Source organism: Schistocerca cancellata, chromosome 1 (genome assembly GCF_023864275.1).
Source record: "Schistocerca cancellata isolate TAMUIC-IGC-003103 chromosome 1, iqSchCanc2.1, whole genome shotgun sequence".
Classification (NCBI taxonomy): Eukaryota; Metazoa; Arthropoda; class Insecta; order Orthoptera; family Acrididae; genus Schistocerca; species Schistocerca cancellata.
In genome coordinates, this window is record NC_064626.1 from 743,114,460 (window position 1) to 743,258,638 (window position 144,179).

Consider the following 144,179-nt stretch of genomic DNA (forward strand, 5'->3'; position numbering starts at 1 on the left):
CTGTGAGACGCATCAAGAAGGGAGACTCCAACTACCCTGCAATATCTTAGACTCCAACTATCCTGCAAAACCTTACTTGTAACGATTAGAGAACTACTGGTATATGAGGAATTTGAGAATACACAACTACTCCTTACGTTTCGCTGCTGAATGGGTTACGAAGACGAGATTAATTACGGAGCGCAGAGAATCGTTTAAGCGATCATGCTTCCCCCGCTCTATACCCGAATGGAACAGTTGGTTGATTTTGGGGTGGGGATCAAACAGCGAGCTCATCGCTCCCATAGAAATAAGGAAGGATGGGAAAGGAAGTCGGCCGTGCCCTATCAAAGGAACTATCCCGGAATTTGCCTGAAGCGATTTAGGGAAATCACGGAAAACCTAAGCCAGGATGGCCGGACGCGGGTTTGAACCGTCGTCCACCCGAATGTGAGTTCAGCGTGCTAAGCAGTGCGCCACCTCTCTCGGTGAATGGAACGGGAAGAAGTCCTAATTACTGGTAGAAAGGGAAATACAGGCTGCGACTCACTTCACAGTGAGTTGCACAGTATACATGTAGATACAGATGTAATGTCCACCTCGTAAGGACGACGCAAATACCCGGTGGTTGTAATTAAAGTGCAGCTACTCGCATAGGTCTAGAGTGGGCTGCAATTATCGTATGGCAGCGAATTTTTTTTTATATATATATGCTAATGCATTAAAGCCGAACCGATTAGCCGGCCGCGGTGGCCGTGCGGTTCTAGGCGCTGCAGTCCTGAACCGCGGGACTGCTACGGTCGCAGGTTCGAATCCTGCCTCGGGCATGGATGTCTGTGATGTCCTTAGGTTAGTTAGGTTTAAGTAGTTCTAAGTTCTAGGGGGCTGATGACCTAAAGATGTTAAGTCCCATAGTGCTCAGAGCCATTTGAACCGAACCGATTAACGCTAAAAAAAAAGTAGTTGCAGTTTTGGCCACCAGGTACAAATCTGGTGCTGTGCACTCTTTGTATGGCGGTATGACATCCACAGTGTCATTTGACAAGCCATAACGTGAGTGAACAGTATGATAATCGAGAAGAGAGACTGTGCGCCGTAGGGAAACTATTTTATGTGAATGGCAGCAATTACAGTGCTGCACTGAGAGAGGATCGCCAACTGAGAGGTCTGAGGAGGGGCCCGATGTCATTAAATGGTTTAAAGAAGATGATAAGGAAATTCGAAAAAAAAAAAAAACGAGTGAGCTTGGTGTGGCACCTAGAAGAGAAAGGCGTCCTGTCCCTGTGGAAGTTCTTGAAAGGTTGCTGTTGCTGTCACTGTAACGATACAATAGCAGTGTGAGAGAAAAAGACGGACACAGTGGCAGTGGAACACAGCTGATAGCGACTGAACAGTGCTAGGAACAGAGTGAAGGAGACAGTGCCGGAGGCGGTGTGGAGTATAGAGAATAAGTGAGCCGTGGCGGCTGGCGCTAGGGAGCTCCACTTGCATTGGCTGTCCTGCTATCTTTGACTCCTCCCCCGGCGGTTTTCCGGGTGAAAGTGTAACGAGTGAGTCTCCGGTCGGCGTTCAACGTACCAACTTGTGTTGAAAACCAGCCCGCGTCCCTAACCGTGGTGCGTGGGCCTCACCGTGCTCGCCGCCCTTGTCTTTCGGCGCGTGCCGGATGCACGGTGCCGATCATTGGGCGCCTTGACGTGCAAAATTGTGGTGGGTTCGTCGTCTCACGCTGAACAGCTAGCCAGCTCGTAATTTGCAAGCTCAAAGTTACGTATAACTTTTATTCTGTGTTCAACTAAGAAGATTGTTGAAACTTACGGTGGCATGGGTAGCTGTCGGAGATGGTTCAGGAATTTGTTTTTAAGGAGACTTATGTTCTACATTCCGTTTCTGTTTATCCGTGGAGTGTGTGTTTTAAGTGGTTTTCATGCAAATTTTAATTTGTTTTAGCGCATATTGCCAGCTTTGGGACTGGCTACGGTTGTGTACGTGCCTGGCAGCCGCAGAGTCGATGGTTTAATCATTTGTCACGGCAGCATTTGGTGTGTTTATTTAATGTTGAAAAGTGCCTTAAGACATTTGGAAGTGATCTCTAAGGTTTCCCGCTAATTTACAGGGAGACTGGTAATGTTAGAGGACTGCTCCGTAAGAATTTGGGGGTGTGCTCATTATTTATTCCAGTGTGACTGTGGTTTGACCTTGTTTTCAGTGCAATCTATTTGTGCTGCAGGTTACTTGTTAAGACTGCTTGTTCCCTTGCGTCAGAGCGGTTATGGGCTGTCAGGACCGCTCATTGTGGTGCCCGTCGGATTATACATAAATATATACTGCCTGCTATGTGACCCTGTGCACAAGCCGTGGGCAGTGGACGCTTGTATTGTCTGCCGGCCGTAGCGTTATTGCTTCCAAACACTGCTATGGGCCTTGACGCTGTTCTCTAAAGTTAAGTGCAATTTGGCAATCATTCTGAGTCATTACGTCCGTTAGTTAGGTGAGGCCACCCTGTTATAATATTAGCGTTTCTGTAAGTTATTTTACTGGTTGAGTTATTAGTAGCCATTCTTATTTAACACCTATTTTAATCATTTGTATATCTTTAATGAACATGCAACTTGTTATTATTTCGGTGTGCAAGTTTTGCGACCGTGGTCGGCCCATCTTGTATTTTTAGTATAAGCGTGTTTCACTGTGGACCTTTATGTGGGCAGTTCAGTTTTATTAAGCTTTAAGATCTCTTGTTACTTATGAAAATGTGGTATTGCGTGGCTGTGTAACTTTGGTTGGAAGCGTATAATGTTATTGGTCTTTTGAGATATGGTTAAACAAGAACGATTGTTTGCCATTGATTATTTGTCGTACCTACTATCAATGTTTTTGGTTGCGGACGCAAAGTAATATGATTCTTACTCGTGTTTGTGTAATTCAGTTAAAGTGAAGATCTGTATATTGCATCAGTGAGAGGACAAATGTCCGAACTGAAGTTTATAATAAAATTTGTTTTGAGTCAAATTAAAATTGTAAAACAAGCACAAGCTTGTCCATCACCAGTGATCCCGGGCTTCCTATTTCTTTTGAATGACTGTGGTGAGATTATAATTTGATTTTCTAAAGAATTGTGTAGAACCACGGTTCAATAAGAAAGTTGAAGTGGATGAGTGCCACCGATAACAAGAGACAAAGTATTTGACAATGACACCGAGGAAGAAGAGAGAGATAGTGACAGTAAAAGAGGCGGCAGCAGTAGGAAGAAAGGAATGAGATACTGCCAGTAAGAGAGAGCAAGAGGGAGGCTGTGACAGTGAGAGGAGGCTGTAGTAGTGGGACAGAACGAAGGAATGACAAAAAAGACACAAAGAGATAATGACGATGAGTTGGACTGATGAGTGAGTTAGAAAGGACAGTTTGGAGTGGATGGGTATGAGCGACTTACAGCGATTGATTAATATGTGTGAGTTACAGTTAGGTGAGCTTGTGGGACATTGAGGTGAGTTGCATGTTGAAAGGAGCGTGTATATATTGGCGTGCCAATTTTTTTAAAGAAGCAGAGGAAGGTAGAATGAGGCAACTGGTACCCCACTCTTCAGTCACTTTAAAAAAAAAAAAAGCGGGAATATATTGGCATTTTTTGTGCTCCGATACGAGCATTTTTCCGCTAGTCCTATTATTGGTTTCGTTCTTGCTGGAAATACAGGCTTACGAAATCGTCTAATTACGTTTAAGGAACCTTTGTGTTGTGTGTTCGATATCGCCGGTGTCTTTGTCGACCGCACACGGCGCGACGCTCCCGTCTGCGCCCGACAGCACATCACGGCTCGCGGCCTCCCTGTGGGTGGCTCTCCTTACGATACCGTACACCGAGCCCCGTCCTGCGTCGCGGAAGACTTGCAGTCCGACAACCAAGTACTAGCACGACGCTGTTGATATTCAGTGATACAATAGAAGCTATTAGTCAGTGATCGATATCTTTACTGTACAGACAATTCAGTGAATGATTGTACGAGTACTATTGTGGAACAGACAGCTAAGAAATCTCCCCCTGCGGGTTCGGGGGTAAGAATAGGCCCGCGGTATTCCTGCCTGTCGTAAGAGGCGGCTAAAAGGAGTCTCAAACGTTTCGGCCTTAATGTGATGGTCCCCTACGGGGTTTGACCACTCCATTTCAAAATTTTCCGTTAGTGCGCACCATTTGGGGAAGGACGCCTTACGTGGTGCATTCTATATCCATCTTGCCCTAAGATCTGGCATATTCGCTACTGTCGTGGAGTTGGACTTACACTGAGCTTCCGGCCACATCAGCTGCAGTGTGTTGCGGGTAGCCTACATTCCCTCCATTCTGCACTTCCATCTTTGCTCACTTTATTAATGGATATTCGACACCCGACAAGCAGTACGGTAGCCAGTCCATTGTGGTGGGTCGTCATGTAACCTCTTTGTGGTAGCCCCCTGACTACACAAGGATCACACTGCTGATGCCTGAGCTGCTACCTCCCCACGTATGCCGAGGAGTAGATGCCTATCCCTCTCCGGTATCGGGACTCCCGGCAAAGGCCATCCTGCCAGGTGGTCTTTGCTGCGGCTGGGTGGCGCCCGTGGGGAGAGCCCCTGGTCGGAGTGGGTGGCATCAGGGCGGATGACCCGCAATGAAGCGTGGTACATCATCTCTCGCTGGTGGGCCTCCACCAGCAGTCTCTAAGCGATCGAGGTCTAACCTCAACGGCAAGCAATACAATCCCAGATCATTTCCCTCTCTGGCCACTCCATGGGAGGAACGCATGGCAAGATAGCAGTGGAGATTATTCACCCTGGTACCTTGTCTGTACGCGGGTTGATGGTGAATCTTTTATGCCAACCAAGCCTCAGTTTTTGGTGGAGCATTTAGAGGACAAGTTCGGGGAGGTGGAGGGCTTGTCCAAAATGCGCTCTGGGTCAGTACTCATCAAAACAGCATCCTCTGCCCAGTCACGGAGGTTGCTCGCTTGTGACAAGTTGGGGGATGTTTTCGGTTAGCATCACGCCACATAAGAGTCTCAACACGGTCCAGGGTATTGTATTCCACAGGGTACTCCTTCTGCAGTCCGACGATGAACTACGCGCCAACCTAGAACGACGGGGTGTTCACTTCGTCCGGCGCGTCCATCGGGGTCCGAGGGATAATCAGGTAGCCACCGGTGCCTTCATCTTGGCCTTCGATGGTGATGTCTTACCCGAGAAGGTTAAGGTGATGGTTTACTATTGTGATGTGAAGCCATATATCCCTCCTCCGATGCGGTGTTTTAAATGCTGGAAGTTCAGGCACATGTCATCTCGCTGTACTTCCGGCATCACGTGTCGAAATTGTGGACATCCTTTGCATCCCAATACTCCATGTGCCTCGCCTCCTATCTGTGTTCACTGCGGAGAACACCATTACCCCTGCTCGCCGGACTGTGGGATATTCCAGAGAGAAAGGAAGATAATGGAGTATAAGACCCTGGACTGCCTGACCTACCCCGAGGCTAGGCGGAAATATGAGCGGCTCCATCTTGTACCAATGACGTCGACTTACGCTGCTGCTGCTACGACGGTTCTCCCATCTCCTGTGTCGTCTCGTCCAGTTGGATCTGTGATTGGTCAAAATCCACCAGCCCCCTTGATTGCAGGGGGCACTTCACACCCTGTTGCTCCTGCTCCATCTACTTCAGGAGCAGCACCCCTTCCCCAACCATCGGGGACATCAGTTCCCCCTTCCCAGCCGGAGAAGCGTAAGACTTCTTCGGCTCCTCTCGCCAGGAAGGGGTCCCTTGGGGACCTCCCTTTGCAAGTTCCGACCGGTACAAAAGCAGACATCCGCAAGTGGCTCAAACAACCACCAGTCCCTGGTCGTAGAGCCTCACAGTCGTCGTCTGTCCCTGAGACTGACACTGTGAAGCCCTCCAAGCCTGAACCACCAAAGGCACAGTGAGAGAAGCAGAAAAAAAAGGAAGTCCCCAAGAATAACAACATTGTGGTGGCACCCGTCCCACCACTTCCTACAAGCTCTGCGTCTGAGGACGAGGTGGAGATTTGGAGATTCTGGCGTCCACTGAGGACCTCGATCTCTCCAGTCCCTCAGACACCATGGATAGTACTAGCACAGGTGCTCAATTGGAGGCAGCAGGTGACCCAGCGGCGTAATCTGCCTTTCCCAGTCCCTTCACGCCTTTCTCAGCCATGGACAATATCATCCTCCAGTGGAACTGCAGCGGTTTCTTCCACTATCTAGCTGAGCTCCGACAACTTATCAGCCTTCACCCTTTCTTCTGCATTGCTCTTCGGGAAACTTGGTTTCCCGCAATGCGATCCCCCGCCCTCCGTGGCTACGGGGTTATTATAAGAACCTGGCAGCTTATGAAAGGGTGTCTGGTGGCGTCTGCATCTATGTCCTTAACTCTCTTCACAGCGAGTCTGTCCCTCTACAAACAGCTTTAGAGGCTGTCGCTGTTCGGGTGTGGACGCCACAGGCTGTTACCGTCTGCAGTCTTTGCCTTCCACCAGATGGTGATGTCACGCAGCATGTCCTGGCTGCGCTGATAGCCCAATTGCCACCACCTTTCTTGTTACTGGGCGACTTCAACGCCCATAACCCTCTGTGGGGTGGGTCAGTGGCAACAGGTCGCGGCGCCACTGTTGAGCATTTATTGGCGCAGCTCGATCTTTCGATTTTAAATGATGGTGCCTTCACACACTTTAGCGTGGCGCATGGCACATACTCCGCCATTGACCTTTCGATCTGCAGCCCTAGCCTCTTACCATCTGTCCAATGGAGTGTGCATGACGACCTGTGTGGTAGTGACCACTTTCCGATCCTTCTGTCACTGCCACGGCGTCACTCTTCTGGGCGCCCCAGCAAATGGGCTATGAATAACACTGACTGGGACGTGTTCTCCTCCATTGCCGCTATTGAGCCTCTCTCTAATGACGACATTGATGCGGTGGTTCACTCAGTCACCACCAGCATCGTTACTGCCGCAGAATCTGCCATTCCTCGTTCTTCTGGGTCCCCTCGGCGGAGGACTGTGCCTTGGTGGTCGCCTGAGATCGCTGAAGCGATTAAAGATCGCCAGTGGGGGCTCCAGCGTCACAAGTGACATCCCTCCATAGAACACCTCATCGCCTTCAAATGGCTGCGTGCGCGGGCCCGCCGCCTTATCCGCCAACGCAAGCAGGAGTGCTAGGAGCGGTATGTTTCCACTATTGGCCTCCATGTCTCTCCATCGCAGGTCTGGACCAAGATTCGACGCCTCTATGGCTATCGAACCTGTGTCAGCGTCCCAGCGCTCTCACTGAATGGAGCAGTTTGTACTGACTCCGACGTCATTGCAAACCACTTCGCAGAGCATTTTGCTCTGAGTTCCGCTTCTGCCAATTACCACATGGCCTTCCACTCCATTAAAGAGCAGATGGAACGTCGGAGCCTTTCGTTTCGCACCCACCATCCAGAATCGTACAATGTTCCATTCAGTGAGTGGGAATTTCGCAGTGCCCTAGCCGCTTGCCCTGATACCGCTCCTGGGCCAGATCGCATCCACTTTCAGATGCTGAAACGCCTATCAGTGGACTGCCAGCGACGCCTCCGCGACCTATACAACCGTCTCTGGGTGGAGGGTGAGTTTCCGTCACAATGGTGGGAAAGTATTGTTATCCCCATTCTGAAACCTGGCAAGAACCCAAGCTTCACCAACGTTCTTTGCAAGTTGCTTGAATGGATGGTGAGCTGGAGCTTGAATTGGGTACTGGAGTCTCGGGGCCTTCTGGCTCCGTCTCAGGGTGGGTTCCGAAAAGGCCGCTCTGCCACCGACAATCTGGTGAGCCTGGAGTCCGCCATCCGTACGGCCTTTGCCCACTGTCAGCACCTCGTCACTGTCTTCTTTGACATGCGGAAGGCATATGATATGACATGGCGCCATCACATCCTGTCTACACTTCATGATTGGGGTTTATGAGGTCCGCTAGCGATTTACATACGCAATTTTCTGTCACATCATACCTTCCGTGTGCAAGTCGCGGCCTCCCATAGTTCTTTCCACATCCAGGAGAACGGGGTACCACAGGGATCTGTCCTCAGAGTCTTGTCTGTTTTTTATTGCAATAAACGGGCTCGCTGCAGCGGTGGGAAATTCTGTCTCCGCTTCCCTGTATGCTGACGACTTCTGCCTCTACTGTAGCTCCATTGGCATTGCAGCTGCTGAACGTCAGCTGCAGGGTGCTATCCGCAAGGCGCAGTCTTGGGTTGTAGCGCATGGTTTTCAGTTTTCGGCTGCCAAGGCCTGTGTTATACATTTCTGCCAGCACCGAACAGTCCATTCTGACCCGCGGCTTTATCTTGATGGCGAACTTCTTGCTGCGGTGGAGACACATAGGTTTTTGGGAGTTGTTTTTGATGCCCAGTTGACTTGGCTGCCTCATATTCGGCAGCTTAAACAGACGTTTTGGCGGCATCTCAATGCTCTGTGATGCTTGAGCCACACCAGCTGGGGTGCCAACCGATCTACCCTGTTATGGCTCTACCAGGCGTTAATCCAGTCCCGTCTGGATTATCGAAGTCTGGCTTATGGCTCAGCATCCCCATCTGCGTTGCGGATGCTGGACCCAATACTACACAGTGGGATATGACTTGCCACTGGTGCCTTCTGGACCAGCCCTGTGGACAGCATACTTGTGGAGGCAGGTGTCCCTCCACTGTGGTTGTGGCGCCAACATTTCCTGGCCGCTTATGCTGCCCATGTTTTTAGCTTGCCCGTGCATCCAAATTATCGTCTTCTGTTCCCGCAGTCAGTCGTCCATCTGCCAGAACGTCGGCCCCGGTCAGGTTGTAAGATCGCAGTCCACGTCAAAGAGATTCTCTCCGGGCTTGGGGTTTTCCCTGTTACACCTCTTATCCGGGCCTGTTTGCATACACCCCCATGGTGTGTTCTTCGCCCTTGCCTTTGGCTCGACTTGGCACAGGGCCCAAAGGACTCAGTCCCTCTGGAGGCCTTCCGCCGCCGCTTTTATTCCATGCTAGCCATGTATCAGGGCTCTGGCGTTGTATACACTGACGGTTCGATGGTTGCTGGTCGGGTCGGTTATGCTCTAACTCTAGGGGACCACTACAAACAATGATCCTTGCCGGCTGGCTGCAGCGTTTTTACTGCTGAGCTGGTCGCCATCTTTCGTGCTCTAGAGTATATCCGATCCTGCTCAGGTGAGTCCGTCGTTATCTGTAGCGATTCCCTGAACGGTTTACAAGCTATCGACCAGTGTTTCCCTCGTTCTCGTCTGGTGATGGCTATCCATGAGTCCCTGCATACTCTTGCCCGTTGCGGGCACTCTGTGGTCTTCGTGTGGACCCCCGGTCATGTCGGTATCCCGGGCAATGAACATGTTAACCGCCTGGCGAAAGAGGCCACCAGTAAACCATCTCTGGACGTTGGCCTTGCAGAGATTGATTTGAGGGCAGTCTTACGCCGCAAAGTTTTTGCGCTTTGGGACGATGAATGGCGCGAACTGACCACACATAATAAGCTCCGTGCTGTCAAGGAGACGACAGCTGTGTGGCGGTCATCCCTGCCAGCCACTCGCAGGGACTCAGTAGTCCTTTGCCGGCTCCGCATTGGCCACTCCCGGCTGACACACAGTTATTTACTGCGCCGGGAGGACCCTCCTCTATGTCGCTGCGGGGCGGCTTTGACAGTGGCCCACATTTTGTTGGCCTGCCCCCTTTTAGCTGTGGTCAGGCAGACATTTGTGCTGCCTGATACACTCCCTACCCTTTTACCTGATGACCCTGCTATGGGTGGCTTAGTTTTACGTTTTATTCGGGCAGGGAGTTTTTATCGTTTAATCTAAGTGTTTGTTATGTTATTTTGTTGATTCTGGCCTTTGGCCTACGATTTTAGACTGAGTTTTTAATGTGTCTCTCGGTGGTTGGCTTTTCCCTTTTTTGCTCTATGGTCGGCCAACCACCGCCACACTCCGTGTGATTTTAATTTGTTTTGTCTGTTCTTTGTCTGAGTTTTTCTTGTCCTGTGTCGTCTGTTGTCTCTATTTCCTTTTTTTTTTATTCTGTGTGGGTGTTTTTAAGTTTTCGAACAAGGGACCAATGGCCGTTGCAGTTTGGTCCCTTTAATCCCATAAACCAACCAACCAACCAGCTAAGAAATCAAATTTACGTACATATTCAATTGGTTTGCACGTATTTTGCATAAAATGATCTGCCGTGGCTGCAAAATACTTCCATTGGTAGCAATGATCGGTATCGTATCAGTGAAGAAGCATCCTCAGGTGGTATGTAAAAAAATTAATAAAGATTTTTTTTTTTACAAAGAATCCTTAACAATGGTCTTAAGAATAAGGGGATATTGAAGTACAGTCTCATATAACAATACTTGAAAAGTACTCACGGAGATTCTATGCAACAACACAAAGTCGGCACTAAGTGCGCACTTGTGCGAATTTGGTCATCTTATCATCGATATCCGAAAGAACATGCAGGTACAATGTCTCTAAAGCGGAGGTAATACCCTTGATATTTAAGAAGACATTCAGATATATCGTGCTCTAAAAAGATTCCCTGGTGCCATTCCTGAATGCGCAGACAGATCTGTGACATAGAGGTCTTTCAGCAAATTTTTACTGTCTAAGCAGATAAGCATTACTCCTATAACCCACTATTTTATTATCATAAGTCTTTACCTCTCCACATTAGCCTTTTCCGTTTTCCAGCTAATATTTCATTATGTTTTGTGAAGGAGGAAATGTGTGTTACCAGAAAGGTTCTATCAATGTGTTACGTTTTTATTGTCCACTTTCAGTTTTTTGTAAATAGGACTCAGTCTTTTCTGTAATGTGTGGCATACTTCTTAATTGGTTTAGCAGAAGTTTAATTGCCCCCCCCCCAAAGTCCCCACCCTTCAGCCCCTCTATGGCGACGGTTTCGTTTCCGTCGCCTCTGCCGCTACCTGCAAACATCTTTGGCATTGCAGGGCCGTTAGCACTGCCGCACAACCACCTTCCTGGCTTGGAAAGATTCTACTCGTTTATTGGATTCATGCAGTAAAACCGCACCATAAAGGAATTATCCGAATAAGATGGAGATGGGAAGCTGTGATGTACATGGACAGATAAACAAACGGTTGTAATTTCAAAAAAATTGAATGATTTATTCACGAGAAAGAGCTTTACAAATTGAGCAAGTCAATAACGCTTTGGTCCACGTCTGGTCCTTAGGCAAGCAGTTATTCGAATTGGCACTGATTGACAGAGTTGCTGGATGTCCTCCTGAAGGATATCGTACCAAATTCTGTCCAACTGTCGCGTTGTTGTTGTTGTTGTTGTCTTCAGTCTGAGACTGGTTTGATGCAGCTCTCCAAGTTACTCTATCCTGTGCAAGCTTCTTCATCTCCCAGTACCTACTGCAATCTACATCCTTCTGAATCTGCTTAGTGTATTCATCTCTTGGTCTCCCTCTACGATTTTTACCCACCACGCTGCCCTCCAATACTAAATTGGTGATCCCTTGATGCCTCAGAACATGTCCTACGAACCGATCCCTTCTTCTAGTCAAGTTGTGCCACAAACTCCTCTTCTCCCCAATTCTATTCAGTACCTCCGCATTAGTTATGTGAACTACCCATCTAATCTTCAGCGTTCTTCTGTAGCACCACATTTCGAAAGCTTCTATTCTCTTCTTGTCTAAACTATTTATCGCCCACGTTTCACTTCCATACATGGCTACACCCCATACAAGTACTTTCAGAAACGACTTCCTGACTCTTAAATCCATACTCGATGTTAACAAATTTCTCTTCTTCAGAAGTGCTTTCCTTGCCATTGCCAGTCTACATTTTATATCCTCTCTACTTCGACCACCATCAGTTATTTTGCCCCCAAATAGCAAAACTCCATTACTACTTTAAGTGTCTCATTTCTTAAACTAATTCCCTCAGCATCACCCGACTTAATTCGACTGCATTCCATTAGCCTCGTTTTGCTTATATCCTCCTTTCAAGACATTGTCCATTCCATTCAGCTGCTCTTCCAAATCCTTTGCTGTCTCTGACAGAATTACAATGTCATCGGCGAACTGTCGCGTTAGATCATCAACATCGCGAGCTGGTTGTAAGGACCTGCACGTAATACCCCAAACGTTCTCGACTGCGTAGAGATCCGGCGACCTCGTTGACCAAGGTAAGATTTGGCAAGTGCGAGATAAGCAGTAGATACTCTCGCCGTATATGCGCGGACATTATCTTGCTGAAATGTAAGCCCAGGATGACTTGTCATGAAGGGCAACAAAATGGGGCGTAGATGACTACCAGACGGGTCCTGCTATGAAAAGATTTGGTACCGCAGACATCATTTCCAGCTGTCAGGCCGTACGGCGGGCAACAGTCAGGTTGGTATGCCACTACTGACGGTGTGTCTCCAGGCACGTTTTCGCTGGTCATCGGGGCTCAGTTCGAAGCGGGACTCATCACTAAAGACAGTCCTATTTCGTTCAATGAGGAGACGTGTCTGGAGATACCAGGACCGATGGTTTACCAACCTGACTGTCTGGGGTACCAATTCTTTTTATAGCAGGATCCCTTTGGTTATAATCCGCAGCACCCTTACAGCACAGTGCTACGACGACGATATTATATGTCGCCTTTTGTTGCTCTTCATAGCTAGCCATCGTGGCCTTACATTTCGCCAAGATGTTGCCCGCCGGCGAGAGCTTCTAATACTAATTTCCGTGCTTGCCAAACCCTACGTCGGCCAACAAGGTCGCCAGATCTGTCCTAACTGAGAACGTTTGGAGCATTATGGGCAGAGCCTTCGAACCATCTCTGGATTTTAACCTCTAACATGCAAGCTGGACAGAATTTGGCACGATATCCTTCAGGATGACATCCAGCACTCTGTCAATCAATTTCCAGCCGAATAACTGCTTGCGTAAGTTCCAGAGATGGACAAGTGCGTTATTCACTTACTGAATTTTTGAAGCTCTTTCTCCTGAATCATTCATTCAATTTTTCTGAAGTTGTAATCATTATTTGTCTGTACATGTACATCACACCAACTTATTTCCGTCCCATTCGGATAATTCCTTCGTGGTGCGCCGTTTGTGTTTGTCTTAGAGTGAATTTTACAAAAAATGTTTCAAATGGCTCTGAGCACTATGGGACGTAACTTCTGAGGTCATCAGTCCCCTAGAACTTAGAACTACTTAAACCTAACTAACCTAGGGACGTCACACACATCCATGCCCGAGGCAGGATTCGAACCTGCGACCGTAGCGGTCGCGCGGTTCCAGACTGTAGCGCCTAGAACCGCTCGGCCACCCCGGCCGGCTGAATTTTACAACCGGTGCTGGTCATTTCATTCAAAAAGTAGAAATTTGGCTGTGGTTGCTCTCAATTTGAAATTAAATGCTTAAATTTGCACATAGTGTAAATAGATATGGTACTGTTTTATCAATTTGACAGATGTTTGTAGCGTCTGTGGACACAAGTAAGCATTGTGTGTGTGTGTGTGTGTGTGTGTGTGTGTGTGTGTGTGTGTGTTCCCTCGCGCGTGTGTTCTATCAGTGTGAAGTATTTTATTCTCGTTGACGCCCTAGTGCGGAGCTCTCTGTGCGGTGCGTGTGCTCCTGGCAGACAGGGTGGGGAAGGCGCGGGCTAGCCGCTAGCTAGCTGCCTCACCCACCCACCCAGACAGCCACGTAACGGCGCGCTCATTGCCACGGAACGGAACGGTCGCTTTACGGCTTCCGCACTTGGTCCTGTTATAAGAGCGGGCTTTGTTCCCCTCCCCGCTTACGCAATGGCGCCCTTGCGTTGACAGTCCTAGGCTTTTACCCGGCCGTATTAATTACAATAAGCACAGACACGTAACTATAGCTCTTTGTGTAACAAAGGCGGTAAATCACCTGCGCCTCCACGAAATTCGCAGTTCTTTTGAAATTTCCCGTGTAATTCAAGTTAGCCCTATTAGAGTCTTGTTATACAAGGCACTTCGAACAAAAATTGCTATTACAAACGGCTCTAACTATTTAATGCATAGCGATACACGGTAAGAATTACAGAGAATGTAAAAGAAAGTTCAAAATTTCGATCGTTGCGCAAGCAAGGTTGGAAGCCGTAGATGGCAAACATTTGACCCGCGTCTCATTTTTAGCGATGAGGCAAGCTTCCGCATAAGGGACAAGGTTAACCGCACAGCATAATATGCGGTACAGAAAAGCCTTCGTATGAAACATCATCAATGGGACTCACCGAAAGTTGCCTGCGACGCTAGCACAAAAAATTATATGGACCACTTTTCTTCATGTAGCTAAATGTTCGTTGCCACAGCTTGATACGAATTCCACGGAATACATCTTTCAGAAAGATGGAGCACATTCCCCACTCACTGGCGCATGGAGTTCGGGAAGTTATAAGCTGTCATCTTCGAAACCATTTGGTCGGTCGTACTGGACATTTTAACACTGTGTCCAGCTTCCGATCTGGCAGTCACCGATTTTTTGTTTTTCATCGGCTTATGCGAAAGACCTGTTGTATGTGGCTCCCTTGCCGAAAACTACGGAGGGAACTGATAAATATCGTTAGCATGCTGTCGAGTAAAAACAATAAAATTGTCAAAAAATTGGAAAACTTTTTAATCGTCATCATTTCACAGCATTTGTTTAGGCCACCAACACACCGTAATAGCTTATTTCATAACCAAATAAAGATTTACTATGAAATGTATTGAATTTCAGGAAACTGGACTTGTCTCGCTCTCACACTAAACAAAGTTGTTCGTAGAACACCAAAAAATAAACAAGTAACAAAAAATGACCACTGCTATTATCACTTTACAGGTTACTGAAATATGATGAGACTAAGAATTAAAGAAAAGCAAAATAAACAACAAAACAACAAATATTCAATATCGTGATAAATATCATCGGTGTGGAAAGCTTTGAAGCTCATTGTCCTTCTCTTTCTGAGGAACTGTTTGCAACAGAGGTAACGCTTCTGGCACAGACCACCTTATTATAAAATTCCATGTCTGAGGCTGACGTACTTCTTGGCAAGCTTCATGACAGCACTATGTTTCTCAGAATTAACTGGCAGGGGCTCTTTATAAAGGTTTTACCTCGTAGTTGAGGGTTTCTGAATGACGAAATCAGGGTAGATAAGCTGCGATTATCATACAGTACTGCGAACTACACTCCTGGAAATTGAAATAAGAACACCGTGAATTCATTGTCCCAGGAAGGGGAAACTTTATTGACACATTCCTGGGGTCAGATACATCACATGATCACACTGACAGAACCACAGGCACATAGACACAGGCAACAGAGCATGCACAATGTCGGCACTAGTACAGTGTATATCCACCTTTCGCAGCAATGCAGGCTGCTATTCTCCCATGGAGACGATCGTAGAGATGCTGGATGTAGTCCTGTGGAACGGCTTGCCATGCCATTTCCACCTGGCGCCTCAGTTGGACCAGCGTTCGTGCTGGACGTGCAGACCGCGTGAGACAACGCTTCATCCAGTCCCAAACATGCTCAATGGGGGACAGATCCGGAGATCTTGCTGGCCAGGGTAGTTGACTTACACCTTTTAGAGCACGTTGGGTGGCACGGGATACATGCGGACGTGCATTGTCCTGTTGGAACAGCAAGTTCCCTTGCCGGTCTAGGAATGGTAGAACGATGGGTTCGATGACGGTTTGTATGTACCGTGCATTATTCAGTGTCCCCTCGACGATCACCAGTGGTGTACGGCCAGTGTAGGAGATCGCTCCCCACACCATGATGCCGGGTGTTGGCCCTGTGTGCCTCGGTCGTATGCAGTCCTGATTGTGGCGCTCACCTGCACGGCGCCAAACACGCATACGACCATCATTGGCACCAAGGCAGAAGCGACTCTCATCGCTGAAGACGACACGTCTCCATTCGTCCCTCCATTCACGCCTGTCGCGACACCACTGGAGGCGGGCTGCACGATGTTGGGGCGTGAGCGGAAGACGGCCTAACGTTGTGCGGGACCGTAGCCCAGCTTCATGGAGACGGTTGCGAATGGTCCTCGCCGATACCTCAGGAGCAACAGTGTCCCTAATTTCCTGGGAAGTGGCGGTGCGGTCCCCTACGGCACTGCGTAGGATCCTACGGTCTTGGCGTGCATCCGTGCGTCGCTGCGGTCCGGTCCCAGGTCGACGGGCACGTGCACCTACCGCCGACCACTGGCGACAACATCGATGTACTGTGGAGACCTCACGCCCCACGTGTTGAGCAATTCGGCGGTACGTCCATCCGGCCTCCCGCAAGCCCACTATACGCCCTCGCTCAAAGTCCGTCAACTGCACATACGGTTCACGTCCACGCTGTCGCGGCATGCTACCAGTGTTAAAGACTGCGATGGAGCTCCGTATGCCACGGCAAACTGGCTGACACTGACGGCGGCGGTGCACAAATGCTGCGCAGCTAGCGCCATTCGACGGGCAACACCGCGGTTCCTGGTATGTCCGCTGTGCCGTGCGTGTGATCATTGCTTGTACAGCCCTCTCACAGTGTCCGGAGCAAGTATGGTGGGTCTGACACACCGGTGTCAATGTGTTCTTTTTTCCATTTCCAGGAGTGTATATGCTTACGTGCAGTGACTACTCGGAGAACCAGTACTTGCAAACAACAAATTTTTCATCATCTGTCTTCTTAATATTACACCGACACTGCTTTTTTTGGGTGGAACATAAACATGCAACTTGTGTAACATCCATCACAGTGAACTTGTTGGATGTATTTCAAATGACAGAATGTAATGTTTGGCTCAGCGACAAAGTAAGCCCGGGGCATGTCTGGTTGTTGCCCAAGAACACCCGACGTCGACAAGTCGATTACCTGTGTTATTCTGAATTGGTCGCATGGACAGGTCTCATTTTTACACAACACGATAGAACAATTTTCAAACTTTGCAACTGTAGTAAAATTAATTTCCGGCCAAAAATAAACTTGTCTATATAATGCATCAAAGCCTTCTATCCGAGAATTCAAAATGTCCATTTGTAATGAATTTGTGTTGGTGGCTCCACATACGCTTCAGAATGTGTGGCATAAAACGGATTGTCGCTGAAATATTGCCAGTGTGTCGCATAAAACACTCGTAAAAGACTTAAAACAATTCTGTACTTTCTTTTACATTCTCTGTAATTCTTATTGCTATATATTATATTGTCATAGCCGTTTATAGTCGCTATATTCATTTTGATTTGATACGATTTTGTTTTTATTGAGGTTAGATGTGTACATGGTGTTCGGAAATTCCCGTTTCAAACTTCTAGGACTTGCAGAGGGAAGTGAGAGGATAATATTTTGAATTGGAACCCGTGTCCGGAAACATATCTCGTGTCCGGAAACATAGCTGTTCTTAAACATGTGGTACGTGGTAGAAATATTCTCTGTGACAAATCTAAAGTTTTCAGTGAGAAAAATTTACGCGTACGGCAATAAGAATGCAGTGGGAATGTATTCACATCTGTTGGGCGAATGTTATGAAAACAAACACTCCAAACCGACATCTCCCGACAACTAATCAGTAAAAAACACACCACATGTTATAAGGAAAGCGTGTAAACAGTCTGAAGATGAATCACAACGGTTCGAAACCGGTAACGATACCCTTTGAATAAAGGAACTGAAAGTAAATTTTTGGCTGGTTGCTGTCCCAACACCATCAACATACCTGTTCCTTGCTACAGGGTGGGACAAATAAAAGTGTCCCAGACGTGTGGATACGGTTGGACGTGAATGTTTTCATATAACCACACACCGTGAAGCGCAACAGGATGCATCAACTGTCCGTTCAGCTGGCCGAACTTTGGAGCACATTTACACAATCTTCACTCCGGACACGGTTGTTAGCAGAGGTCAGTCTGGTCGCAGACCTAACTGGCCAGCCAGGTCACCTGATCTGTCAGTGTACGACTACTCAAGTCTAAGGTGTATCGCAACAACCCTCATAGTCTTCAAGATCTGTAGCAGAACATTCCGGATGAGACTGCAGCAATTCCAGCGGTCCAGTTTTTATCCGCCTTCAGAAACTTGCTGACCATGGTCCACAAGTGCTAAGAGGTGAATGGTGGTCACTTAACATCTGCTATAATTGGGTTATTACTTTATTTCCTTTCCTCTGCTATATATCTGTGCACCCTGGAACTCTGCTCTCCAGGGCACTTTTATTTGCGACACCCTGTATAATTGTCATGTAGCCTCCACCAAGTACTTTCCAAGGTACTCCAGAACACATGGAAGCGGAAATGATGCTGGAGGACGGCGGGACGGAATTACGGCTATAATAAGCCTTGCCTCATTCGGATAAGTCGATTGGCCATAAATCTCATCCGATTCACCTGGTGCGTAGGTTTATTGTATTTACCTGTTGTACTGCGTTCAAGACTGATAAAATGTACTGAGGCATAAGACAAGCACAGAGTTGCAGCACATATGCAGATTGCAGATGGGAAAACGGCGATAAAGTGTCTCACGTTTCACATCAATACGATAATTCCTTTTGGCGATCCGCCAACCAATAATATTACCACCGCTGTTTGCTTCAGAGAGTGCGTGTAGGCGATTTAGCGTGTTACAAATGTGCTGCGCATTTCAGTACTTCAGGATAATGTAGCAGTGTTCCCCTGTGCACTCTAGCTGCTTATGAGCCAGGGTCTTCAAGCTGAATGGTGGTAAATTTAAACTGTATTTTTGTCGATCGCGCGAGATGCCGTAGTGGTAAAACATTGGAATCGAATTCGGGACCCGACCTGACCATTCTAATTCGTTATTGTGATCTTCAGATAGAGGACTGGATTGATGCAGCTCTCAACATTACACTGTGCAAGTCTCTCAGTCTTTGCATAACTACTGCAAGGTACACCCACATCAGGTGGTCGCTGTACTCAACCCCAGGTCTCCCTTTACAGTCTCTACCACCCCTCCCCGCCTTCCCTCCCAAATACACACACACATTTCGTCATCTCTTAACATAGATTACACGGGAGACTGAGGGAGGTTAAAGGTCAGTATAAATTCTCGAGCGGTTAGGTGAAACCGCAGAAAGACAAACTTCCAGTACTGGTAAGTTGATTGCTTGGATCAGCGACAAACACAGTCACAAGGCACCTACGAGGGGCACGGATTTTGGGACTCGATAAGATGCTCGCAGCAGGAGACCCAAGGAACTCAGGGGTCTAATTAACGTTATTTAATTGCAATCACATTAACTACTACACTGAAGGCTAGTTTTAAACATCAGAAAAAGCAAAGGATGCAACTGGTTGCACGATAGATGTCTGTGTCTGAATCCGTGTGGTTGCATGGTTTCCACTTGGCTGCCCCACATATAATAATACGCATGTTCCTCTTTGCCTCCTTTTGCCCGCTAGGCACGGGATGTCTGCTAAGGAAAAAGTCAATCTATTCTATGAAATGTGAATAGTGATAACACTCAGCTTGATCACTGTATTCACAAATGATCTATTGTTTTCCTGAAGTAGTAACGAAGAGTTCTTTGAGTACAGATTATTTTTTAATTTATCTCATTCTTTGTTATAAGCAAACATCGTAAGGTGGCTATAATTTCGCACCTTACAAGCACTCATCCACGTACTTTGCCATGAACTACAACCACAATTAGGTATCAAATGGTTCAAATGGCTCTGAGCACTATGGGACTTTACTTCTGGTTGTACATCGTATATATGAATATTTAAAGGAGATTGACATTGTCGCATACGCCTTGTAAGTAATTGTTAACGCTTATTGCATGAAAGATAACGGAGTGTCTTTATTTTCAGAGCGGCGTAATGAATGATTGCTTATACTAGTAGAGGTTGGAACGCCAGTGGAGATGAAACGGCAGGCGGAACTCAAGCTCTGGGTGGAAGGCCCGCACAGGTGTTAGTCCTGCTTAAAAACAGGTAGTAGCTAGACGGAAGTCGTGGCACCTGAGCTCTGGAGCACAATAGGGCGACGGCCGGCTGCTATTGTGGCAGGACCGGAGGGATAACCGGGAACTCTGCAAGTCTTGGACGCAGGTGAGAGGAACGAAGAAGTGGTACCTCGGAAACCACGCAGACTGGGTTATTTCCAAGGATTTTACTTAGAAGCGTACCATTGTACGAGAATAGGTTTTTCCTCGCAAACTTTCCGCGCTAGAAAGACTAAAATATGGTTGATCGGCGTTCGGAAGAATCTGTAGAGAGGGAGAATATACCGTGGTTTCGGGAATACGATTCGTTTTCGGAATTACGAGAGTGGGGAGCCGAGCCTTGCTGGGAAGCCAGCGGTGGAGAGACGAAGTCTTCCATTGGTTGCGCCCATGTGTGACGGTCGCTCGGTATCAGCTTTGTTGGTACAGACGAACTTGCTGTCAGGAGAGTTTATAGTTAGAACAGTTAGGCACTTTACAGTTGCGAACCTATACGATTTTGGACTTCGCTCCTGGGTTGGAAGTCGTCGTTGAGTACACAGCGTTCAGTAATTGCGAGCACTTCTTCTGCCTATACTTACGTTGAGACGTTATCTGAACTCTGTCCTTGTGATGGGAATTCGCGTTTCTCGTCTGTAGAACACAGAGAGGAGAAGACAGTATTTGAGTGCATTAGTCAGAGGACCGCCTTCTGCCATCCTAGTGTCTGAAAAGAGTTTATTTGTGGCTGGAGTTCTTCCATCGTCGCAGACGAGTACGAGAACCATCACTTCGACGCACCGGACGCAGTACATACGGTGATATCGTAATTGCTTCGGTTTATTAGGGCTATGAAGCTAAACAGCTGTGATCACGTTAGTTTATTTCCGCTGAAGGTCCAGACCACCGTAGATCATCTTTGAAAGTAATGTCTTCTAGTGTTTGGTACGTAGATGATGTTAGTCATTTCGCGATAGTGATATTAGACCACGCAGTCATAGTAAGGGGCAGAGTTGGGCAATTGATTAATAATTTTAGTTAGGAAATATAGACAATTGTACTTATAGGGTTGATTTTAATCTATAATAAATATATATTGAACAACAACATTTATCATTTAGTAGTATTAGTTGCTTTCATCATTAATTTATGTTTAGATTGTAATTTATATGTAAAAAAGCGCATTAAGATCTGCTTCAGGGGGTGGTCAGACAAGTCCAAATCATCATTTTAGCGTTTATTATTTTCCTTTGCGCACATTCATTTTTACACCCGCCTGGAGCAGCATCTTGGAACATGTTACAATGCTCTTAACTACAAAATTTTGGCTGGAAGTATTCCCTCGATACCTACAACTGTCATGACAAACTGCTGACAGAGAGAACAGACTCATAATTGGATAACGTCTTAATGAGGACTGTCTGTGAAAATGTAATAATATTAAACAGGAGACACTATGCCTGAAATTTGGTATTCTCGGCACACTCTTGACACTGTGTATGTCGGAATACTGAATTCCCTAACGAATTACGAAATTTAATGTCCCATGCGTCTAGCTCCAACTACCATTCCACGTTTAAACTCTGTTAATTTCCGTCGTGCGACCATAATAATGACGGAAACCTCTTCACATGAATCGCCCTAGTACAAATGAAAGTTCCGGCAATGTACTGCCCTTTTTGTGTACGCGATACTAACGCCATCTGTATATGTGCATATTGCTATCCCATGATATTTATCATCTCAGTGCTTATGCCCACCAGCTCCGCCGATGAGGAGAGGATAGAAAGAGTGTATGATAAGATAAAAAAAATTATTCAGATAGTTAAGGACCACGGAAATTTAATTGTGACGGGTGACTAGAATTTGGTAGTAAGAAAAGAAAGACAAGCAAAAACACGACATGGACTGGACGAAAGGAAACAAAGAGAAACCACATGATAGAATTTTGCACAGAGCATGATTTAATCATCTCTAAGACTTGGTTTTATTAATGCAAAAAAGCAAGGGATTTTTTAAGGTTTCAAAATCGTTATGTAACGTACGGCAGAGGTTTCGAAACCAGATTTCAAATTGTAAGACATTATCAGCTGCAGATGTGGACTTTGACTATAATTTTTTGGCTATGAACTCCGTATTGAAACTGAAGCAATGGTAAGAAGGCTGGAAATTAAGAAGAAAGTATCTGAGTAAACTAAAAGAATCAGAGGCTGTTGAGGGTTTAAGATGGAGCATTAGGCAAAGATTAACTGAAACAGCTGAATGAATACAGCAGAAGGTGAATGGGTAGCTTCGAGGGATGAAATAGGGAAGGCAATAGAGGATCACACTGCTGAAGAGAAAAGGCCTCATAGAAAACCCTGGACGGCACAGGAGATATTGAATTTAACGGAAGAAAGGTGACAATATAAAAATGCAGAAAATGACGCAGGTGTAAGGCAATACAAACGGTAAAGAATGATGTTGACAATGAGTGGAAAATTGCTAAGCTGGATTGGGTAGAGGACAAAGGTAAGGATTTAGAAGCGCGCTTTACTAAGGGAAACATAGACGCCACCTGCGGAACAATTAAAAAGACATTTGCAGAAAAGAGGAGCTGTGGTATGAATGCCAAGAGCTCTGCTGGCCAGCCAGTAATAAGAAGAAAATGGAAAGCTGAGAGGTAGGAGAAATATAGAAAGGTTCTCTATAAACGAAATGAACTTGAGGACAGTATTATAAAAAGGGAAGAAGAAGAGGAAGGTGAGACGGAGAGTATGATACGCTATAAGAGCCTGGCAGAGCGTACAGAAGTGGAATGTGTTACATTCCCTCAGAATTATTGAGTTTCCTGGGACAGCCAGTCATGACAAAAGTATTCTACCTAGTGTGCAAGATATGAGACAAGACTGACTTCAGGAAGTATGTAGTAAATTAAATTCCAGAGAAGGCTGGTGTTGACAGGTGTGAATATTATTGACATTTAATAAGTCACGGATGCAAAACATTGACACGAATTATTTATGGAAGAATGAAAAACGTGGTAGTGGCTGACCTTGGGGAAGGTCATCTTGGCTTCCGGAGAAATTTAGTGAAGGGGCACAGATGAGGTGGGATAAGTAGGGCAATTGTGACGATTCACCGAGACAACATTACTCCACCATGTTGCCACCTGCCTGCCGACCTCTGAGCCGGCTGTTACTTTATTTATTTATTTATTGTTCCGTGGGACCAGATCAAGGGGGAGTCTCCATGGTTATGGAACGAGTCAATACATGAAATTATAACACGATAGTAGAAACAGACAAAATGAAATATAAAAAACATATTCAGGCGACAAGTCGTAAGTTTAAATAAAGAAAATCAACAATGTAACACTGGAATTTGCTTATTTTTTCAGATCTTCCAGGAGATCCTCGACAGAATAGAAGGAGTGAGCCATGAGGAGACTCTTCAGTTTCGACTTAAAAGTGTTTGGGCTACTGCTAAGATTTTTGAGTTCTTGTGGTAGGTTATTGAAAATGGATGCAGCAGAATACTGCACTCCTTTCTGCACAAGAGTCAAGGAAGTGCATTCCACATGCAGATTTGATTTCTGCCTAGTATTAACTGAGTGAAAGCTGCTAACTCTTGGGAATAAGCTAATATTGCTAACAACAAACGACATTAAAGAAAATATATACTGTGAGGGCAATGTCAGAATTCCCAGACTATTGAATAGGGGTCGACAAGACGTTCTCGAAATTACACCACATATAGCTCGAACAGCCCGTTTATGAGCCAAAAATACCCTTTTTGAATCAGAAGAATTACCCCAAAAAATAATGCCATACGACATAAGCGTATGAAAATATGCCAAGTAGACTACTTTTCGTGTTGAACTGTAACTTATTTCAGATACTGTTCTAATGGTAAATAAAGCAGCATTTAGTTTCTGAACAAGATCCTGAACATGGGCTTTCCACAACAGCTTACTATCTATCCAAACGCCTAGGAACTTGAACTGTTCCGTCTCGCTTATAATATGCCCATTCTGTCTGATCAAAATATCAGTTCTTGTTGAATTGTGAGTTAGAAACTGTAAAAACTGAGTATTACTGTGACTTAACATCAAATTATTTTCCTCAAGCCACGAACTTATATCATGAACTACATTATATGATACTGTTTCAATATTACATACAAGATCCTTCACTACTAACAAGGGAACCTCCCCATTGCACCCCCTCAGATTTAGTTATGAGTTTGCACAGTGGATAGGCCTTGAAAAACTGAACACAGATCAATCGAGAAAACAGGAAGAAGGTGTGTGGAACTATGAAAAAATAAGCAAAATATACAAACTGAGTAGTCCATATGCAAGATAGGCAACATCAAGGTGAATGTGAACTTAGTAATGCTGTGGTCCCGTGGTTAGCGTGAGCAGCTGCGGAACGAGAGGTCCTTGGTTCAAGTCTTCTCTCGAATGAAAATTTTATTTTCGCAAAGTTATGATCTGTCCGTTCGTTCATGGACGTCTCTGATCACTGTAATAAGTTTAGTGTCTGTGTTTTGCGACCGCACCGCAAAACCGTGTGATTAGTAGACGAAAGGACGTGCCTCTCCAATGGGAACCGAAAACATTTGATCCCAAGGTCATAGGTCAACCGATTCCTCCACAGGAAATCACGTCTGATATATTCTATACGACACTGGTGACGGCATGTGCTTCACATAACAGGAATATGTTGTTGACCCACCTAACTTGTACACTTGGCGAATGGGTAAAAAGATTCTTCTACCTTGCCCGATTTAGGTTTTCTTGTGGATGTGATAATCACTCCCAAAAAAGTGATGAAAACATAAGAGTATGTCACATAAACTGAAAATAAGAAAAACAAAGTTTTCACTCGAGGGAAGACTTGAGCCAAGGACCTCTCGTTCGGCAGCTGCTCACGCTAACCACGGGACCACGGCACTACTGAGCTCATACCCTCCTTGATGTTGCCTATCTTTCCCATGGACTACTCAGTTTGTATATTTTGCTTATTTTTTCACAGTTCCACACAACTTCTTCCTGTTTTCTCGATTGATCTGTGTTCAGTTTTTCAAGGCCTATCCACTGTGCCATTTTATAACTAAATCTGAGGGGGGTGCGATGGGGAGATTCCCTTGTAAGCTGGTGTCATCAGTAAACAGAAATATTTTTGAATCACCTGTAATACTAGAAGGCATATCATTTATATAAATAAGAAAAAGCAGTGGCCCCAGCACCGACCCTTGGGGACCACTTAACAGTGCCCCAATGGGCCTGAACATTACTACCACTCTCAATATTGCGGAGAATTACCTTCTGCTTTCTGTTCTTGAAGTAAGAGGCGCACCAATTGTAAGCTACTCCCCTTACTCCATAATGGTCCAACTTCTGCAGTAACATTTTGTGGTCAACACAGTCAAAAGCCTTCGTTAAATCAAAGAAAACACCTAGCGTTCGCAACCTTTTATTTAATCCGTCCAAAACCTCACAGAGAAAAGAGAATATAGCATTTTCAGTTGTTAAACCATTTTTAAAACCAAACTGTACGTTTGACAGCAAATTATATGAATTTAAATGCTCCAGTAACCTTGTATATACAACCTTCTCGATAACTTTAGCAAACACTGATGGCATAGAAATAGGTCTAAAATTGTCAACATTATCCCTGTCTCCCTTTTTATAAAGTGGCTTCACTACCGAGTACTTTAATCGGTCAGGAAACCGACCACTGCTAAAGCAAAAGTTACAGATATGGCTACGTACTGGGCTAATATACATAGAACAATACTTCAGTATTCTGCTAGATACCCCGTCATATCCATGAGAGTTCTTGGTCTTTAGTGTTTTAATTATTAACTCAATCACCCTCTTGTCAGTATCATGGAGGAGCATTTCACGTAACAGTCTCGGAACACTTTTTTCTAAGAGCACTATATGATTCCCTGTTGGGACTGGGTTTCTATTTACTTCACCTGCTATATTCAGAAAGTGATTGTTAAATACTGTACATACATGCGACTTATCAGTAACACGGACATTCCCACTACGCACTGATTCTATATCCTCGACCTGTCTCTGCAGACCAGCCACTTTCTTTATGACTGACCATATGGTTTTAATTTTATCCCGAGACTTAGCTATTCTATCTGCATAACACATACTTTTTACCTTCCTAATAACATTTTAAGCACCTTACAATACTGTTTGTAATGGGCTGCTGCATTTAGATTTTGATTGTTTCTAACGTTTTGATATAATTGCCACTTTGTTCTACAAGATATTCTTATTCCTCTAGTCAGCCACCCAGGCTGCCTGTTTGTGCTAGTACCCTGTTTTGAACGTTCTAACGGAAAGCAACTTTCAAAGAGCACGAGAAAAGGCTGGAGGAAAGCATTATATTTATCGTCTACTGTATCAGCACTATAAACATTTTGCCACTCTTGTTCCTTGATAAGGTTTACAAAGGTCTCTACAGCAACTGGATCAGCTTACCTAAACAGTTGATAACTATATTTAACATGTGTTGCAGCACAAAAATCTTTTAGAGTTAAAATTTGTGCATCATGATTTGAAAGGCCATTCACCTTTTTGCTAACAGACTGCCCTTCTAGTAATGAGGAATGAACAAAAATGTTTTCTGTGGTTGTTCTGCTGTTCCCTTGCACTCTCGTTAGAAAGAATACGGCTTGCCTAAGATTATATGAATTGAGGAGGTCTTCCAGCATCCTTTCCCTTGCACAATCACTTATACAATTAATATTGAAGTCACCACATGTAACTAACTTTTTGTATTTCCTATAAAGTGAATGAAGAAATGTTGTGAAATTGGAGTCTGGTGATCTATAAATAACAACAGTTAAAAGTTTAGCTCCACTAAATTTAACCACACGTGCACAACATTCAAGCACCTTTTCAGTGCAGTACTTTGAAACATCAGTTGACTCAAATGGGATGCCGTTTTTCACATACATGGCTACTCCCCCACACCGCAAAGAGCTCCTAGAAGCCTCTGAATTATCTCCTTATTTAAGATGTGTTCAGATATACCAATAATTTCAGAGTCAACATCTATAAGCAGTTCACTAACTTTATCTCTAATACCTTGTGTATTTTGATGAAATATTCTAATTCCCTCATTAATCGGATACCTAAGCTTTGTCGAAAGTGGTTCCTTTGTTAGAGAGACTTCCATTAAGCAGGAATGCTTATCAGCTGACTTCAATCTAAAAAAGGTGCAGCTCTAACACCCACTACTACCGGAATTTTCCCATGAGTGATCCCACCACCCCCACCTATGCTGTCCCCTATAAGCTTTGCCAACCTCCTCTTCGCATACCTGTTGAGGTGCAGGCCATGTCTAGTGAAACCCGTCCTGCTGATGAACTTCACCGACACCACTGAAATGTGACCCATGACTTCTGTCATCAGCGCACTCCCAAGTCTCATGTTATTACGCCTGACGGATGTATTAACATGAGGCCGATCGTGACGCTGCAACAGTCCCACGAAATGCACATTCGTGTTGCCAGTTTGAGTGGCTCTCTTTTCCAGGTCACCATCTATGTCATACTCCCCATTCCTATCAATACTATTACCAGCCCCACCCACAATCACTACCTGATCCCCTTTAGTATAATCCCTACATAGCTCCCCTATGTTAACAGTCACTTGAGCCAATCTTGCATTAGGCTTCACAATGCTGGTGACCTGGTACTCACTGCCCAACACTTCCTGCAACTGCTGGCCTACACCTCTGCCATGAGAACTACCGAACGCAGAACCTTCTTCTTTCTCTTCGACTTTGCAACTGTCCTAGCCACCGTAACTGCTGAGGTCTGATGCATACTTCCTACATTTACAGCTACTAGAGATTCTTCTCCACTAGACTCTGACAGTTGCTGATATCTATTGCAAACACCAATAGTAAAACTATCTGAAAATATCCTTGTCCTAGCAGATCTCTTGCCAACAGTCAGCTCCCATTCCCCCAACCCCCTCCTCCCTCCTCATCCTATCTAGTTCCTCCTGTGCGCTTTTCAACTGCACCTGAAGGGCACAGATCTTTCGCTCCTGCTCCTCTATCAACTTACTCTTGCTACATAACCTGCAGTTCCAGAAGAGGATCTCACCAGAATGCCCACTGGCTTCCCCACTGCATTACCCCCAGGGAAATACTTCGAACAAGTCTCACACCGCAATCCAGTACCCACGAACCTACGGCAAAGCCCACACTTTTCACTCATGGTAAGATTTAGCAGTTATTGAAACAAGAAAACTACTTTATCTAAGTTCCGCTACTACAATAAGAAGATGTAAAAAAAACTGACTACAATAATCACAAACTTACTCTACAAGGGAAGTAACTACTATTATTAACAGTATTAATCAACAACAAATGAGAATGTAACAAAAGACTACACAGAAAGAAAATCAAACATCTAATGACACAGTAACGAAACTGAAAACAGTTCCCAAAAAGTTCTTCTGAAATTATTTCACCAGAAAACACCAAGAACACCGGTTGAAGACTACTAAAGTTCCTAAATAAACCACTATACACAAACAATTAATTAGTACTTAGATTTCTATGCACCGCTGCAGCTGCAACTGGTCAGCGCGGCATGTAAACACAGGTAAGAGGTTAAGTTGCTCGATACGAACCACTCACAAGTATCAGGTCACAACACAAGAAAGGCAGAGGTGAATGAAGAAACCACTAATAAGTCACTTATATCATAAATATTATCACAAAAACCGTTAAAATACGTATCTGAAACCTAAGAATATATAAAAACTTAGAGAGTGATCTCACATACACTCACACGCTGATGACGTCACACGTCAAGACAAGCCCTTCAACCAAGAGCCCTTCGGAACGCCGCCAGACGTGGCTTCAGCAGCCCCAGGCTTGGACATCCAGCCAGGCAGATAACCTAAGCGTCGGCGGAACAATGAGTTGTTTGCTGTTGTTTGCTGGCTTCCGCTGCGAATCCACCAACATATTTCTGCAGTCTTCAAGGGACTGCCGGCCCGGTGGTCAAACGGCAGCCTATATTGGCCGAGAGTCGAATTAATGTCTTCCCAGCCCCCAACCAGTGGGATCTGCCAACGCCAGCCGCCGTTCGCCAGCGATTGGTTTGTAGACCGACCCTGGAGTCCGGCACCAATTACCGCTGGAGTAGAATGTCGGCTCCGCTCACAGTTACGGCAGATGAGGTGCTGCCGACCAACACAGCACTGCGAGGCAGGTCGGTAGCAGCAGAGCCGTGTGGACGGCGGCGCTGACACCCGCGCGTCTTCGCCAACCCATTGCCCGGCACCTGATACCAGCCTTCTGTGGGCGCTTCAGCCTGGAACCACGCGACCGCGACGGTCGCAGGTTCGAATCCTGCCTCTGGCATGGATGTATGTGATGTCCTTAGGTTAGTTAGGTTTAAGTAGCTCTAAGTTCTAGGGGACTGATGACCTCAGATGTTGAGTCCCATAGTGCTCAGAGCCAATTTTGGGCCCACTGTTTTCGCGACTGTCTGACTAGAAAATCAAATATTTTCGTTAATCACTGGCTGCTTCACCTTCTGTACCTCCTCTCCACCTCCACCAGACAACCACTTGCCCACACCCGTCTACACTACAGTAGGAACTTGTGCGGTCGTAATGACCCTATGGCTTCGCATTCGGGAGGACGACGGTTCAATCCCGTCTCCGGCCATCCTGATTTAGGTTTTCCGTGATTTCCCTAAATCGCTACAGGCAAATGCCGGGATGGTTCCTTTGGAAGGGCACGGCCGATTTCCTTCCCCATCCTTCCCTCACCCGAGCTTGCGCTCCGTCTCTAATGACCTCGTTGTCGACGGGACGTTAAACACTAATCTCCTCCCTCCTCCTCCTCCCTATGGCTTATCGTAGAATTTAGATTGAAGCAAGCCAAGCTTTTGTGGATTTGAAGAAAGCTTTTGACAGTGTTGACTAGACTACACTCTTTGAAATTTTAAACGTAGCAGCGGTGAAATACAGGGAGCGAAAGGTTGTTTACAGCTTGAACAGACACGAGATTGAGTTAGACAAATAAGAATCAAAGGACATGAAGGGGAAGCAGTAGTTTAGAAGGGAGTGAGACAGGGTTGTATCCAGTCCTTAATGTTATTCAGCCCGGACACTGAGCAAAATGTGAAGGAAACAAAGGTGCAGTTCGGAAAGGAATGGAAGTTCAGGATCGCCATAACGTTGTAATTCTATTAGAGACAGACGTGGAAGAACAGTTTAACGGAACGGATAGCGACTTGAAAAGAGATTATAAAATGAACATCAACAAAAGCAAAACTAGGTTCGAGAACAGGGCTGTATATTGTCCCTCTCTGCTTTAATTGTTTCGATAATTTTCCGTGTAGGTTTTCGCACGTTCGCTCAACGGCTAGTTTTAAATGCGGCTAGCAATGAAATGCGCTACGTAGCAAAAAACTGATTAAATTAGTTCTTTGCGGAAGTTCGGTATCCAATACAAATATGATACCAGCATATATCACAAACATAATTTGTTAAAAATTGTATCAATACTACCCATTACAAAATAATGCCGAGTAGAGAGACAAAACAGCCAGTTACGTGGCTATATTGGGGCAATCATAATGATAAAGTCTTGTTCTGACCTTATTTTAACGGTGAAATGATTTTAAATATTCCAATAGAAGTTAATTTCGCACTTTTAATGAAAGTTCTTATTTTACTGTTATTGAGTAAAGATATTCGAGTATAGATTTAAGTGTCAGGAAATCATTTCTGAAAGTATTTGTATGGAGTGTAGCCATGTATGGAAGTGAAACATGGACGATAAATAGTTTGGACAAGAAGAGAATAGAAGCTTTCGAAATGTGGTGCTACAGAAGAATGCTGAAGATTAGATGGGTAGATCACATAACTAATGAGGAAGTATTGAATAGGATTGGGGAGAAGAGAAGTTTGTGGCACAACTTGACCAGAAGAAGGGATCGGTTGGTAGGACATGTTCTGAGGCATCAAGGGATCACCAATTTAGTATTGGAGGGCAGCGTGGAGGGTAAAAATCGTAGAGGAAGACCAAGAGATGAATACACTAAGCAGATTCAGAAGGATGTAGGTTGCAGTAGGTACTGGGAGATGAAGAAGCTTGCACAGGATAGAGTAGCATGGAGAGCTGCATCAAACCAGTCTCAGGACTGAAGACCACAACAACAACATTATTATTGATAAAGACTAGAGCTTTGATATTTATCCTCACTTAAATTATGATCGTAATCAGTCTGACTTTAATGTAATGACCTTCAAATATTACGCAAAACTAACGAACTATTTCCTAAACTTATCTTGTCGGATAAATGTCGTAAATACTTGTTTCCAGGTTTAACATAATCGCTGCCTTTCAGTTGTCACCTGACGATGGCTAAGAAGATAGAAGCCAAAATCAGCTTTTGATCAAATCAAATAAATGGTATTTCGCAGTACACCATGACAATGTTTCCTATTTTACATTATTATTACATTCTGTCAAGGACCGACAGAAAGTTCAGTTTATGTTAAATCGTCATAATTTTAGACAACGTCTAAAGGAACACATATCAATCGATAGTAAAATAGGTATATTTGAAATAAGTACAAATTACTTTATTTCTTGTATGCATCTTAAAAGTTCGAACTCGGAGTAGTCATCATCAGATGCCATTATTACAAAAAAGAGGAAGGAAGGCAGATTGGACGTTATCATTCAGTTGACTGCTAGGCTATTAGAGATGGTATAGAAACTTTTTAAGACAAGGATGGGAAAGGAGAGCTTGCCGTCCTCAACTCATATCGACACTAGACTTAATAGAGTTGAGGAATCTGTGAAAATGGCGTGAAAGTTATCTAAATTAATAACAATAAGACTGAAGTACTGTTTCTGATTGTAAGGTCTGAGATTTAATAATAAATAACCTGTCGTAACGAAATTTATACTATTGTAATGTGAAAGCAAAGCTGCATTGTAATAATAATTAACTGTCGTAAACGAACGTCTTTCATACTGTAAAAGTTACCAATCGGACTGTAAGAATTTGGAACAATATAAACTGCCTGAATAATGCAGTTTGACATAAAACCGACACAGAAAATCTAACTGTCTCTGAATGACATAAGTTGGCCCTGATTGAATAAAAAGAAAACATAAAACTATTTAGTCCCTACCTCTATTCTGGGCAAATTTGGGTAACGCGTTTGAGTACTGCTGTCTTGCTCGCCGCTATGCTAAAGCTGCAAATTGCTATATTTACACAGACACACTCGTGAGGTGCAATGAGTTCTCTATTAGTTTCAGATCGAAGTATACTTTTGAAAAAAGCCTTGATCAATCAAAAATTGTAGGAGAAAAGTAAGTAAAAAATGAAATATGTGTATAAATGACAACACTAAGTGTTTTTGCGTACTGTGAAAACTGCTGAAGGCCGATTTTAAATTTAATGAACGTCTTAGCATCCAAACAATACACTTTCCTATCTTTCAATTATAGCAACTCTCAGTACAATAACCAACTTAGTCCAATGGCGCAGCAATAAAGAAAAAAAGTAACATCAATATAATATTTACCTCTGACATTCCACTTCTGGTAGACACTTAGTTCCATTAAACTTCATCTTTCACAAATAAATTTCCGTTACAATCTTGATGTAAATCATGTTCATTAAACGCATAATAAATTGAGACTTTACATTTGAAACATAACATTACCATTTCTTATTTACTCTTACATATTTTAACATTATCTGCTCACTGTGCCCTCGCGCGTACCGATAATAATAACCTAACTTCTGCGATACAGCTTTACAACGTCGCTGCTCGCTCACAATCGATCCAGATATCAAAATAATACATGACAACTACCAGACGTAACGGTGAACTGAGCCACGCTTCTCCCGAAAGAGTAATTGTATTGGTGCAGTGGTTAGTTATGAGCACACTGGACTCGCATTCATTAGCAGCGGGGGCAAACCCACGTTTGGCCTCCTTATATATTTATGTTTTACGTGGTTTCCAAAATCAGTAGGGTGGATATTGAGATGGTTTCCTTGGAAAGACAACGCCGGTTTCCTTCTGCCTATTTTCCGAGTACATTGGGATTACAATTACGAACAACTTAAACTGGAACGATCACTTAGATAATGTGGGAAAGGCAAATCAAAGGCTTTGATTAATTGGCAGACCACTTAAAAAGTGCAACACGTCTGCAGACTGCATTATCACGAAATAGAGGAGTGTGTGCTAAGGATATGAATTGTGGTGGCGATAATTAAAACAAAGGCGTTTTTCATTGCAACAGGATCTTTTCACGAAATTTCAGTCACCAACTTTCTTATCCGAGTGCGAAAATATTTTATTAGCACCCAACTACATAAGGAGAAATGATCACCATAACAAGAAATAAGAGAAATCAGAGGTCGCACGGAAGGATTTAAGTGTTCGTTTTTCCCGCGCGCTGTTAGAGAGTGGAATGGTAGAGAAACAGTTCGAAGCTGGTTCGATGAACCCTCTGCCAGGAACTTAATTATGAATTGCAGAGTAGCCATGTAGCTGCAGAATTAGAAGTCGGGTTCTCGCTGTTGTTAACGATGCCTAACGACTCTACTACATTCGTCGATGCTACTATTCCATTAGACAGGCACCTGGCGTCAGCTTGTGTCGCACATTTACTGTCTGTCAAGCACTTGAATATTCGGGATAAACGATAAATCGGTTACATAACAGGCCTGCATGAGCTCCTCCGGCTGGAGTAGTGACAAGCAAAGTTTTTCATTGTAGCTAATCCAAGTCGAAACCGTAACGTTTGAACAAGTAATATAGCTGTACTTTAGTAAGATACTTTGTGCTGTGCCGACAATTACCTATAGTGTAAATTATGTCACAGCGCTGATCGTGGAAATCGTGGAAATTTCTGGAAAGAACATTAGTTCTGGAAACCTCATGATAGTCATACAAAGACCGAAATTTTGAACAATGGGCGATATCAATAATTTTTTCTTGAGTAAATATTATTGAAAATCTGCTAAATTACGAAGAAGATAAAAATATCTCGTCTCAAATTTAAATGAAATTACGTGATACAAATAAAAGAAGTTGAATGTTGAATATTAGCATTGGAAATTATTGTAAATTGTGCAGTGCTCCACTTTGACCATATCCCTCGTTGATTCAATTGTTGGCCGGCCGCTGTGACCGAGCGGTTCTAGGCGCTTCAGCCTGGAGCCACGCGACCGCTACGGTCGTAGGTTCGAATCCTGCCTCGGGCATGGATGTGTGTGATGTCCTTAGGTTACTTACGTTCGAGTAGTTCTATGTCTAGGGGACTGATGACCTCAGATGTTAAGTCCCATAGTGTTCAGAGCCATTTGAACCATTTTGAATTTGATTCAGTTGTTAAATAGGCAACACAATCCGCGCAATGAACGCGATCTGCAAATGATGGGGTTAATTTTGTTGTAAGAAATATTCTGTAACATACATGTTTGTGAGCAGCAGCCTAAAGATGCTTCATTCAGAAGACGAGTAACAGTCTAGTCCTACGGACAGTGGAAGAAGTTTGTTTCACGAAAGCGATTACACGTTTGGAATACTTGCGCATTTCCTAAAGTGTCAGCTGGGCAGTGTAACCAGACGCAACTAATTGCTACAGGCCTCACACTCTAAGGAATAGTTGTCTCTACGGTAAGGTAGAGTTGTCCTCAAAACATTGACTTGAATACTCAGTGCTCTACAAGGAATAATCTGTTGCAGACCTTTTCACTGACTTACCCACGGAGTTATAGGGGGACCTACAGCTGGCGATGGACTTCGATCCAAGTTCCAACCTATAAATCATAGCCAGCAACAAAAGTTGTTATTAGTGACAGATAAAATCGTAAGACCGTCTGAGAAGCGATGTTAAGCCCTTTAAATTCAAGTCGGAACTTGTCCGCTTAGCCACCGAGCCCATAAAATGCTGAAAAAAGTGAGGAAAGCAAGATGTTGGCAATTTTGGCAATCGACGACTCTGAAATACAATAACTGGCAAAAAATATAAAAATAAAAAAAAATGACTGGGTTGGGGAACTACTTCACGTTAGTAGACGCCGATGTATCAGAGAAATTAAGACGAATGAATATGTATACCGTGAAGGGACCAACCTTTATTACCCTGCAGTGTTGCTGGACACTGTATTATGAAGTTTTTAGGTGCGCTGTTTCCAGTAGTATTCCCGACTAAGACATGCATTTGTGTCAGCAGACACACATCAAGTATCTACCGTTCTTCATCCCATCTCTAGACATAGCATCTCTCATGACATTGTGTTCTTTATTCAAACTGCCTCGTTATGCTCTTCCAAACAACTACATCCACCTAACTGCATCTTTCCTAATAACATTATACGGTGCGCAACGGGCATAAGTGAAGATAGTTTCATATTTGGTACCTTAATATGTATACACATCAGTGCGTGGGTTGTTTTTTCTCTGTTTTGAATGTTCTTCCTACAAACATGTCAATTGTTTTATGCATATATGGTGATATAGTAAGTTTGTTGGGTCCATGTGTTTTTTGTGGCATTGTTACTACATTTGAAAGGAAAAATAGTCTTTGTCTAGACAATACACAATGAGAGCTCAGGTATACATACCGACGTCGCAAGCAGAGGATGAGAAGATAAAGTATATACTGAACAGGTAATTAAGGAGATTAAAATCTAATAGTCATGAGGTATTTGAAAACAGTTGTAGGGGAAGGCGTAGAAGAAAGGATTGTGAGAGAATATGGGCCTCGTACTGGGAATGAGGGAGGAGCTAGACTAATCGATTTCTCAATAAATTTCAGCTAGTAACAGCAAAATTCTGTCCAAGAATCACAAGGGGAGATATCCTTGGAAAAGGCCGGGAGATACGGGAAGATTTCAGTTAGATCACATCACTGTCAGGCAGAGACTACGAAATCAGGTATTACAATCCAGTAATGATGAAGAGAAGGCTGAAGTCACGAAGAATTATTGCGTAAAGAAGTGGGATACGGAAGTACTAAGGAACGAAGAGAGACCGTTGAAGTTCTTTAGTAGGCAGTTCAGTTGAAGAGGAATGGACATCTCTAAAATGGACAGTCACAGAAACTGGAAAGAAAAACATACGTACATAGAAGGTAACTGCAAACAAACCGCCGGCCGCGGTGGCGGAGCGGTTCTAGGCGCTTCAGTTCGGAACCGCGCGACTGCTACGGTCGCAGGTTCGAATCCTGCCTCGGTCATGGATGTGTGTGATGTCCTTAGGTTAGTTAGGTTTAAGTAGTTCTAAGTTCTAGGGGAATGATGACCTCAGATGTTACGTCCCATAGTGCTCAGAGCCATTTTGCAAACAAACCATTGATAACAAAAGAAATACTTCAGTTTATCGATGAAAGAAGGAAGTGAAAAATGTTCAGGGAAATTCAAGGATATAGGAATATAAGTCACTTAGGAATTAAATAAACAGGAACTGCAGGGAAGCTAAGGCGAAGTGGCTGCATGAAAAATGTGAAGAAATCGAAAAAGAAATTATTGTCCGCAGGCCTGTCTCAGCATGTAGGAAAGTCAAAACATCCTTCGGTTAAATTAAAAGCAAGAGTGGTAACATTAAGAGTGCAGTGGGAATTCTACTGATAATGCAGAGGAGAGAGCGTATAGGTGGAAAGACTACACTCAAAGCCTCTATGACGGGAAGTACTTGTCTGATGACATGACAGACGAAGATACAGGAGTCTAATATCAGAATCAGAATTTAAAATAGCTTGGGAGGACTTAGAATCAAATAAGGCAGAAGGGATAGATAACATTCCATCAGCATTTTTAAAATCACTGGAGAGAAATGGCATCAAAACGACTATTCACTTTGGTGTCTATAATGTATGAGACTGGCGATACACCATTAGAGTTTCTGAAAAACATCATACACACAATTACCAAGATTGCAAGAGTCAAGAAGTGCAAGAATTACCGCACAGTCAGCTTACAGGGTGGGAATTTTTGAACTGCATGAAAAAACGTAAGTAAGTACAAACTACGGCGATAACACAGTTTATTAAACATCTAAACGTCACTACAGATATTCGGATTTGGGTTATGACATGTATGATATGCCTGCCGTCACGGGCGATGATGTGGTGCAGACGAATAACGAAATTCTGCATGATCCACTGAAGTGTCGGAACATCGATGTCGTCGATGACCTCGTGAATGGCTGTTTTCAGCTCAGCAACGGTTTTGGGTTTATTGTAGTACACCTTCTCTGTAATACAGACCCACAAAAAGGAGTCGCATGTGTTCAGATCCGTAGAATATGAGGGCAATCGTCAGTGGTCTCTGGGTAACCCAGAGCCAGAATGTGGCCCCCAGAGTGCTCCTCCAGGACATCAAACACTCGCCTACTTCGATGGGATCGAGCTCCGTCTTGCACGAACCACTTCTTGTCGGGGTCCCTTTGGATAATGGGGATGAAGACATCTTCCCAAACCTTCGCATCACCGTTGCATCAAGGAATATTGTACCGATTATTCTGTAACTGGACATTACCTACCACCAACCCGTTGAGGTTGAAGAGACATCTCGATCGCGAAATGCGGATTCTCAATCCCCCAAATGCTACGACCGTGACATTTTCACGGGCAAATGGCCAACAACAACAAGGCGCGAGAGCATGCGCATACAAATTCCCATCATGACCCCCGGCCAACCGTGCAGTTTCAACATTCTAACGCAAACCGTTCAGAAGTTATCACGATTTTATTTCATATAATTCAATAATTCGCACCCTGTAACAGCTCATGCATCCAAACTGCTGACAAGAATAATACACAAAAGAACGGAAAACAAAACGACGATCAGTTTGGCATTGGGAAAGGTAATGCCACCAGAAAGGTAGTTCTAACGTTGCGGTTGATAATGAAAACAAGACTAAAGACAAATCCAGACATGTTCAGAGGATTTGTCGACCTAGACAAAGCGTTCGATAGTGTAAAATGACACAAGATGCTCGAAATTCTTAGAAAAATATGGGTAAGCTATAGGAAAAGGTGGATAATATTTTTAATCCTAGCAGGATTAAAAAGGGTGTTAGACAGTGATGTAGTTTTTCAGTTTATACATCGAATAAGCAGTGATGGAAATAAAATAAAGGTGTAAAAGTGCAATTACAATTCAAGGTGTAAGGATAGCAATTGTAAGATTCGCTGATGACATTGCTATCTTGAATGAAAGTGAAGAATTACATTATCTGTTGAATTGAATGAACAGTGTACTGTGTATAGAGAATGGATTGAGAGTAAATGGATGGAAGACGAAAGTAATCAGAAGTAGACATGAGGAAAGCGAGAAATTTAACGTCACGATAGGTGATCACGAAGTAGATGAATTTAAGGAATTATGATACCTAGCTAGCAAAATAGCCCATGATGGATGGAGCAAGGAGGACATAAAAAGCAGACTAGGACTGGCAGAAAGGACATTCCTGGTGGAGGGAAGTCTACTTTTATCAATAAATTTCTGAGAACGGACGTTTCAAGCACTGCATTGTATGGCAGTGAAACATGGGCTGTGTGAAAACCGGAAAAGATGAGAATCTAAGCATTTGAGATGTGGTGCTAAGGAAGAATGTTGAACATTAAGTGGCCGGCCGGTGTGGCCGTGCGGTTCTAGGCGCTTCAGCCTAGAACCGCGTGACCGCTGCGGTCGCAGGTTCGAATCCTGCCTCGGGCATGGATGTGTGTGATGTTCTTAGGTTAGTTAGGTTTAAGTAGTTCTAAGTTCTAGGGGACTGATGACCTCAGATGTTAAGTCCCATAGTGCTCAGAGCCATTTGAACCATTTTTTGAAAATTAAGTGGACTGATATGGTAAGGAATGAGGAGGTTCTCCGCAGAATCGGCGAAAAAATGAATAGATCGAGAACACAGAGAAGAAGAAGGGACAGGATGGTAGAAAATTTGTTAAGGCTTCCATGGTACTAGAGAGAAATGTAGAGTGCAAAAACTGTAGAGAGACTGGGATACATCTAACAAATAATTGAGGACGCAGGTTGCAAGTGCTGTTCTGAGATGGAGAGGTTGCCAGAGGATAGGAGTTCGCCCCTTCAAACCCCGACCATCCATCAACTGCCCCAACGAAAGATGTGGCAGAATCACTGACTAATAGTGCGTGTGGAGGGTGTGTGATCTTATGGGTCAACTTGTTTTCTTTTTCTTACTTTCTGAGGTAACCTGTCTCCGTACTAAGTTTCATCGCAATCGGTTCAACGGTTTGGTCGTGAATACATAACAGGCAGAGTTATTTCCACATTTGTAATACTGGGAATCGGACTCGCAGGCTGGGAATTAACTTTGGAGGACAATCTCAGAGTAGAGATACTTAGTTAGGTAAACGGTGACAGTGCATGTGAAGAGAACTTTATTGACTATCTGTCGAATAAATTATGACATCGATAGAAGACCATGAAGGCACTATCGAGAGCAACCAACAACTTGAAAGTGCCTCAATGGAACATATGGATGTTTTATATGAAGAATGCACCAGTACATAGCTTATATATTGTTTATTAATTGTTGTGTTAGGAGTTTATATAAATTGATGACAGTCTAACGTACAAGACAAACTGGACGACATGAAATATATGTAACGCATGTCGAATGCTGAGTCCATAATTTGTCTCTAGGAGACCTAAACAGTATTGTGAAGACCTACGTTATATCGATACATCAGATACCTGAGGCTTATGTAGTCGGTTTTTGGTAGTAAATGCAGGAGGCCTAATTAATAAAAGATCATCCAACCTCGAGCTAATTAGTAATAGATCAGCCAACCTCAACGGCAGTTGATATCCTACAATTCGATGTAAGAACTAGAATTAGCAAACCCCAAGGATAGTCCTAGGTTAACGAATACGATTAAATAAAGCTGACTACAATTAAAATATTATTTTTTCCTGTTTTTATGTTTTGTTTTCTTATTATTCCAGCTACTATAATTGGTACGGAGCGACGATTTAGGTTGAGCGGTAAACGTCTGGGCCACGAAAATACGCACATCAAAAAAGTTTTGCATCACCCCGGTTCCCAGAACTCCTGAAGATAGACGTTGACTGTGGATATTGTATCACAGACACAGTCCCTTTGATTGATCAGAGATGTCGCAAAACCCGCCCAAAGAAGTAAACAACCAAGCATGAGCAGCGCCTATAAGACGGAGGGGGTCCGACAGCCGATCAGTTACAGTCATTCCACCAGGAAGGAGTACACAGCTCGTGTTGTCTGCAGTTCAACCATGCCTAGACGGTCGATACCGCGGTTAGATCGCACCGCATTGTTACTTTGAGCCAGGAAGGCTCTCAATAAAGGAAGAGTCCAGGGGTCTCGGAGTGAGCCACATCGATGTTGTTCGGACATGGAGGAGATACAGAGAGACAGGAACTGTCGATGACCTGCCTCGCTCAGCACGTCCAAGGGCTACTACTGCAGTGGATGACCGCTACCTACTGATTATGGCTCGGAGGAAACCTGACAGGAACGCCACCATGTTGAATAATGCTTTTCGTGCAGCCACAGGACGTCGTGTTACGACTCAAACTGTCCGCAATAGGCTGCCTGATGCGCAACTTCACTCCCGACGTCCATGGCAAGGTTCATCTTTGCAACCACGACGCCATGCAGCGCGGTAAAAATGGGCCCAACAACACGCCGAATGTACCGTTCAGGATTGGCATCACGTTCTTTTCACTGATGACTATCGCATATGCCTTCAACCAGACAATCGTCGGAGACGTGTTTGGAGGCAATCCGGTCAGGCTGAACGCCTTAGACATACTGTCCAGCAAGGTCGAGTTTCCCTGCTGTTTTGGGGTGGCATTATGTGGGATCGACGTACGCCGCTGGTGGTCATGGAAGTAGCCGTAACGGCTGTACGATATGAATGCCATCCTCCAACCGATAGTGCAACCATGTCGGTAGCATATTGGTGACACATTCGCCTTCATGGACAACAATTCGCGACCCCATCGTACACATCTTGTGAATGACTTTCTTCAGGATAACGACATCGCTCGACTAGAGTGGCCAGTATGTTCTCCAGACATGAACCCTATCGAACATGCCTGGGATCGATTGAAAAGGGCTGTTTATGGACGACGTGAGCCACTAACCACTCTGAGGGATCTATGTCGGATCGCCGTTGGGACAACGTGGACCAACAGTGCCTTGATGAACTTGTGGATAGTATGCTATGACGAATACAGGCATTCATCAATGCAAGACGATGCGCTACTGGGTAGTAGAGCTACCGGTGTGTACAGAAATCTGGACCACCACCTCTGAAGGTCTCACTGTATGGTGGTACAACATGCATGTGTGGTTTTCATGAGCAATAAAAAGGGCGGAAATGATTCCAATTTTCTGTATAGGTCCCGGAAATCTCGGAATTGAGGTGATGCAAAACTTTTTTTGATGGGTATTTAAGAGACTAAACAGTCCTTACTGAATCGATGGAGACAGAAGGCAACATTTCGTTACCAAATTTAGCGTTTCATAACAGGAAGAGGACTTCAAGTTTATTTTTACAAAGATGCAGTTTCAACCCTCAGGGCACAAATTCTCTGACTGGCCCCGTACACATTTAAGGCAGGACTAAAAAAAAGAAAAGGTACATTATAAAAGATGCAAAACATAAACTCCTAAGGCCAGCCGGAATCTGCAACGAATAAACTTGATAGTGAAATTCTAAAGATTTCTTTTAACAACTGGCCAACAAGACGTTGAATAATGAAACCTTTAGGTTTAGCGTAAGGTAACTGAAAAGGTTTTTAAAACAAGGAACCTTAACTCAGGAACAAGTAATTTTTTAATTAGCTTTAGATAAGTAATAAATCTTTGAAACAAGGAACCTTAAAAAATCATCAGCAAGTAAAATTCAAGACTTTTGGGTTTATCTGTAGCTAATGAACTGGACTGATAAGTTAAGGAATGAGGAGGTTCTGCGCAGAATCGGTGAGGAAAGGAATATGTGGAAAACACTGGTAAGGAGAAGGGACAGGTTGATAGAACATCTGTTAAGAGATGAGGGAATGACTTCCATGGTAATAGAGGGAACTGCAGAGGGCAAAAACTGTAGGGGAAGACAGAGATTGGGATACATCCAGCAAATAACTGAGGATGTAGGTTGCAAGTGCAACTCTGAGATGAAGAGGTTGGCACAGGAGAAGAGTTCGTTACGGGTTGCATCAAACCAGTCAGAAGACAGATAACCCAAAAGAAAAAGAAAAAAAAAAAAGAATTCCTTACGAACACTTCAGTAACACTGACCTACTGGAAAACTTCAGCTTCATGAATTGAACTGCAGTAAACTTCACAGCAAACTCAGTTATTCCGCAGCTACACCACAACAGAGAAATGATTTGTAGCAAACAGCACTCGCGGTAGAGTACAGCACTTCACAATGAGGTAAACAAGAAATTTGAATTCCACAACGTACAGTTCGTGGTAAGATTAATGTACAAATTAGAAGTTAAGCAGAGAGCAAATGACCATCAGAAACCGATAATTAAAACCACAATAAAATATACAAATGGTATTCAAGGTGAATGGTTAGAACAATAACACGCAGAGAAAGCAGTCAAGGAAAACAGCTCGTTTTCAACGGAACAGCTCATGCACCAGACACAAGCGATGCTCGCCTTTTCCAAACAACACCCTGCCAAACGATGCGCCGAGCGGTTTGAGTAAACAGTTTCCGCAAACGACCCCCTCACCTGCGGCCACGATACGCAGAGTGTACCAGATGACACGTCGTCCCAAAATAACCAAGGACTTTCGACGTCCAACAAATGACTCAGCTCCAAGACACCATCGCATCTCGTAATCCACTAGTGATGGTCGGCACGAGGATACACAGGCTGCCCGTAGCCTAGTGAGAGTGAGCTTTGCACCTTGCAGACTCGGACGTCAGTGCTTCCGCGGCTGCGCCTTCATTCCTTGCGAACTCTGCGTGCAACTCCATTGACTCCTGCCGACATGAAGCCACAGCCATGAGGCAGAACTTCACTGTGTCGCTTCCTGGGCCTACTCTACCCAAGTGCGTCAGCTCACCGCTAGAGGAAGCCTCGTGAGGACCATGGCACCGCGCCGCCACAGGAGCGAGCGCTGCTAACTTTAGGAGAATGACAGAACACTTAAAATCAAATCGAGCTATCGCACTCGAGATCGAGCCAGCACCAAACCAGCTCATCCTTTCCCGCTTAAACAAGGTCACGGGGAAGGGGGAGGGGGGAGAATATTCAGCTCTAAGCTGCCACTACCTCACCTTGGGGCCCCGCAGCCTTCATCTGGCTTGCATGAACCCGCGGTTGCTGCCCTGTAGCCACATTCTCAACCACAAACGAGACTGGGGTGGGCATCCCAACACTCCGGAAAGTCGCAAAAAATCTCTGGAGCATCTTACCTGCAATTTTGTCTGCGGCCCTACTAAACCTTTTAAAGTTTTTAACGAGGACCAAGTACCGTTTTGCTTGCCGGCTGTGAGCCAATTTAACGTTGTTAAGAGCCATCTTCCAATTACTTCTGATGGTGGCGAATTTCATCTTCTCAGGGAGAAGGTCGTTTATTTTCCACAAGTTGGAAAACGGAGAGTTAACGAGACAGGTTAAATCCAAGTTCGATGAGTGGCTTGATGTGCTTCGAGCACTGCCGTATTGGACGCAAAAGTTACGGAGTTAAGTGACTCATTCCATTTCTTTGGGATCTTTACTATGATAAACTATAAGGGACACCTTTAAGTTGCGATTGACTAGCTCGGCAAATGAACGCTGTGGATAATATGGAACAGCATTCTGAAAGTAGAAATGCCTGAATTTCGTAGGATCAAAATCAGGTGAGTTATCACTAACTAAAACTTTCGGTAGACCAAAACGTGTAAATGCTCTTCCCAAATGGTGTGTCGTGACGCCCGAATTCATAGCCTTACTGGGTATCAGCCATGAAAAACGACTGAATGAATCGACGTCCACAAACATGCCCTTTGAAAAATGTGAGCATTGCTGTTCCCTTTAAAACGAGCTGTTTAACTGGGCCACAACACACAATTCATGTTATGTGTAAAGCTGTATGAAAGAGCAAATTACTCTTGAGGTAACCAATCCACATCTATGTGATAGGACAATGAAACAGTGTAATCAGCCAAAAATGATAGGTGCGTGGCTGATCGCAATGATTCAGAGGGCAAGTACTTGAAAATATATTTTATTCTCCGTTTTTTGTAGTAATTATTATGGTAGAAATACTGTAAAATTACAGTTGTGATATGCAACAATGACGCTTCAGTTTCCAGAAGTTGGTATTTAGTATGTAATGTATGTTCCTTTGGGTCTCCAGGCACTAAATACTGCTTCACGGTACATTAAATACATGTCTGAAAGCGAATAGTGTTCCATAATTGAAAACCGGTCATGAACTGCAATCAATAGTGAATACCATATACGGTACCACAGGCGATGACTGGATGTTATACAATGAACAGAGCAGTAATAATGCTAAGTGCAGTGAAGCAGCCTGGAAACTGGTTTGCGAAAGCGGAAAACTGTACAAGAATACGAGTAAAACTTACGTGAGCGCTTCTAGAGTTACATAACACAATAAACATTACACTGAAACGTTTCTCGTAATGACGTAAAATACTTAATTGACTGACATCTACAATAATCAAGGAAAAAAGAGAATGGTACAAGAAGGCGTATTGTAAAACTAAAAATCTCATCTCAGTAGGCGTAGACTACCAAATACAAGATAGCGCAAAAGATGACATTTGCTGACGTTTGTTGCTCAAATATACGTTCCAGTGATGTCCCAATTCACGCCTAGTTTGGGAGGGAACTGTTCTGTGAGCAAACCTAGTTATATATGGCACACTGCATTAATATAGATGTGTGACGGAAATGCGTTGACAGTGACAGAGAAACGAAATGTAATTTAAAGGTAGTATACAGCTGGACTTTAACATAATATAACATAAGCAATAACCAACTGTATTCAAAACATTCAGCATTTCATAATTTACATTCAGAAGAAGTAAACGTCTACTGAGGATGCCACATCCGTTGTGAAACATGTTTCGGTCAACGCAAATATTTAATTTCATTTTCCTTGAAGGTAGATCCCGTTGACCATATATATCGCCAGTATGCACAAAGAGATGAAAAGCTTCAATAAGCTTGTGTATTTTTTTAAGGGGAGCCACCAACGTCGATGAGACCGGCAGTTGTTTGTTATGGAAAACAGGCAGCTTACAAACAAGTGCCTCACACGCATTGCTCATTCAGACCACGCACCTCCTGAATTATTCATTTCTGACCGTTGGATCCTAATCTTAGACCACGTAACTTCTGAATTATAATTCTCGATTATTGGTACCTGATGTATAAGTACTCTCTTTCAGATCTTCTGCCCTGTTTGTGTAATTTCGATCCTTAAGCTTTGGCACATTTGGCATGTACTGTCATTTATAAATTGACTAATATTGATGACACTTAAAATATTAGCCCACCACTATTATTATTATTATTATTAGTTGCAAAGCTCCCAGAGCGTAAGACACTAAGTAAAGAAGGTTCATTTTCCATTCTTCTTGTTCTTCTGGTTCTTTTTATTTGCCCACCAGTTTTTCATTGTTTGCAAAAATCTAGCACACCTTTCTTCACTCCATTCTGTTCCATTCCTTCGGGCTTTTGTCTCTGGTGTAACCTTCGCTTTTTCTACTTTTATTCTAAAATTGTTCCTTATGTCTATTTCTTCTTTGTTAATTTTGGCTAATTCCAAGTCTTTTTTAACATTTTGGATCCATTCTCCTCCATCAGCGAGGGAATCTATGTACACTCCTGGAAATGGAAAAAAGAACACATTGACACCGGTGTGTCAGACCCACCATACTTGCTCCGGACACTGCGAGAGGGCTGTACAAGCAATGATCACACGCACGGCACAGCGGACACACCAGGAACCGCGGTGTTGGCCGTCGAATGGCGCTAGCTGCGCAGCATTTGTGCACCGCCGCCGTCAGTGTCAGCCAGTTTGCCGTGGCATACGGAGCTCCATCGCAGTCTTTAACACTGGTAGCATGCCGCGACAGCGTGGACGTGAACCGTATGTGCAGTTGACGGACTTTGAGCGAGGGCTTATAGTGGGCATGCGGGAGGCCGGGTGGACGTACCGCCGAATTGCTCAACACGTGGGGCGTGAGGTCTCCACAGTACATCGATGTTGTCGCCAGTGGTCGGCGGAAGGTGCACGTGCCCGTCGACCTGGGACCGGACCGCAGCGACGCACGGATGCACGCCAAGACCGTAGGATCCTACGCAGTGCCGTAGGGGACCGCACCGCCACTTCCCAGCAAATTAGGGACACTGTTGCTCCTGGGGTATCGGCGAGGACCATTCGCAACCGTCTCCATGAAGCTGGGCTACGGTCCCGCACACCGTTAGGCCGTCTTCCGCTCACGCCCCAACATCGTGCAGCCCGCCTCCAGTGGTGTCGCGACAGGCGTGAATGAAGGGACGAACGGAGACGTGTCGTCTTCAGCGATGAGAGTCGCTTCTGCCTTGGTGCCAATGATGGTCGTATGCGTGTTTGGCGCCGTGCAGGTGAGCGCCACAATCAGGACTGCATACGACCGAGGCACACAGGGCCAACACCCGGCATCATGGTGTGGGGAGCGATCTCCTACACTGGCCGTACACCACTGGTGATCGTCGAGGGGACACTGAATAGTGCACGGTACATCCAAACCGTCATCGAACCCATCCTTCTACCATTCCTAGACCGGCAAGGGAACTTGCTGTTCCAACAGGACAATGCACGTCCGCATGTATCCCGTGCCACCCAACGTGCTCTAGAAGGTGTAAGTCAACTACCCTGGCCAGCAAGATCTCCGGATCTGTCCCCCATTGAGCATGTTTGGGACTGGATGAAGCGTCGTCTTACGCGGTCTGCACGTCCAGCACGAACGCTGGTCCAACTGAGGCGCCAGGTGGAAATGGCATGGCAAGCCGTTCCACAGGACTACATCCAGCATCTCAACGATCGTCTCCATGGGAGAATAGCAGCCTGCATTGCTGCGAAAGGTGGATATACACTGTACTAGTGCCGGCATTGTGCATGCTCTGTTGCCTGTGTCTATGTGCCTGTGGTCCTGTCAGTGTGATCATGTGATGTATCTGACCCCAGGAATGTGTCAATAAAGTTTCCCCTTCCTGTGACAATGAATTCACGGTGTTCTTATTTCAATTTCCAGGAGTGTATTTTACTATTCTTTTTATTAGTCTGTGTTCGGGCGTCTTTTCCTCATGTCTGTCTCTATGTTAGAATATTCTTCAATTTTGAACGTTTTCTGTACTCTATATCCATTCTCGGTCCATCTTGGTTCCAAAATTTTCCAAGTTATTTTTCTTTCTTCTCTCTTTAGATTTTTTATATCAGTTTTCCTGTTTAGTGCCAAGGTTTCGATGGCATTTAATATTGATGATTTAATTACTGTTTTGTAACGTCTAATTTTGGCATTTAAAGATTAGCAGTTTTTATTATAGAGGTTTTGCACTAATCCTAACCTTTTACGAGCTTTATTATTATTATTATTATTATTATTATTATTAGTAGTAGTAGTAGTAGTAGGAAATTGGCTTTTACTTTCTACATTTAGAAGTTCACCTGCGGTTATATCTATGTACACTCCTGGAAATTGAAATAAGAACACCGTGAATTCATTGTCCCAGGAAGGGGAAACTTTATTGACACATTCCTGGGGTCAGATACATCACATGATCACACTGACAGAACCACAGGCACATAGACACAGGCAACAGAGCATGCACAATGTCGGCACTAGTACAGTGTATATCCACCTTTCGCAGCAATGCAGGCTGCTATTCTCCCATGGGGACGATCGTAGAGATGCTGGATGTAGTCCTGTGGAACGGCTTGCCATGCCATTTCCACCTGGCGCCTCAGTTGGACCAGCGTTCGTGCTGGACGTGCAGACCGCGTGAGACGACGCTTCATCCAGTCCCAAACATGCTCAATGGGGGACAGATCCGGAGATCTTGCTGGCCAGGGTAGTTGACTTACACCTTCTAGAGCACGTTGGGTGGCACGGGATACATGCGGACGTGCATTGTCCTGTTGGAACAGCAAGTTCCCTTGCCGGTCTAGGAATGGTAGAAGGATGGGTTCGATGACGGTTTGGATGTACCGTGCACTATTCAGTGTCCCCTCGACGATCACCAGTGGTGTACGGCCAGTGTAGGAGATCGCTCCCCACACCATGATGCCGGGTGTTGGCCCTGTGTGCCTCGGTCGTATGCAGTCCTGATTGTGGCGCTCACCTGCACGGCGCCAAACACGCATACGACCATCATTGGCACCAAGGCAGAAGCGACTCTCATCGCTGAAGACGACACGTCTCCATTCGTCCCTTCATTCACGCCTGTCGCGACACCACTGGAGGCGGGCTGCACGATGTTGGGGCGTGAGCGGAAGACGGCCTAACGGTGTGCGGGACCGTAGCCCAGCTTCATGGAGACGGTTGCGAATGGTCCTCGCCGATACCCCAGGAGCAAAAGTGTCCCTAATTTGCTGGGAAGTGGCGGTGCGGTCCCCTACGGCACTGCGTAGGATCCTACGGTCTTGGCGTGCATCCGTGCGTCGCTGCGGTCCGGTCCCAGGTCGACGGGCACGTGCACCTTCCGCCGACCACTGGCGACAACATCGATGTACTGTGGAGACCTCACGCCCCACGTGTTGAGCAATTCGGCGGTACGTCCACCCGGCCTCCCGCATGCCCACTATAAGCCCTCGCTCAAAGTCCGTCAACTGCACATACGGTTCACGTCCACGCTGTCGCGGCATGCTACCAGTGTTAAAGACTGCGATGGAGCTCCGTATGCCACGGCAAACTGGCTGACACTGACGGCGGCGGTGCACAAATGCTGCGCCGCTAGCGCCATTCGACGGCCAACACCGCGGTTCCTGGTGTGTCCGCTGTGCAGTGCGTGTGATCATTGCTTGTACAGCCCTCTCGCAGTGTCCGGAGCAAGTATGGTGGGTCTGACACACCGGTGTCAATGTGTTCTTTTTTCCATTTCCAGGAGTGTATAATGAACTATCAGAGACATTACGAGAATTCAAAATGTAGAAAAAGATCTTAATAGTTTTAAATCTGGAGAATCAAAATAGGGAAGGCGTGAAGGGCTTTACTACCCTTGCCCTTTTGTCGGTGGTTTACAACTTCTTACCAATATTCTATATAACTGTCCCGAAAGCGGATATTAGACTTAAGACATATAAAATAAGCTTTTTGCAGAAGAAACGTTGTTACAGAGAGGAGGGAAGGCTGCGGCCTCCACCTCTGTATGTGACGTACCTGTCTGGAGAAAGTATTTCACTCCTTTTTTAAGGAATGTATTCAGACATCTCAAATGAAACAAGGAATCGAAATTCTGTGTATTTTGTTAAAATTGTCTACTGTAAATTATTCCTTCAATGGAATTAACTGCCTGACAAAAAATGTGAAGCACCTGCAGGAGCAAGAGGAAAGGAAATGAAACTTTTCGGATTATTTCAGTGACTACAAAATTGAATTAAATTTACAAAGAAACTTAATTGTCAGCCCCTTACCAGTATGATGATGCATCCTCTCTGGCTTCGATGCATGCACTGATGCTGTTCGGAAGGCTTCATAAATCCTTTCTGGAGGCAATCTGTCCCACAACTGTTGTATCTGGTCTTTGGTATCCTGGATACTGGCAATTAGGGCAGAGTTGTCCCTGGTGGCCCCACATGCGCTCTATCAGGAACAGACCTGGGGATCTCACTGGACACGGGAGTATTCAGTATCATGCAAACAGTTCATTGTCACGTGACGTGTGTGAACGAGCATTGTCCTGTTGAAAATATTTGCCACGATGCTGTTGCCTGAGATGTAACGCATGATGATGATGTTTGGTTTGTGGGGCGCTAAACTGCGCGCTTATCAGCGCCCGTACAAAGTCCCAATTGTTACACAGTCCATCTTTTTACACAGTCGAATCAGGCCACTGTCATGAATGATTACAATGATGATGATGATGATGATGAAGTGAGGAGGAAAACACAAACACCCAGTCCCCGGGCAGAGAAAATTCCTAACCCGGCCGAGAATCGAAGCTGGGACCCCGTGATCCAGAGGCAGCAACGCTAGCCGCTGGACGACGAGCTGCGGACAAGTAACGCATGAGGATGCAGCATATCCATGAGGCAGTGTTGTGCCATCAGAGATCCCTCAGTCGTGGCCTCGAGGGGCTGATGTCAGCAGCTTTTAATGCAACTGAGCGCTTGCTTCTGAACTAGGTTATATACATCTAGTTTGTGTTATAAATAGCATACGTGTGGAACAGTTATGTTCCCATAACTATCACTTTTTCTTCTTTCAGTTTGTAATCTGGACCTTTGACCCCCCCCCCCCCCCCCCCCCGCTGTGCCTCTTCTAAACATTGGAAGAAAGGGCTATCTCCCAAAGTAATCGCCATAGTCGCTAGAGATTGTTGTTGCTACTTATCTGGACCACTGAGAAAGGATAAAGATTGTTGCAGGTAGTCCATTACTTCGTTTCGGATATTAGGCGCAGATGTGAAGCAGTTTCCATGTACTTGGTGCACAGTATGGCGATGCTCCCTTGTAGTTGTCAGACGTGGTCGACCGGAACTTTGACAAGTACAGCTGCCCACACGCACGCATGCAGTCCAACATCGGGCCACTGTCACATCCAAATGCACCACAAATCTGGGTACAACTCGGCCATCTGGTCAAATGGACACCGAGCACGGAGCCTCTTTCAGATTCCGTCAGGCGCTGATAACGCTGTCTCACTGAAGTACGTGGCCTCTCCACGTCCCTAGCGTTGAACACACTACTTCTGATCCTGTTCATGCCACTTGTATGCCCTGGCAGGCCTAGTAAGAGCAATAAACGCAAACAACACCGGTGAACACTGGTAGCCATTTCACTTGTCACAGATAACTGCAGCTCTTATAAATTACATACTCGTCGATGGCATGGAACGAAGCTACACTGACGTCCACCCATGGCTTCTGGATTGTTCACTTGTTTTTTACTAGGCAGTGTATATTAAGAGAATGGAAAATTCAGAATTGATGAGTGAAGTATTATAGAAACTATTTACAATAATCTCGAAAGAGGTTTTTTAAAAAAAAATGGTTCAAATGGCTCTGAGCACTATGGGACTTAACAGCTATGGTCATCAGTCCCCTAGAACTTAGAACTACTTAAACCTAACTAACCTAAGGACAGCACACAACACCCAGTCATCACGAGGCAGAGAAAATCCGACCCCGCCGGGAATCGAACCCGGGAACCCGGGCGTGGGAAGCGAGAACGCTACCGCACGACCACGAGCTGCGGACAGAGGTTTTTAAAATAACTTATTTATTCCTGTCAAAAGTACAGGTTATAAAACAACAGAAGAAAAAGTACAAGTTAGGGAATATAATTGTTCTACTCGTATGCTATTTATAATACAATGTAACAATGTAACAGTGATGAAGAGCAGTCCAATGGAACCCTCCCACCTGTTGAAGATTTCCCGCGGATTTGGAATCCCTCTGGCCGCAAGAGCGCATGGTTCGTTACTGTCGCCGGTAGAGGGCAGGTCGGAGGAGAAGGTAGTTAATGGCTGTGGCGACCTGGAGAAGAGGAGAGTGTGACACGGGTGGCGTAGAGAGCCTGTATAGGGAGAGAGTGGCCAACGGGACGGTACGGCAGCCATTTTTCTGCCAAACTGCGGGCGGGACTTTTGAATGGCCAGTAGTGGAGTAGTGCAGTACACACTCACCGAATCAAAAGCACAAGACAATATGGCGAAATCATTCGTTAAATGCATTTCTTTACAACTATAATATACTCATAGTAGCCTACTACGTACAGCACAGGAAAATTTGATACAGTGGCTGTAAAGATTATTCGTTACTTGCATTTATCTCCTTTAAAGTTCGTTTACTAGACATATTGCAATGAAAGTAACGTAAATAAAAAAAATATAGTGTATAGCATTTATTTTGTATCGGAAGTGCATAACGCTAAAGATTTAACGTACCTGTATTACGTCAGATGATTGAAAGTCGTAAGCAGTTCTTTACTTGTGACATGCAAAAAGTGTGAGACGTATTAGTAGTTCTTGTCACGTCTTCAAACTTTTTGCATGTCACAAATAAACAACTGCTTACGACTTTCTTTCTTCATTGCTTGGAAATGCTAACATGCGAAATCCACCTTCGGCTCTATTGGGAAAACCAAATGCAGCACAACCTGGCATCGTTTACGAACGTCTGCAGGATGTCAAAAATAATACTGTACAATTACTAATGCGTTTACTTCAAACATGTAGGCCTACCGACTTCATCACAAAACGCTTCATTATTTCGACTCGTATTTAAGATGGGAAACGCTAATTACGTACTAAAAACGATATGCAACTAAATCGAACATGCATGCACAACGCATAACAAGTCTCTCAATAATTCAAATACCGTTAAGTCGTTTCCAAAAGTCCTCTGAACTTCAACTCAAAAGCACGGCGAACACAGGAAGCAAGAGAGACGTTTGGCAGAAAAATGGCGCCAAAGCTAATTAACCAATCACGGGCAACTTCACCTATGGCCACTCTCTGTGTATACAGGTTCTCTAGGGCGGCGAGGAGCGCAAGTGAGGTGGCGTGTTGTGGCCAAGCGTCTGCTGTGGCCCTTTGGCAAGAATGGTGGCTTTGGTGACTGCGGGTTTGGCGGGGCATAGCGTTGGTCGCAGCCGTGAACGTGGCTCGTTAAAAACTACTTTAGCAGAACGCACAGCATTCGGCGTGTCCTCTGCTATTGAAGTTGCAAGCCGTTTGTGTCCGTTGTGGTGCCGGGTTGGAATCCAGTCTGATCTTTGCAAGTACAGGAAGCGGTGGCGTCTGCTGGATGACGCACGTGGGTTTCCGACTATGAGTAGTCTTGTCTCGGCGTCCTCTAAACAAGCGTTCGTCAATAGGCGCTGAATTTTATGAGAAATCACAGTGAGCATCCGATTAGTGTGCAAGTCACTTGGTGTCGCGTGGTGACTCCGTATCCCGGTTGCCCGTTGTTACATATGTGTGTGTTATGAAGGTTTTGCCTGGTACTACTTGAGTTCAGTTCTGTTGGCTAGTACCACGAGCTCGAGCTGTTTACTAAATGGTCTGCATCTACAAAAGAAAACTGAAGAAGAATTCCTGTATTTGTTGTATGTTTAATTTTTACTAAATAATTAACGAGTTTTCTCTGAGTTACAGACAGGAGATTGTATCTCTTGTTAACTGTAGTCTTGTTAAAGATGCCTGAGTACCATAACTGAAATTTTTAATGAAGGTTTCTTGTAGTGCCGTAGGGCCAACCACCGTCCTACGTTAGTGGAGAAGGAGGAATTGTTGCTACTGGCGTCGCCTCTGCCACCGCATCTATCCTCATAAATTTGAACCACTTGTGTCAGTCATTTTGGCTACTTTGAAAGCAATTCTTGGATTTTTGCTTTCTATCAACACTAATGAATTTATTTTTAAAAAGTTTAAATCCAAGAAATTAAAAAGTTGGCTCCACAACTGAAAAGACTGAATTTCAATAAGACAACTGATAGCAAACACCTCAAAACGGCAACAGTAAAAAATCACTTCCTTTTACTAAAGAATATTACATGAAGTAAAAATACTTATACATTAAAAACAGCAAAACATATGATCAAATGAATATGTCATAAATATCGACCATCGGCTATTGCCAGTAATTATCAAAACGCCATTGCCTTCGAAGTTAACAAAAGATACAATCACCTATCCTGTAACACAGAGACAACTCGTTGAATACTTGGTAAAAATTAAACATACTACAAATGCAGAAAAGCACGAACGTTACACAGAAAACTTTGGCTTGACTACTGGGGCATAACATTTTTCTTTAGTTTTCCTTTTTATCTTTTTTAGTGGATGCAAATAATTTAATAAACAGCTCGACCTCCTGATACTAGCCAACAGGTAACTATAGACACGCCTCAGAAATAAGGTAGCTAGATTAAACAATTTTCACTGACTATAAAGTACAATTCGTAAAACATAAGAATTCCATCTGCATTTATACCCTTAGATTCTAAAATCAGTTTGGAATAGATACAGCCACACGCCCACACACGCTGACTGAACTGAACTCAAATAGTACCAGCCAAAACCCTCATAAATAACACATTTATACATGTAACAACGGGCAATCAGGATACGGAGTCAAAATAGCCACCGCACGACACCAAGTGATCGGATGCTCACCGTGATTTCTCGTAAAATCCAGCGCTCATTGACAAACACTTGCTTAGAGAGCGCCGACAGAAGGATGTAACGCAGATTACTCATAGTCGGAAACCCACGGGTATTATCCAGCAAACGCCACCGCTTCCTGTACTTGCAAAGATCAGACTGGACTCCAACCCGGCACCAACGGCTTCCAACTTCATTAGCAGAGGACACGCCGAATACTGTGTGTCCTGTCGAAGTAGCTTTTAACGAGCAGTGTTCACGGATGCGACCAACACTCGGCCCCGCCAAACTCGCAGTCACCAAAGCGACCACTCTTGCCAAAGGGCCACTGCAGACGCTTGGCCACAACAGCACGCCACCTCACTTGCGCTCCTCGCCGTCCGTGTCACTCTCTCCTCTTCTCCAGGTCGCCGCAGCCTTTAACTACCCTCGAACTGCCCTCTACCGGCCACAGTAACGCTCCATGCGCTCTTGCGGCCACAGGGATTCCAAAACCGCGGGAAATACGCGAAATCAAACGCGGGCGCACAGCACAAGTAGGCTCAAGTTTAAGAGATTAGCCAGGAAGAATCAGTACGCAAAAGTGAGATATGGAACTACTAAGGAATGACTAGATACACTTGAAGTGCTCTAAGGCTATAGGTACAGGAATAAGGAATAGCTCTCTAAAAAGGACAATCACAGAAGTTGGAAAGAACAACATAGCTACAAATAAGGAAACTGAAAAGAAACCAGGGGTAATAGAAGAAATGTTTCAGCTGTTCGCTGAAAGAAGGAATTACAAAAAATTTCAGGGAAATTCATAAATACAGAAATACAAGTTGCTGAGGAATGAAACAAATAGGAAGTGCAGGGAAGCTAAGACGAAATGGGTGCATAAAAAATGCGAAGAAATAGAAAAAGAAATGATTGTTGGAATGAGTGACTCACCTTATAGGAAAGTCAAAATAACCATCGGCGGCGGTGGTCTAGCGGTTCTAGGCACTTCAGTCTGGAACCGCGCGACTCCTACGGTCGCAGGTTCGAACCCTGCCTCAGGCACGGATGTGTTTGATGTCCTTAGGTTAGTTAGGTTCAAGTAGTTCTACGTTCTAGGGGACTGAGGACCTCAGACGTTAAGTCCCATAGTTCTCAGAGCCATTTGAATCATTTTTTTCAAAATAACCTTCGATGAAATTAAAAGCAAGGGTGGTAACATTAAGAGCGGAACGGGAGTTCTACTGTTAAGTGCAGAGGAGAGATCGGATAGGTGGAAAGAGTGCGTTGAGGGCCTCTATGGAGGGAAATATATATCTGATGTGATAGAAGGAGAAACAGGAGTCGGCTTAGAAGAGATATAAGTATCCAGTATTAGAATCAGAATTTAAGAGAACTTTAGAGGACTTAAGATCGAACACTGCAGAAGGGACAGATAACATTCCATCAGAATTTCTAAAATAATTTGAGGAAATGGCAACATAACGACTTTTCAAGTTTGTGTGTAGAGTGTATGAGTCTACGGGCATACCATCTGACTCTCGGAAAAATATCATCTGCACAATTCCGAAGACTGCAAGAACTGACAAGTGCGAGAATTATCGCACAATCAGCTTAACAGCTCAAGTTGCTTACAAGAATAACATTACGAAGTATGGAAAACAAAACTGAGAATGTGTCACATGACAATCAGTTTGGCTTTAGGAAAGGAATAGGCACCAGAGAGACAATTCTGACGTTACGGTTGACAATATAAGCAAGACTAAAGAAAAATCAAGACATGTTCATAGGATTTGTCGACCTGGAAAAAGCATTCGACAACGTAAAATGGCGCAAGATATTCGCAATTCAAAAAATAGGGGTAAGCCATAGGGAGAGACGTGTAATGTACAATTTGTACAAGAGCCAAGAGGTAATAACGAGAATAGACGAGCAAGAACGAAGTGCTCGGATTAAAAAGGGTGTAAAACAAGGGTGTAGTCTTTCGCCCCTACTATTTAATCTGGATATCGAATAAGCAATGATAGATATGGAAGAAAGTTTCGGGTGTGGGATCGAAATTGGAGGTGAAAGGATATCAGTGATACGATTCGCTAATGACATTGCTATCCTGAGTGAAAGCGAAGAAGAGTTACAGGATCTGCTGAATAAAATGAACAGTGTAATGAGTACAGAACCTGAATTGAGAGTAAATCGAAGAAACACGAAAGTAATGAGAACAGCGAGAAATTTAACACCAGAACTGATGATCACAAAGTAGATGAAGTTCAGGAATTCTGCTATCTGGGAAGCTAAAAAGTAATGAGGGATGGAGCAAGGGGGACATCAGAAGCAGACTAGCACTGGCACAAAGGGCATTAGTGACCAAGAGAAGTCTACTAGTATCAAACATAGGTCTTGATTTGAGGAATAGAATGTACGTTGGGAGTACAGCATTATATGGATGTGAAACATGGAGTGTCGGAAAGCCAGAAAAGAAGTGATTCGAAGCACTAGAGATGTGGTGCCATAAACGAATGTTGAAAATTAGGTAAGGAATGAGGAGGTTCTGCGCAGAATCGCAGAGCAAAGGAATATGTGGAAAACACTGACAAGGAGAAGGGACAGGATGATAGAACAGCTGTTAAGACATCAGGGAATAACTTCCATGGCACTAGAGGGCAAAAACTGTAGAGGAAGACAGAGATTAGAATACGTCCAGCAAATAATTGAGGACATATGTTGCAAATGCTACTCTGAGATGAGGAGTTTGGCACAGGAGAGAAACATGGGGTGGGTCACATCAAACCAGTCATAAGACGGATGACTCAAGGAAGAAAAAGAAAAGCTGATGCACTGTGTCAAGCCTAATTAATTATTTGTAAAAGTGGTCTCATTATTAATGTTTTGAAATGGTTGTAGCACGGAAACGGTAAGTTTCTGCTTGTGGGTTCCAGTTCAAAATACTCTGCTTGTGGGTTCCAGTTCAAAATTCTATCTACTCACTCCTTTCTACAAGTCGTAGAAGTTTGTATCGTAATTGCCAAAGACCCTGCACAGAGCAGCAGTCCTATGACACTTCCCTGGTGCATCCCTGATAAGAATTCGGCATCCAGGACAAAGTATTGGGTTCTATTACTTAAAAGTGATAGAGCCATTGACTTATCTGAGAACCTGTTCCGTATGCACTGGGGCACGGTGTCAAACCATATCCGGAAATTTAGGAATATGGAATGTACCTGTTGTCCTTCCTCCATGGTTCGCAGGATATCAAGTGAGAAAAGGGCGAACTCAGATTCGCACAATCGATGCTTTCTTAATCAGAACTAATTTGCTGTCAGAAGCTTTTCTCTTTCAAGGGGATTTATTATTTCTGGAAGTACACTACTGGCTATTAAAATTGCTACACCACCAAGATGACGTGCTACAGACGAGAAATTTAACTTACAGGAAGAAGATGCTGTGACATGCAAATGATTATATTTTCAGAGCATTAACACAAGATTGGCGCCGGTGGCGACACCTACAACGTGCTGACATGAGGAAAGTTTCCAACCGATTTCTCATACACAAACAGCAGTTGACCGGCGTTGCCTGGTGAAACGTTGTTGTGATGCCTCGTGTAAGGAGGAGAAATGCGTACCATCACGTTTCCGACTTTGATAAAGGTAGGATTGTAGCCTATCGCGATTGCGGTTTATCGTATCGCGACATTGCTGCTCGCGTTGGTCGAGATCCAATGACTGTTAGCGGAATACGGTATCGGTGGGTTCAGGAGGGTAATACGGAACGCTGTGCTGGATCCCAACGGCCTCGTATCACTAGCAGTCGAGATGATAGGCATCTTATCCGCATGGCTGTAACGGATCGTGCAGCCACGTCTCGATCCCTGAGCCAACAGATGGGGAGGTTTGCAAGACAACAACCATCTGCACGAACAGTTCGACGACGTTTGCAGCAGCACGGACTATCAGCTCAGAGACCATGGCTGCGGTTATCCTTGACGCTGCATCACAGACAGGAGCGCCTGCGATGGTGTACCCAACGACGAACCTGGGTGCACGAATGGCAATTTTTTCGGATGGATTCAGGTCCTGTTTACAGCATCAAGATGCTCGGATCCGTGTTTGGCGACTTCACGGTGAACGAACATTGGAAGCGTGTATTCGTCATGCCATACTGGCGTATCACCCAGCGTGATGGTATGGGGTGCCATTGGTTACACGTCTCGGTCACCTCTTGTTCGCACTGAAGGCACTTTGAACAGTGGACGTTACATTTGAGATATGTTACGACTCGTGGCTCTACCCTTCATTCGATCCCTGTGAAACCCTACATTTCAGCAGGATAATGCACGACCGCATGTAGCAGGTCCTGTACGGGCCTTTCTGGATACAGAAAATGTTCGACTGCTGCTCTGGATAGCACCTTCTCCAGATCTCTCACCAATTGAAAACGTCTGGTCAATGGTGGCCGAGCAACTGGCTCGTCACAATACGCCAGTCACTACTGTTGATGAACTGTGGTATCATGTTGAAGCTGCATGGGTAGCTGTACCTGTACACGCCGTCCAAGCTCTGTTTGACTCAATGCCCAGGCGTATCAAGGCCGTTATTACTGCCAGAGGTGGTTGTTCTGGGTACTGATTTCTCAGGATCTATGCACCCAAATTGCGTGAAAATGTAATAACATGTCAGTTCTGGTATAATGTATATGTCCAATGAATACCCGTTTATCATCTGCATTTCTTCTTGGTGTAGCAATTTTAATGGCCGGTAGTGTAGAATATGCTCAAGAATAGTGCAGTCAACCGATTTTAAGGATATTCGCCTGTAATTTTGCAGGTCGATTCTGTTACCCTTCTTATATACAGGTCTTTAAGTATATTGGCCTGTAATTTTGCGGGTCCGTCCTCTTACGCTTCTTAGACAGGTGTCATCTGCGTTTGGGACTTATCGCTGGGCAGAAATTTGCGATAAATGCAAGTAAAATTAGGGGCCAGTACTAAAGAGTATTCTGTGTAAAATGTAACTGGGATTCCAGCTGAACCCGGGACTTTCAGTTGCTTTTCAACGCAAGGAGTTTGTTCGATGGTCAAAAAGAAGGGGGACTAATTGCAGGACGCATCGTAAGGCATCAAGGGAACGTAATTTCACAATGTACGAAAACGAGAGGAGTAAGAAATGTTGAAAGAGACCATGGCATGGCTGTAGTACGCAGTGGCATATGGACCTAGGTTTAAGTAGTTATACAGAGATGAAGAGGCCTGAGTGCGATAGACTAACAAGGAGAGGTGCATCAAAGTAATGTTTTGTCTGACGATCACAACAACAACGCAGGCCGTTTCAGTGCATATGTCAGGAAATGTAAAGTGAAAACATGCCGAAATATTTAGCAAACAGCGGCATTCACACAAATGCAACGTCAACTTACCTTCACTTCGAGTGCTACAAGAATGTTCGAGCGTTACACTGACGAAACGATGGTCCCAAGAGGTCTGATTAGTGCAGGCCAATTCTCTCTCGCCATATAATGTATTCTCTTCGCTCTTGACTATTAATGATCATTTTACTACTTACCATTCTCACACGATGTTTCGATGCTTGCATAGTAAGCTAAATCTTTCTCCCTCGTAAGAGATGCAATATCTAAAAGAGAAATAACAATTGAACTTCACTGTAATCGAAATTCGTAAATACGTACACTGTGACATAGAAATAACGCACGTAGGCTCGTGCAAAAGTTTAATGAATAGTCTCACAAATGAAGCAGTTGCCATTTCTGTGATTTTCTGGTGTAGTTTTTAGATTTTAAAGGAAACTAGAGGCAAAAGTACGTATGTATGAAACTTCCTGGCAGATTAAAACTGTGCGCCGGACTGAGATTCGAACTCGAGACCTTTGCTTTTCGCGGGCAAGTGCTCTACCAACTGAGCTACCCAAGCACGACTCACGCCCCCTCCTCACAGCTTTACTTCTGCCAGTACCTCGTTTCCTACTTTCCACACTTTACGGAAGCTCTCCCGCGCACCTTGCAGAACTAGCACTCCTGAAAGAAAGGAAATTGCGGAGACATGGCTTAGCCACAGCCTGGTGGATGTTTCCAGAATGAGATTTTCACTCTGCAGCGGAGTGTGCGCTGTTGTGAAACTTCCTGGCAGATTAAAACTGTGTGTCGGACCGAGACTCGAACTCGGGACCTTTGCCTTTCGCGGGCAAGTGCTCTACCTACTGAGTTTCACATCAGCGCACACTCCGCTGCAGAGTGAAAAATCTCATTATGTATGTGTGTCTTGCCTTCTGAATCCTCCTTCTCTGTGTTTCCAAATATTTTCTGGAGCTTATAAGGCACTGTCCTTTATACTCCGTGTCAGGTTGTATATTATCTGCCGTGGCAGTTTTGTCACAGACATAGATAAAGAAAATTTTTCTGCAGCCCTTAATAAATGCTGCTAACTACTACGATTCCTTTCATGCTTGGGCTAAATACGACCTTCCAGCTTGACATTCATTCATTCGTACAGTACTGAGTTATGTGACGTGACGTGTCCCTGACGTGGCTTTGCCGCTCAGTTGCATGGCGATCCGTTGTCGCTCTTCATGAATCGACCTCTGGCATTTAATAGGTCGGAAGCAAGCCGCTGCCAGTGATACAATGTTCCCCATAATACTGTCGTGTTCAATCAAGCGCTCACCTTGCTGACAGCTTTCAAAGGCTAAAAATAGTCATGTGCTTGACGCTGTTTTTTGCCCTGTGGGGAGTAGGATGGGCATGCGTAACGTGAGGACAGGAAGTTGTGGTGTCGGTGCGATGCTGTTTAAAGGGGCAGCTCGTCGCCACAGTGGCGTGTCGCCCGGGTAACCGCTTCCTGGCTGTTGCTGTTGCGTAACCTGCCGGAGCCGTGGGGGGAGAGCTGCTGGTTGCAGCGGTAAGGGGAGCCCCTGTGGCCGGTCGCCATCTGTCTCATGCTGCCACGGGAACCCCCGTATTTCGAACGCACGGCACCAGGTTATCTGTGACGTGGCGCCACAAATACGGGATGCGACGTCATTTTCTTTAACCTGGAAAGTTTTCTCTTCTTGCTAACTTCTTGTTCGAGGAAATTCTCTGCAACATGTCCGGGAATTAAGTATTCATACATCAACAGAAAACTAAGAACGTGGTTATGCAACTACTAGCATTACCATAATTCCAAACGGAAAAACCAGGGTGTATCGCAAACAATCCTTACATGAACCAAACCGTGTTACTTTTCCTACAAAATCGTACACTGACGGGATAAAATCGCCGTACCAAAAAATAATTAATGTAGAGAATGAAATTTCGGGAATGCATTTGTCTAGGTAACCTATGTACAGTAATGGATTCAAATGGTTCAAATGGCTCTGAGCACTATGGGACTTAACATCTATGGTCATCAATCCCCTAGAACTTAGAACTACTTAAACCTAACTAACCTAAGGACATCACACAACACCCAGTCATCACGAGGCAGAGAAAATCCCTGACCCCGCCGGGAATCGAACCCGGTAACCCGGGCGTGGGAAGCGAGAACGCTACCGCAGGACCACGAGCTGCGGACACAGTAATGGAAATAAGTATTCATACACTAGAGCGTGGAAAAGTAAACTGCCTTTATTGACAATACGAAACCAAAAACACTAACTGGATATGCACTATACACATTGGCCAGTCGCCAATGCAGCTATGCTGGTATATAGAACGAGAATGAACAAGCCTTTAGAAAACAAAATACAAAAACGTCTGCCAAGTTCTCTACTGCTCCGGGAATTAAGTATTTATACACCAACAGAAAATGACACTTCTAACAAAGCCAGGACATGTTTAATACTTCGTATGCATACCCTTCCGATGTATTACTTCTCGCAACCTCTGTGGCATGGAATGGACCAATTTTTTTGTAGTTTCCGACGTGATACCTTCCCATTCTCGAAGGAGAGCCTCTTTCCATGAGGTCTTACTACGGATGTCGTTTTTTCTCACTCGTGTTTCCTTCTCACTCCACAAGTGTTCGATGGGATTCAGGTCCGGACTCTGCGCTGGTGTTTTAAGAGTGTGGAGTGTGGAGTGTTGCAGAGCAACCGCAGGCGGACAGTTTGCGCCGTAAGTTTGGGATTATTGTCCTGTTCGAAGTAATAATTTCTAGGAAGACCCAAGGCGTCAACAATCTGTTGTAAGTTCTGTTTGAGAATGTTCATATACACAAATCTGCCCATGGTACCTTCCACAAACACTAATTTTCCGACACCGGAGGCTGACATACAGCCCCATATAATCACTCCAACACCTCCGTGCTTCACCGTGGGTTACATGTTGTTTCGGTCGAGGTCTATATTCGGTTTTCTCCAGACCAAGATCCTACCATCATTGTGCACGATGTTAAATTTGCTTTCATCACTAAACAATACAGTATCCCAGAAGTCTGTTGTTTTGGATACGTGCTGTTTCGCGAATCCCATCCGCCACTTCCTGTTCTTTTTGCTGCTATAGGGCTTTCGTCTCGGGACCCTGGCTCTGTAGCCCGAACGATTGAGAATGGTACGAACTGCCCTCGGAGTGATGTCCTTTCGGAAGTGGTCATGCACAAATGCGGATAGTGCTGACGCTGTCGTTTTCGGGTTTTTCTTGATGATTCTTAGTAGCATTCTGGTCTCTCTGTTGTAAGCTTCTGTGGACGACCGTGTTTATTACTACATGTCTATCCTTATATCGCTTGCCGGCTGGTGTGGCCGAGCGGTTCTAGGCACTTCAGTGTGGAACCGCGCACCGCTACGGTCGCAGGTTCGAATCCTGCCTCGGGTATGGATGTGTGTGATATCCTTAGATTAGTTAGGTTTAAGTAGTCCTAAGTTCTAGGGGACTGATTACCTCAGATGTCAAGTCCTATAGTGCTCAGAGCCATTTGAAGCTTATATCGCTTAATGATAGAACAGTCGCTCGGTTTCGTCCTATGATGTTGGCAATTTCGGCATACCACTTGTGTTGAAGATATTGGGCGACAACGATGTTTCGTTCCTCAGTGGTCGTTTCCTTCCCCTTGCGGCCCATTCTGCTGTTCCATGGTAGCCACGTCCGACGTGCTGTTGCTTCACGGCCGCCACACGACTACACAAGTGTAGCATGGACTCCGGGACTGCGTCAGCCGTTTGTTTGGTTGAAAGTAGTCCGCTGTATGAATACATTTTGCCCTGTCGTTGACGGTGCGGAGTGTAACATATTTTATTTTCCCAGTATAGATTCATGGCATACGGAAAGCTTCATTACCAAGAACATGGTTATCTGACGCTACATCATCTTACTTATTCGTATCGGCGCTTTGAGTGATTTACTATACCGACACACCATCGTAGTTCGCCTCCACTTACTGTATGAAATCTTATTTCCATGACTGTAAGTAATTAAAATTGCATGATCACAGGTTAATGTAAGCACGAGACAAGCCATTGCAAATGCGAAATGCTGCCCAATAATAACCTGCGTAACCGTCAGACTGTTGAATGCAAGTATGCAAACGTACATGCATGGTGTTGCAAAAGTGCCGGACGTCGCTTTTGGGATGGAGTTCCATGCCTGTTGCACTTGGTCGGTCGGTACAGGGACGGTTAATGCTGTTAATGGATGATGCTGCTGTTGTCGTTCGATGATGTCCCACATGTGCTCGATTGGAGACAGATCTGGTGATTGGACAGGCCGAGGTAACATGACCAAGCTTTGTAGAGCATGTTGGGTCACAACAGCAGCATGTGAGCGACCGTTCTCCTGTTGGAAAACATTCTCTGGAATGCTGTTCATGAGTGGCAGGACAACGGTTGCAGACACCAGACTGTCGGGATGCGTGGGATAACGACGAGAGTGCTCCTGCCGTCATATGAAATCACATCCCAGACCATAATTTTAGGCATAGGTCCAATGGGTTTAGCACGCAGACAGGTTAGTTGCAAGTCCTCAACTGGTCTCGCTCTGACAAGCAAACGGTCATCATTGAGGCAAAACCAGCTTTCATCAGAAAACATAAGAGACCTCCACCATGCCCTCCAATGAGCTTTCGCTTGACCCCAGTGAAGTCGCAAATGGCGGTGATTTGGGATCAGTGGAATGCATGCTACAGGGTATCTGGCTCGGAACTGTCCTTGGAAAGTTCAGTGTGTAACGTGGTGTCAACTGCTGCTGAAACTGCTGCTGCAGATGCAGTTACGATGCGACAGAGCTATACGTCGAACGCGATGGTCTTCTCTCTCGGTAGTGCCACCTGACCGTCCGGGGTATAGTCTTCTTGCAACCGTACATTCTCGCGACCACCGCAGCGAGCAGTCGTGTACAGTCGATACATTCCTGCCAAGTCTTCCTGCAAAATAGCAGAAGGAACAACCAACTTCTCGTCATGCTATCGTTCAAATGTGTGTGAAATCATATGGGATTTAACTGCTAAGGTCATCAGTCCCTAAGCTTACACACTACTTAACCTAAATTATCCTAAGGACAAACACACACACCCATGCCCGAGGGAGGACTCGAACCTCCGCCGGGACCTGCCGCACTGCAGCGCCTGAGACCGCCCGGCTAATCCCGCGTGGCTCGTGCTATTACACAACGTTATTCAAACTCAGTGAGGTGTTGATTATGGCATCTTTTCCGCCTGAAAGGAATTCTTCACTAACATCAACTCACCACGTCCACTCTCAAAGGTAACTGACGCTCACGACCGCTACAGCGTGTAATTAAACCAAACCTGATTTGCAGTCATCATAGTGGCGCTACTAGCGCCACTCTTATGCGAGTGGCACGAAATTGGGGTAGACCATCATGTTTCAGATGTAGAAACCCGCCTACCAACTTTAGTTTATGCCGCACAACTCCTTGTCGTTGTGTTCCTCCCATCTACGAAACTTCTTAAGTAACTCTTTCTTGGATTTGATGTTATCACAGTATTGAGAACAAGTGAGATCTTTATACGTACACCAGGGCGTACTGAAAAGTAATGCCTCCGAATTTTTTATTCTGTTCTCAAGATCGGTTGCAGTATTATATGTCAAGCGTATCACTCGGCGGACTTCCCCGTTTCGCTGACTAAGGTTGCAAACCTCTGCCGCTAGAGGGCTCCGAATTGTAGCGTGTAACATGGTGGTGTGCAACGTAACTATGTCAGGGCATGAGAAACAGCTTGTTGTAATCGAATTTCTAACCGCAGCAATCCTGCTTCTAATTGAAACCCATAGTCGAATGAAAGCTGTGTGCTGTGGTGATTGTACGGACATTAGTAATGCGCGACGCTGGGTGGTTTGTACACGCAGTGAAGGAAACAGTGGTGCTAACCTCAACGTATGTGACAGAGTTTGGAGTGGACGATTGCGTATGGTAACCGACGAGACTCGTCGGAATTGGTTGATGACTTCATGACAGGGAATCGAGGCAGCCACCGTGCAATTTTCTGCAACGTAGCTCTGCAATGATGGCCTGTACAGGCTCTCATGATGTGCCACACTTATCTGAGATTTGCGTATGTGTCAGCCAAAGATTTCCTCTGATGACTTCGTTAACACGATTCTACATCTACATCTACATTTATATTCCGCAAGCCACACAACGGTGTGTGGCGGAGGGCACTTTACGTGCCACTGTCATTACCTCCCTTTCCTGTTCCAGTCGCGTATGGTTCGAGGGAAGAACGACTGTCTGAAAGCCTCCGTGCACGCTCTAATCTCTCTAATTTTACATTCGTGATCTCCTCCGGATTCCGCAAGCCACACAACGGTGTGTGGCGGAGGGCACTTTACGTGCCACTGTCATTACCTCCCTTTTCTGTTCCAGTCGCGTATGGTTCGAGGGAAGAACGACTGTCTGAAAGCCTCCGTGCGCGCTCTAATCTCTCTAATTTTACATTCGTGATCTCCTCCGGAGATACAAGTAGGGGGAAGCAATATATTCGATACCTCATCCAGAAACGCATCCTCTCGAAACCTGGCGAGCAAGCTACACCGTGATGCAGAGCTTCTCTCTTGCAGAGTCTGCCACTTGAGTTTGTTAAACATCTCCGTAACGCTATCACGGTTACCAAATAACCCTGTGACGAAACGCGCCGCTCTTCTTTGGATCTTCTCTATCTCCTCCGTCAACCCGATCTGGTACGGATCCCACACTGATGCGCAATACTCAAGTATAGGTCGAACGAGTGTTTTGTAAGCCACCTCCTTTGTTGATGGACTACATTTTCTAAGGACTCTCCCAATGAATCTCAACCTGGTACCCGCCTTACCAACAATTAATTTTATATGATCATTCCACTTCAAATCGTTCCGCACGCATACTCCCAGATATTTTACAGAAGTAACTGCTACCAGTGTTTGTTCTGCTATCATATAATCATACAATAAAGGATCCTTCTTTCTATGTATTCGCAATACATTACATTTGACTATGTTAAGGGTCAGTTGCCACTCCCTGCACCAAGTGCCTATCCGCTGCAGATCTTCCTGCATTTCGCTACAATTTTCTAATGCTGCAACTTCTCTGTATACTACAGCATCATCCGCGAAAAGCCGCATGGAACTTCCGACACTATCTACTAGGTCATTTATATATATATTGTGAAAAGCAATGGTCCCATAACACTCCCCTGTGACAGGCCAGAGGTTACTTTAATGTCTGTAGACGTCTTTCCATTGATAACAACATGCTGTGTTCTGTTTGCTAAAAACTCTTCAATCCAGCCAAACAGCTGGTCTGATATTCCGTAGCCTCTTACTTGGTTTATCAGGCGACAGTGCGGAACTGTATTGAACGCCTTCCGGAAGTCAAGGAAAATAGCATCTACCTGGGAGCCTGTATCTAATATTTTCTGGGTCTCATGAACAAATAAAGCGAGTTGGGTCTCACACGATCGCTGTTTCCGGAATCCATGGTGATTCCTACATAGTAGATTCTGGGTTCCCAAAAACGACATGATACTCGAGCAAAAAACATGTTCTAATATTCTACAACAGATCGACGTCAGAGATATAGGTCTATAGTTTTGCGCATCTGCTCGACGACCCTTCTTGAAGACTGGGACTACCTGTGCTCTTTTCCAATCATTTGGAACCTTCCGTTCCTCTAGAGACTTGCGGTACACGGCTGTTAGAAGGGGGGCAAGTTCTTTCGCGTACTCTGTGTAGAATCGAATTGGTATCCCGTCAGGTCCAGTGTCGGTTGCCGAGCTCGGTCGTCCACTCCTACATCTGTCACATACGTTGAGGTTAGCACCACAGTTTCCTTCATTACGAGCACGAACAACCCAACGTCGAACTGTTACTGATATCGATACAATCATCGTCGTACGCAGTTTTCATTCTTCTATCGATTCAGTTGGTGGTAGGTTTTGTGCGGTTAGAAACTAGATTACAGCACACTGTTTCTCACGCACCTACATAGTTACGTTACACACCGCTATGTTGCACGCTACAATTTTGAGTCCTCTAAAGGCAGATGGTTGCAGCTTGGCTCAGTGAAGAGGAAAAGTCAACCGAGTAATACGGATGACATGAAATGCGACAACCGTAATTGAAAGCACAATGAAAACTCGGAGGCATTACTTGTGAGCATGCCGTTCTATTTAGCCAGACGTTTTGCCCTAAAGGCCTATCTATTTTAAATAGAAATAGAGGACGCTATAAAGGTAATTGCTTACAGTTGTCAGATAACTGTAGCAAACATCTTGGGCCTTCGGCTGTACACGTGCAATATTATTTCTCCAATGGTTTCACTTATTACAATCATCATCAATGGATGAATTGCTGTACAATGAAAAATCAAAACGACGTTAACGTCAAATAAGGAAACTACCCTACGTTCTATATAAATAAATGTCATGACGAAGTGCATACGAACAAACAATAAAACTTCAGTGCCATTCACATCGGTAGTGTCACTCTTTTTTTATGTTAGTGTCGTTTTGATATTTCACTATACAGCTCTTCCTGGAGTGTCGATGCCTATAATAAGCTTTACATCACAGAAATGAAGGCAGTGTGTATTTTCCGTCGTTTACGAATAATCAGTTACACTCAGTGTTCTGCGAGATCAAACTTAAACATGCTTTAACTAAAAACAAACGCTAATTAAACAGTCTTCTTCTTAAGATAATCTTTGTCAAAATAAACTGAAAGTTCTTCATTAAACAAAATAAACAATTATCTATTCTTCTGGGACGGAAAACGAAACGATTTCCAATAAGTGCTGTCATTTAAGTTAGACTTACAAAGAAATAACAGTAATTCGTAGTTAAGTATTACTGTTTCTTATGTGAAACCGCTTTATAAAGAATGTCATTTTTCTTGTAAATCATTTTCTGGAACTGGTGGTGGTGGTTAGAGTGTAACGTCCCGTCGACAACGAGGTCATTAGAGACGGAGCGCAAGCTCGGGTTAGGGAAGGATTGGGAAGGAAATCGGCCGTGCCCTTTCAAAGGATCCATCCCGGCATTTGCCTGAAACGATTTAGGGAAATCACGGAAAACCTAAATCAGGATGGCCGGAGACGGGACTGAACCGTCGTCCTTCCGAATGCGAGTCCAGTGTGCTAACCACTGCGCCACCTCGCTCGGTCATTTTCTGGAACTCTTGACAGGATAATTTGAAACTACATATCATCATCATCTCCGTCGATTTGGAATTTGTTTCATTCCTTTACCCATTGGGCGTTCATGAAAGAAGAGAGCACCCTTTCGATGTTGGCATTAAGGCCTAGAATTGCTTAGTAATTATTCAGCGAATTTAAGTAATTCCGAATAAAATTCTTCGCTATGCTGCAATATGATATAAACTATCTACTTTTCATGTGCCAAAAGCTTTTTAAAGGCATGGTCGTCTTTGTTTGATACCCTGAGTACGAAACATTTTGTCACTAATCAAACTTTACGTTTTTTCTAGACGAAATACCTATAATCTCTGCTCCTTGTTCCGAGATTGGAACATGAACGAATGTCATTCACTAAAACTGGTGTAACTGCGTTTTCAATTTCTATGTCCAAGATTTAAGTACCTTTGAAGTTATGCACACAGTTTTCATATTTTCTCTAAATTCTTCCACTTTATTCTGATGTACAGGGTGGTTATAATTAAAGTTGAACTTTCAAACCGCTGTAGAAATAACAGCAGTGGTCACAATGACGTCAAATTGCAACGGAATATTATCGGAGAATGGGGAAAACGTACGGCAGAAGAAAAATAAATAGTTACAAAATATAGCAATAGATGGCGCTATAAGCATCATAATTTAATAGTGGTCGACTACAAATCACAAACGAATAATCCAACAATGCCTAAGGTGTACGTTTGACGTTAAACAAACTATAGTACTCATATCACATCGGATGGTAAAAATCAGTTTTTAATTGTCCTGAGGCCAAAAACGGCATAATAAGCATCTACCAAAATCAAATCGGATTATTAATATCCGTGTGACTGGCGCAAAACATATTCAATATGCTGTCCACCGTTTTCTGCAACAAGTTGTAATCGAAAAACAGCATGTTTCACAACTGATGGAAGTGTTTCCAGGGTCACGTTCAGAATGTATTGCGCTATACATGCGTTCAATGCAGCTAAGTTTGCAATCAGAACACTGAGTACAACATCTTTCACATAGCCACCGCAGCCAGAAGCCACACGGATTAAAATCAGGTGATCGGGGCGGCCACGCTGTTGGGAAATGGCGGCTGATAATTCTAGCATTTCCGAAATGGCGCTTCAGCATCTGGTTAACTGGATTTGCAATGTGCGGAGGTGCGCCATCTTGCATAAAAATGATCCCATCCATTTGTCCACGCTGTTGGAGAGCTGGAATGACGTGGTTGCGCAAAAGACACTAACAAGGTTACCAGTGACGGTTCAAGTAACAGTACTGGAAGCACCTGTCTCTTTGAAAGAATATGGCCCTATGATAAACCCGCACCACACAGTGAGCTTTTCAGGCTGAAGTGGTACTGGATGATCTGCGTGTGTATTTTCTGTTGCCCATATTCGACAATTCTGTGTATTGACATATCCTGTCACATGGAAGTGGGCTTCGTCTGTCCACAAAATCTTCGATGGCCAATCATTGTCCACTTCAACGCGAGCAAGAAATACTAAAACAAAGGTCTCTCTTGTTGCCAGGTCAACAAGAAGCAACTCGTGCTCATGGTCAATTTTGAATGGATAGCATAGAAGGACGTTTCGTACGATTTTACGCACCGTGCTCACGGTTATGTCCAATATTCAGGCAATTCTCAGTGCACTACACGTTTTGCACACCACCACTCGTCTCCTCCTGCATTGCTGTGACCACTGCTTCCACTGACGTCGAATCAGTTCGTTTCTTCCCTCTACCAAGTTGCACACCAAAACAACCCGTCTTTTCGAGTTTCTGAATCATTTTCTCCAGACCCGCGGCAGTCATCGGACCAACGCTTTTTTCCAAACCCTTCAGTGTCCAGAAGTTCTCCAGAGCGACATGTGCACAGTCATCATTCTTGTAATACAGCTTTAGAAGCAGAGCGCGATCCTGCAGTGAGACAGTCATGGCGAACGTCGTAGACGCGAAAGGAGAAAAAGCCGTGTACCCGGCGTGTTTATATCAACTTCAATATGTCATGCACATGACAGGTGTTTTCATGTACGTAATCGTACAGCGCCATGTATTGATCAATTTTCACACTATTTTTTTCTTCTGACATACATTTTCCTCCTTCTACGATAATTTTCCGTTGCAATTTGACGTCATTCTGACCAGTGGTATTTTTTCTACAGCGTTTTGAAAGTTTAATTATAATCACCCTGTATATGTCGTAAGTTGTGTGTTCTGTCCTTCATAACTAAAAAACCTAAGAAAAGCGAGACGGGTCAGACATGTACATATTTGGCCACAGATGATCATAGAAATCCGGCCAGCACCTACCCCTCCCAGATGATGAGCTTCGCCCAGACGTCTACCCTTCCTACCAACTCTAACCCCACCTTCCTCCTGCCTCTTTCTCAGGGTTCTCTCTCCTCCCCCTCCTTTCTCCTGAGCAGCTTTCTCCTCCTACGACCCCTCCCTCTCCTGTGCTCTCCTTCAATGTCTCTGCACTTCCTCCTGCCTTGTCTTCCCTCTTCATCTCCCATTCCACCCGTCTCCTGCCTCTTGGTGCACCCCCTGACGCACCTACTCTTTTTATCCCACCCCCTCCCCTGCTGCGCCTTGCTCTCCCCTCCTTTTCCGAGACCTCTCCCTAGGCAGGTCCCTCCTGGCAGTTTTATTCTTCGTTGTGTGTGCTTCATCTCTTCAAGTGATTTTGAAGTATCTTGTTCTGGAGTGTTTTGAATACCGTGGCAAACTTGTAACCTGTGCGTGTGACTTCAGTGCCCTGCCCTTTTTGTGCTCTACGAATCGCCAACTGTGTTTTTTTAACTTTATGTCGACTTTTTTAATTGTACCTCCATGAACGTCTCCATGTCAGTGTATTTTTACCTCCATTATCTCCCCTTACTCTGTTCTTATGTCCCCCTTTTTACCGTCTTTCTATGTATAATTTTCTTCTTGTATTAGCTGTCATGTCACTCGGCTGAAGAGCGGCGGATTGTGCCGCTGACAGCCTTCCCCTGCCCATATGGAGCAGGGGAACGAAATCACAATAAAGGAAAAAAATCTTAGAAATCAGGACATGTCTGGCTGAAGCTGGACAATGAGAGTTGGCAGCCTGCTGTCAGTCAGAGCGCCATCGATGTGGATGCAGGGTGTTAGAAACTAATTTCTAGTGGGACTGTACAGAGGTGAATGAATCTCATAGGTTTTGACAGTCGACGACTGACAGTGCCTTATTATTTCAAAGGATTTATTACCTTAGCTAATTTTATAATTAGAACGACTTGTTCCAACTGTTCTAGCTAAACTGTGTGCCTATGGAGTATTACCTCAGTTGTGCGACTGAATTCGTGATTTCCTGTCAGAAAGGTCACAGTTCGTAGTAATAGACGGAAAGTCATCGAGTAAAACAGAAGTAATATCCGGCATTCCCCAAGGTAGTGTTATAGGACCTCTGTTTTTTCTGACCTATATTAACGATATAGGAGACAATCTGAGTAGCCGTCTTAGATTGTTTGCAGTTGATGTTGTCATTTACCATCTTGTAAAGTCATCAGGTGACCAAAACGAATCGCAAAATGATTTAGATAAGATATCTGTATGGTGCGGAAAAGTGGCAGTTGACCCTGAATAAAGAAAAGTGTGAAGTTATTCACATGAGTACTAAAAGAAATTCGCTAAATTTCGATTACGCGATAAGTCGCACAAGTCTAAAGGCTGTAAATTCAACTAAATACTTAGGGATTACAATTACAAATAACCTAAATCGGAACGATCACATAGATAATATTGTGTGTAGAGCAAACCAAAGACTGCGATTCATTGGCAGAACACTTAGAAGGTGCAACAGGTTTACCAAAAAGACTGCTTACACTACGACTGTCCGCCCTATTCTGGAGTATTGCTGTGCGGTGTGGGATTCGTATCAGTTGGGACTGACAAATGACATCGAAAAAGTAAAAAGAAGGGCAGCTCGTCTTGTATTATTACAAAATAAAGGAGATAGTGTCACAGACATGATACGTGATTTGGAGTGGTATTCGTTAAAACAAACGCGTTTTTCGTTGCGACGGGATCTTCTCATGAAATTTCAATCACCAGTTTTCTCCTCCGATTGCGAAAACATTCTGTTGGCACCCACCTACATAGGGAGAAATGATCATCACGATAAAATAAGAGAAATCAGGGCTCGCACAGAAAAATTTAAGTGTTCGTTTTTCCCGCGTGCCGTTAGAGAGTGGAACGGTAAAGAGACAGCACGAAGGTGGTTCATTGAACCCTCTGCCAGGCACTTTATTGTGAATAGCAGAGTAATCACGTAGATGTAGATGTAGATGTTATCAATTATCTGGCCCAGGCACAGCTAGAGCTATGTCGCAGAGCCCTGTAATACTTAAGCCACGAAGTTATCAAAGTAGATCCTATTCAGTACTATTGTCCCGAGTACATAGTATAAACTCTCAGTGGCCATACACTTTTCATAAAGAATCAGGAGGTCAGACGTATCCCTTGAGCTTTAGATTCGCTCAGTACAATCTCCATGACCTTTGATACCCAGTCGACTGACTCTAATTCGACTTACTCAGAGAACTGTGCCATAACGCGTTAGCTGGTATGGACTAGCGTGCATTCTTTTTAAATTGCATCATATCTAGTGGATATTTTGGGGTTTTAACGACAGATCTTCACACAAAAGATTGTTCGCGTATCCAATATTGGCTTATTTGGCATAGCACATGACATACAATAAAGATGATTTAGAATAACAGAGATCCAAGAATAATCAGGTCATCGGTATTGTACGAGCTACCGCTGAAAACACCTTGTGTGTGTGCCACACATCCGGCGGCGTGTTTCAACTTAACACCAGTGACGAAATGGACCGGCGAAAGCACAATTGATACTGGACCTGAAATGAATGGACGAATGTGTTTGATAGATGACTTTCACTACAGTTTGTAGAACGATGCCTGTCACACATATTCCTGGTTGGGAGCCAAAACAATCACAGGGACATCATTTAACGATATACTGATCAGCCAGAACATTATGACCACTTGCCTAATTGCCGGTATGCTCACCTTTGGCCCGAATAACAGCGGTGATGCTTCTTGGAACGGGAGCAGTAAGGCCTTGGTAGGTCGTTGGAGGAAGTTGGTACCACATCTGCACACACAAGTCGCCTAGTTCCCGAAAAGTCCGGGGCGGGGGGGGGGGGGGGGGGGCGATGAGCTCTGACACCACGTTCAATCACATCCCAAAAGTGTTTGATCGGATGCAGATCTGGCGAGTTCGGGGGCCAGTACGTGAATAGGACCTCGCCACGGTGCTGTGACTTGGCAAATTGTATTGTTGAAATACATAACTGACGTTGGGAAACATAATGGTAGTCTGCAGGCAGTGCACGATATTCCTTGGTCGTCATGCTGCCTAGCACTAACTCCACTGGACCCATGGATGCCCATGTGAATGCTCCCCAGAGCACAATGGAGACGTCGCCAGCTTGTCTCCATCCCGCAATACAGGTTCCAAGAAGCTGTTCCCCTGGAAGACGTCGGATTCGCGCTCTCCTATTGGCGTGACGGAGAAGGGATTCGTCACAGCAACCAGCGCTCTGCCACTGCGCCAGCGGCCAGTGCCGATAGTCATGTGCCCATTTCAGTCGTAGTTGCTGATGTCATGGTGTTAACATTAGCACACGCATGGGTTGTCGGCCATGTAGGCCATCGTAGGAGCCGGCCGGAGTGGCCGAGCGGTTCTAGGCGCTACAGTCTGGAACCGCGCGGCCGCTATGGTCGCAGGTTCCTCGGGCATGGATGTGTGTGATGTCCTTAGGTTAGTTAGGTTTAAGTAGTTCTAAGTTCTAGGGGACTGATGACCTCAGCAGTTAAGTCCCATAGTGCTCCGAGCCATTTGAACCATTTTGAACCATCGTAGGAAGTGTTTGTAGCACTGTGTGTTCAGTCACACCTTTGCTCTGTCCAGCTCTGTCCAGATCGTCACAGTTCGCCTCCTGTCTTGCCCAGCCTACAATGTCTGACACCTGTAATGAGGGGTGGCCGCCCAACCTCACAACATTTGGACCTGCTTTCACCTTGGTTTCTCCACACGTTGAAGACACTCACCACAGAACTCGTCGAACACCCAACATGTTTTACAGTTTCCAAAATGCTCGTGCCGAGCATCTGGGCCATCACAATCTACCTCTGGTCAAACTCTGATAGATCGCGCTCTTCCCCAGTCTACACACGGACAGCATGCTCACTGACAGTGAGCGCCGAGTAGCGTGGTCGGTAGATGCGCAAATGGCAGGACACATATGGGAATTGGTAGGGGTTATGGGCAGGTGCTGTAGGGAAAATGCCGAGCTCTGGAGGGGAAGTGCCGTACTAAACTGAAGGCTATGCTCGTATTTTCTGTAAATATTAAGTGGGGGCTTCGACACCCACACTTGCATGGTGACCATTCAGAAAAATCTCTTGACACGTATGCTCTGGTTTGTGTATAGAAAGAATTTCGCCGAAAATGGATTTATTTTCGCCTGGCTTGTTAAACATTTCTAACTTCCAGAGAATCGTCGTGAGTGGCGAGTTCGGCGTTTCTCATGTTAAAATTTTCCTCGTTTGCTAAAACGCAGCGTAGTTTACACAGTCTCACCTCACTAACATGTTGTGGAGATGCAGTTGCAAAAGAATTCTGAAAAAGTGGTTTATTAAGTTTATTAAGTGATGTACCAAAAATTTAATAGTCATTGGTGACTGGAATTCGAGTGTAGGAAAAGGGAGAGAAGGAAACGTAGTAGGTGAATATGGATTGGGGCTAAGAAATGAAAGAGGAAGCCGCCTGGTAGAATTTTGCACAGAGCATAACTTAATCATAGCTAACACTTGGTTTAAGAATCATGATAGAAGGTTGTATACATGGAAGAACCCTGGAGACACTAAAAGGTATCAGATAGATTATATAACGGTAAGACATAGATTTAGGAACCAGGTTTTAAATTGTAAGACATTTCCAGGGGCAGAGGTGGACTCTGACCACAATCTATTGGTTATGACCTGTAGATTAAAACTGAAGAAACTGCAAAAAGGTGGGAACTTAAGGAGATGAGACCTGGATAAACTGAAACGTAGCTTCAGGGAGAGTATAAGGGAACAATTGACAGGAATGGGGGAAAGAAATACAGTAGAAGAAGAATGGGTAGCTTTGAGGGATGAAGTAGTGAAGGCAGCAGAGGATCAAGTAGGTAAAAAGACGAGGGCTAGTAGAAATCCTTGGGTAACAGAAGAAATATTGAATTTAATTGATGAAAGGAGAAAATATAAAAATGCAGTAAATGAATCAGGCAAAAAGGAATACAAACGTCTCAAAAATGAGATCGACAGGAAGTGCAAAATGGCTAAGCAGGGATGGCTAGAGGACAAATGTAAGGATGTAGAGGCGTATCTCACTAGGGGTAAGATAGATACTGCCTACAGGAAAATTAAAGAGACTTTTGGAGATGAGAGAACCACTTGTATGAACATCAAGAGCTCAGATGGAAACCCAGTTCTAAGCAAAGAAGGGAAAGCAGAAAGGTGGAAGGAGTATATAGAGGGTCTATACAAGGGCGATGTACTTGAGGGCAATGTTACACAAGTGGAAGAGGATGTAGATGAAGATGAAATGGGAGATACGATACTGCGTGAAGAGTTTGACAGAGCACTGAAAGCCTTGAGTCGAAACAAGGCCCCCGGAGTAGACAACATTCCATTGGAACTACTGACGGCCTTGGGAGAGCCAGACCTGACAAAACTCTACCATCTGGTGAGCAAGATGTATGAAACAGGCGAAATACCCTCAGACTTCAAGAAGAATATAATAATTCCAATCCCAAAGAAAGCAGGTGTTGACAGATGTGAAAATTACCGAACAATCAGTTTAATAAGCCACAGCTGCAAAATACTAACACGAATTCTTTACAGACGAATGGAAAAACTAGTAGAAGCCGACCTCGGGGAAGATCAGTTTGGATTCCGTAGAAATACTGGAACGACTTATCTTAGATGAAAGATTAAGGAAAGGCAAACCTACGTTTCTAGCATTTGTAGACTTAGAGAAAGCTTTTGACAATGTTGACTGGAATACTCTCTTTCAAATTCTAAAGGTGGCAGGGGTAAAATACAGGGAGCGAAAGGCTATTTACAATTTGTACAGAAACCAGATGGCAGTTATAAGAGTCGAGGGACATGAAAGGGAAGCAGTGGTTGGGAAGGGAGTAAGACAGGGTTGTAGCCTCTCCCCGATGTTATTCAATCTGTATATTGAGCAAGCAGTAAAGGAAACAAAAGAAAAATTCGGGGTAGGTATTAAAATCCATGGAGAAGAAATAAAAACTTTGAGGTTCCCCGATGACATTGTAATTCTGCAGAGACAGCAAAGGACTTGGAAGAGCAGTTGAACGGAATTGATGGTGTCTTGAAGGGAGGATATAAGATGAACATCAAAAAAAACAAAACGAGAATAATGGAATGTAGTCGCATTAAGTCGGGTGATGTTGAGGGTATTAGATTAGGAAATGAGACACTTAAAGTAGTAAAGGAGTTTTGCTATTTGGGGAGCAAAATAACTGATGATGGTCGAAGTAGAGATGATATAAAATGTAGACTGGCAATGGCAAGGAAAGCATTTCTGAAGAAGAGAAATTTGTTAACATCGAGTATAGATTTAAGTGTCAGGAAGTCATTTCTGAAAGTATTTGTATGGAGTGTAGCCATGTATGGAAGTGAAACATGGACGGTAAATAGTTTGGACAAGAAGAGAATAGAAGCTTTCGAAATGTGGTGCTACAGAAGAATGCTGAAGATTAGATGGGTAGATCACATAACTAATGAGGAAGTATTGAATAGGATTGGGGAGAAGAGAAGTTTGTGGCACAACTTGACCAGAAGAAGGGATCGGTTGGTAGGACATGTTCTGAGGCATCAAGGGATCACCAATTTAGTATTGGAGGGCAGCGTGGAGGGTAAAAATCGTAGGGGGAGACCAAGAGATGAATACACTAAGCAGATTCAGAAGGATATAGGTTGCAGTAGGTACTGGGAGATGAAGATGCTTACACAGGATAGAGTAGCATGGAGAGCTGCATGAAACCAGTCTCAGGACTGAAGACCACAACAACAACACCAAGAAAAAGTGAAGTCAGTGCCTTATGAAAAAGCATCACTCTTGGTACGTAATGAAAGTGTAATGTCTCCATTTTTGTTGTTCCTAAACCCATAGCATTTCTTGTTTCACCAGCTATCGATTGTTCTTAAAAATTGCATTCCTTAATCAAAAAAGCCTGTAGTCACTGGAGTAACATAGTGAATAACGAAGTTTTGCATCATAACCATATGGCAAAATACTGTTATGGCAAAATACTGTCCTCTTTGCGTGCTATCATTTGCCAAAATCTTATTTCGGTTTCTCAAACCCTTTATGAAACACGAGGAATGTTTTGGATATTTCACTGTGGCTTTATCGCTGGCGCGGTGCGTTCGCTAATGAGTGTGCTACGTCAAATCAATTTTGTCGAGATTAGTTGCAGATAGAGACCTTCAACCAAGTCTAAAGAAAAATTCAGTATGCCACTAAATTTCATATGCTGCAGCACATTATGTAATATGCACCAAACACAAAGTCATAGCGACCTCTATTCTTCTTCGCAAAATTTTTCGAATTTCTCGCAATGTCTTACTTCCACATAAATCGCAAGAACTATGACCATTAACGAAATGATTGGCATGTCATGATGAACCTGGCATGTAAAGCTTAAGCGAAGCAATTTTTTTTATCCGAATAGTTCCTGTAAAATTGTATGAGAAACATTGTAGAGCGTGCGCATCAATTCTCTCTCTCCGACCAGCTGGAAGGCTTTAGACACTGCCGGCCTCCCCTCCCGAACAAACGAATGAACTCGCCCAGCGCTTTGGACGAAAATTGGTCACTGTTCATCGGCCATCGTATCCTTCGGGGGCCATAGTACATCCACCGTGCATGTAGGTGACGGTCATTCCTCACCAGGCGTTGCTGCTATCTCCAGGACGGGTTTATATCGGTAGCAGGCCTTTGGTCATACTGTTCTGATTGATCAGTGTGCCAGTTTAACCGTGGTGAAGTCCCGGCGTAGACATGCGTTTTGCTGTATACGCGTGCAGAATTACACATCTGATGTCGCAGGCGTACTGTTAAAACCGGAAAGTATTACAAACGCATGTGTGACATTTTAGAGGGGAAATTGGTCTTGGTTTCCTCTTCTATGACGATTTGAATCAATCACGCCACATTTTCGCCTGTCGTCATTATTTGTGGTTTATCTCATTCCTCCTTTCTCTTCAATACCTTTTGTTATATCGCTTCTGCTACCGTTGACAGTTAAAATCTACTACCTGTAATTTGTCTATATTGATGTGTAGTAATTTACAAATGATGTGTTCTCCATTGTACGTAACTTATAACATGTGTATCGTAATGAATGTAAAGCACATAGAATTCCCGGCTAAATGTTAGAGAGAGAGCCTGATAGCTCCAACATCGCCAGATTAAATAAACGAAATACGAGTACATAAACCTAAATACCAGACGGGTCCGCCCGCGATAGCTGAGTGGTCAGCGCGACAGAATGTCAATCCCAAAGACCCGGGTTCGATTTCCGGTTGGGTTGGAGATTTTCTCCGCTCAGGGACTGGGTGTTGTGTTGTCCTAATCATCATCATTTCATCCCCATCGACGCGCAAGTCGCCGAAGTGGCATCAAATCGAAATACTTGCACCCAGCGAACGATCTACTCGACGGGAGGCCCTAGTCACATGACATTTACGAGGTGCATTCAAGTTCTAAGGCCTCCGATTTTTTTTCTAATTAACTACTCACCCGAAATCGATGAAACTGGCGTTACTTCTCGACGTAATCGCCCTGCAGACGTACACATTTTCCACAACGCTGACGCCATGATTCCATGGCAGCGGCGAAGGCTTCTTTAGGAGTCTGTTTTGACCACTGGAAAATCGCTAAGGTAATAGCAGCACAGCTGGTGAATGTGCGGCCACGGAGAGTGTCTTTCATTGTTGGAAAAAGCCAAAAGTCACTAGGAGCCAGGTCAGGTGAGTAGGGAGCATGAGGAATCACTTCAAAGTTGTTATCACGAAGAAACTGTTGCGTAACGTTAGCTCGATGTGCGGGTGCGTTGTCTTGGTGAAACAGCACACGCGCAGCCCTTCCCGGACGTTTTTGTTGCAGTGCAGGAAGGAATTTGTTCTTCAAAACATTTTCATAGGATGCACCTGTTACCATAGTGCCCTTTGGAACGCAATGGGTAAGGATTACGCCCTCACTGTCCCAGAACATGGACACCATCATTTTTTCAGCACTGGCGGTTACCCGAAATTTTTTCGGTGGCGGTGAATCTGTGTGCTTCCATTGAGCTGACTGGCGCTTTGTTTCTGGATTGAAAAATGGCATCCACGTCTCATCCATTGTCACAACCGACGAAAAGAAAGTCCCATTCATGCTGTCGTTGCGCGTCAACATTGCTTGGCAACATGCCACACAGGCAGCCATTTGGTCGTCCGTCAGCATTCGTGGCACCCACCTGGATGACACTTTTCGCATTTTCAGGTCGTCATGCAGGATTGTGTGCACAGAACCCACAGAAATGCCAACTCTGGAGGCGATCTGTTCAACAGTCATTCGGCGATCCCCCAAAACAATTCTCTCCACTTTCTCGATCATGTCGTCAGACCCAAGGTTGTTTCAGTTTGTTGTCACACGATGTTCTGCCTTTATTAAACTGTCACACCCACGAACGCACTTTCGACACATCCATAACTCCATCACCACATGTCTCCTTCAACTGCCGATGAATTTCAATTGGTTTCACACCACGCAAATTCAGAAAACGAATGATTGCACGCTGTTCAAGTAAGGAAAACGTCGCCATTTTAAGTATTTAAAAGAGTTCTCATTATCGCCGCTGGCGGTAAAATTCCATCTGCCGTACGGTGCTGCCATCTCTGGGACGTATTGACAATGAACGCGGGCTCATTTTAAAACAATGCGCATGTTTCTATCTCTTTCGAGTCCGGAGAAAAAAAATCGGAGGCCTTAGAACTTGAATGCACCTCGTACAATACCAGTCGGCATCGAGGTGCTCTTTCTGCTCAAGATATCTCACGTGAGCACTAGCCAGCAGGGCTTCAATTTGAGCCCTACAGAGCACATACTGGTGTAGAGGATATGTAATTCTTCGCGCTTTCCCAGTGATTTGTTAACACTCTTGAGGCTCCTGACGAAAGTGACGAGTCACATCACGGAAATAGTGTGCAAGACGACGGTCCTCAGCAGTACAGCCGAAAAAACTATGTGCAGGATACATTTTGGAGATAAGTTGCTACATATCAGTTGTCACAAGGACTCGTCTAGATGCACCCACAGATTTTTTTTTTTAACTGAATCAGTTAGTGGCGGGATTCTCAGGATACTTCTCAGAGACGATGCCATATATTTAAGTACAACTTTTTCAGCCTTTTTTCTTGTTAAAAAAAGACATGTCACGAAGGAACTATCCCAATGTGACGTGAATCGGTAGATGTGATGTACACGTTCAGAAAAACAAATGATGACAATTTCAAGAGAAAGCTTCACAAATTGAGCATGTCAATAAACGCATTAGTCCACGTCTGCCAATCATGCAAGCAGTTATTCGGCCTGGACTTGTTTGACAGAGTGGTTAGATGTCCTCGGTTCAATTGGCACGTTAGGTTGTCAACATCCCGAATTGGTTGGAGGGCCCTGGCCATAATATTCCAAACGTCCTCAATTAGGCAGAGATCCGGCGGCCTTTCTGGTCAAGGTACAGTTTGACAAGCACGAAGGAAAGTAAGAGAAACCATTGCCGTGTGCGGGCGGGCATTATCTTGCTGAAATGTAAGCTCAGGATGGCTTGCCATGAAGGGCAACAAAACTGGGCGTAGAGCGTCATGGACGTACTGCTGCTCTGTAAGGGTGCTTTGGTGCTTTGGATGACAACCAAAGGGGTCTTGATATGAAAAGAAATGGCGCCCCAGACCGAGGCGCATTTAATCCTAGGCAGAGTACGCAGCTGTCTAGGGCGGCGGACTTTCAGGGCGATTTATAAGCTGTTATTGTTTTTTTAAAAAAAAACATTTTATTCACAACTCTTAAAAAGAGAACGCGAGTTTACCTCACAATGAAACGGGTACGAGCATGATAACAATCAGCTCAAATTTCATGAACCGTCTCGTCAGCCAACAGAAAAATGAAAGATTTTTGTTTTAGTAATGACATTACTTCATACAATGTGATCATTAGAGTCACTTTATCCAGCGTCGTGCCTTCTCATGTGGTTTGCCTTAGGAAGGAAATCCTCATTGCTCGCAGTAAAGCTTTGTGATGGGAGGCGCAGATAACACTGTCGTAGGAGTAGCTGGTGTTGACACTCAATCATGACAATTCAGATTGAAAGAAAACGCCTTCAATCATTCTAACAGCCGGCCGCTTGGCTGGGTGTTCAGTTCAATATGAAACGGTGAAGTGTGCAGCTGTTTAGTGTTGAGTCTGTGATTTATATTTATATCAGTTAAAGTAGTGACAGTCGGAGAAGAGAAAGTGGTTCTCGGTAACGGAATGTCGCGAAAGCTTAAGGCAATGAAGGAAGAGGAAATTATGAGAAAGAGCGCAAAAATCGATGACATTTAAAAATTAAGCGAACCAGTTCCATCTCGAGTCTATAAACATCAGAGTGTAATAATGTGGACAGTAATAATGTGGCGAACAGTATCAAAAATAGTGCAGCATATGGTTTATCTGCGACAGACGTTTCTGATAGTAGAAATCATAACAATAATGACGCAAAACCTATCATTTCAGCTGACCCGAATGACGCATTTACAGCGAATGATTATAGTGATTCAGTATCTGACGATCCTGCGAACTGGATAATAAATGAATATCTCTGTGAGCATATCGCTGATCAAGAGGTACTTAAAGGTTTGTTTTTTAGAACCATGACCAATGGCGAGAAACAACAAAGATTACTTTTAGTATAACCTCAAAAAGTGTTCCATGTTTACTGTTATCGCCAAATTACTGTTTGCAGTACCTAATCAGGGCTTCGATGACTGGAAAAGCGGGCAATCTCTATTGATTGTGTATGAAAATCCAGCTGAACATAGGAAATTTTTGTTACCTCTAGAAGCTAGAGGAGAAAAATCTCAGTTTGAGACGGAAGTAAAACATTGGAGGGATGTGTTACAACGATTTGTTTCTGTGGCCAAAAGCTTTTCCGTTAAAGACCTATCTTTCAGGGGTCGCAACTATGACTTTGGGTCAACACATTGCGGAAATTTCGAGATCACACTACAGCTGACAGCAGGATTCTATCCTTTTCTAGCTAAACATATAGAATTTCACAGGGAAAAGAAAGAGACCACATCATATCCTTCTTTTCAAACGTGTTGAGAGTTCACATCAGTTCCGACAGAAAGAGTGAACAAGTAGTGTACTGTAGGCGAAGTGAAGGAAACTACTTACTTTTCCACCATATTAGACGCCAGCTTCTATATTACACATGTGGGTCAGATGTCTTTTGTTACAGAGTATTTATCTAAAGGCGGATTTCTTGATCGAAGATTTATCTGTTTTGCCACAAATTCAGGGCACAAATCCGAAGTCTTACCTGACTCATTAGTAAATTTATTAAGTAAATATGATTTAGACGTTCTCTTACGCAGGGGTCTGCTTGCTCTGGCGTCCAAGTTAGAATGAAACAAATCAGCCCTCTTGCTGTGTACTTACCGTGTGCAGCTCTCTCCCTTAACGTTGTTGGATCGTGTGCAGCAGATTGTTGTCCTCAAGCTGTTTCATTTTTCCCTTTGTTACAGCAAATTTACACATTTCATCTCTGCTTCGACGAGCCATTGCAGTATTTTGCAATCAAAATTAAACAATTCAGTCTCTCGTAAAACGACCTTCAGAAGTATGTTGGTCTGGGTGTCACGATGCGTACTATAGTCTCAATGTTAGAAATAATATCAGCTTTGCAAGTTATTCAGGAAGCTAAAACTCAAAAGGCTTCACAAAGATGTGAGGCGACTGGAATTTTGAGCAGTCTGCAGAGTCCGTAGACTGCGATAATGACAACTTAATGGTCAGCGATACTGAAGCGATTTAATGTTACCAATAAATGGTTGCGAAGTGTTGATAGCGATATTGGGACTGTAATAAAGTTATACACTTCTTTACTTGAATACCTTCGAGAGAATCGTTCTTTTTACGACGCACATGAAAACGCTGGCACTGGAAAGAGTAAGATAAATATTAACAAAACCGTCACAGAATGGAAAAAGTCAAGAAAACTGAAAGCGGACGAATCAGCCGAATTTGATACTGCTTCTGAAGGAAAGGAAGATTTTCGGGCGAATACATTTCTGGTTATTATAGACAGATTGATATCTGAATTGCAGGAAGGGAAAAAGTCGTTGGAAGAGTTTTATAGCATTTTTGCGTTCCTAAGTAATTTTCCCTGACGATACAACGCCGAATAATTGAAGTATGCTAGAAAACTGCAGCAGTGGTACAGAGAAGACATGCAAGAATCTTTGAGTGATGAGTTGCTCGTGCGGGCTCGGCCTTCTGTCGATTTCGCCCCTCGTTGACGATCTTTGTCTGGATAACTTTGTAGCTACGCCGGAGGCGCCATCGGTGCGGACAACAACCGCGAAGCGGGAAGGTTTTGGGCTGTGAGCCTGAACATGCGAAACGAGCCACTTGGCACAGCGGTTCACACAACTGTACAGATTAGTCTGGCATGCCGCCGGGTTCTGTACCCGGCCTTGGTAAAAATTTTCACTTGGAGCTTCGGTCTGTATACATAAAACACCTCATAAACGTCCTTTTGTCAGGCACACGTCATGACACATACAAACATATGAAAAACGTCAACATGTAATTGTGACCAATATTGCCATTGAATGGTGCAATATGACCAATTCCTGTACCCAAAACTGGAAGTGCTATTCAGATTCTGATCTGTCACTGTAGCACCAAACACAGTAATAGACTATCAAGGGTCAGGATGGTCTGAGCATTAAGGACCACGTAATGAGTAGAGATTCCATTGCAAGGTTGTTTGACAGAGCAGCAGGTAAGAGAAAGGAGTTCTTCGGCCGTCGTAAAACCACAAAAATAGTGGTAACAGTAACAGCTGTATTTAGTGCAGTTCATTCAGACGATATAGCCAGCGTCCCAGTGGCGCATGCTGGTCCTGGGCGGCAGCGTTAACTGTAGGAAAATTAGGTGGTGTGTAGCTGCGGCGTTAGTAGCTTCACTCAACAGGGCATGGCAGTGGCTGACCTTGTGTGGTAAACATGTCGCTGCGGCTCGAAGTCGTATGCTGATGCAGCACAGTGGGTCCAGCACACTGGTAGCGCTACGGCAGTGTGAAGTGCTGCCCGGTGTACCCTGGACCGTCAGGGATAGTGTGGAAATTAGGAGTAATTCGGCCTGGACGTGGGACGCTGGCAGAGAATGCAGCATCAGTAGCCCATGGACACGAGTCTGCGAGTGGAGGAACGCCAGACGGCGCCCTAGACTTTGTTGATGTCAGCCAGCAGTAGGCCCCAGCTAAAGGGGTCCGCCGCTCGTGGTCTCGCGGTAGCGTTCTCGCTTCCCGAGCACGGGGTCCCGGGTTCGATTCCCGGCGGGGTCAGGGATTTTCACCTGCCTCGAGATGACTGGGTGTTTGTGTTGTCCTCATCATTTCATCATCATCCAGGAAAGTGGCGAAATTGGACTGAGCAAAGATTGGATAATTGTACGGGCGCTGATAATCACGCAGTTGAGCGCCCCACAAACCAAACATCATCATCATCATCATCATCAGCTAAAGGGTCCCAGTTCAGTGGGATCTGGACTAGATGCAGCTCATAGACCAGCTTCTAGCAGAGGCAGCAATTTGTTATAACTAAAATGGGATGTGTTATAACCAGGAATAGCACAATAACCTCTTTAGTCTGGTTTATTAAATCACAAATCACTTTTTAACAACTATGTTAGGCAAGCGTCTACCCAGGCTCACACTCAGAAGTAATGCAGAATTAAAGTCTGGTTATACCAATGTCCGAATGTGCATGGTGGGGTGCACGTCCCGTAATCATTTCCAAGTCCAGTGAAGTTCAGTCTCTCCAAGTGAAGTCGCAAGATTTTCCGCCGAGCAGCCAGGTAACCTCGAGTGGTGCGGCGAGTCATCCACAAGCAGCTGGAACACGGCGTACTGCACTTCCCGATGAGAACTGTCGTTTGCGGCGGCGGCCGGGTTTATATAAGGCTTGCTAGTTAATGGAGCCGTCGGCTGGGGTCACTGTTTTCCAGGGAAAACCAATCGCAATGTTTCCTGGCGTAGCCAATTGCTGTGTGCTGACAAACGCGCGCGAGCGAAGGCGGCCAGCGATGGTAGCCGCGAGCCGCCCGGAGAAGTGCGGCCAGCGATGTATTTCTCAGCCACGTAAGGGAGAGTGCGTGTGAAGACGGCCATTGATGGAAGCAGCAGGCCGCCCAGAGAAGTGCGGCCAGCGATGTATTTGGCGGCCGCGTACTGGAGCGCGTTGTTCGGTGTTTGTTAGAAGTGGTGTATATCACAGGATGACCCAAATTGGGTGGACATCTGATGTCGAGTACTTCTCGGTGCAGGCAGTAGTCGACGATAGATACTGTTGGGTGTGGATGGCCAGCATTTATACTGACTCGACTCAGATTCAGTGTGGGGAAGTGCCACTTACCAGCACCTACGAGGCCTAGAGAGCAGATGGTAGGGCCTGACGTATGGTAAATATGCTCACTTCAGTGCCAGAGTGGAGGCTTTCGCAATGCCAGTTCAGCGCCAATCTGGCTGTGGCAGGCTGTGGTAGGCACACTGACAGCTCGCCTGCCACAGGTTGCGGAGCCGACTTGTGTCCAGTGGCTGGTATGCTTAATGGCTATCTCCTTTCTAAGGGTGAACCACTGGGTCGCTGTAGGTACATAGTGGGTGCACAAATGAGAACCAGAATGAAGATAATACCTTAAGTTGAGACTCCTGTCACTATGTTTCTACACTGGATATTACTGAGACGCCGTTGCACATGCTGAAGCATTTGCTCCGCGCTAATATTCCCATTATGTGCTGCTATCAACTCATCCTATGTGCTAAGTAGCTTGGAATGTAAGGAATTGTTCAGAAAGGTCAGGGTTTGGGGAGGTAGGATATCTAGAGATTTGTAAGGATCATACAGGAGAGGTTATGTCATGTTCAGAATCTTAGCCACTGTTACAGTTTCTGGGAGCAACATGTACGATGGTAAACTCGTTGTACTGTTTATAAATGTACAGTTACCTAGCAACTCCAGCTGTTCTCTACCCTTAGTTCGCCCCTGCCTGTAACAATTCACGAAAAGCAACAATGGGACATATTTGGAATATATCCAAACTGGACCTCCTGGAAACAGAGTTGCAGAGCAAGGATGTACTGCAGGTACACTTCCACTTCTCTACCTTCTAAAACTAGTTCTACTTCACTAGGGCAATCTGGATCGCTTAGGATGGGAATATTGTCACTTGCCCTCGTTGGGAGTGATGCAGATTGTCTGCTGACAACAGTGCATGTGTTTTCCCTTTTGGCTCAACCAGTAGTATTTCTTTTGTTCTGATTGGCATAAACTCTCTCAAATAATTCCCTCCATCCTCCCAGTCAGGGTGCTCATTCCGGGCATTTATACCCATACATGCTAACCTATACTGATGTGAAGTGGTAAAACTGTGAGAGGGTTTTCGCCTATTGAGGAATATCTCAAACGTAGCTGTTAGTTCATCACATGCCTGACGTAAGCCGGCCAGAAACTGCGACGCTTGCAACAAAAGATAGAGGTTAATTGCTGATGTACCGCGTTGTGAATTCCCGCAACTCCTTTGTCTTGATGTGGCCATCTCTTACACTATCAGCAAACATTCACAGCCAACTGAGTAGACAATAGGTGCAGCTGGGGCTATTCTATACTCAAACATCAGTTTACAGAGCTCTTTGCCGTTTTCACAAAAGTCGCTAGCTATGCCGTTAACCCCTGCAGCATTCTAATATTATTCAATATTGCTTCTTCTAGATTTGTTAGTTGTGTAATGTGCCATTCGATCAGGGTTGTGGTATCTTCTGCCTCCTTCTGCACATATACTAATATGCCTTTGAGGTTCCCAGTGTCATCGGTATTTGCCGTTCCAAATACCGCTTTCAGCAATTTGCCAATTGCCTCTGTCCATTCTCACCTCCACCGTTTTTTAACATGTGAAGTACCGTCCTCAGGTCTACGTCTTCCTGGAGACGCTCATACGAGAGATACAACACACAGAACTCCTCTCGTATCTCGCTTTCCCTTCTTCCCTGCTTCCAGGTATATCTCTGAGAAATCCTCGTTTAGCCTTCACACCTCATTTTTTACTCGCTACGCAGTATAAATTAATCTCAGCATCTACTTGTTATTCGTCAAGATAATGTCCTCCTGCTTGGAGAGCACCATTCCCTTCAGTGGTCGTCCCTGCAACGCGATCAGCCGTTTGCAGCTGTAGAGGTGCACCATTGCAGTACTATGATGTACCCCTTTGTCATTGTCGCTAGTGGAATCACCTGGAGAAAGGAAAGTCGCTGTTACTTTCCCCTCCTTGATCGAAGTCCACCATCTAAAAATAATACCCACGATTACAGTCCCTGTTCAATAAACTAACTCCATCCTAGTCGTCCAACATTCTCCTGCAAACAGAATAAACCCCCAAATTACTACAAAAACGCTGCGCGGAGTGGCCGCGCGGTTTGAGGTGTCATGTCACTAATTGCTCTGCCCCTCCCGCCGGAGATTCGAGTTCTCCCTCGGGCATGTGTGTGTGTGTTGTTCTTAGCATAAGATAGTTTAAGTAGTGTGTAAGTCTAGGGACTGATGACCTCAGCAGTTGGTCTCTTAGGAATTCACACACATTTGAACATTTGAACTACAAAAACATGATTAATCAGGTGAACAACATACTCAGTATTCCCAAAGTTAATCATTAACCTATCACAACATAAAATTTACCCACAGATTATCATCCGCAACTAATATCTCAAAATTCTGCAAAAATTTCCTGCACTGTTTCTACAAAATTCAAATCTCTTTGTTAGTGTCACACATGAAACAACAAAAACGTCGAGTACACTGAGGTGACGAAAGTCACACATACTGATGGCGGTAGTGTCGCGTACGCAAGACATAAAACGGCAGCTGTCATTTGTACGCAGGTGATAAAAGTGGAAAGGTGTCCGACGTGATTATGGCCGCACGACGGGAATTAATTTACTTTGAACGCGGAATGGTAGTTGGCGCTAAACACATGGGACTTTCCATGACAGAAATCTTTATGAAATTCAATATTGCAAGATCCATTGTGTCAAGAATGTGCGGAGATTACCAAATTTCTGGAATTACCTCTCACCATGGACAACGCAGTGGCCAACGGCTTCACTTAACATCCTAGAGCAGTGCCGTTTGTGTAGATTTTCCATGTTAACAGGCAAACAGCACTGCGTGAAATAACTGAAGAAATTAATGTGGTACATGCGACGAATGTATCCATTGGGACAGTGCAGCGAAATTTGGCGTTAAAAGGCTATGGCTGCAGACGACGGACGTGACTGCCTTTGCTAATTGCACGACATCGCATATAGCGCCTCCCTTGGGTTCGTGACCACATCGATTGGATCCTAGACTGGAAAACCGTTACCTATTCCGATGAGTCCAGATATCAGCTAAGAGGCGAAGACTCCATGAAGCCATGGACCCAAGTTGTCAACAAGGCACTGAGCAAGCTGATGGTGACCTTGTAATAGTGTGTACTATGTTTACATGGAAGGGACTGGGTCTTATGGTCAAACTGAACTGATTATTGACTTGAAATGGTTGTGTTCTGCTACTTGGAGACCATTTGCAGTCGTTCATGGACTTCATGTTCCCAAATAGTTATGGAATGTTACTGGCTCACAGTTATTCGTGATTGATTTTAAGAATATTCTGGACAATTTGATCGAATGACTTGGCCACCCAGATCACTCGACATGAATCCCATAGAATATTTATTGAATATAATCGAGAGGTCACTTTGTGCACAAAATCTTTCACAGGCAACACTTTCGCAAATTATGGACGACTGTAGAGACAGCATGGCTCAATATTTCTGCAGGGGGCTCGCGACTTGCCGAGTCCACACCGCATCGTGTTGCTGCACCACGCTGGCAAAAGAAGCTCCAACACGATGTTCGGAGGTATCCCATGACTTTTGTCACTTCAGTGTAACGCACCAATATATTAATACACTACTACTCCTGTGGCCTCAGTTCATACGGTAATATGCGTGTAGGTTGCATGGGCGCAGCGTGTCCCTACTTCTTTCAATCATCCTCTACCTCTTTCGTTGGGAGTGCTGCTGCACCAGTGGCAATGAATCTGGGGCATCCTGAAGAGGACATGTACATCCGATACGTCCAACCAATGTATGTGTCGGAAGCTGCAGTCTGATTTTCACTGGTGAGGTAACCTCAGTTACTTGGTATGGACCCTGGAAGTGGTTGAGGAATTTCTTTATTTTTCCCTTTCGTGTGCCTGCCAACATTACACACTGACCCCCACGATTCTCTGTAGTTTAGCATTACGCTGCGCCATCTGTTCCTATCGTTCAAGTACTGTCAGTTGTCTTTTGCAGTTGCTTTCGCATCTCTCTCAACGTTTTCCCAAAATTTCGCAGTGGCTCATCTCTTTTTCACACCATAGGTTTAATTACTTCAAATGGTGATCGCACTTTGTGACCTCGTATGGCGTTAGGTCTCTGGTTTCATGACTTTTAAAAGCCACAACTACACATGACAGTAATGCACGCCAATCATTGTGACAGCTATTTAGATAGTGGCCTAACATTTTCCTTATCATTCTTTGTATACACACTGTTCTTCTGTTGGGTTGTGGATGTAATAGACTTGTCCTTAGCATAAGAATATGCAGTAAATGGCACAGCTGCTGCACCAATTCTGACATCAAGTGGGTGTCCTAACGCGTGATTATCCTTTCTGGAACTCTTAATTTTAGTAACTAATTATTCACCATTGTATATGCTGCTCTGTCATTTCTAGAACATTGCAGTTTAGTAACTAATTATTCACTTTTTTATATTCTACCACGTCAACTTGCTGATTCATTATAACGACCACTACCATATAGTGTGAGAAATGATCTATTATGGTATTCTACTGATACTTGGTTAAAAGGTCCCAAATTGTCCATCAGTCATTCCAAAAGGTTTACTGGCTTTCTGGCAACGTTTGAAGAGTATACATTGATGGCTTAAATCCACTCATTGGACACATGGCATACAGATTGTCACACACTGCTTAACAAACTTGTCTATGCATATGCTACCAGTAATGTAGCATGGTTCCATGCCCTTCATGACTGGTTAACACAACACATCAGAGCAATATATTGAGTGCAACCTGTAGTCATAGCCCATGGTGTTGCCTGTGGCCTTGTGCAAGGGAGAGTGGTGGCAGGTATATCCCCATAGCCCAGTGTGACAGTGACCAACGCCAAAGTCTCAGAACTCGCATTGAGCACAGTTACCCTTAGGCTTGCCCCAGAAATCTGTATACCCTGGATGGTGGTTATTGTGATAAAGAGTAGACAGAAGTCCCAACAACAACATGGAGGGTAGCCTAAGCAGCAGTCCCAGCATACAGCCAGTATGGAGGTACACACACTGCCAAGGAGTGGCGCCACCAGGTGCCAAGTTCCCAGGTCGAACAGCTTGCAGTCAGATAAATTAGTTCTTCTTCTAAAGAAGATCTGTCCAGGTTTCATCTTCAGTAAGTCACCACTGTGACTGGCAGGAATTGAAGCTCACAGAGTTGAAGTTCCCCCCCACAACCGGATACCTATGGACTCTGAGAAGCAGACTTCAGACTGGCAGTGGCAGGCAGCCGTCATATGTCACCAGGTCATATTACAGTCAATGGAGCTGGTCTTCCGTTGGTATCAGTGATGCAGACAGAACGATCAGACTCTGAGCCCTGAATGGAATGAAGGGAAGGGTCATATAGTGATTATTATGTGACTTTCCCAGACAGGAGACCAGATGTGCTCCAGTTTTTTGAATCTTTCAGTGTTCTCCACTGAACTAATGTTTATTTCCAGAGTTTCAAGGCGTCCTTTTATGTAAGGTTTGCTACCTGATAGGCTTTCTTGCATAGTCTTTAGGCAAAGCTACACCTCCTTTGCAGTAATGTCATGGTGCTGACTCAGGTCTTCTGGCGCTCTCTCTCGCACTGTCTTTGTCAATTTTCTCCTTGCTTGTTTGTGTTCCAGCGCCCCTGAGTGTTTATTTTGCAAAGAATTGTGTATCGGGCAGGCACACTACTTTTGGACATCATTCTAGACAACTCAAAATTTTATTCTTCTATCTAAAATTAATTTTCTTTGTTGTATATAAGACACTTCTTCTTTCAGCCTGACAGGAGTCAAACACCTGGCCCAAGTTTTGTCCTCTTGTATTTTACACCATCACGTGCAATGGACTGTAGTTGCATTGCAAATAGTATGCATCCTGTGTAAGAGTCTTTCTCTCTTTGCCACTATGCAATTGTATAATCTACTGTCTATAACACAGCTATAATCCCACTGAGGCCATTTGCATTACCATGCTTTTGGTAAATCTGGGAGAGGCGCTGCATGTGGTATAGAATGTGCACCCCCCATAGTTTCGGTAAATGCCAACAAAGGGTGCGTGTATTGGCAAAACAGTTGCTCAGTAGACGCCAGCCTATAATAAAAGGATTTACGTTTAGATTGCGTAAGTTTTACATAAGCTCTGGAGGAATAACTGAAGTAAGTCTATAAACATGCCTTCGAAGCTTCTGAGCTTCTTAATTACTCTTTAGTCTATGATAAAGGGTCAAACATTTCCAAATGTTTGAGTAGTTGTATTAACAGCGAGTTCTATTGGGCGTGGTTCGATTCTAGCTTGGCCATCTTGGCTATCAAGGATCGGAATTTATAAGGTGCTGCATCTCTCCTATATAGGTCAGGATATATGCTGCAACAAAATCTAGTACAAACACTGTACTTTTTTTCGTTAGGGATACTTCCCACACAACAACATTTCTGTTTTGTTTGTATTTGCGTTCAAATAACTTAGCATGCATTTTTAGGGTGTTCGCATGTCTCATGAAGGTCAATGCGCAATATTATTCAATATGCCTGAATATATACATTAGCCAATTACTTACAGTTTCTTCGCCAGGTGCGGACAAAATAAGTATACTCAATTTGTAAATAAAATTATATTTTTAATTTTTAGAGTAAAACACTTATTCAACGTTTGTAAATATTACTTCTGTCTTTGATTTAATATTTCACTTGGAATTTTTGATTGTGTTGACTAAACATAACATATGCCTTAGTTTTAATGTTTTCAACTATCAATAAGTGCACTAGTTATCCAAACCAGTGAACTACTTAGATGCAGACATAAGATATTATTAAAAAAACTACCGTTAACACTTCGTTGTTTTCTCTTCACCACACAACATATTTATAAGCACATATATATAGGTTTTCACTTAAAAAACGGGGTAGTTTTGCGGTTTTATAGGGTGTTGCATATCACCCGCAACATAAGGGATAGACGCTACAATATAAAGATGTTTTCATTGTCAAATATTATGTTTAAATATTGCAATGAAAAAAATGAAAAAAGTCGTATGTCATACCCAACTGTTGTGTTCTGTAGTACAAAAAAATTACTAAAAGTGCACTATGGGACTTCATATAAGCGATTTTGAATATATGCACCATCTCTACCGAATTTATACTATGGATTATTTTGAAATCAAAATCTCTTAATTTCAGCACCCAACATGTAAATCTACTTGACGGATCTGCTAACCTCAACAGTGTTAGGGCAAAACGGTTTCTGGCACACTGTGCATTGTTGCCAGATGTATCCAAGATGGCAGCGATGATGTCATCCAAGATGGCGCTGTGTAGACTTGGTCACAGTGCATGACAACATCCGAGATGAGGGATGCAGATCCACAATATGCCATGCACTTGATATGGTTTGAAGGTGGATCTGCCATGCACAATGTACTAAGTGGATTTGGGAAGCAGATCCACAATACACCACATCCGAGTTAGCGTTAGAGTGTGGATCTGCTGCGCAATATATCTGGACTGATGTTCGGAAGCAGATCCACCACATCTCACATCTGTGATAGTATTTTCGGGTGGACCAACCACACATTGTGTCTGGACAGGTATTCTATGTTCGAAGTTTGGTCCACCAGCGGAGGCGACTAGGTCCTGGGAGCCGTCTGCAACACACACATATCCACTGACATACAGAAAACAGAGCAAATGCCCTCTAAATGTGACTGGACACAATTGAGTACAGTGCTATACTACACCTCCCAAGCTGTGCATTTGGGCTAGGTGTTGGCAGCTGTGCTACATTTACAAGCAGTTTTAGAATACAGAACGAGAGGTTATGTCACCATCGAGTGAATAGAACTGACATAGAAAAATCGATGGAATTAGGAAACATGAAGGGCGAATAGCTATAAATTGACCAAATATACACCAAAATGTGGGGAACTTGAGGAAGTACTTGCATATCTTCTGGTTCGCACAGAACAGTTTGTATATGGGGACGAGTGATCCGAGAAAACGTCGACATGGAAACGAAGGGAATCGAGGGAGCATTCGATTTTTTCTCTGTCGAGGCAGCATTATACTGTATGTCTATTGAGGTAGCAGTGACACACGTTGACTACTGCATTTGATGCTTTTCAGGAAGATCGAGAACCATCTGCCTCTAAACTAAAAGGATAATTCTCTCTTACCAATACCTTCCATGTACCGATTCTAGACTCCAGAACAATACTTTAGAGTTGATAGCTTGGTTGATTTATTTATAAATGCATCGAACTCCATCCGTCTGGAGCAGTTGTAAGACGTTTGGGGGCTGACTAAAATCAGATTGGAATTTTACTGTAGCAGACAGGTTCGAGAAAGGTGACTCGTTTCGAGATGTGGGAGTACCAAAATATGATTGAGTAGTGGTTGTAAGGAATTGTCAATAGGATCCAATAGCAGGTATGTGCTTGAAATCATAGACATCATTTCTAGTGGATGGCGTAACACTAGAGATCTGAAAAGCTATTGTACTTTTTCTTACAACCTCAATCAGCACACCATCTACTACTGTTTGTGATCCTTCTCAATCAACCATCGCCTATAGCCTATAGCCCAGTCTGACATGGGATCAAGACAGAATGCACTGCAAATGCTCTAGAAATATTTAGCTGCGATGGTGTGAGGGATTCGAAAATACTGGTTTCATACCATGTTCCTTAGCCGAATCACTTTCTAAATTGGGTAATTTTATTATGAGATTGCACCATCGGCGATGTGTAAGCGCACTGTTGGTCTGATACCGTATACTCCTGCAATCGCCGTCGTGGTATTTTTCTGGACAAAAAAACCACCTCATTCAGAGGTAATGTCGTACCTCGATTTGTGAAGCAGGTATTGCTTTTAACGTAGATACTTGTACGCACCTGGAGAACCAAGACCACTTGTGACAGTAACATACAGTAGTTGTTGGGATCGCGGTTTTTTTTAACATCTGGCTCTTTGTAAGACAGTTAAACCTCTCTTTCTAAGACAAAGTGGTAGCATTCGCAAGAAAAACTTATGAGACATGTCCACGCATGGTTTATTTTCTCTCAGTATTATATCTTATCGCCAGCGATCAGTTATTGACGAAGTATTATACTTAGTAGTAGGGGGTGCATGATATGTTCGCATTTGAGCATCAGGCTTATAAAATATGTGTTTGTGTTCTGACAAGTGCAAAGGAAATGACTATGTCCAATCGTAAGAAAGGTATGGATTTGACGAGGGGTACTGTGATAGCATGGGAAGAGTATGTCAAGTCATAAGAATGGGTACCAATATTTCTATTTCCAGAGGCACAGCCGTTAGCAGGGTATATTTCCGATACTGCGCTCATTGTCGAGTGTCATTCAACTGAGACCGCAATGGTACCGTTTAGTTATAAGTACAGGGACAAAATATATATGTGAACGATTTCATAGGAGCATTCTGTCTATGCGCACTTGGCCTGTAGCACCAGGCGAGAATGATTCACGTTTCTGGCCACCCATCAGGGATGAATGACTGCCGACCTCGCAGGGGACATCTATTGCTGCGAGGAGTATATACTGTGCTGTCTGTCATCGTGGTATATGTATGAATGATGTAAAAGGGGCGATTTTGTGTGATTACTACATCGATATGGTATGCAGTGAAATATTGCTGGGTTGGAGTTCAGTTTCACTTGCTAATATTCAAGGTCCTGTTATCAGTCGGAGAGCAGTGTAAGCGAGTAAGAGTCTTTCCGTATTTGATGATATGTATGGCCACTTTGAAGGGTTTAATTGTCGATGCAATATGCCTGTGTAAAATAGTTTCTTTCCTGCTCAATGTCTCGTCTGCAGAAAGAAAGAAAAGGTGGATGGTGCTTCCACAATGGTCCCGTCAGTAATTCAGAGGGTAAATTCGGTAAGAGCCAATCATATTGCTCGATTCATTCACAAGACATTCTTTTGTTGTGGGATATAGGAATCTCTATATAGCGGTGGGAATATTTGTGTGTGTTCAAAGCAGAAAGGGTAATACATGATAGACGAGGTACCATGTTCGGGCTGTGAGGAAGACTGCATTCGGTGTTATTCTGTGCTATTTTCGTAAACAGGTTCTGTTAGGGCAAGATTTCCGTGCATACAAGCTTAGACATCAAGAAAACGAGCGTTAACTATTTCTGGGACACTATAAAATTTCCGAGAGGTCGACTCGGTTGTTATTTTTTCACATAGCCATGTGACATCAGTATAAGACTGAGAACCTTGTTAGAAGTGCTTGTAATGATTTGTAGCTACGTGCATGCATTTGGCAGCACTGCGTCAGTCCCACTGGGTAGTTAAGCACGGTTAGACGAGTCTCGCATGTCGTGCTAGGAACAATGCACCCTGTGCTATTCAGTGATGTCAGTATCCCCAGGTATTGCATCAGCAATGGTAAAACATACGTGCTGCCCAGAGATGTTTCGCATATGGGACTGGTGTGAGCGTGCATTGGAGATATGTGACATTAGTCTAACACTCAGAGAACTCTAACTGTATACTCGAAAATAGAAGCAACTTTCACTGTGTCACTGTAGGCAGCAGTGGTGTGAGAGCGATGGATCACACTGGCATGCATCTGACGGTGGCTCACGGTAGCTTTGGCATGCTTGGAAAATAGGTCTTCACTCCTGTCCATTCGCGTCAGCAACGGTGCATAGGTGAACACGTATTTCAAGAGGAATTTCTCAGGTAACAAGTATGGAAGAGATGTCGCCATCACATGCTTGCAGGACCCAAACGGGCACCTGTCTGTGCAAGGTCTAACAGCTGATGGCCGTGTCACTTAATGTGGGCTGCCTGCAGCCCCCTGTGCGCGTTGATTGCGTGTCTGTTGCAATTATTTTGCGAGCAGGTCTGTAGGCTGTGCTGTGCACTATTTGGACAGTTTACGAGTTGATTTCGTGTCTGCACATCTGTGTACTGCAGTATTTAGGAAGAGTTTGCATGTCTTCACTGAAATTATTTTTGTAATTTAGGAGTTGTTCGAGTGTTTGCAGAGCGTTATTTAGGAGTAGTTTACAGGCCTGTGGGCTGTGTGGTGCGACCTCAAACATGTCAGTGTGTGTGTTCTGTATCAGTGTGATAAATATACTCCATCCCTAAATAAATTGTTTCAAAATAAAGGAAGTACACTCCTACCTTACTCTCTCCAGAAGCCCAGCACAGGCTGAGTCATTTTCGCGCTATTTTCCCCATCCAGACCACCATCTTGGATTACATCACAGGAGGGACGACAGCACCGTATGGTGGCAGTACTGTGTACTAGGTCAGTTGGACTCTAGATCTCATGGTGGAGACACTGCTTGCAAAATAAAGACTTATGTTCAGCACCGGCAGAGTCCTTTTCCTGCGATTTCCCCCCAGCCCGGACCATTATCTTGGATTATATCACACAATGGACAACAGCACTTTCTGGTGGTGGTACTGTGTACTAGGCTCAGACCTTGTGGTGAACACAAGGTTTCCCGCCATTTTGGATAATGGTATTTGCATCATCATCTGATGTCAAGGCAGCCATCTTTGATTATGTCATGGATGAAAGTGCCCTCTGGTGGTGGTACTGTGTGCTAGGTCAGTTAGAGTCTGGACCCCTTGGTGACCACACTGGATGATGGTAGTGCCTCTAGTCTTTTAAATAAAATAGTGTATGCAAAATAATAAAGACTTACATGAAACACAGGTCAAATCCTCTCCCCACCTACCCCTAGGGAGAGGTGGCAGTTGGATGACTTAGGTTAGTGGAGCTGGCCCAACTGCCCTTTCTTTTCTGCCATTTTCTTAGGTTAGTAGAGATAACCATGGTGTGATGTATTATACTGTTGGAATTTGAACTTCCCGTCATTATCTGGGTGAAAGTAGGGGAGGGGTTAGATTAGTGGAGGTTGCCCAATTGACCTATCTTACCGCCAAAATCCGCCATCTTGAATGATGTCATAGCCGCCATCTTGAATGGTGTCATGCCCACCATCTTAGATTATGTCATACACTGTGGTCAAGTATACACACTGCCATTTTGTATACATCCGGCAACAATGCAGAGTGCACCAGAAACCACTTTGTTCCAATACTCCCAACAATTACTTCGACACTGTGTGATCCATTATCACACCCAATATATGAGGCTCAGCATCTCCTTTTGTATGACAGAATATTTCCCCTCTGCTTTGGTCAGTTGTTGTGGCGTGTAAGGGACCAGATGATCCTTATCTTGTACCTCTGGTCATAAAACACAGTGTAATGCTTGAAATGAAACTGTTATGCAAAAGCAAACTTGCTCTTTGACTTTTGTCTTTGACAAAGATAAGACAGGTAGTGTGTTAAAAAAACTCTCTTTTGAATTTTTTTTTTTGCCTAGATACATTCATTATAAAATTTTTACCTGTCTAATACAAACAATCCGTGAAAAAAATTGACTATAGATGAATGTGTTTTCTTCGTGGTTGCTGTAAGGAGAGAACGGTTTAGGTACAGGATGATTTGACGGGCAGAAGTTTCTGTTTCTCCAATTCTCAGAGAACGTCAGTCAAAGTCGGAAAAAACTGCTACAACCCGCGATGAGGACGCTGTCTCCCTTAGCAGCTACAATGTTGACAGTCGCCATAAGATTTTATTTGCTGGGAGCCCTTTCAGAATGATAAGGTTGAGCAACATTGGCAGTATGATATCTTCTGACTAACAAACTGGTCGCTTAGGGAACGTCTTGAACATACAAGCCGACGGCGAAATATTGCGCGTAGTTCGGACCGTGATAGTAGCAGATTCGCCCAGTATTGTTAAATCGCGAAGAAATCACTGTGCACCTTGTTGCTAAACACACTAACAATTTTTATGAAGGTCCGAGGATCCAACATCGAATAAAGGCTCGTAAAGATATTTACCTTTTTTTTCCACAAATTCAGTTTACATTCTTGATAATTGCGATTAAATGTTGACCTTTGCACTTCACATTACTTCCATGTGCAAAACGTATCCGACCTCAAAAAGGCACAATGTCCAATCAGCATTTCTTATCTCCAACAATTACAAGAAAACATAGATGCTCCTCTTTTTTTTCAGCAAAGAGCGTTGTTGTCAGAGCCAAGAGCGTTGTCGTATCAAATTACGGTAGCGCATCATCGCTGGTACTCGCAGCCGGAATATTACAATCATATTACATTATGCAGGGACAATATTTAACATTCTTTTCTAAAATGTTTATACCCACTAGCAACATCATAGATTCGTCGTGAAACCGTTACAGATGGCACTGCATTCTAGTCGCGTGGTTGGCCATGCGCACTCCGCCTTAATCCAAGCGCAAGGCAGTCGCGATCAGTGAGACATTTATGCTTCAGGTGGACACTTTACGTAGACATGGGTAAATGTAAGGATGTGACAAGTATCAAAAAGGGCAAACGTGTTTGGTAGTGTCGATGGTCACAAATTGTGCGAAGTTGCTGGATTTGTTGATGTTTCACAATGGACTGTTCAGCGTGTTTACAAGCAGTGATGTAAAACACGTGGCCGAGAAACACAACGTCAGAGTTGTGGTTGGAAAAAGATCCAGACTGTGAGGGACCAGAGAAGCGTTGGACGGCTTATGAATCAAAATCACTTCCAAACCCGACAGAAATTGCTGCATGTAGTGAATGAAACTTCATCCCAGACTATTATCGAGAGAACGTTGCGACGGAAACTGCGTGCAGTGGACATGTGGAGTCGGTCACCTCGCAAGTGACCATTGTTCACACACGCACATAAAGACGACAACAGCAAAGTTTGTCGGACTGAAAGAACATGTGACAGGTTTTCTGAACAATATTACATCTAGATTAACCTGAAAAATCATCTGACTTGAACCCCATAGAAAATCTGTGAGACATGTAGGAACAGCGTGTAAAACGCCGACAGCAGCATTTCTACAGTTTGGTGTAATTGCGTGGTCAAATCCTCAGCGAGTCCACAACCTTGTGGACTCACTTCCTAACCGAATCCAGGCGTAATTACAAGGTACTAAATGATGCTTGTAATGATTCCTCTATGTGTGTTTAATTGTTTGTCCGGTGAGCTTGCCAAGAAAGGGTAGGGAACAGTGACAAGTTGGCGCTGGTAGCACGAACACGAGCCCTGGCGTAACGGGTAGCGCACTGCCAGTGCACCGATGTTAATCGATATTAGAAATAATTAGCTTTGCCTAAGTTTATGTGAGTTTCTAAATTAGCGTTGATAGGAATTACATCCAATGAAAGACTGAAGAAAATGAAATACTTCCCTGAAACAATTATGGCTTCTCTAATATAACTGTGCACTTTATGTACCCGTTTTCGGGAAGACAATAACATAAAAGCTGTTCATATTAGCAGCAAGCCTTTAAGTAAGATCGCTGCGTTATAAAATCGAGAAGATATTGCAGACCATTGTGGTTATCGCCCCATCGCAAAAATACATCCTTGTATCAAATTAATTGCAGCCTCTCAGTTTATTCGACACGTAAAACTACAACACAGATAACATTTTGTTTCTAATGAGAACCGAAACAGTGTTTTCATTTGAGGTTGGGCATGCTATGAGAACATTCCTTTAGCAGTCGCTAAGACGAAACTGAAATGTCTTCAGAAATAACATACAAAAGAAGGCAACTGGCGAATCTTAGTGCATACATTCGGCAGACGCTCGTTGAGCCTTTTTCGGGCAAAGAGTGCCCTGCAGATGCCATACAAATTTTAATTTGTCACTGTTTTATTATAGATGGCCTGAAACGATATGTATGCCTTCGGGAGATAGCCAACTCACCTAGGCACATATCAGGGGACTTAAGAAATATCTGAAGTTGGAGCCATGGCGTGATTAATCGCTTATTACAGTACTATTCGGTGTTGCCACAAATATTCTAGGGCCCGTTACAGATTGATGTCTCGACGTAACGATTACGATCATCAAGGTTACGAACCGACACGTTCCAGGGGGAACGGGGCATGGTTCCATGTCAGCTGTCTCTTAACTTGGGCTAGCAAACCATTTCACTCGAACGCGCGCATCAATTACTCTTCGCAGAATGTTGTAGGCTTCTGTGTGTCGGAGGACACATTTGTGTTGACTTCGTTGCAGATGGCGTGATTAATCTTAACAAAAGAATATTTATTCCGTTACTTTACGGGGAAAACATTTTAGCTAGTGAAATTTAGATGGCTAAAACTGAATGACAAGATGTGAAGAGAAAAAGTATATTGAGAGAAGCGTTACGTAAAAAGATTAGGAGCTATGTTATATAATGTGTGTAGCACGTTCACCCGAGCAGACCGGTACATTTTGTGCTACAGGTTCTGCTCACCTTGGTCAGGTTCATTTTCGAGCTCTATATCCCGTTTTTAAGTAGCGCCACTGGTGGTTGTGCGACAGGAAAGTAATCCAGCTAAAATTGTTATCACTGTGGTACGAGATACTCGGCTACAGGCAGAAGCCATCGGAGTCAATAAACTGGGCGTCTTTACACGTTCCCATGAAAGGACGCTAAGCCTGCTGGGAATTCGCCTAAAGGCACGATCATTTTAGACTGTAGAAGTGTGGTTGTGAAGCAAAAACCTTTTCAGAGTCGTCACACCAGCTGCAGTCGCTTTCCACAGGCGCTGCTTTGAGATCTTTGGCACAGTGTCAGAGCCACGGCTTTGACGGCACCATCTGATACCGACGTACTGCTCGAGCTAGTTATGCAATGTGTAAACCACAGAGGTAATACATGGAAGGTGGAGCGGAGGTGCTAACACCATTCGGCCACCCCGAGCTCTAGAATTTCGTTCAATCACGTCCTGTTGAAAAGAAGATGCTTCCTATAAATATGCTACAACTGCTTATTCGTCCCATCCTTCATAAATTTAGTGCTCTGTCTCCATGAACCTCGATATCGATAGAATGGCAAGCTAAAAACACAGAGCAGCATCTTACAAATTGTACACCCGGTTTAGTTACGTTATTACACGGGTTGGTTAACGTTCAGTTGACACCAATAAGTACTACACATCTTTATAAATGGTCGAACAGTTCACTGTAAGAACTGAATTAGAACCTAAGAAAATTACCAGCATTCTGAACTGAAGTCATACGACTTGATAGTCCCTGTTACGAAATTGAAATGGTGTACTGAGAACAGCTTGCAGAGAAACAAAATGAAAAATGTATCAGGGAAATTCCAGTATGGATTATATCATATTCTTGTCGGATTTCCAGCCGGATCAAGCTGTCGTATGAGAACAATATTTCCGCGGTCCACCTGACCGCCATCATCAGGTGAGAAAAGCTACGCTACTCTCGTCTTTAACTGATTCTACTCGTTTTTTTTTTTTTTTTTTTTTTACTTTATTGTTAGTTTAAAACCTGTACAACAGGCAGGCTGTCAGCAGCACTCTACGCTGCTCTTCAGCCATAGAATACACAATGAGGAAAAACAGTAAGAATACACAGAAGTTACAGAACGGTGGGCAATAAAACAGTTGACACATAAAGACAAACACGGAGCCGTTCACACTCGACAATAGGCCACACTGCAAACTGTTGATACGACGCACAGACACTGAAGATGGCGAGGGCACAGGTGAACGATGGAGTGCGACGGTGAACACTAAACACTAAACACGACGACACACACGAGACACTGATGGCGATGATCTCCGGCGCGCTAAAGTCCACGTAGCGTGCGACCTGCCAAGAGATGAGGAGGGGGGGAGTGGAAGAGGGAGAGGGGAGAGCAGAGATGCCATGGGCAGAGGAGATAGGGGGAAGGGAGGAAGGGGGAGGGAAAGCCCAGGGGAAGGGGGATGGGGGGGGGAAAGGAGAGAGAAGGGATGGAGGGTGCCTAAAGGAAAGGACACAGGAAGTGGGGGGGGGGAGGATCAAAGGTGATAGGAGGGGTAGATGGAGGGGAGGAGAACATCATCAGGGAGGGGGAGCTGGCGGAAGCCACCTTGGGAGAGGGTAAAGGGGGTGGAGAGATGGAGACCGGATGGGACATGGGAATACAGGCGTGGCAGCGGGCGGGGATGGGACAGGATGGGTGAGACAAGCGGATGAGGAGGATCGAGTTTGCAGGAGGTGTACAGGATCCGTATCCTTTCAAGGAAAAGGAGGAGGTGGGGGAAGGGGATGAGATCATACAGGATCTGTGTGGGGGAGGGGATAGGCGATAGGCGAGGCGGAGGATTCTACTCGCAAATGACTGCACCTTTATATGCATCGGAAGTACAACAGCGCATGCGCTAGATACAGCACGCACGCGCTCAATCATTCCTGCTGCCCCCTGGCGCCAAAAAGAGTTGCAGCGCCTCCGGTGGTGAATACTGTCGAAAACGATGTATCGTTACAAATGATTATTCATAGCTGGCCGGTTCAGATGCCGTTGTTTCTTCATGTCTGATGAAACAGGATTCCACGTTTTACTTAGCGGGTATCCATTATGACGATTAATGCTATTATCTGCTAGTCTGATTTCGACAGATTCTTTTAGGACACAACCCCAATACCGCGAAGCATTTGCAACTACTTGCGTCTCATTATATAGCATCCCTCTGTAAGCAATACTCAGCCACCGTAGATTTATCTGGTTGTAATAATCACGTATGGCGATGATGTTCAATACACCTGTCGTTGACGGGACGAATAGTTTGTCCAATGTAAATTTTCCCGCACTCACACGGTATTTTGTAAACGCCAGACTTCCTCAAACCTAAATCAACTCGAATCTTAGCTGGTGGACGAAAAACACATCTGATCTCCTATTTCTTCAGAAGTCTACCTATCTTGGCGGACACATTCCCAGCATACGGAAGAAAAGCCACAGACCTAAAGGTGTCTTCAGAAGGTTCAGGTAGAGGTCCAAACCCAAAAGCATGTCGAATTTGTCGGTCTGTATAGCCGTTATTATTGAACACTTCCTTAAGATGTTGCAGCTACTGTGGTAAATTTTCAACATCCGAAACAGCATATGCTCGTTTAACCAAGGTCCGAAGGACTCCTGTACGTTGAAAAGGTGGACGGCAACTGGTAGCATGTGAATACCTGTCGGTATGAGTCGGTTTCCTATAAACCCTGTGTCCGAGAGTCCCGTCATCTTTTCTATAAACTAGTACATCCAAAAAAGGTAACTTTCCTTCCTTTACAATTTCCATCGTGAATTTGATGTTCGGATGAAGACAGTTAAAATGGTCCAATAACTGGTGCAAAGAATCTATTCCATGTGGCCAAGCAAGAAAGATATCATCAACATATCTCAGGAAACACGAAGGCTTCAAAAAAGATGTTTTCAGGACCATATCCTCAAAGTCTTTCAATATGGATTCTTCGTGATAAGAAACGACTTAATGGAGGACAGTGAGAGACATAAGCAGGTACCCGCCAGGTTAGCCGAGAGTGCTAATGAGTTGCTTTCTAGACTCGGGTAGGCACGCCGGCCCCGGGTCGAATCCGCCCGCCGGATTATCGGCGAGTGCCGATGTGCCAGCCAGCCTGGATGTTGTTTTTAGGTGGTTTACCACATCCCTCTATGTAAATACCGGGCTGGTCCCCACGTCCCGCCTCTGTTACACGACTCACAGACATTTGAAACACATCCGCACTTTTTCACTAGACGCAGACAGATGGGGCACTCTGATCCCATCCTGGGGGGTACGGGGTGGCGGCAGGAAGGGCATCCGGCCACCCCTTCCAATTAACATGCCACATCTGATTTAACCACGCCAACCCCGCGCTAAATGCGGGACAAAGGGACAAGCGATAGAAAAGTGAGGGACATAAGCAGGACAAACTTGGGTGCGAAAAACTCAAGATCGTAATTTATGGAGTACTCTGGAAGAGGCCTATATCCAGCATTGCATACTGTTTCCGAGATGAATTACGAACCCTGCAACAATCATACACACTAAAAACAAGCTAAGCAATCAAAAGAAATAATGATGTTTGCACATCGCTCGCAGCATAAATGAATTTATGAAGAATTGCTGTGAACTTTGACGTCTAGATCGAATTGCTTCACGAGAACGATAAACAATGTACCGTTCCCTTCTGAGTACCACCATCGCCTGGGTTTAGTTAGACTAGGTGTGACATGACACGAACCTGGAATAACTACGAGACAATACCGGTAAATTTTGGGGTTTCTAAAATGGTTCAAATGGCTCTGAGCACTATGGGACTTAACAGCTGAGGTCATCAGTCCCCTAGAACTTAGAACTAGTTAAACCTAACCCACCTAAGGACATCACACACATCCATGCCCGAGGCAGGATTCGAAAGTGCGACCGTAGCGGTCGCGCGGTTCCAGAGTGAAGTGTCTAGAACCACTCGGCCACACCAGCCGGCGGTTTTCTTAAGTTTTCCCAACATGCCTGATGGAAGCTAAACTTTAAAGTTAGCTGTTCCATTTCCCTACATTGACGACTGGCTTATAATGTTACGCACTGTGGCAGCACGAGACAGCCGGCCGGAATGGTCGTACGGTTCTAGGCGCTACAGTCTGGAGCCGAGCGACCGCCACGGTCGCAGGTTCGAATCCTGCCTCGGGCATGGATATGTGTGGTGTCCTTAGGTTAGTTAGGTTTAATTAGTTCTAAGTTCTAGGCGACTGATGACCTCAGGAGTTAAGTCGCATAGTGCTCAGAGCCAGCACGAGACTCTGAGGGATACTCAAGGCCCTAATTTCAACCTAAATGTGTTAGACATTCTGAGACAGCTATTTTTATGCCGGCGGAATTCACCTTCTCCAATTAGATTAAAGTGATGAGATATCTGAAAGATCTTCCTGCTATCAACTATAGCAGTGACAAGCGCACAAGCTTTCTGCGTGAAATATTACCCGCCCGGTGGCTGCGGCAAGGTCAAATCGTGTCTGGCCTAACACCACGTTTTGTTCTTAAAAGCGCATAAAATCAACTTTCGTGCTCGTCATAACCTTCGCTCGTCGTTGGCTGAATGTGAAGTTATAAATTGTGAACGGTGTGAGCTACAAAAAGAAGCACTCGACCACCTGCAACTACAGTCGGTCACTGCATCTTTCTCGTTGTTCCCCCAACTGATAGTGGCTCACCCACGCGACCGAGCTGGAAATACTTCCCTGCCCAGCCCTCTTTCACAGCACGAATTGTCGTTATCATACAGCTATCTGTTGTATGTCGATTTTGCAAGCGCAGAGATGTTATCCTATCGCATCTACGTAACAAAACACAAATTTCATGTAAATTTCTCTACATTTGTATTATTGCTTTTGCTATTCCTCTCCATATCATAGAAATATGTTGAGTACTGTGTTTAATCTCTGTCATCACATAACGAAAATGTATAGTGAACAACATACGTGATTGTCACATTCGTAGAAGCTTAGTGACACCGCTAATATTTGCATCACATAGGAAACGATGTCTCAGATAAAGTTGCCAATGGAATTCTACCTCTACATCTACAATCCGCTAGCCAACCTACAGTGTGTGGTGGAGAGTACTTCCGCAACCACGTTCCCGTTGCATTCTCGAATGGTGCATGGGAACAATGACTGTTGTTTAAGCTCCGTGTGACTAATTTCTCTGATTTTCTCGTTGTGATCATCTCATGACAAGTATGTGGGAGAAAGTAATATATTGCTCTATTCTCCTTGGAATGCACATTCTCGAAGTTTCTGCAGTAAAGCTCTCCGTGATGCGTAATGCCCCTCTTGTAGCGTCTGCCACTGAAGTTTGTTGAACATATCCGTAAGGTTCTCGTGCCGAGGAAACGAGCCCGGATGAAACGCTTCGCTCTTGCTTGGATCTGCTCTACCTGTTCTATTAATCCTGTTTGATAAGGATACCAAGCTGATGTTGTCAAGAATCGGTCAGACGAGTGTTTTGTAAGGCACTGCTTGGTTAACGTTCTCCCACTGAATCTCGTCTGGCATCTGCTTTTCCAGTAATTTCCAAGAACGCTTGCAAGCGATATGTATCGAAAGCGCGACTTTCGCGGAGCAAGATATCGATTTTTGTGGAGCGATCGAAACTACTACGTTGAGATTAGATTAGATTAGATTAGATCTGTACTTTTTCCATAGGTCATGAATACGACACTTCGTAATGATGTGGGACGTGTCAGGTTAGTAAAAGGTGTCTATACAAGATATTACATTACACAAAATTTTACATGACACTTAATATTTTTAATTTTTTGTGGGTGTTGGGGAAATTACCCACTTACTATATCCAAAAGTTCATCTAATGAGTAGAAGGAGTTGCCATTAAGAAATTCTTTTAATTTTCTTTTAAGTGCTATATGGCTATCTGTCAGACTTTTGATGTTATAAGGTAAGTGACCAAAGACTCTTGTGGCAGCATAATTTACCACCTTCTGAGCCAAAGTTAGATTTAACCTTGAGCAGCGAAGATCATCCGATCATCCTTTCTCCTATTGTTGTAGCCATGTACACTACTATTACTTTTGAATTCGTTCAGATTGTTAATAACAAATTTCATAAGTGAATATATATATATATATATATACCCTAGCCGAGCCTCAGGTACTGGGCGGGTCGCAGGTGGCGGATAGCGAACGATCCATTAGATATGGTGGACAGCTGCGAATAAGGGGAAACCCAAATAAGCAGTCCCGGACCGAGGCGGCAGCATCACGAGGGTGTGGGAGGGTGGCTTTTGGCAAGGGTCACACTCATTCAAAAACCACAGAACCCGAAGACGTTGCTGTGTCATGGCGAGTAAGTGCCGCCATTACAATAAGCACTGTCAACACCCAAATCCAGGACGCGTCTGAAGTGGGAACCATCGGCATCCTGGTCAGCGTCTGTTCACACAATGTGCGGCTGGTCATAATGCGCCAGGAAGTAACAATCCCTGGTTCTAAACACCCAGTTGAAACACTGGACCAACTTGATTACAAGCAAGTATGACTCGTGCAAGTAATAACAACATTACCCCAGGTGGTAACCAATCCACCCATCAACAGATGGCAACCAGGAATTCGGATTCTGGGGAACCTGGACTTACACGATTACATCAGAGAAAGTCGGAGCTCTCTGGCAAACTTCCACTTAAAACACCTACATACATTGGAACCTTTAACATAAATACACTCCTGGAAATGGAAAAAAGAACACATTGACACCGGTGTGTCAGACCCACCATACTTGCTCCGGACACTGCGAGAGGGCTGTACAAGCAATGATCACACGCACGGCACAGCGGACACACCAGGAACCGCGGTGTTGGCCGTCGAATGGCGCTAGCTGCGCAGCATTTGTGCACTGCCGCCGTCAGTGTCAGCCAGTTTGCCGTGGCATACGGAGCTCCATCGCAGTCTTTAACACTGGTAGCATGCCGCGACAGCGTGGACGTGAACCGTATGTGCAGTTGACGGACTTTAAGCGAGGGCGTATAGTGGGCATGCGGGAGGCCGGGTGGACGTACCGCCGAATTGCTCAACACGTGGGGCGTGAGGTCTCCACAGTACATCGATGTTGTCGCCAGTGGTCGGCGGAAGGTGCACGTGCCCGTCGACCTGGGACCGGACCGCAGCGACGCACGGATGCACGCCAAGACCGTAGGATCCTACGCAGTGCCGTAGGGGACCGCACCACCACTTCCCAGCAAATTAGGGACACTGTTGCTCCTGGGGTATCGGCGAGGACCATTCGCAACCGTCTCCATGAAGCTGGGCTACGGTCCCGCACACCGTTAGGCCGTCTTCCGCTCACGCCCCAACATCGTGCAGCCCGCCTCCAGTGGTGTCGCGACAGGCGTGAATGGAGGGACGAATGGAGACGTGTCGTCTTCAGCGATGAGAGTCGCTTCTGCCTTGGTGCCAATGATGGTCGTATGCGTGTTTGGCGCCGTGCAGGTGAGCGCCACAATCAGGACTGCATACGACCGAGGCACACAGGGCCAACACCCGGCATCATGGTGTGGGGAGCGATCTCCTACACTGGCCGTACACCACTGGTGATCGTCGAGGGGACACTGAATAGTGCACGATACATCCAAACCGTCATCGAACCCATCGTTCTACCATTCCTAGACCGGCAAGGGGACTTGCTGTTCCAACAGGACAATGCACGTCCGCATGTATCCCGTGCCACCCAACGTGCTCTAGAAGGTGTAAGTCAACTACCCTGGCCAGCAAGATCTCCGGATATGTCCTCCATTGAGCATGTTTGGGACTGGATGAAGCGTCGTCTCACGCGGTCTGCACGTCCAGCACGAACGCTGGTCCAACTGAGGCGCCAGGTGGAAATGGCATGGCAAGCCGTTCCACAGGACTACATCCAGCATCTCTACGATCGTCTCCATGGGAGAATAGCAGCCTGCATTGCTGCGAAAGGTGGATATACACTGTCCTAGTGCCGACATTTTGCATGCTCTGTTGCCTGTGTCTATGTGACTGTGGTTCTGTCAGTGTGATCATGTGATGTATCTGACCCCAGGAATGTGTCAATAAAGTTTCCCCTTCCTGGGACAATGAATTCACGGTGTTCTTATTTCAATTTCCAGGAGTGTACATTAATCCAACCAGGAAAACTTCTAAACCTTACAACAGAACTTGAAAAGCAAAAGATAGCAATACTAGCTTTACAGGAGACACGTTTTACAGATGAAGAAACATCAGATTATGGCAACTATCGCATCTTTAAGAGCAAGACGGATAAACGAATCGGAAGAGGAGCCCCCATCTCGGGATGGCGTTTATCATACACAAGAGCGTGCTCAGCTCCATCAAGGAAGTTACTCCCGTAAATAATAGGATAATGACGATGCGCTTACAATGTACCAACAAAACATACACAATGGTTAATGTTCATGCTCCCACAAACGGAGACAACAAGAAAAACCCCATAGAAACAGAAAAGTTCTGGGAAAATTTGGAGAATATAATGGCCAAGATTCCAAAAGATGATACAAAAGTTCTACTGGCGATTTTAATGCCCAAATTGGTAGAGAGAAAATCCACCAAAAAACCGTAGGCAAATATCCTGCACATAAATTTACCAATAAAAATGGTACAAGGCTCGTCGAACTATGTAAGCAGAATAACCTGAAGATAATGTCAACATCTCTAAGAAAATGTCCAAGAAAACAAAAGACATGGAGATCTCCTATACAACAAATTGGCGAGTTTCAAATAGATCATGTGGCGATTTCATACCCAGTACAAAAAGAAATTTACGACGTCTAAGTACGCAGAGGAGCAAACATTGATTCAGACCATTACCAAACTAGAATTAAAATCAAGTTTACAGCACGAAGAAGTCATCAGAAGAAAACAGAAATACAGAAATATGACACCAAGAAGATTAAAGAATCTAAAGTAAAAGAAGAATGGGAGAAGGAAAAGGCAAACACATGGGAAGAATTTCATTCTAAAATCACGCGAATAGCTAAGGAAACTATTCCCTTGAAAAAGATATTCAAACACCCTTGGTGGGATTCAGACTGTGAAAATGCATTGGAAAGGAGAAAAAAGGCATTTCAAGAATATAACAGTAAAAAATCACAAGAAAGTCTACATTTATTTAACGAGGTTAGAAAACAGGTTTCAAAATCTATTAGGCAAGCAAAAAGGAAGTACACAAAGGCACAACTGGATGCCATAGAAGAAAATTTCCAAAACTATAATACAAGAGACTTCTACAGAACTTTCGCAGATAAAATACGAGGATATATCCCTCAAAATTTATGTTTCAGAAAACCAGATGATAAATTAGCCCTAACAAACCAGGAAAACTGTCAAGTATTGGCTCAATATTTTTCTAACCTACTAAATTGCCCAGAACCTAGTTTAAGGTTTCCCAAAGAAATCAGTGCCAACGCTCAACCGGATTCATTACCACCAACACAGGAAGAAATCAAATGTCACATTAAAAACTTAAAAAATAATAGAACATCTGGCGAAGATGGCATTGTTGCAGAGCTATTAAAAAACCTAGGACCAAAGGGGTTGCAAGAGCGCACAAAAATAATAACAAAAATATGGGAAACAGAAAAATTACCAGAGGATTGGAAATGTGCCCTTATTCACCCGTTACATAAAAAAGGAGACAGAACAAATGTCAATAACTACAGGGGAATCTCACTTTTACAAGTCACCTACAAAATTCTCTCAACATGCCTGCTGAAAAGAACACAAGAGCAGCTGGAACGCCAAATTGGTGATTATCAAGCAGGCTTCCGCCCCGGTCGCTCATGCATAGAACAAATATTTAATTTAAAGACAATATTAAAACACAAAGCAATTAGAAATGCCCCCATAATTTTTACATTTGTAGATTTTAAGAAAGCCTATGACTCAATTGACCGGCAATCTTTGTTTAACATTTTAGAGGAACTTGGACTTGACTCCAAAACACTAAGGCTTATCAAAGAATCACTGACAGACACTGTATCTAAAGTTAAATTCAGGGGAGAAATCTCTGAACCTTTTCTCATAAAAACTGGAGTACGTCAAGGTGACGGGCTATCTCCACTTATGTTTAATATAGTCCTGGATAAAGTCATTAAGGAATGGGAAAAAGAATTAAAAAATCAATCCTACTGGAAACCAATCCATCTTGGTAGAACCAAAGACAACGTGGAGGTATCTTGTTTAGCATTCGCGGACGACTTGGCCATACATGCAGATGATGAAGAAATCGCCACCAAACAAATAGAGATCCTTAAGGAATGCGCGGATAAAGTAGGTTTACAAATTTCGTTTCAAAAGACAGAATTTTTCTGTACGAAATTCCATATACACAGTTTGAACACAAAATATGGAAAAATAAATAGAGTAAAACATTTTAAATACCTAGGTGAAATTTTGGAGCCAACCGGAGGAGAGAAAGTTGCACAGAAGATCAGACAACAGACAATGAAGAGAGCATATGGTATGACACATGAAATATACAATAAAAAATGCATCTCCTCGAACACAAAAATCAGACACTACTGCGCAGTAATTAAGCCAGCAGCACTATATGCTAGTGAAACGCTCACACTCCACACAAAATGTGACTTAGAAAAAATACTAAAAGAAGAACGCAAAATAATGAGAAAGATTTTAGGTCCAAAATTAACAGAAGAAGGATACCGGATACAATCAAGAAGAACCACAGAAACTATATCAAACCTGGCAGCAGACATAAGAAGGCGAAGATTAAAATTTTATGGACATGTCACTAGACTACCTCCCACACGACTCACCAACAGAATTCTCACTTACATAGAAAAAGTCAAATCAACAACACCGTGGATTAGCCAAGTAAAATTAGATTTACAAAAAGCAAATATTGAACTTAAAGATGTGAAAGATAGAAAAACTTTTAGAAATAATGTGGAAAAGTGGATTGTATTGTCGGAGAAGGAAGCACTAAAGAGACCAGGAACAAAATGGACAGAAGAAAGAAAAAGAAAACATGGAGAACGAATGAAAGAAGTATGGAAGAAACGACGTCAGAAAGCTTTGCGTGATCCTTCTGGGTCCATTCGCGATAAGTAAGTAAGTGTATATATATATATATATATCTTTTGTGAGGCTACAGTGAATATTTCTAGCTCTTTAAATAAGTGTCTGCAGGATGATCTTGGATGAGCTCCAGCAATTATTCTGATTACACACTTTTATGCAATGAACACTCTTTTACTCAATGATGAGTAATCCCAGAATGTGATGCCATACGAAAGCAGAGAATGAAAATAGGCGTGGTAAGCTAATTTACTGAGACGTATATCGCCAAAATTTGCGATGACCCTAATAGCATAAGTAGCTGAACTCAAACGTTTCAGCAGATCTTCAGTGTGTTTTTTCCAGTTCAACCCCTCATCAATGCATACACCTAGAAATTTTGAATATTCTACCTTAGCTACCGATTTCTGATCGAAGTCTATATTTATTAATGGTGTCATTCCATTTACTGTGTGGAACTGTATGTACTGTGTTTTGTCAAAGTTTAATGAGAGCCCATTTGCAGAGAGCCACTTAATGATTTTCTGAAAAACATCGTTTACAATTTCACCAGTTAATTCTTGTCTGCTGGGTGTGATAGCTGTACTTGTATCATCGGCAAAAAGTACCCGCTTTGCATCTTCGTGAATATAGAATGGCAAGTCTTTAACATATATTAAGAACAGCAGAGGAACAAAGGCCGAACCTTGCAGCACCCCATTCTTGATTGTTCCCCAGTTTGAGAAATCACCAGTTTTTTGCATATTATGTGAACTGAGTCGAGGGACATGAAAGGGAAGCAGTGGTTGGGAAGGGAGTAAGACAGGGTTGTAGCCTCTCCCCGATGTTATTCAATCTGTATATTGAGCAAGCAGTAAAGGAAATAAAAGAAAAATTCGGAGTAGGTATTAAAATCCATGGACAAGAAATAAAAACTTTGAGGTTTGCCGATGACATTGTTATTCTGTCAGAGACAGCAAAGGACTTGGAAGAGCAGTTGAATGGAATGGATGGTGTCTTGAAGGGAGGATATAAGATGAACATCAACAAAAGCAAAACGAGGATAATGGAATGTAGTCGAATTAAGTCGGGTGATATTGAGGGTATTAGATTAGGAAATGAGACACTTAAAGTAGTAAAGGAGTTTTGCTATTTGGGGAGCAAAATAACTGATGATGGTCGAAGTAGAGAGGATATAAAATGTAGACTGGCAATGGCAAGGAAAGCGTTTCTGAAGAAGAGGAATTTGTTAACATCGAGTATTGATTTAAGTGTCAGGAAGTCGTTTCTGAAAGTATTTGTATGGAGTGTAGCCATGTATGGAAGTGAAACATGGACGGTAAATAGTTTGGACAAGAAGAGAATAGAAGCTTTCGAAATGTGGTGCTACAGAAGAATGCCGAAGATTAGATGGGTAGATCACATAAATAATGAGGAAGTATTGAATAGGATTGGGGAGAAGAGAAGTTTGTGGCACAACTTGACCAGAAGAAGGGATCGGTTGGTAGGACATGTTCTGAGGCATCAAGGGATCACCAATTTAGTATTGGAGGGCAGCGCGGAGGGTAAAAATCGTAGGGGGAGACCAAGAGATGAATACACTAAGCAGATTCAGAAGGATGTAGGTTGCAGTAGGTACTGGGAGATGAAGATGCTTGCACAGGACAGAGTAGCATGGAGAGCTGCATCAAACCAGTCTCAGGACTGAAGACCACAACAACAACAACAACATGTGAACTGCTTATTGCAACTTTCTGCGCTCTTCCATTTAGGTATAATTTAAACCATTTGAACGCTGCCCCATTCACACCACAGTACTTGAGATTATCTAGAAGTATTCCATGATTTAAACAATCAAAAGCCTTTGAGAGATCACAAAAAGTCCCGATGGGTGACTTCCGGTTACTCAGAGCATTTAATATTTCGTTAGTGAAAGTATATATAGCATTTTCCGTTGAAAAACCTTTCTGAAAACCATCTGACATTTTGTTAAAAATTTATTTTTACAAAGGTATGAAGCTACTCTACAATACATTAATTTTTCAAGAATTTGGGATACGGCAGTCAAGAGAGAGATTGGACAGTAGTTGTTGACATCTGACGTATCTCCTTTTTTATGCAGTAGTTTAACAATGGCATACTTCAATCTATCTGGAAAAATACCCTGCTTCAGAGAGCTATTACATATGTGGCTAAGAATCCCACTCATATCTTGGGAACAAGCTTTTATTATCCTGCTGGAAATGCCATCAATTCCATGTGAGCTTTTATTCTTGAGAGAGTTTATTATCTTCCTAATCTCAGAAGGAGAGGTGGGTGGAATTTCAATTGTATCAAATGGTGTGGGTAAGGCCTCTTCCATTAACTGCCTTGCTTCTTCTAATGAACATTTAGATCCTATTTTCTCTACAACATTTAAAAAATGATTATTCAAAATGTTTTCGACTTCTGGCTTGTTGTTTGTCAAGTTTCCATTCGCTTTGATGCTAATGCCATCATCCTGTACTCTTGGTCGCCCTGTCTCCCTTATAATAATATTCCAAATTGTTTTGATTTTGTTATCAGAGGTATTAATGTCAGACATTATGCACATGCTTCTGACATTTTAATAACTTTTCTTAATGTAGCACAGTAGTTTTTATAATATTTGGCTGTTTCTGGGTCATTACTCTTTCTTGTTGTTTGATACAGTTCCCTTTTGTGGTTACAAGATATTTTTATTCCTTTAGTAAGCCAAAGTTTTAGCACGGTTTGTTATAATTAAATTTAACTGCTTTCTTGGGGAAACAGTTTTAAAATTCTCTTACAAGTGTATCATGAAATAAGTTATATTTTAAATTAGCATCGGGTTCCTTATACACCTCATCCCAGTCTAACTGCTGAAGATTTACTCTGAAATTTCTAATTGTTGAGTCATTAATTGAACGCACAACTTTGGAGGGTAGTTTTAAATTACTGAATGGAGCTATGTCATATACTGTAACTAGCTGAGCACCATGATCAGAAATGCCATTCTCAACAGGATAAGAATTTATGTTTCTAAACTTATCTTGGTCTATAAAAGTGTTATCTATCAATGTGCTGCTGTCCTTTACTACCCCTGTAGGAAAATTAATGACAAATGTCAAATTGAAAGAACCGAGCAAATCTTCCAGGTCATTCTTCCTATTACCCTCTTTCAGTGAATCAACATTGAAGTCCCCACAAATAATAATTTGCTTTCCCCTGTCTGACAGATAGCACAACATGGCATCCAAGTTAAAAGATCGACGATGTGGGTTTCGGTTATAGCATCGGAAACGACAAAAATAATAAATGAAAATTGTTCAATAAAGACATTAAATGTTATTTCACGTATCTTATCTTCGTCCTGTACAATTCCGCGTAATGTGTTTACTGCTGCCGCTAGAGGTCCTTTTTTTCCAAAGCCGGGGTATACTCTGGCAATATCTCTTTAAAAAATTAGCGGTCTCACAGGGACGTTTTATACCAGGCAAGCGCAAATTATGGAAGTAGATGTATTGTACATTTTTCACTTCATCCCAGTCTCTCGGTCGTCGTCGTTCGCTTTCGATGGATGATTTCATTCCACAATCACTCGATGTTCCGTGTGTGCACAGATGGATCATCAGAAGACACGAATTCGACAGAATGGTTTAGACTTGTGGTGAAATCTCTCTTCCTTCAAAGTGTTCCACGGTTTCCATCCATCTGTAATGAATTTGGTGCCAGGAAAGCTGAAGTTCATAGTAAGAGGTACTAAAGTTTGTTTGGTCTTGGAATACGTTTTCACAATGAAACATTTTCCTGAATTTCTTTCTATGCCTCCGAATACTCAAATCTGATCAGTTTTGTTCTTGGGAAGTCATTCTTTCCCATATTTTCGAGTTATGTGTGACGAATCTATTTCCACAATATTGTTGTCATCACCCGTTGGACCACTGTCATTAGTCACTATTACGTAACACACGGAAACCGTAATAGTCACAAACAGTATTAATCGACAGTGCAGTTTTCGACGCTGTGTTTTCCACTATGTAATCTTTAATCCAGTAGGAAACGAAGATGATGCTCTGCTGTATTGTCAGTTTAGAACTATCAAACCACGTGCTTTTCCTTGTACTTGTTCTTTTCCGACATTTTCTACAGCTGTAATGGGAACTCACAATCGCTACTTTTTGAACCAAATCCATGCAATTTCAGGTGTCATGATTCGACGGCAGATGGTACTCTCAACAGAAGTCGAAATAATTTTCAACGGTACTCAACTTAGGAATCAAATCATGCCACGTTAGACTAACAAAACTGGAAACTCTAGATGCTTCGGTAATGTCTATGAGACTACTGAAAATAAATATTCTTTGCCACGTATTACTTGTCAGTGCTGTTGCTCGAACTGAGATTCTTTGCCGCTGATTATGTATCATCGCTGTAAATAAAATCGATATCTCGCTCTGTGACAGTCGCGCGTTCGATGTATATTGCTTGCATGCGTTCTTGGAAATAACGGCTTTTCCTATTATTTACTTGTGTCGTCACTCCACTTCAGGGAGACAAGAGAGAGTTTTTTGTTCTGTTCGGTACTCTCAGTACTCGCGTAACTGCTTACACTAGGGGCGAATTTTTGCTGATAGTTACTGTCTGAAAGTTCCTTGTGAGTACTTTCTGTGGTAGTCCACCACACAGCAGTGTGAGAGTGTCTGTCAAGGCTGAGAGTTCACTGTCTGCGATATTTTTCTACTGTAATTTTGTGCATGAAAGAAGAGGTTTCGATGCAAGAGGATCAGGCTGCAGCTACACTTTTGGTGCTTTGAATGGCAAAGAAAAAACGTAAACGTCTTTGTTCCCGTTGGTAGGATACAAGAATGTCACGGTAGAGCTTGTGATTGGATATTTATAACAATATCGAAATTTTACGAGAATGATCAACGATGGAGGTGGAAGAAATACTATTTATAGCTGGACACAATATTGCCGATCTATAGTCTGATTAAAATTACTTGATAGTTGACACTTCACTTATTCGAAGTGTCTTCCTCCGATCAGAGCGCTCAACGTCAAGCCCGAACTGTTCGTCGTTGCCAAACTGCCACAACAAACTGTCAGTTCACTTCCATTTCCGTGTCCGGCTTTTTTTCTTTTTTCTTGTTGTGTTTGGATCCTTCTATTTCGAGTTTCATCACACATGATAAGCGCACCCAAGACAACACTTACAAAAGGATGGAAACGAAATGAAGCACGTTTCTATCACATAACTAGCCAAAGACTACTGTATTCTTTCGCACTAGAGGCGATTGGGCTTCATATATTCGAATACTATCTTCGCAGAGTCAGCTTACAGAAAATAAACTTCGCACCACATGGTGTGAAACCGAACTTTTTGAAGGCAGCGAAAGATTGTCGTAACTGGTTCTAGACATACATAAATGTAACATCAAAATTACAGGGTCTTTAGTAGCGCAATGTTAAAGTTCAGTTTGATTTAGACAAGGTTTAGGGTTCGAATCCTGTTATGTGACGACATTCTTTCATCAAAATAACTCTGTTTATTACTATTTTCAGTCAATTGATGTCAATGTAACTATTTATTTTTAATCTTTTGTCGCATATTTTCGTCATCGTATCGACTCTTTTACATGCTCTTATTTTTCTTTCTATCACCCTTTCTTCATTTGGAATCTGCCTTTGTCGCCTATAACTTGTAAACGATTTCTAACCAGGACTACTCATATGTCGGTATCGCATCAGCTCGCGTAGCAGAAGCGGGATGTTGCAGTTCGCTTTTAGCGCCGAAATTGAATTTTTTAGTCTTGGGTTTGTTCGCACAGTTCAGTTTTAATCGCTGTGAGCAAAGCGGGCGTCGTTAATTGCTGTGCCACAGGTTTCTCTCCGCCGTTTTTCGGATATATTGCACATCAAGAGATTGTGGTTGAGTTAGGACACGAATGTAAATTCAAGGCTACGAAACGCATTGTATGCCGCAGTTCAGTCATTGGTCTTTTAAAATTAGCTGTGGACAGAGCATCTCGCGTTCCCGCTGTACCTAATGGCAGCAGCTTCCAACATCGCTCCGCGTTACGTGAACAGCATTTCAGCACTTCTCAAGCGATGATTCGTGTTTGCGTGTCGCCTTTAACTGAGTGTTAGGCGAAGTGGCAACACCGCAGCACCAAGAAACAGACGTCAACTATCAAAATAATTTTAAACGGGCTATAGAGGCTATAATACTATGTGTAAATCATTGGTGTTAAAGACAGACTACTTGCGACACTAATATTTCTAGTATCATCTACGTTTATTGTCATTAATATTTCGTATAGTAACAATTACGACGAGATAACATTACAGCAATTTCATGTTGATACCCACAGTCGTTCAAAAGCCAAACAGGGCGAATATATGATGAATGATGCATTTCCGGACATACAGTTATTTGAACGTTTTTACTTGTATTGACTTCAGGAACCTCTCGTAAGTTTCTCAAGGTCTATTCTTCAACATCCAATATGACAATATAATCAATAAATACCATGTCATGTAAAATTTTAGATACATCTATATTACTTGAAGTTAAATAGCAATTTTCCAAGTTCCAAAACGATTACCTTCAAACGTAACTTCATTTTCCTGCGTTAATCAATCCAAGTTATAAAACTAGTTTGCCTGATTGTGTGAGTTGTGGATATTCTGCTAAATTTCTTCTATGGAAGTGCTGAAAAACTATAGCCATTTCGCCCAACAAACTTTGCTTCTGACTTCAGTTCCTTTCGTCCAGTAGCTGTACATTTCACAATGCTTGTCTTTCCCAATACATAGTAATTAAATGCATACTTCGTCCTGAGTCAATTTCCTGGTAGCTTTCTTCATTACTTTTTTGCGGAGATGTCAATAACATTCACTCACCGCGAAATTAGCAACCGTCCCGACAATGACGGTACACGCTGATGGAGCGACATGATGCAGTGTTGGCATTGTGCGGTAGGTAGAACGCTAATCTTCTATTGATATTTCCGAATTAACGCATGATAGATTTTCTTCAGTAACAAAATTTTTATTTTCGTTTGTCAGACTGGCCTTAACGGCTACTCAGAGAGGACCTGTTGTACTTCCGCTTACGGAACGTGTGAGCTAGTGTTAGCTTATATAGTGACTTAGAAGGGAAACTCCCCAGCGCACTTCCCTTAGATTTAGTAGTATAATGGCCCAGTGGGTAGCTGTCAAAAACTGATCACAGATAAAGCATGAAGAAGGGTACTGAAATGTGAAAAAAAGCAGAAATAAAAATGGTCCAAGATTAACAAGCGCAATACTGAGCGTACACAAATAGACTTGGCGTAGTGGTTTGTCGACACGGTAGCTCGGCGAGTTCGGTCAGGGGGTTATTTGCCCTATGTAAAAAAAAAAAAATAAAAAAAGTGGTCATCACTGTGTTGGACTATAAAGCGGACAAGCCGTGTTCAAAACTCTCTCGTGTCATTTATTTTTATTTTTTTATTTTGTTTTACAACATTATGAACCGCCCATCCGGTCACTGAAGTATTTATTCTAATTCTGTAGTCTTGGCAGTTATCATACTATACATTTGTTATAAAATATGAATCATGTGGTAGGAATACGTTACCGTCGGAAGTAAACGTGATGAATTGTGAGAACTGGCGAGATACAACGTAGACGTCTCACAGAAACGAAAACAACAAATAAACGGTTATGAACTATGTTGCAACAAAGGAATTCAGGAGTAAACACTTCCAAAACGGAACGCAACTTCAAAAACGTTAAAACATATGTTTTGACAGAGCGCAGACAAACTGTGTAATTGTGAAACTGTTGCGTTCGTTTGTTGCAGCTTACGTGACAAACTACTAGGTTTTCATCATTTCCTTGGGAGTGACCAAATTCACGTTCATACGTACATCTACATCTGAAAGGAGGCATATCTCACTCACCTACCAGGGATTCAGATTGGCTGCGTCGGAAAGAGATTCCTATAATAAGACACACATACTGTCACTGATGCCGCGTATGGCATACCAGACGTGTTTTCTGGGGGAGGAGTCGTTTGAGTTGTCGCCTGGTCATCAAACGTTTGCGGTTCCCATTCGAAGGCCATTGCTAATAGAGTGGCTGTGCAGAATCAACTGCCATTATAGGTTCCTTCCTTACACCTCGCTGTTGCAAGCAGACGTTACACTACGACACAGACATAAACTTGAACAAAGCCAACAGCGAAAAATAAAATTGTCACAAAGGAGGTCTCAACACGGCTCGCCCGCATGGCATTCGCGGGCTTCGCGCTCTGTGATCATGGCAAGTAAGAAAACAGAAAATCGACAGTAGCAGTGTGCGCAGATACGCAACTTCCTGGCAGATTAAAACTGTGTGCCGAACCGAGACTCGAACTGGGGACCTTTGCCTTTCGCGGGCAAGTGCTTCTGTGAAGTTTGGAAGGTAGGAGAGGAGGTGCTGGCAGAATTGAAGCTGTGAGGACGGGTCGTGAGTCGTGCTTGGGTGGCTCAATTGGTAGAGCACTTGTCCGCGAAAGGCAAAGGTCCCGCGTTCGAGTCTCGGTCGGGCACACAATTTTAATCTGCCAGGAAGTTTCATATCAGCGCACACTCCACTGCAGAGTGAAAATCTCATTCTGCAAACATCCCCCAAGCTGTGGCTAGGCCATGACTCAATATCCTTTCTTCCGGGAGTGCTAGTTCTACAAAGTTCACAGAAAAGCTTCTGTGAAGTTTGGAAAGTAGGAGAGGAGGTACTGGCAGAACTGAAGCTGTGAGGGTGGGTCCTGAGTCGTGCTTCGGTAGCTAAGTTGGTAGAGCACTTGCCCGTGAAAGCAAAGGTCCCGAGTTCGAGTCTCGCTCCGGCACACAGTTTTGATCTGCCAGGAAGTTACAATCGAAATTACGTTTCAACTTTTGTCCGGAATGTGCACTACCAAAAGCCTTATATGTGGAACGTTTTCTCCTTGAGTAGACGAAGATTCCACCATAGGAACTTCTGGCTATCCATCTCGATTCTCGGTAATACCGGTTATGTTAAAACGATTAATGACGCTGTATGCGAGCGCGTTTCAAACCGACCAAACAGGGACCCCGTGTCCGTCACGCTAACGGTAACGTCGGCCAGGTCGAATTGGAACGTGTGGGATTAGGCATTAAAACTATTCGCGAGTTCGAACTGCCGTTCGAAGTACCTGCGGTGGACGTCATGGCGGCATTTCGCATATAATGTGTTCTTAAAGGGGTTCATCAGATCACTGTTGATCTGCGTAGCCATATTCCGTCTTATCTGATCATCGGTGGATCTTGGGCCGTAATCATTTATGACAGGCAGTCGTTTACTTCTTCTGGGTGTTGAAAAGAGGGCCACCTAAGATCTGAATGTGTGCAGCGAAGGATACCGCAACAACCGACTAGAGAAACGGTTCTTCCCTCGTCGTCTACGATACTTCCGATCACACATGCGACGGCATTTAAGTCGCCGCCTGCCTTCCCAGCGGCTCTCGGAATCACGTGAACAGCTGATGGACAGTGTTCCGATCCTTCCTGAACCGGTTGTGGACGCGGTGACTGACGATGTGACTTCAGCCGTGCCCTCAGTTCTGATGGTTGCTTCGGCTGCGCCCCTGGCCGACGCTGATGTCGAACGTGGTTCCTTGGTGGACTCCCTGGTTGCAGCGACGGCGGTCTTTTTGCATGGCCGGCGCGACTCCCATTTTTGAACACGAAAGGACGATTGCGTGAACAACACTCCCCTAAACGACGCAAAAGGAGGCGCCGTACGTGATACCACGGTGACGGAGTCACCGCTGCCGCGGAGCGAGGATTTTGAAGAAACAGCAGATCCGGTACAAGAGTCCCCGTCGTTAGGGGAGGCGACATGCTAATGTCAACTTCTGCGCCGTACGATGAGTGGCTGCAGCGCTTGCCACCGAGTGCCTTCGCATCTTCACTTGAGCGACTTAGCCATCCATACCGGTAGGGTGCAGTTCCCCATATACCGTATCGTGACACTGATTATCAACGACGTTGGCGCACCCTGCTCCTGAAAGAAATGATACGGGTGTTGGAACTAGACGTTGTACTGTCACAGTAGGTGCATTTAGCAGCACTATCACGCGTTTAAAACGCGCTCGCATGCAGCGTCATTTATCGTTTTAACGTAAAAGGTGTTACTAGGAACCAAAAATGGGCAATGAGAAGTTCGGATGGTGGGGTCTTCGGCTCGTCATGGAGGAAACGTTCCGCATCTAAGGCTTTTGGTCGTGAGTGTAACTGAAAAAGTGTCATGATGATCTCTCCACTGGCAAAAGATTCCGGAGTAGTCCCACATTCGGATCTATGGGAGTGGTCTGCCAAGGGGGAGGTGACCATCTACATTTACATCATACTCCGCAAGCCACCTAATGGTGTGTGGCGGAGGGTACTTTCGGTACCACTATCTGATCCCTCTAATCCGGTTCCACTCGCGAATAGTGCGTCGGGAGAATGATTGTGGGTACGCCTCTGTATTGGCATTAATTTCTCGAATTTTCTCCTCATTGTCAGTATGCGAGATGTATTTTGGGGGGAGGTAATATGTTGTCTGACTCCTCCTGAAAAGTGCTGTCCCGAAATTTCAATAGTAAATCTCTCCCTGATGCACAACGTCTCTCTTGTAAAGTCTGCCAGTGGAGTTTGTTTAGCATCTCCGTAACGCTCTCTCGCCAGCTAAACGATCCCGTGACGATACTTGCCGCTCTTTGTTGGGCCTTCTCTATCTCCTCTATCAGTCCTACCAGATATGGATCCCAGACAAATGAACAATACTCAAGAATAGTGCCAACAAGCGCCTTATAAGCCATGAGAATATACCATGAGAAAAAGACTGAAGAACCAACGAAAGGATAACGTTCTCCGCGTAGAGGCGTGGAATGCCAGAAGCTTCAACGTGGTAGGGATGCTAGCAAATCTGAAAAGAGAAATGCAAAGGCTCAGTATAAATACAGTAGGGGTCAATGAAGTGAAATGGAAAGCAGGCAAGTCTTTCTGGTCATATGGGCATAGGGTAATATCAACAGCATCTGAAAATGGTATCACGGGAGTGGGATCGTTATGAATTGAAAGGCAGGCAGAGAGTGTGTTGTTACGGTGTTGTTCATTGATAGGGTTGTTTTATCAGAATAGACAGCAAGAAACATCGACAATGATACACAAATCAAAAAAAGTTTTTCATCACTTCGGTTCCGAGAGTTCCAGAACTTGTACAGAAAATTGGAGTAGAGATCAAAATAAACATCATTTACGCTCTTTTTATTTCTCACGAAAACCACACATTGCATGTTGTACCACCATAGAGCGAGACCTTCAGAGGTGGTGGTCCAGATTGCTGTAAACGCCGGTATTTCTAATACGAAGTAGTACGTCCTCTAGCATTGATGCATGCCTGTATTCGTCGTGGTATACTATCCACAAGTTCATCAAGGCACTGTTGGTCAAGATTGCCCCACTCCTCAACGACGATTCGGCGTAGATTCCTCAGAGAGGTTGGTGGGTCACGTCGTCCATAAACAGCTCTTTTCAATCTATCCCAGGCATGTTCGATAGGGTTCATGTCTGGAGAACATGCTGGCCACTCAGGTCGAGCGATGTCGTTGTCCTGAAGGAAGTCATTCACAAGACGAGCACGATGGCGGCGCGAATTGTCGTCCATGAAGACGAATGCCACGCCAATATGCTGCCGATATGGTTGCACAATCGGTCGGAGGATGGTATTCACGTATCGTACAGCCGTTACGGCGCCTTCCGTGCCCACCAGCGGCCTACGTCGGCCCCACATAATGCCAGCCCAAAACAGCAAGGAATCTCCACCTTGCTGCACTCGCTGGACAGTGTGTCTAAGGTGCTCAGTCTGACCGGATTGCCTCCAAGAACGTTCCTGACGATTATCTAGTTGAGGGCATGCAGTAATATGCAGAAGAATATGCAGAAGAATAGGAAATAAAACTGAGGATGTGTTAAATAACGATCAATTTGGGTTTACGAAAGGTAGTCGAACCAAAGAGGCTCTTCTGAAGTTGCTGTTGATAATGGAAGCAAGACTAAAGAAAACTGACGACACGTTCGTAGGATTTGTCGACTTGGTAAAAGCGTTCGACAGTTCAAAGTGGTGCAAGATGTTCGAAATTCTGAGGAAAATAGAGGTCAGCTTGAAAGTTATCGAAATAAATAAAAATGAGATTGAAGTATTGTTTCTGATTCTAAGGTCTGGGCGAGAATAATAAATGAACTGTCGTACTGAGAAGGCAAAGCTGCATTGTAATAATAATTAATTGTTGTAATGTAAAGGGAAGTCTTTCATACTGGAAAAGTTATCATTCTAACTGCAAGAATTTTGAACAATATAAACTGCCTGAATAATGAAGTTTGACATGAAACCTACAACAATTAGTTTTGCCAAACTGATCACAGAAACTGTCCCTGAATGACTTAAGTAGGCCTTATTGAATGAATAAAAAAATTAAAAATATTTAGTCCTTACCTCTACTCTCCGCAAATCTGGATAACGAGTTGCAGTACTACTCTGTCTTGGGCGCTGTTGTGCTAAATCTGCAATTTACTGTATCTACGCAGAGACACTCGAGAGGTGAAATGAGTTCTCTGTTGGTTGCAAATCGAAGTATTTTCCGAACACACTTGGTTCCATGATAAATTGAAAATTGTAAGAGAAAGGTCGGTAAAAAATGAAACGTGCGCATAAATGACAACACTACGTTTTTTTTGTATACTGTGAAAAAGTGCTCATGGCTGTTTTAAATTTAATGAACCTCTTTATATCCAAAGAATACACTTTCGTACCTCGCACATCTAGCAACTTTCAATACAGTAACCAAGTTAGTCCGATGGCGCAGCAATAGTGAAAAAAGTAACATCATTATAATATTTACCTCTTGACATTCCATTAGACTTTGTCCTTCACAAATAAGTTTCCGTTAAAATATTGATATAATCACGTTCATTAAACACATTGATAAATTGTGACTTCACATTTGAAACATAACATTGCCATTGCTTCATCATTCTAACACAGCTTAATATTGTCTGACCCACTGTGCCTTCGCGAACATCAGAGACAATAACCTAACTTCTGAAATAGAGCTTTACAACATCGCTGCTCACTCACAGTCGATTAAGATACCAAAATTATACACGACACCTATCAAGCTATAGGGAGAGACAGATAATATACAGTATGTACAAGAGTGAAGAGTCAAGAATTAGAGTTGACGACTAAGAACGAAGTTCTCTGATTAAAAAGGGGGTAAGATAGGGTTGTAGTTTTTTGCCTCTACTGTTCAATCAGTACGTCGAAAAAGCAATGATGGAAATAAAAGAAAGGTTCAGGATAGGAATTAGAATTCGAAGTGAAAGGATATCAATGATACGATTCGTTGATGACATTGATATCCTGAGTGAAAGTGAAGAAGAATTATGTGATCTGCTATGTGTAATGAACAGTCTAATCAGTACAGAGTATGGATTGAGAGTATATTGAAGAAAGACGAAAGTAATGAGAAGTAGCAGAAATAAAAACAGCGAGAAATTGATCAGGATTGATGATCACGGAGTAGATGAAGTTAAGGAATTCTGCTACCTAGGCAGCAAAATTCCAAGGACGGAAGAAGGAGGACATAAAGAGCAGACAAGCACAGGCAAAATGAGGATTCCTGGCCAAGAGAAGTCTACTAGTACCAAACATTGGCTTTAGTTTGAGGAAGAAATTTCTGAGAATGACGTTTGGATCACTGCAGTGTATGGTAGTAAAACATGGACTGTGGGAAAACCGGAACAGAAGAGATGCGTCTGAGATGTGTCGCTACAGACGAATATTGAAAATTAGGTAGACTGGTAAGGTAAGGAATGAGCACGTTCTGCGCAGAATCGGAGAGGAAAGGAATGTGTGGAAAACAGTGACAAACAGAAGGGACAGGATGATAGGACATTGTTGAGGCATGAGGGAATGACTTCCACAGTACTAGAGGGAGCTGTAGAGGATGAAAACTGTAGAGGAGGACAAGGAATTCGTGGCGAGCCGCATTAAACCAGTCAGAAGACTGACGATTAAAAAAACAACCCACGGATACGAGGATATGACTTCTATGCTTCTCAATGGGGATCACCTTGGCCGTGGAGTGGCAGTGTATTTACGCTATGGCATCCTGATTGAGGACACTTCCAGCAGTAAGTCGTTTACGATTCCACCACGCGTGTCATTAGTGTCTGTACTCCTCCTAGTACCGGGCTTGGGCGTGAAAGAGTACGATTTTATGCGGAATATATTGCCCCAGTCTTGTTAGGTTGACATGAACATCTTGTCATTGGAAGGGACTTCAATTGTGCTCTCGGCTGGAAAGATCAATGCCAGCCAGGAGGTGCATCTCATTGTTTACGATCTAGCCCCTCGAGATTGCTGGGAGGTAGGCCTACGGCGCGTAGGCGACCCAGGATTCGCGTTTCACAAGAGCCTTTCAGAAAGTCTGTTAGACCGCATTTATGTCTCCCGCGGGCGGTGAATGCGGTGCTCGATGTAGAGCGCAAGCCTTTGGTATTCTCTAACCACTGCACGTACATGTGTACATTGCTCCTTCCCTGCCGGGATATTTGGAGGAATCGGGCACCTTCGAAACTCGGCATCAGTAGGATCCTGATTGTCGTCAACATATGACTGAGACGTGGACGAAGTGTGAACGGCGACTCCGATCCTACGCATCAGTGGTGCACTGGTGGCTGCAATGTTCCAAACCAATTCTCCGCCGCACATTCATCACTTGCAGCAGGGAGGTGACCGCTTGGCAAAGGCACACTGCAGATTTCTACTTCAGCGATCTTTGTGACACTGACGGCCACTCACCTTCCCCGGCAGCGCAAAATGAACGCAGCATGATCAAGTTGATGGTATAAGCTATTACTCGCCGGAAACTGCAGGGGGTTGTGATGCGTGCCCGCAGACCTGATGCTGTGTGGCGGGAGAACCCCTCCACACAATGGCAAACATCGCAGACAAAACTTAGTCACCGAAGTAGTAGATCACCTTGTGCAGAGGGTTACCTGCCAAACAGACAGAGTCGGTAGCTTTGTCGAACATTATTGGCGAGGGTCGTCCTGGACTTCGATGATATTGTTATGGACGTTCCACGCGCCATCACGCTTGAGGTGGAGATTACGTTAATGGGACCTTTCACCTCCAAGGAGGTCACCGCCGCTATCTTCAGGGGTACGCTGTGCAAATCGCGACATCGGTGGACTCCCTACTGAATTTCATCACACGTTTTGTCGTCTGCAGCTGCGATTCCGCAAGCTTTTATCGAGGGCATCATTGTTCCCGTCCATAAACCGACAACTGGAGTAACTACAACCCACTACCGCTCTATCATCGTATTAAATACTGATCACAAGATTTTTGCGCAGTTATTGGCGGCGCAGTGCAGACCCCTCTTAGCATGTGTCCTCTCCACCTAGAAAACCACATCAGTTGGCACAGTTATCGCCCAGACAGCCACTGGAGACTGTCGTGACGTGATTGCGCTGGCAAAGGCGTGCGGAATTCGTAAGGCGATCGCAATCGTAGATTTTAACAACCCGTTTGACAAGGTGCGCCATGTGTTTCTAGATTTTCTCATAACGGATAGGCTTCCCTGCCTGGTTCACCAGCGTCCTTCGTGGCTCTCTAGCTGCGCGCGTACGTTGATCCAGGTCAAGGTGCGCGTGGTGGCTCAAATACCGATCCAACGGTCGGTCCCTCAATGCTGCCCCTTGCCCGTGCACCTTTATAGAGTCGCGCTAGAACCACTCGCAGGTCAGCTGACGGGGTAATTGTCTGGACGCAGATGACCTGCTGCTGCTGGTTAGTTCTTGGGAGGAGGTCGCCCTGATACTCGGCACCCTTATGCCTCATGTGAGGGCGGCAAATCCACGGCGCTGTCTACTGGTCGCAGGGCACCCCCGGAAGATCAGGCGCCGCTGCCCTGTGTCCAACGTCTCTGCTATCTTCGGACCACCTTTACGTCGTCAACGCGCCGTGCAACGGCGGTCAACTTTCGTCAAATTTTGAGAATTACCAGTATGATGATCAGTCACAACTCCTTCTTTGAAAGACATCATGTTTACGCCAGTGACTGTCAAACTTTTTATTTCCACTATTGCTATATCGGCCTTAGGCCATTATCCAGTGCAGACGTTTTGGCTTTAACCCATGTCATCTTTATACACGCTGACACATTTATATGTCGTTGTCATTTGCTGTTATATACAGCAGCGTTACGAATGTATATAACAGCAAAGGAAACGACCTATAAATGTGTCAGCGTGTATAAGTTGACATGGCTTAAAGCCAAAACATCTGCGGTCTAAGGCACTGCAGTCGAGGACTGTGCATCTGGTCCCGGTGGAGGTTCGAGTCCTCCCTCGGGCTTGGGTGTGTGTGTTTGTTCTTAGGATAATTTAGGTTAAGTAGTGTGTAAACATAGGGACTGATGACCTTAGCAGTTAAGGCAGTAAGACTTCACACACATTTTTTGAACAGAATATCTGCAATTGAAAATGGCCTAAGGCCGAAATTGCAATAGTGGAAATAAAAAGTTTAGCAGTCACAAAACGTAAACATGATGTCTTTCAAAAAATTTTATACGATTGTGAATCCCAGTTAGAAAAGTTAGTCACAACTTCCTACGCCGACGGCGCCTCGATCCTTTGCAGCGTGTTGTCTATCTAAATGGCTAAGTGGCATCCAGCATGATTCACATGCGCAGTTTCTACCTGTGCCGATGCATTCGCATATTTTCTGACGGTTGGGTCCATCTTCAAAGTACACAGCGACACACATACTCGCCTGCCGCGTGCAGGAGGGCTTGGTCTTACGAACGTACGCTATCGTGAGGCGGCACTTCATAAGGCCACTATGTATAAAAAGGCAGTGTCGAGGTCTCCATTACGCAAATTTTACCTGACGTCCTTCTGCCAGTGTCCCTCTGCTCGCCGGGCCATGTCGGTAGCATCATGCACGCGTTTCACACATCGCGACGTTCATTGTGGAGGTCAGTTATGCTTGCACCGAACGCCAATGAACATCGCCGACCACAGGCAAAGAATTTCTATGTCTTTTCCCAGCGTGTTGTCGTAGAACGCAGGTTTCCATTGTTGCGGTGGACTGTCATTTGGCGGCACTTTTATCACAATCTCTTCCGGTGATTATCAGATCGACTTGGTATTATGCGATCTGAGGGAATCCAGCTCATCAGCGGTTCCGTGCCATAGGACTGGCGGACTCTCCACCCTGCGCCGTCGTAGTGTCGACGATGATCATCACCGATTCAACTGTATAGTCGTTGCGAATGTCTGGTTATTGGGGCGACAAATCGTCGCGTGTATTCTGCGAGTGCAGCTGCATGTTATTGACCCAGAGCCATTTCTTTACCCAGCTATGGAATATTTTCCCGGTACAATGTCTCGGGCGGTTGTCTGGATATAGGGCTGGACTCTGGCATGTCCATATGGAGATGCTAATCACTTGCTTCTTCATTTTTGGCAGTACTTGCAGTCTGCACATACGGAGGTTGCGCACTGTTCTCGTTATTACATTTATTTCGCACCACTAAGTTCGCACCCCCACTAAGTTGGCGTGTTTCCGACGTGCCAAGAGCCCGCACGATTCGGAGCGAAACATGACATGGCTACACCTTGAACTCGACCTGCCTGCCATTCCTTATCACCTTGCGGAATTTTCAGTGCTCCGGATGGGTGGAATTGTTTTAATTTGTTTTTCCGTTCTATATATGTGCAATAAGAGAATAAAAACTGAACAGCGTAGGGGTGTAGCACAGCCATGGGTGGGCCTCGGGTTTCGGCGCTTGTCTACCTCGCCGCCTGAAAAAAAAAAAAAAAAAAAAAGCCAGATGTTTTACTTGTTTCAAAGCACTGAGAAATTGTAATCAGTTTTTCACTTGAAAAACGCTCGCGAAGTTAAAGAAGAGCAAAAGAAAGGAAGTTGGTAGGGCACTTGGAGAGAAAACAGTTAGTAAAGCAATTGTCTACAAATCCAAAGATTTCAGGTAAAAAAAAATGAAAAGTGGAGCAATGGACCTTCATTCATGTTTCAAATTAATGAGTGATCGAGTCTCTTGACAGACAATTTTTTTTTATTTTCATTTGTTGGTCGTATGTAATATAGTTGTTAAGTTATTGTATGTTATTTGTCATACACCACTGTTTAGGTTTAGAACTTTTTGAACAGGCTACAGGCTATGCTGGCCGCGGTGTCCGAGCGGTCCTAGGCGCTTCAGTCTGGAACCGTGCGACTGTTATGGTCGCAGGTTCGAATCCTGCCTCGGGTATGGATGTGTGTAATGTCCTTAGGTTAGTTAGGTTTAAGTAGTTTTAAGTTCTAGTGGACTGATGACCTCATATGTTAAATCCCATAGTGCTCAGAAGCATTTGAACTATTTTTGAGCTACAGGCTAGTTCTGTGCGTTTAGGAGGTAAAACGCGAGATTTCTTCGCCCAGGAAAGTGCTACGGCCACAAATTATGCTTCAAAACACCCAGTTTCGTGCGTAATTTTATTTAATGAGTGCAGGAGTACGGCGATGTGGTGGTGCACAAACTGTGAAACGCGGCACAAATATGGGACTCAGATGGGCCGCTCAGCACTCTCCAAGTACACTCAGCTCTCCTGACAATGCAGGTATAGTTTTTCGTGCCTGCGACATACGCGAGCAGCTTTCGGGAGGTAGATTCTGCCATCTACACGACACGACAGGTCTAAACTCGCAGAGCGCGACTATCTGAGACCTTCACCCACTCTCGGACACTGCCGCTCAACTGATTCTCAGCGTTGTTTACACGACACATATTACTCGCCTAAGCTCTCTGAAAGTGAAAAACTCTCGCGTGTATACCTAGCTTTACGCGGTTCCTAAGTATTTTAGGCTGTTTACTTTTTCGAGATATCTGTCGTTAATAGTGTAATCGAAGAGCAGGTGATCTCTTCGCCTGATTATGCGCAGTACGTTACATTTATTTACTTTCAGGATGAATTGCCAGTCTCTGCACCAAATGTCGGTCCACTGCAACCTGCAATCAACAGCGTCGTCCACGTGGAGCCATTCGGAGCCTCCAGTGCAATCCAATAGGCCATTACCATGAATTGTAACCAGTAGCGCCTCCATAACATTCCAGAAAATATCTTTAGATGGTCGATTTTGTTCCGTTAAGAATGACGTATTGAGTTCTATCTGCAATGAAACCCTGTACCGAAACACAATTCCGGTTCGATACTCGGTAAGGCCGTATTTTCTTCACTAAACGACAGTGCGGAACCGTTAATACGAGTACATTTATCCCACTGTGAGACAAGACGGTCAACGTTTCACAGAATTTGTTCGCGGTTGCCTACCGAACGTTGATTGCAACCTGGCCTGTACCGCCTCGTCCGAAGCAAATCGACAGCCACGAATGTCTTCCTGCAGGGCTCCAAAAATATAGAAGTGGCATTGGGAGGGATCGGACTGCATTTAGGATGTGTAAGAGCTTCCCAGTAAAACTTCAGCAGCGTATTTCAAACAACCTTGGTAACATGTGAGTGGGAATTACCTGTAACAGAATGATGTCCTCCGTCAACATTCCTAGGCGTCTGGACTTGATGGCTCTCTTCAGTCAAGTTTCGCTGGGAGAAATGCCAAAGTTATCCTGGTCATGTGTAAAATACACTAGCGGTAAGACCCAATAAATCGGTTCTCTGTGCTACAGCAACGGTAATTTTCCGATAGTGCCATTAAAATGCAGTTACTAAACACGGTCTTTCGAAATTCCTTCACCAGAGAAGACAAAGTAAATATTCCAGGATTCGAATCACGAACAACTGCCAACGTGAGTAGCTTAGAAGTTGATACCCACGGTGTAGCAAAGCAAATTGAGTCACCTAATAAGGGCAAGTCTTTCGGTCCAGCCTGCATACCGGTCAGGTTCCTTTCAGAGTATGCTGAGGTAACAGCCCCATACTTAGCTATCTTATACAACCGCTCGCTCGACGAAAGGTTCGTACCTAAGGATAGGTAAGCTGCACTCGTTACACCAATACACAGTAAAGAAAATAGAAATTAACCGCTGAATTACAGACGCATATCACTGACGCCGATGTGTAGTAGCATTTTGGAACATGTGTTGTGTTCTAACAGCATGAATTACCTCGAAGGAAACGATCTTTTGTCACACAGCACGGATTCAGAAATATCTTTCTTCTGCAATAGAACTGGCTTTTTATTCATACGAAGTAATGAGTGCTATCGAAAGGGGGTCGCAAAATGATTCCATATTTCTGGGTTTACAGGAGGCTTTTGGCACCGTTCCTCACAACTGACTTCTAATCAGATTTAGTGCCTATGGAGTAACGTCGCGGTTATGCGACTCGATTCGCGATTTCCTTTCAGGAAGGTCACAGTTCGTAGCGACTGACGGGAAGTCATCGAGTGAAATAGAAGTGATACCTGGCATTCGCGAAATAAGTATTAAGTACTTTCTGCTGTTTCAGATCTGTATAAACGGCTTAGGGGACAACCAGAGAAGCCCTCTTAGATTTTTTGTAAATGACGCTGTCATTTACGGTCTAATAAAGTCATCAGCATATCAAAACAACTTTGCAAAACTATATAGACAAGATACCTGTATGCCGCGAAATGTGCCAATTCACTCCCAACAATAAAAAGTGTGAGGTCATCCACCCGAGTACTAAAAGGAATCCTTCACATCTAGATTATACGATAAACCACATAAATCTGAAGGCTTTCAATTGAATTAAATACCTAGGGATTAAAATTACGAACTACTCGAAACTGGAACTGTGACAAAGAAAATCTTGTGAGGAAGGCGAACCAACGGTAGCATTTTATTGGTAGAACACTTACATAACGCAACGGATCTACTAAAAATCTGTCTGCATTATGCTTATCTGGAGTATTATTACGCGGTATGGGATCCTTACTAGGTACGATGGACGAAGAATATCGGAAAAGTTCAAAAAACGGCACCTCTCTTTGTATTATCGCTGAATGGGGCAGAGAGGCTACTGTTTGTGATACGAGATTGGAGTGGCAGTCATTAAATCAGAGACCTTATTTCGTTGTGGCGAAGTATTTGAGAAATTTCAAACTTTTTCCTCAGAATGCGAACATATTTTGTTGACGGCCAGCTACATATGGATAAATGATCATAACACTAAAACGGAGAAATCAGTGCCCGCATGGAAAGATTTAAGCGTTCGTTTTTCGCAAGTGCTATCCGAGAATGGAACGGTAGAGAAGTGGAAAGGCAAGGCAGTAACTCAGAGAAAGAAAACAGCAGAATAAAATTAAATGTCAGTGATAAAACTTCCACAGTGAAAGTTTACAACAGCAATTCCACGAACCCTCTGTGAAGCACTGAAGTGTGAACTGCGTAGTAGTCATGTAGATATACGCAGAAATATGATGAGTAGTAAATATGAGCGCCTCCACTCGCCTTCTTCCCAAGTCAGTCGTGATACTGAAACAGTAAGGTACAGTCAGAGATTTTGAAATATTGTTCCCAGTTTCAATATGGACTAAGAACAAGAAGCTGCAAGAGAGTATCAATATGCCTACAACAGCAAACAACAGAGATCGGAGGGCGAAAAATCGGCAAGAACTTGTACGCTGGACACTGTAGGTCATCATTCAGTTCACAAGAATCCATTTCAACCAAGAGCTCAGAAATGAATCAACACTTACAGTGTAGCCGGCCGGTGTGGCCGAGCGGTTCTAGGCACTTCAGTCTGGAACCGCGCGACCGCTACGGTCGCAGGTTCGAATCCTGCCTCGGGAATGGTTGTGTGTGATGCCCTTAGGCTAGTTAGGTTTAAGTAGTTCTACGTTATAGGGGGCTGATGACCTCAGATGTTAAGTCCCATAGTGCACAGAGCCATTTTTGAACACTTTCAGTGTAATATTAAAGCAGCTGACCAAGGTCCTTGGTATGTAGGTGAAACACGTCTGGCTGTAGTCAGCCTGATGTTTCATTCTTAGTAAGCACTTCAATTAATTATGTAATGTCATATGCAGTTTTTCTGTCGTTAAAGTGATGCAGGCACAATGTAGATTTGATTCGTATATGGGGTACAAATGATGACGGATGAGGTCACTCTTTCCTATTTTGTAATGTTTCATACTGAGCTACTATTTAGTTACTGATCGTAGCGGCTGATGAAGGTGATTACATTAAGCCACCCAAGCACAGACCAACGAGCTGGCCAATCCTCCTGCCGAGCAGGTCGCCAAGCAGTGTGATTGTGTGTGGGCACATTGCGACCATGAGGCAAATCATACCTGCCCCCAGACGTGTGGGAGCTTTCTCCATACCAAAACTTAAGGGGAAAAGGGGGGGGGGGAGTGCGGGCTGGCATGTAGCGATCGGGGCTTGCAGGTAGCAATGCAGTGGTGGAGCCATTATTATAGTAAGAGGGACACTTGGGACTGCGGAGCCCGAAAAGGGCTGAGACCTGGGTGCTGTGTGGTGGTTGCCCACTCAAGTGGGCTGTTAGCAAACTGCATTTGAGGGGATTAATGTTTCGGCGATCTTGGGACGTCTAGTTGGCGCAGTTCTCTTAAGCTGCCTATTAAAGACCTCTAACAAGTGTGTCTACCCCAACATGTTCACCTTAGTGTGGGCGATTTTTTAGCAATTGGATGTGTAGTCTGGGTGTGTCGGCTTCACTGGCACACTGTTACCTGCTGGCCATGACTACTATCTGGTACCACAGATTGCGCCCTACGTTCTCTTTTGGCACGATGATGCCACATGACCGGATGCAAGCAAGATCCGCCACACAATCACAGTGGGCCTACAAACAGTGAGACAGATCGGCGACCCGTTCAGTGGGGAGCAGGGAGGGGACTGGTCGACTCATGGGCCTGTGATTGGTTTCACAGTGAAAAGCACGTCAATCAGTCTGATTGTGTGTGAGCACATTGCGACCATGAGGCAAATGGTACCTGCCCCCAGACGTGTGGGAGCTTTCTCCATACCAAAACATAAGGGGAAAAAAGGGGGGGGGGGAGTGCGGGCTGGCATGTAGCGATCGGGGCTTGCAGGTAGCAATGCAGTGGTGGAGCCATTATAATAGTAAGAGGGACACTTGGGACTGGGGAGCCCGAAAAGGGCTGAGACCTGGGTGCTGTGTGGTGGTTGCCATCACAGGCCGATGACTCGGCCAGTCCCCTCCCTGCTCCCCACTGAGCGGGTCGCCGATCTGTCTCACTGTTTGTAGGCCCACTGTGATTGTGTGGCGGATCCTGCTTGCATCCGGTCATGTGGCATCATCGAGCCAAAAGAGAACGTAGGGCGCAATCTGTGGTACCAGATAGTAGTGATGGCCAGCAGGTAACAGTGTGCCAGTGAAGCCGACACACCCAGACTACATATCCAATTGCAAAAAAATCGCTCACACAAAGGTGAACATGTTGGGGCAGACACACCTCATGATTGCAGACCACCACACGCAAGTTGTGTAGAGCATCAAGAATCTGGCAGTGAACAGCGAGCGCCTGTAGCCTGTCCAGCATGGTAAGTATGGTCCAAAATGTGGGAAATTCATAGCGCCACTGTTAAGGAACAGCTCTGTAGTCTGCTGACACGTTGCTGGCGTCGCTATTTAGGGACTGTCCACATGGAGTTCTGGAAACAGAAACCAGGCCGTGTCCTGCTTAATCGGCATTCGCAAACTTTAGAACCAGAGTTCTGCCGTTTGCTGGAACTCGCAACTTTCTGAAACAGTAATCTCCCACCATTTGGTTAGCTTAATAAAATTGATACGATTGGCTGAAGCTATAAATTCTGCGTAATGGAGAGAAATACTAGAGTCATAGACTCTATTCGCCAGGGTTGTGACATTCCTTCGGACTTGCTTATGTGTAATTTTGGAAGCATCGCGAGCGAAGGCACTACAGAGTGCAAGTTTTAGGCTCATTGTCGGTTGTCGAATCTAGTTTCATTCATGGTTCTTCAACCACGATTTTCGCGTTCTATATAGATTCAAGTGGTTCAAATGGCTCTAAGCACTATGGGACTTAACATCTGAGGTCATCAGTACCCTAGACTTAGAACTACCTAAACCTAACTAACCTAAGGACATCACACACATCCATGCCCGAGGCAGGATTCGAACCTGCGATCATAGCAGCAGCGCTGTTCCGGACTGAAGCTTTTAGAACCGCTCGATCACAGCAGCCGGCTACATTGATTTACCATCTGTGTTAGAGTGTTTGGCTTGGTGGCTGGTACGGCTTCCATGTCCGACATTAATGAGATGCACGATGGCATTCTGCAGTTCTCCATCTGCTGCAGTGGCATCTCACAATCCAGCCCCACACATTAAGTACAAGTTGACGCAGCAATGAGGCAGCTGGACTGGTATGCCTTACATAACTAGGGGCTCAAATCGATCATTCATCGTGAGATTCCTCCCTGCCCTTGTCTTTGCTATTTGGTTTGCATGCATGCTTGACCTCCTTCACTTTTCGGAATCGACTTAATCATCATGACTAGTGAGACTCTACATTTGCTATACAATTAGGTATGTCATGAGTTTATTACCAGAGTTTCTCCCATTTATTCCTGGGGTATCCATTCTGATCACATATCATAACAAACTAATTTACATGGATTAAGATTCCATCTCTCACTGATCTCCATTTGTGAAATAATCATGTTAGTAATTTTATGCCTGTGTTGTTTTGCATGAAGTCATACTTTGTTAACAAGTCATGATAGTAACGAATTCCACTTTAATTTCATTAATGAACGTACCCTCCCATACAAAAACAATATTATTAATATAGTCAAGACCCAAAGCTGAGATTCATTTCCCGGGTTCGATTCCCGGCGGTGTCAGGGATTTTCTCTGCCTCGTGATGGCTGGGTGTTGTGTGATGTCCTTAGGTTACATGGGTTTAAATAGTTCTAAGTTCTAGGGGACTGATGACCATAGATGTTAAGTCCCATAGTGCTCAGAGCCATTTGAACCATTTTTTGAGATTCATTTGTCACGGCCACCGATCTGTTCGCTCCTTGCGCATACCTCATTATCACACATCTGAATTGTAGTGGGCCAGCAACATATTGATAGCGGAAACTCGGTACAGAATACTGATTTAATATGTACATGTTTTCCCATAACGCCAGTGGCATCTTGCATTAAAATGGCGACCCTTGTTGACTGGTTGTCTTCCGATCAAGTTAGAAAACGACTTTTGCATTTAAACGTAATGTTTGTGTATTCCTGGCCAATTTTATGACAGTGTTGAAAATAATTGTGATTGTGGGAATGTTTTAAACTTTATATCCAAAGTAAAGGGAAAGTTAATGCAATAATTAGTAAAGGTGGGATGAAATTTAGTTTAGGAGTTTATTTTATGTGCCTGTGTATGTCGGAACAGGAAGCGAGAGGGATTAGTTGTGTGTCGGGAATCTTTCCAGATTTTCGTAGTTGGATGTGAATCCGTAGCAAGATAAGAGACGGGTCTTGGGCTTATTAATCAAATGAATACAGAAATGAATAAGGACAGCGAGGAGACGGCAGTTGTCGGAGATCCAGTCTCATTGGACGCAAGACCGCTGGCTTGATGCCCAAGTGTACTTGCGGTCGGTCTGGGAAACTACTCATCAGCTGGTGAAATGAGAGGGGAAGTTGAGGACGATCCGGACGCGATAATTCCTTATCCAGTTGATGATGTGATTATAGTTCGCAACTAGATGAGGAAGTCTGTGTGGAAACACCTAACAAACCCTTGCAAAGGCTCGAGTGGGTTCTCGTTTGCCATTCTTGCCCACACCAGCGGAACAAAGCGATAAAGGAGGGAGCTGGACAAAGTAGCCAGGCTGAGATGTTCCTGTTCTTTGAGCTTAGGAATAATATACAGAAATGCATAGAAATGAGTGATTATAATTTGCAACTACTGAATTAAAATATCGAATAGTTCAGTTACCTTAGGGTGAAATTAAGCACATTAAACAGTTCAACTTTCACAAAGGGGCAGACTGATTCGGATTAAATTGTTTACACTTTTCACGAACAAGTTAAACTCTGTTTCTCAACTCCTGCACAGAGTTTGTGGGCCGAGAGGGAGCACAATTGGTACTAAATCCACTGCACTTGTGACCGTGAATCTGAAAATTTTTCATCGTGGTACACGAACACTGTTTTCATTGTTGCCGTAGAAACAGCTCTTCTCCTAGGGTTGGGTTCCCTGCACTTCACACTCTTCTTTTTATTGCCTCTCTTCTCTTCAGATACTTTTCGTTTTTCTTTCTTTTTGTTTACTTCTACCTCTCTTTCTTTAATTGCTGCTTTTGTTATAAGTAACGTTCCTGCCCTGCACCAACAGCACCTGGCGGGCAAAGTGGCCTGAAGCCACTGCTGGTATGGTCACTTTGCCTGCGCTGACAACATCAAACAAATGTTGTATTCCCTCTAATTCCATGATAGAAGTTTCAGTAAACGAAGTTGGATAACAGAATCAATATGTGACATTTTAATTAAACTGACAAAGTCACATTCTCTCTCCACAATAAATACGCTAGCTTACATTTATTATAACTCAGAGGAGTGGCACAGCAAACAGATTAAATTTCATGGAGTGACTGGACCCTCCAGATAGAATAAACTAAAGCATTTCCAGCGCAATGTCAGCATCTCATAGGCCCCCAGGACCCCAATGGTTACTTTGCCCACCATAGCCTCTTTGCCCATCTCTTTCCTACTGTCAGGGTTCAAATGGTTCTCTGCGCTATGGGACTTAACATCTGAGGTCATCAGTCTCCTAGAACTTAGAACTACTTAAACCCAAGTAACCTAAGGACATCACACACATCCATGCCTGAGGCAGGATTCGATCCCGCGACCGTGGCGGTCGCGCGGTTCCAGACTGAAGCGCCTAGAACCGCATGGTCACAACGGTCGGCTGTCAGGTTTCCTTGATCTGCATACAGAGGATAGTAAAATAGTGAAAGAAACTAAGGAAGAGCTGAAGTGGCTGGATTCAGGTGCAAAGGAGAATAGTAGAATAGTGAAGGAAACTAAGAATGAGCTAAGGAGCATGGATTCATGTACAAAACAGAACAGTAAAACAGCGAAGAAAACTCAGGAAGAGATCGGGAAGACTAGAGGCGAACTGTCTAACTTGCTTACAAGAGTAAATGCAAACTGACGACAGGACACTCAGGCAAGACATGCACGAAAATCAGATGGGGGAGCCTGACAAATGGGTAACCAACTAGACGATAAAGATCAGTGCACATCGGAGGAGATCGAACACCATGTCTGTGTGGCTACAGAGCATCTTAAGATCATTAATTGGATGCTTATTAAAGAAGAAGTACAGAGTTCACATACGCAATTGGAAGACTGCAGCAAGGTAAAGCAGCACAATTGGAGGTGGACCTTGGTTGTGTCAGCTTGAGAGCAGCCGAAATATTAGGTTGTCATGGTATCACTACGAGTCTTAATAATTGAGCACCAATTAGTAGAATGTGTGAGTGCGAAATAGGCGCGAAAAGCAAGCAACTCGTGATAGAAGCCCAGGGGTGTCAGCTGCAAGCAGAATCAATATTGGAGAATGCTCATATTACAGCGATAAAAAATTTCCTCGGATATGGAACATTTTAACCACAAGTGCTACTTGTCAGACAGAAAGTTTGAATCATTCAAGGACAGTGGAAACTCGATGCATCCAAATGCTTGGCTTGAACAATTAAATCGATGTTTTTTACCAATGTAGTTGTTAATGCATCGATTAGAATCTTTCTACAGACTTCTGGGGGGAGAGACTGCCTCGAGAATGCGAATGACCATGCAGCAGTGCTTGACGTACAGAGTGCCAAGATGAATCCTTAGGCAGCTATTGATTGAAAATTGTACAAGAGAAGGTGGAGGTGGGGATAATTATGGGATGTGACTTCGAGAGATCTGGAGCACGTAGCCCCATGAAATTCCTGGAAGGAAAATCGGTTCCTATAATTGTCTCACAGTCCTTCAGAAATAATCAGGTTTTTCTACCAAACGTTATCATCACACTTTCAGCAGATTCTTGCAGGACATAGAGCGGAAGGTATAGAAGTTTTTAAGAACCTGCGGCAACAACTATAATTGGTGCAGCGTGGAAACTATAGTCGACATCGGCCCTATGATTCAGGACGCAATTCTGCAGATCCACAACTACCATATAATGAAAGTAAGAAGGAACGGATTCAAATGAATGGAGGCGACAATTTCCAACAGCCTCAACCGCACGACAACACATGGAATGGAACGCTACAGCAATAGATTTAGACCAGGAGGACCGCCCCGACCGTCAGCGGGAGGTCGCTGAAATTGTCCACCCAGCCCACCATTTAATCCTGTTCCTGTCTCGTCATAACAACATTGATGACCTGCTAGCACAAGTCAAGCAGAAGAAGCTGCCATGCCAGATGTCTTAGAAAATAGGGATTTACAACGTGCTGAGAGGAAGAGAAAGGAGTGACCCAGTAGAAATGGAAATTGTCGACAATATAATGTGGCCAGAAGGTGCTTATCAAGTCGCTTAAGCGGTCGAACAACTAAAGGGATTTATGCCATAAGTTTTTTCCACTATATTACGGGCCATTATGCACTCATCGATTCATGCATACTGATGTCTTTGAGGTTGAATCTCTAAAGTGTTGTCACAGATCTGTAGACGCATACTGTTTTCAAAAAAAATAGTTCAAATGGCTCTGAGCACTATGGGACTTAACATCCGAGGTCATCAGTCCCCTAGAACTTAAAACTACTTAAACCTAACTAACCTAAGGACATCACAAACATCCATTCCCAAGGCAGGATTCGAACCTGCGACCGCAGCGGTCGCGCGGTTCCTGACTGAAGCGCCTAGAACCGCTTGGCCGCACCGGCCGGCCATACTGTTTTCACCTGCAGCCATAAGCACTTCACAGTTGAAAGCTGGCAACAATACTGCAAGCTATCATGAATCTTCCTATGCTCTCTTGACAGTAGGTACCGCACAGATACACAGGGAAAAACTGTTTTATTGAGGGAGACAAGGTGAGTTTAGCGCGGCCATGAATTAACCTCTTCACCAAGCATTCAGACGGTTCCATACTTGCTTCATGTTGCAGTTTCCACTAAAGGTGGCCCTTGCAGTCGTGGCAGTATCGTGCCCTAAACGAATGAAGTTTGACTTCTGTAAGATTGTGGGTAGCCACCATTACTCAACGCAGAAAGCTGGATGCCATCATGGTGTATTTACTGTAAATAAACCACAGTTATACGCTTCTGATATTAATAAAAATATTGAAATGAAAACTGGAAAATATTACCCTTCTAGCCAAAATGGGGTGTCGACTGATCCCGCCTCTTTAACCTCTGACTCTGTGCACTGTAAAATTTGTTACGTAACTTTGTACTACTCCGTACTTCCTCGTATACTGTCAGATGTGACTGCTCCCATCATTGGAAGAGACTTAGCCTGAGCTCTTCATATAAAATTTATTTTTGTAATTAATATTTGTAATGAACAATATGACATCCAGTCGCTTAGAAGAATTTCGAGTCCAGAAAACGTATCATTTATACCATTACTCAAAATGTTAAGTGCCACATTTGTGTTTGATATACCTCGAAGAGTAAGCCGCAGCAAGAGAGCCACAGGATGTTAACCAGCAAACCTAAAGTAGTAACATTTATCGATTTCAGGAAAGCACTTGGTTCCATAGACAGAGAAGCAATAAATGAAATCATTGGAGTATTTGTTGGTAAAGCAAAGGTAGGAAAAACTCTAACAAATACGGTATCTGAATTTAGTTTTGTGGGAGAAGCATTTCTGTATCTTGTTCAATCCATCATTTAAGTGGAATAAATATGTTAGAATTAAGCGACGAGCATTTAAGATGGCTAGCTCTGAGCACTATGGGACTTAACATCTGAGGTCATCAGTCCCCTAGAACTTAGAACTACTTAAACCTAACTAACCTATGGACATCACACACATCCATGCCCGAGGCAGGATTCGAACCTGCGACCGTAGGGGTCGCGCGGTTCCAGACTGAAGCGCCTAGAACCGCTCGGCCACATCGGCCGGCGCATTTAAGATGTTTTGTTCATATGGTCGAATGGGGGTTAATTAGTTAATAGGCTGTGTAAGTGCTGATTGAAGTTGATAGTAGAATTCAAAAGGTTGGAGGTGTGTGTGGTAAAGTATATGTTCTTCTGACTGATTTAGGTGACGAGTTTTCAAGAGCATTTCGACTGATTTGTGTTGATGACGTGGGCGGTGAAACCGTCACATAGGTCCAGTCTCGGATGACGTAAGGATATTATTGTTGTGGTGTACATGTCACAAGGTGATGTAAGTAGTAAACTGAGAAGTGTTCAAGTCGCACAATGTGCGGTATTAATTTAGTTTGAGAATGTCGCAAAATCGCGGTCATTCGTTGTCAGAGGTGACGAGGAGGGGTGCTCGAAAAGGTTGACGGAACGAGTGTTTAGCATTGGTGTTATTCGTGGTACAGGGTAGTCTTCGCTGGCATGATAGCGCTTTTAGTATTTGGATCTCATCAGTTTATTAAGTTTCCTTTAACTTACGTCTATGGTCACAATCTTTTCTGTTTAACACATTACCGGTTTCGGACCATAATCAGATCTGCAGCAAAAATGGGAAAAATATAAATACACTCGCAAACCGTATACATCTTAAGAACGATACATAGAGCATATTGAAAATTAGTACTCAGGAACTGACGAAAGTTACATTTGTGCGCTTTAAATGTGAAGAGGCATAAAAACAAAGTCCTAATGCGCTGCAGCCATAGTGGCATAGTCAAATGTTAAATGCGGAATCAGCACCAGCATCGTCAAATACATATAAATCACAACACGTGAACGAGTTATGCTGTCAGTAAAACTACTGTTTAAAACAAGCTGCCGTACAGTAGCCACAAGATGTTTGTGTAGTAAGTTGACCAGATGTCGTTAATGTCAGCATGCACTAGTTCTCAATAATTAATTG